Here is a 121,896-nt window from a genome sequence, read left to right on the forward strand (position 1 = left end):
GTTGGAATCAAATTCATAGATTTATGAAGGAGACTTCAGTTATAGAGTTGAAGAAGAGATGGAAGTATGGACATGAGGATAAAAACAGAGGCGAGTGAAAGACAATTCATCTGTGAATTTATACATGGAAAAATACTGCTTTCTCTGATGTCACATTTCTATACAAATTTCTATTTAATTTCATGTCACACCAAAAGCGATTTTTTGTACTATCAGCTCGATTCACGTTAACTTTAAATCCATCATATCGGCTTTCATTAACCTTGTGTTCCAGATCTCAAGAATGAAGCCGTCACTCACAAAAAGAGGAAGGAGATTTCACTTTGAAGTGCACCTACGCTGACAAAGCGTATTCCTTCCTTAAGCCAAGTCAGTGCCCAGGCAGACAGCCGAGTTTGCAGTCTTGAAGTGCAAGAACGACGATGCTGAACTGAAGGTGCATTTCGCTCATAACGTTTTTTTTTTAAATAGTCCAGCAGTCAGACAATTTGTGCCAATTGTCCATCTCCGGAAACCTTGGACAATAGTTGCTGGTTTTTCTGTGTCACAGAATTATCCCATCACTTATTGCATTTTATTAAATATTAAATCAATATAAAGTGAGGTGAGGAAAGCTTTCCCACTGCTGCACCTGCTGGTCTTGGTTTGTAAATGATATTAGTTCATTTGAAATCAGCACATTTGGTATGATGTGAGAAAATAATTGTTACTTTCTACTCTACGAACTCTTTTGTACTTTGTTATATTGGGACAATGTATTTTCCGAGGCTCAGTCTGGTCCCTGTGACTGTGTCTCTCAGCCCACAGAAATACACTGCAAAGAATTTTAGCCACAGATCTGCAATGGTGAATTTCCCCTTATTTTTCGAACTATCCACAGATGCAGATCATTGAGCCACAACTCCTTCTGCTCTCATCACTTTACCACATGAAGTACATCAAGAATGTCTGACATTTACCAGGTCGCCGACGGTACAATTGCAAAGTATGCATATTAATTCTAGTCGAAGAGCTGAAATAAATGATCACCAAATCTCCTTCAAACCACATCACTGTAATCGGCTTCTGTGACATGGCATCTGCACAAATGTGGAAAGAAAACGACATTAAAATGACTTTAATCAATGTTACCAATTTAAAGCGTATGCTGTATTACAGAGAAACATGGACAAATGAAATATTGCAATAGAAATAATCCTTAGAAGAAAATATTATACAACTGAGGAATTTACCAGATTTTTTAAAAAGTTGCAGCTGTGAGAAATTAGCAAGTTACAAGCACTTACACGTTTGCAGACTGGATGGTGGGTTTGAACAAAGGAAATTGAAATCGAATTGTTTCAGTTCAGGGACACTTATGTGATACATCCGCCTCGCTGCCCAAAGGCTCATTTCAGTCAGTCACCAGGTTTCACCCAAGCAGCTTAAAGCTTCTTTGATTTCAAGTATATGACGTCAAAGTGTTGGCCGTAAGAACACAGAATGGGAGCTGGAGGAGGCTATTTAAACAGTCGAAACTGCTCCACCAGTGAATAAAATTACGGTTAATCCACCTCACTTCCAACATCCAGCAGAATATCCAAATCACTTCGTTTTTTTTTAAATTACCCATTAATCTATCGACATCAGTTGGAAATGTAATCAATGCCTGGGCAACCTGTGATTACTGAATACTCTATGATTACTGAATAATGCTGAAACGAATACGAACATCAATTTTGTTCTTTACCAAAGTCAGCCTAGGTTACTGATGGATAATAATTAACATAGGTGTGACAGCAGTACCATAGGCCATCATGAAGATCGCGGCCCACTGATCATGTAAATTCGTGTAGCAATATAAAGAGAGAGTTTTTTTGCAGAAAAGCAGACAATGTGAACGGCAGAAATAGGTCTTTGTCGTTTCGTTTTTGATGCATTAGTGTCTATCAAACCTGCTCACGGATCAGATTGTAATTTGTTGGGTGAGGGTGTGATGGGGATGAAGTTAGCGTCTTGGTAGTGTTTGTATTGGCTGACAGAACCATTGTGTCACTGTGGCGTCTCTGTATAAAGTGATAGATGGCGGAGTCAGAGAAATGAGCAGCGGCATATTTTGAGGAACTGTTTTCTTTTCATTGTCCAGGGGAGCATAAACCCTTTTGGCCAAATCCGGAGATGTATCTCCCTATTCCTTGCCAAATCCTCTCAGTAGTTTTGTCGGAGCATTCACGGGATATTGGATGCACCAGAAGAGAGTTGGAGCAGTGGACAATGCTGTGTGATTACAGTTGAGGATTACATGCGATCCATCATGAAGCGTTTTGTTAATGCGAATCTTGGTCACTTGTTCCTGCAAATGACATGTAGAAGTCGTCAATATTTGTGGGTTTAGCGGCTTTTGCTCAGACTCACAGAATTCACAAACATTATTGTCAATAAAGCACATACGTAGAGCAAGTTGTCAGCATGATCACAGTAAACAACGCACTCTTTAAAACATGTTGACGGTTCTAATCTTAAGTCAGGCAATAAACCAGATCAGGCAAGCCTTCGGTAATTAAGAGGTGTTCCCTTGTTCCGATTGGCTGGTTTCTCAGATTTCTTGTCAACAATGGACCAATAGCACTTAATATAACACTGAATACAGCTGGCTCTTTGCAATTTCTTCTCTGGATATTTTTGTACCTTTGTTACCACCTCTTGGCATGTCTCACACCTTGAGACATTATGTTTCTTCCGCTGTTTCATTCAATTTCACTCTATGACTGACAATCCACTCCTCAGACAGGGAGGTCCACTCTGTCGTTAAGCTTAAAGATGAATAGTTTAAAATCGTTGTCATGATCGGCACTCAATTAACGTGTACAGTAAAAGTCTACAATTTTTTTTAGCGTGTAAAGCTCAGGAAGGGAATGATAAGTCATCACCCGTCTGTAAATTAAATAATCGGACTTGTGGGGTCATCTTTTTCAGCAAAGTTGGAAATGTCTGTCAGTAACTGTTCTTACATCGTGGATGGTAAAATGTTAACTGCATTATGGTCCTCTGAGCTCGCTGCCCAGATTTCAGATGAGATCAATTTTGAAAGATTGTGCTGAATAAGTAGGCACCAGATCGGGAACTTTTAGAAGTAAAAATGGATCAATTTACTCACCCAGGCCATCTTCAAAATTAATGCTGGAATAATAATGCAAACAGGCTATTCAAAACCATATACACAAGCACACATGTATGAAAACGCATGCGACAGAAACACAAATACGAAGAATCACACATACCCAAGCAGAACCTGAAGTATAAGCATAAAGTTTATCAACTACCTTGCATCATTTTTAAGTTGCACACTATCTGTCGCCTGCACTTCTCCCCCAAATTTGTCAATTTCCACTTCCCTGCAAGCACCATGATAAGGAATAGATTTCTTCTTCCGTGCAAGGAGATTTCTGAAATTGCTTGTGTCGTTTAGGGCAGACTCCATTTCAGAGAGATATCTGATGGTGTGTCTGTGTATGTGAGAGAGAGAAAAGAGCGAGCGAGAGAAAGGGACAGAAGGAAAGTGAATGCTGAAGCATCCCAGTTAAGGAATATAATGTATTAAGTTGCAACAATTGCTCTTCCTATTGGTATATTGCACACATTAAAATAAATATTCGTATTGTAACAGTCCAAAGAAGCACACAGTTTCAAGTCACAAACCAGAATTTAGAATGAATGTAGAGATGGTTCTCTTGATTCACTAAGAGCGATCATAGTGTAGAATAAAACTTCAGGTAAACTGCGGAAGGGAAATACACAAATATCGTTGGTTGCTGCAGTTAAAAGTAAAATGCAGAGTTCTATTATCCAGGGAAGGAGGGCATATCCCTTCCTTCTCCTCACTGTGATCTGACGCCAGCTTCCTGAAGTCATTTATGGGCGAACAAAGGGTCTGTAAGTTTATTGGGTCCCGCCCAGAGAGTCTATCTGAAATGAACTAGTCAGCAAGACGCCAGATGTGAGTTTTTACTCAAACGAACCATCAGTTCTGAGCTGCAATAGCTGAGCTTTATCTCCCTCTGCTTAAAGCCACCATTAGCTCTGTGTGGGCCGACAGGCACAATGACAAGGACCAGGTCAAACCTTGCTTCAAAGTGGCAATACGAAAGTCATAAAAAGTTTAGAAGCAAGATAAGTTGAATAACAGCTCTTAATAAGCGATCACCTTCAGACAAGTTCTCTACATGAAATATCCATTTAACGCTCAGTAGAAGAGTGAGATTTAAACTATCATTCCCTCCACATTCAGGAATTGTCTGAAGAAACACAGAGCAATTTATTAAAAATGCTTTGTAATGCACGTTAAATAGTTGGGATTCTTTGCTGATTGGCAGCTTCGGCCACCACAGCTCTGTATGCACAGTACAAACGCTCACCAATTCTCCCACTCACCCATTCCCCTGCTACCAATGCTTTGCCACACCCCACACTATTTGGATTTTTCAAATTGGTAATCTCTAGTGCCCCGCGTAGAAAGTTGATCAAAATTCACCCTGTCTGCAAATTCATTCTCTTTAGTGGCAGTGAATGAAAGGAATTTCTCAATCTATTTCAACAACGGTAATTCCTTTATTGAGATACCTGATTTTAGATCAGTGAACGACCAAATCATGTGTAAGACCAGTTAGACATGTTCATTTTCCGAACACTGAGTGACCAAAATTTTCTTGGGTCAATTAAAGACAAGCTGGCTATGTTTACTTATTCCAAACAATAGTGAGAAACTTTAATGGCTTTCTTCTCTGACATAAACGGAGAGACACTTTCATGGCTTTCTGCTCTGTTATAAACAAACTTGTGGTTATCGACGTTGTCAGGACATCAGATCAAAATCCGCATAATTTGCAGGATGTGACATCAAATCGAAGTCAGTCCAAACTGTCATTTTTTTTTCTGGATGAGCTGTAGATTTTAGAGGTGCAGAAATATCCCTCAAATACTGTAACACCAGTGTTGATTGTTCTGTCTAAGCAATAGATAATTTCCATTGTTGGTTAGGCATTTATAGTTTAAAAGAGTGTTTAAAAAGTCAAGGAATAAATTTACGAAAGAGAATCAAATGTTCGATAAATATCGGAGCTGGATTAGAGCACACGTGGTAATGTGTGGAATTCTGGTCTCTCTTCTTCAGAGAATGCAGGGATGTAAAGAACAACATTTTAAAAAGTATAATGCAGATGTTACTAGAATTGAGAGATTATAACTCCCAGAAAGAAAGGTGTAGACTTGTGTTCCTTTGTCTGCTAATGAGATGAGTAATGAGTAACGGGACTGATGTTTTTACAATGGTACAATGATCTTATGTTGCAGAGATAGAGGAGAATATTGCACTTGAGGATTCATAGATCACTATTCACAGATCACATCACTCAATAACGGTTAAATAACAGCATACATGGACTCAAAATTTCCCCAGTTCTCTTCATCAGTATCTGTCTTGACGGTACTTTTTCAATATGTTCCCTAAAGTACTAATTTTTTGAAAGGTTGTATTATTGAGCAGTAGCAACCTCCACAAGCAATTACGTCTCTCTGAGCTGCACTGCCCATGGTATAAAATAAAACAGCTGTAACAAATTAGAGTTCTTTTATCAAGCTTTACCTTCAGCTTATGCTTCCCGTTTTTCTTTCCCTGAGCCGTCGTTATGTCATCATTTTGTGCTGTTTTAATTTAGCTCACTATCGTTTTAAAGTCCATTTCTCTATGAATTATGTCTCAGTGCCTTAAAGCTCGAACCATGTTTTTTTGTGCTCTTCAAGACCACAGTAGTCCTTTTCTCAAGTAGGTTTAAATGCCTGAGACCTGTTCTTCAATGAATCCTTCTGTGCCACGCATTCTCTCATGTTTGATACCTCCGAGGTAACAATCATTTTTACATACTTAAATCGGTAAACCAAAAACCACACAACACACTCTTGACTCTTATATGATTTTATCAAAAGATCGATGAGATTTTAGTTATCTCTCCATGTACAGTTCCTATGCTTCAGGTAGTGGCTCGATCAACACATTTGGTCCCTGAAAAGGAAAGGCACAGGCATAAATATCACCGAGGTAAAGCTATCAGTTTAGTACTTTCACCTGAATTTTGCACTCACTAAAATGCATTTTGGCCTCCATTGCCGTTTCAACTCATTTCTATTATCTTTTTGTCTTCTGCAATCAACCTCCACCCTTAATTACATCGTCTCACCCAATTTTGCAATTTAACTTTTTCCATCATACTTAATTCCAGAACTCTGCAAAAATTAGTACTCCATGGAACATAATCTTTTCATAAAAAAACCAAAGAACTGCAGAGGGTGTAAATCAGGAGCACGGGCCGAAGTTGTTCGAAGCACTCAGGAGATCTGGCAGCAACTGTGAAGAAAAGAAAATCAGAGTTAAATTTCGGGTCTGGTGACCCTTCAAAATGTTCGATCTGACTTTTTTTTCTTCATAGATGTCACCAGATCCGCTGCATTTTTCCAGCAACTTTTCTTCGTGTTCAAAATCTTATCACAAATTTTAAGACAGAAGTCAAAAAAAGTATGTTTGTTTTATGCAAAACCTACTTTGTTTGTTATTTCTACAACATGACTCCTCTTTTTTAACTTAATTGATAGTTCATTTTAGTTTTAGGTGTATCTCTATGTATATCTGTCCAAGTTCAATATTTCATTTAACCCCCCCCCCCGCCCAAAATCATGAAAGTTTTTTAAGCACTGAAACCACTGAGATTGTGTGCATGCACTTCATCGTTTTCCAGAAACATGTTAAATTTTCAGGTAAAAATTCCGTTTAAATGCTTTAGAATTCCAGGCCATGTTGATCAAAATATATTTTGTTTTACGATGATATTCATAAATGCAATCATGGTTAATGGTTTCGACATTCCTGATATCCAATACATTTAATGTTTTCACAGCAGTCCTCGAATGCTGAGATGCATTGTTCACGAATAGCTTGATGGGTTGAGGATGCCTCATCCATCCCTGTGTTGCTATGCTGAAAGTGCTGAGATATTTTCAGAAGTTTGAAACAATTGACAAATCCTTCAGTATCATCAATTCGTTGGAAAAAAAACAGCATCTATCCATTTCACTTCAAGGAGAATGGGCTAATTACTATTGGTTTACTGTTGGTTTAAAGGGTTGGAGTGAAAATTCGTGGACGTAATGACGTCTGTCTTCTCTTACTCCTGTACAGAAATAAGTGTGTTATAATTCACAAACGTACAGGCCTTCTTCTTTGTTAGATTCTCCTTTTCAAGGAAAAGCTCATTGATATGCATTTCCTCAAAGTACAGAGCATATCATCAGATAATTTTCATATCAGAGAATCTTGAAAGTGTTGAAACGGGCCCTTTGACTGAACAAGTGCATATTGACCGCCAGATCCATTCCCCTATAAACTATTTACACATCCCTGGACACGATGGATAATTTAGCATGACCAATCCACTTTCCCTGCACATCTTTGGACTGTGGGAGGAAGCCCATGCAAACAGGGGGAGAACATGCAAACTCCACACAAACAGTCACCCGAGGGTGGAATCACGCCCATGCCCCGGCACTGTGAGGCAGCTTTCCAGCCACTGAGCCACCGTGCTACCACAGTGATTATGTTAAATTGTCCATAGTGTTCAAGGATATGTAGATTAGGTGGGTTATAGGGGAATGGATCTGGGTGGGAGCTCTCAGGTTTGTGTGGACTTGTTGGGCCAAAGGGCCTGTCTTCACAATGAAGGGATTCTATGATCTACGAATTTTGCTCAAGGACAGTTTTGCATTATCAATATTCCAATACCTGTATTACTTTCACATCAAAATACATTTACGCCGAGTAAATCTCATCACCGGAATTAAAGAGTCACTCAAGTGTTAAAACAGTATTTGGAAGTCGGCTCTGGTCAGAAAATAATATTACAAGCATAATAGTTTAAACATCCTTGAAGGGATGTCACATTAACCAAACGGTTTCCACACTAATAATTCAAAGAATTCCCAGATCTTGAGCTCATGGGAATGAAAAAGGAAATATTAAATGAGACAACATTTGAAAACCAATGAATAAAGGTGCTTTCAAACCAGACTCTCTCTCTCTCTCTCTCTCTCTCTCTCTCTCTCTCTCTCTCTCTCTCTCTGTTGGAGATTTTCCGAATAGAATTGATTTACTCTTATGTATTCCAGCCACGAACCTAATACTTTCTCTGTTAATGATGTTACCAATTCTTTACAGGTTTTTATTTTTTCGTTTTCAGTAATCAACTTTTGCAATTCAAATTCTGTTTTGACACAGTGAATCAGTGGTTAGCACTGCTGCCTCTCAGCGCCAGGGACGTACATTCAATCCATGCATGGGCAACCGTCTGCATGGAGTTTGCAATTCTTTCTGTGCCTCCAACTACTTCAGTTTCCTCCCACAGTTCAGAGACGTGCAGTTTACAAGGATTGCCATGGTAAATTGCCCAGAGTGTTTAGGGATGTGTAGATTAGGTGGGTTATAGGGGGATGGGTCAAGGTGGGTTGCTCCAAGGGTTGGTGTGGACTTGTTGGGCCGAGGAGCCGATTTCCACACTGTAGGAATTCTGTGAATTCTAATCTGAGATTCCTCACAAACTGCCTTCAGTTGGTTTTTGGTACGGGTGAAAACTCATTGGTTCTGGGAAAGGTCATGCCATCACTCCGCTTCCTGCTGTGTCTGTTGAGAACCGGGAGCCACCTCCATTTTTCACTTTCCTTCATACGGGACTTTTCTCTCCCCAGACCTTTTAAATGACGACCAGCGACCACTTCCAGTGGAGCTACCATACTTTTGTCTGATCTTGATACAGGCCTTGGGTAAGTAAAATTGTTGTTCTCAATTTACCATTCTAACAGTTCTTCATGGGTCTTCAGTCTCTTTGAGCTAATTGCAGTCTCCGCTGATATCAGAGCTTTGTAACAGAGCCGGGAGCAATCTACCTCTTGAACAGTTTTGAGGCGGTGTGAAGGAAAGACTGAATCTGGACAATTGACTGAGGGCTTTTATGGAAGATGAATTCTTACCTCCATAAGTGCCAATGTAAGTCTTTTGTCCACAAAGTAATCTAGAGTCCCTCCAGCGATCCTGCTCACATCACCAAGTTGTTAGATCTCTTAGCTTTCAATGAACCTCAGTGTCCGGTGATAGGTTCAGCTCACCTTCATTGTGATTTATAGGTTCAGATTTTCATAGCAAATAGATGCACAAGAAGTTTCTAAGTAGTTTATTTTGTACAGTTTAAGGTCAAATCACAGCACTGCCCCCCGCCCCACTTTGTTTACTATTGGTCACCAACGTTGAGTTGTGAACTTGTAACTGGGCTGTTTTCTCGATCCTCCAGAGGAAGTATGGCCTCACTCAGCAATTTCAATGTAAACACTGTAGTCAAATACATTCTTTCCCACGCATTTACCAGCTGCACAATGTTAACAGCCAACTCATGGGATACTTACCTATCAGATAGGGACCTTTTAAATTCCTTAATAAGCTAATTTCAGGAAACACAAAACAATATTGATGCTTATGAATTGTTATAATTCCATTCCAAAAGATTATGTAGTTTCATCAAATGATCAAATGACAGGATTCTGTAGCTGAAAAGTTGTGAATGTATTGATTGAATAGGTCAAGAGAGATGAGGTGATGTGTTCTTATCTATGTTTCATGCTTCCAAAACTGCAGTTGACATTGAGTCTACAGAGCTATTATTGTTCTACTTGTGAAGACTACATTATGCAGGTCTCTTCCTAAACTCTTCAATTACTGTCAGCCACTTTCTGCTGCATTAGCCATGGGCCACCATTGGCCATTTTCTGCTGTTCATTCATAGGCAGCGCGATAAACCTGAAACAATGAGTTTTCGTATGGAACAGGAGATCCAACTGTCTGTTCAAAGACGTAAATTGCTCTCCAGAGGAAACGAATCAGTTTCTGCAGAAAACTGATTTCGCAATGATCCAGACTGGCTCCAGTCCAACATCCACTCTCCACTAACACAAGAAACTGTTCAAAAGAGAAGTTGCCAAAAGCTACAGAGACAAGCAGCTACCCCTCATTATCCATCAGCTATCCTATGGGATCAATAAACCATTCTCGCCTGTCAAGACTCTTAGGCTTGTTGTATCTGTTTAGCTCATGCCTCAGTTTTGAATTGTTCCTTCTCATTAAATTACTTTAATATCACTGGAGCTTGAACATATTTTAGTTAATCTATGACGTCAGGAGGCTAAATCCTACAATTGTGGTTCGGAGTAAGATCACAGCCATTGAGTTCATCGTCTCATAAAACATTAGGTTTGTTTAAACATAAATCGAAAAGGTCTGGAATAAAATCTACTGTATACAATTGCATTGAAATATCACAGGATGCAACTGATAGCCTGAATTTTAAAGTAGGCAAGTAGGAGCGAGAGAGATCCTGGGAAAAATAGCAGATTGTGACAAGTATTGCAAATTATTTCTACTGAGTTTCTAAGCACAGTGAAAAAGCAAATATATTTGGAACAGTTTCCTAGAAAGGTATAATTTGGATCAAATGAGGATCAGGCTATTTAGATACCAATATGAGAAATGTGGCAGGTTTATAAATGATCTCTAGAAAATGTCCACTGGAAAAAAAATCACCATAACATGGTAGAATTTCGTATTCAATCTGATAGAAAGAAATTGGAGTCTGACAGAATTGTGCAAAAGTGAAACAAGACAGTTACAAATGTTTGAGGACAGAGTTGTCTGGAGTGCACTGGGAAAAGTGTTTGGCATAGAAGACAGTTGATGGACCACGACAGATATAGAACAGAAATAATGATGCATATTATTGAAATATCCATTTGAGGAAGGACGAATCTGGAAATGGGCAAATCAACCATAATTAACTAGGCAAGCTCAGGATTGCATCATATTGAAAGGTAAAAGATATATCGTGGCGAAGATTGGTGGTGAACTAAAGGAATGGGAAAGGTTTAAAGCTACCAAAATCTGAGCAAAAATATAATAAAGTTGAAAATAAACTCTGAAGATAAATATATAAAAAAGGAGGATCGAGCCAGAGTGAACAAAATGTTTAATGGATTTGAACAGATGTCCTTGTTCTTTCACCATTACTGGCTGAAAACACTTGAACTCTTTACCCAATAGTATTGATGTTTTCTGGTTTATTCATTCATGGGATGTGAGCATAACAGCCCGGTCATCCTTTATTGTCCATCCATATTTGCGCCTCAGACGGATGGTGGTGATCAGCCTTCTTCAACTGCTGCAGTCTTTGGAGTGCAGGGACACTCTCTATGAATTATAGAACCTCTACAATGTAGAAATGGGGTACTTAGCCCCTTGAAATTTCACTAAATCTACAAAGATCATTCCAGCCAAGCCCAATAAGCTCACATCCACCATAGTAAAACCAGCTAACATGTATATCACTGGGCGATATGGTCAATTTATCTTGGCCAATCCATCTAACTGCACAGCTTTGAACTGTGGGAGGAACATGTCGCACCCAATGGAAAAACCATAGCCACAGAGAGGACGTGCAAGTTCAACGCAAAAAGTCACCTGAAGCTGAATCAAACCCAGGTTCCCACACTGTGGAGCAACATTACTAACTACTATGCAAACATTAAAGTTAGGGAGGAATTGCAGGATTTTATACAGGCGACATTGAAAGAAAATTAGACCGGAATTATCAGACTTCTTGAGATGATGGTTAAACTGCGGCCACAGGTGGTTGTGAGAACGGATTATGGTGAAGAAACTAAATTTGGGAAAGGGTCGTGGTGCTGGGTAGAGAGCACAGACAGAGTAAGCGTGGCAGAGAGAGGGGTTGGTTGATATTTGGACCAGAAGTGAGGCCAGATCATAGAGAAGTCCAGGACAGGTCATCTGTATCAACACCATTTCCCCAATTTACAGAATTCCACTATCCCGCCAGGATTTCTCCCACTAACTCATATACACTGCCCGTCGCCATTTGCCCATTTACAGACATTCCATCCCATTACCATTTTCCTCATTTTGAGACTTCCCTTGACCCCGCACCATCTCCCTCATTTATAGGCAATCCCTTTCCATCATCATTGTCCACATTTACAGCCATCCCTTCTCCCTTTAACATTTCCCCATTTAAAGAAGTTTCCTCATTATTTCTCCCACTTACAGACATCCCCTGTCCCATCACCCTTTCTTCCATTTACAGATGATCCCTACCCAACCCCAGTTCCCCATTGTCAGACCCTGTGTATAATAGCTGGGATGTCCTGTTGCAACTGTGTAAGAAACTGATGAGGTCACCGCTGGAGTTTGTGCACAGTACTGGCCATCACATTTACAGAAAGGACATTATTGTCAGAGACAGTACAGAGGGTTTTGACAGATTTGCTGACAAGACTTGAAAATTGTAGCAATGAGGGAAGGTGACATTGGCTTGGGGCTTTTTTTACTCTGGAATAGAGGAGGCTGCGGGTAGAATTGAGGTGTGCAAACCAATAAGGGACTATGATCGTGTAGACAAGAAAGACCTTTCTCCACTTGTGGAAAGATTAATTTCCAAGGGCCACAGATTTCAGACGACTGTTGAGGGTTTGGAGGGGATAAAAGGAAAAACCTTTTCACCCAGAGAACGATCGGATTCTCGGACTCGCTGCCAAGTTTGACGATTGAGCCAGAAAACTGCAATTCACTGAATAGGAATTTGGAACTGCTCTTCTGGACCTGCAAAAGGCTACAGGCTGATTACAGATTCTCTTGTATGTCTGCACCCATAAGTTTCCAGCTCAGAGAGGATCTGAATCCCTTCACTTAATCTCCATATTTCCATGTGCACAGGGTTTTTGTTTTTCATATTAAACAGTCAACGATACGGGTGTTATGATAAATTGTGTCACAGTGTGATGTAGTACATATTTCTTTTGCTGCCTGACGGCAAACCAGTTCCCTCAAAGACCCTGTAGAATACATTTGAAACAGTGAGTTTTGAGAAGATTTGTAGCTCAGGTTGATGTTCTGGATGTGAGTTTGCTCGCTGAGCTGGAAGGTTAGTTTTCAGACGTTTCGTCACCATTCTAGGTAACGTCATCAGTGAGCCTCCGACGAAGCGCTGGTGTTATGTCCCGCTTTCTATTTATCTGGTTAGGTTTCCTTGGGTTGGTGATGTCATTTCCTGTTCTTTTTCTCAGGGGATGGTAGATTGGCTCCAAATCAATGTGTTTGTTGATGAAATTCCAGTTGGAATGCCATGCTTCTAGGAATTTTCGTGCATGTCTCTGTTTGGCTTGTCCTAGGATGGATGTGTTGTCTCAATCAAAGTGGTGTCCTTCCTCATCTGTATGTGAGGATACGAGTGATAGTGGGTCATGTCGTTTTGTGGCTAGTTGATGTTCATGTATCCTGGTGGCTAGCTTCCTGCCAGTTTGTCCAATGTAGTGCTTGTCACAGTTCTTGCAAGGTATTTTGTAGATGACGTTCGTTTTATTTGTTGTCTGTATCCTTACTTGCAGATAAGGAAGGACACCACTTTGATTGGGACAACACATCCATCCTAGGACAAGCCAAACAGAGACATGCACGAGAATTCCTAGAAGAATGGCATTCCAACCGGAATTCCATCAACAAACACATTGACTTGGAGCCAATCTATCATCCCCTGAGAAAAAGAACAGGAAATGACATCACCAACCCAAGGAAACCTAACCAGATAAATAGAAAGCGGGACATAACACCAGCGCTTCGTCGGAGGCTCACTGATGATGTTACCTAGAATGGGGACGAAACGTCTGAAAACTAACCTTCCAGCTCAGCGAGCTAACTCACATCCAGAACATTTGAAACAGTTGTAGTTCGTCGTGTGCAGAATAATTTACATGGAATATTAAACAGCACAGAATCTGACTGTCATTGGCCTCAGATGTGGATGAGAAATGGACTGCAGCACAGGAGAAAGTAAATCTCAATTTAGAAAAAGCCTGTGGGGATGTCACGTTGGTAAATCAGCAAGGTCAAGGGATAGGCAACAATACACGTCTGGCCAATAAACATTAAATATGGATATTGTAGCCCCACTCTGAGAGAAAGAGCGGGTTGAAAATGTCAGACAGTTGATCAGGGATGACAGAGGTGAGATTGCAATGGATAGACATGGATACAGATTCACAGAGAAGCGGGAGGGGTGGGGTGGTGATGGGGTTGTGTTACACCAGCAACAGAACCATTGATTCTCTCTTTCAAAATAGTGCACAACACTCAAAGCCCGACATTGCACATGAATGGTTAGAAGTGCTCATCTCTGAATAAACTGCGATAGTTCATATTCAGATCCCCACCGACGCACCCCCCGCCTCCCCGCCCCAGAGCCCACATTTGGGAAAAGATCAGAGACACTGGAGTCAGGATTAAGTCTTGAGTTGAGGAAATACCAGGGAGAGGATGGTGTCATCGATCAACGGGTGGGGCGTGATGCTGTCACAAACTGCAGCTGCCTCCATATTGGTGATTGGTGGCTGCTTCTGTCTACTAAGAGGGGCTGGCAGTTCCATTCGACCATCTCGGGACGCCGGTCCTCCAACTCAGTTGAGTGAATGAAGGGTGGGCTCCAAACAATTCGTGTGAATGAGTGGTGGCTCCAAACAATTGGAGCGAATGAGGTAAATACAGAAGAAAAAAAATACAGAAATTGCTGAAGATACTCAGGTTCTGGCAGAGTCTGTGGAGAGAGAAACAGGATTAATGTTTCGAGGTTAGTGACTCTTTTTTCAGTCGCTGCCAGGCCTGCTGATTTTCTCCAATGATAATCACTGGAAGAACTTCACATCAATGGTCCCCATCTTTGACTTTCTATCTGAATAAAATGTCCATCGGAGCTTCATTCAAAGTCACCCATTTGTCTCATGGAGCTTATGAAGGCCAAAGTGACTGGAGATAACTGGCACAAATCACATTCCTGCAATACTCAGATTGGCCAGATTCCTGGCTTTGAGCACCCTCTAGCCTTTGACAAACAGTGGGATTTATGCTGTTCACCAACAAGTGCAACATGATCATCAAAACACGGAGCACGTATGCTTGTCAAAGTATAGGCGGCTTGCGGCCTGGAAGTAAAGGTGCCCAAGAAACAAAAAGTCTTGGGAACACTCCTGCCTTTGGGAGCTACACGCCAAGGGTTTAGGGACTTCTTCAAATGACTTCCCCCATTTTTCCTGGCAAGTGCTTCACACCCAAGGGGACTAAACCTGAACACGGACCGCATCTTGTCCAGATCAGGTGTTGGTTTCCTCTCCAAAAGGCCCAGATCCAGTCGAGCAGCAATGCTCTTCAGGAATTGACGAGCTTGGGCTTTGACTGATATCAGTGGGCCACTTGCGCTGGTGGGCATTGAAACCCTGAAACCAGAATATGTTCTACACCCTTGTCACTCTGAGTGACACCTCAAAATGCTATTCAACACGGAAGAGCACTTCCTCATTGGAAGTTGGTGGTGGGGGTCGTGCCGGCATGTCGGAAGGGTCATTGGAGCTGGTAATCTGTATAATTTTTTCTCCGATTGTTTGACCTGGTTAGATGAAACTTCAAAGGATGAACATACTCACTGAGTGTTTTGCAAAATGTCGGGTGAAGGGTCATTCTTTTACAGGAATGTTGATGGTGGATTAATTGGAGAGAGGGACAGAACGAGTAGATATGGAACAGTTAGCAATATCAGAAACACGGGGTTCCTCAGCAGTTTAGTTGTAATGGAGTTGAGGGTCTAGAGTTGGGTGTCATGGACAGGAGCTCTCTCAGGGTGAACTCACCATCAGTCCTCTCTATCTTTCCCTCTGTCACTCAGTTTGTCTGTCTGTCTGTCTCTCTCTCTCTCTCTCTCTCTCTCTCTCTCTGTCTCTCTCTGTCTCTCTTTCTCTCTCTCTCTCTCTCTCTCTCTCTCTCTCTCTCTCTCTCTCTCTCTCTCTCACTCACTCTCTAATGAGAGGGCAGCTCTCTGTTTCGGTGGGTTTATGATGACTGCATTTCCGGGGAGAGGGACAGAATTTTGAAAAGTATGAATTTGTGTAAGAACTATTAAAATGACCTGCCACTGTAAGTGTAACTCCAAGCTGAGTGATATCATTTTTATCCAGAATATTAAACTTCTGCTTTCAGATCTAGGTGTGGTAAACATCAAAGTCTAATCGTTCTTGATATAACGTGAGCTATGTTCTGATGAGTGAGTGAATCACTTACCTCATGCAGAGCAAGTAAATGTTCGCCCTCGGTGTCGTCTTTCTGTTGTACCAAAACAATGATTGAGTGAGTTGACTGATTTCATCGCACAGGTTAGGTAAATGGTTTCTCCCCAGTATGAACCTGCCTGTAACCAGTCCCACAGAGAGACAACCTGAACAATCTCTCCACGATACGAAATGATTAGTGGGACATAAGTTTCCTGGAAATTTTGTAGCATTTCTCACAGTCTAGATATTTAAAAGGTCACTCATTATTATGAACATGCTGTTGGTGCATGAAGTCCCTGGGATTTTAATAGCGCACACCACAGTTGGGGTATTTGAAACGCCTCTCCTCCGTGTGAGCACGTTGATAGTTCGTCAGGTCCCCAGATGTTATATAGCATTTGCTACAGTCTGGACATTTAAAACGTCTCCAATTAATTTGAGCTGGTAAAGGGATGTCAAGTTTGGACATTTGAAAGGCTGTTCCACAGGGTGAATACTTTGATGGCACAGCTGACCGACGGAGTTTTTATGGCACTTCACGCAGTCCAGATTTTGAAACGGTCTCTTGTCAGTGTGAATGAGCAGATGTTGCAGCAGGTTAGATGACCGAAGGAATCCTTTCCCAACCCCTGAGTAGGCTATGGCCTTTTACTGGTATTACTGTGTGAGTGAATTCCCAGCTGAGCAGGCAAATGAATTCATCTCCACAATCCAACATTTCCATTGTTTCTGCCCAATTTGACTGTCCACAAACGTAGTCAAACTGGGCAGAATCTATGGAAATGTGGGGATTGTGGGGAGGAATTTATTTCTCTGTCACAGCTCGGAAATCAATGACACAGTAATGCCAGTAAATCCTTAGTCAAACACAACACATATACTTTGTCTCCACGTTAATTAGGGCCTTTTCCTTCCATGTTCACAATCTAGTGATGTTATGTTTGTAATAAATTTGGTGACTCCATCAGATGAATGTGGCAAAGTGGGTTTGTCAGTCTTCTCCTGCTAATAAACTGTGAAATCAATATCTAACAAAAACGAACAAAAAAATACTAGCAAGTGAGAGGGAATCTCCTACAAGACTCTGGCTTCGATGTGAAGGCAGAGAGAGCCAAAGGCAGGGACTGAACAAGAGGCATTCTGGACATCAAAAACATAACCAGAACTTTTTCGGAATCATCCAAACTTGCAGCCTCCACCAATGAGAAGGAGACATAGCAGATGGATATGCACATGAGCACCTCCAAGTTTCCATTAAGTAGATAAACAGCAGCCGTTATCATGAGCTGATAGGAAATAGACATAGATTTAAGCTCTTGGGCAAACTGGCAGAGGTAAGAAAGTAACCTTACGATACTTCTCTTTTCTTCAAAACTTATACTCAAAGGACAACAACATCAAATGTTGATTGAATAATGAGCTGTGACACTCTCAGATCTTTATGAACTGTTTGGTTTGAATTTTCAAAATGCAAATCCCTGCTCAAACATCCTATTAAATAAGTTTATTAGTTCAGGATAAAAATTCAGAATAAGCAAACATTTCTCTTTTTTGAACTGTGTGTAAATGTTCCCTTCATCCTCCCAGCAACAGTAATTTACATCTCACCCCTGTCCGTAAAAAAGAACGCGATTCACAACATGTCCCTCCTGGCCCGATATTACTGCATATGTACTCTTCTGGCACCCCCCTACAAAGATGGCGGGCTTATCTGGGTCCTATTGTCGAGAGGAAGCCATGTGTTGTCCCTTTTTGTGAAACAGAGATGTATTGTTTCTTTATTCAGGGTGTGGTAAAATGCTGGTCATGATTTCCATTCTTACTGGAGTCTTGCCAAATGCCCTCACTTACTGCAGCAGACATCCAAAAGTGCGTTTTTAATGTTGCCTGAAATTATGATTGTTGAAACAGCATGAACAGCACGATGTCATTTTCTCCCCAGGCTATGGCTGATTTGTTTGAGTTTGGAATTCTATTTCCTGCTTCTCCTACCACAAATTTGACGAAAGGAATCAGCTCATGTGAGTAATGTTCTAGTTGAGTAAGAAGAACGAGGTGAAGCAGGATAACCTGATGGGTGGTGGGAATCAATGAGTCAGTAACAGGAAAAAGCAACCAACTGAATGCTTCCTTCTTCTATTTTAAACAGGCTCTGGTTTCAAAATAAAAATAAAATAAGTAATAAAATCCTTGCACTCTGAGGGTTGGTTTGTGCTCATGTCAGTCACTCTTGGAGGATGTCTCTGTGAGTTTCCCTGTCTCAGTGAAAATGAGGCTCTGTTCCCCAACGGGGCATGAACACTCTCGTCAGTTCAAACTTCAACGCTATTCGATGGGTCATTTCCGATTAAACCGTCGCAGGGAGCACCTCACAGAGATAAGCACTTGAGACGTCAGGCTATGAGCCAAGTGCTGGAAACTGGGAACTACAATAGATCGATTATATATTCATGCGATAAGGACATCGCTGGCTTGACCAGCATTTATTGCACATCCCTAATTACCCAGTGGGCAGTTATGACTTAACCAGATTGCTGTGGGTCTGGAGCCACATGGAGGCCAAACCAGGCAAGGATGGGAAATTCTTCTGCCAACAATCCGTACTGGATCCACGCTCATCACTAGACTCAATTCCAGATATTTATTTAATTCATATTCCTCCATCTGCTGTGGTAGGATTGCAACCCAGATTCCCAGAGCATCCCGTGTCTCTCTGGATTAACAGTCCAGCAATAATACCACTTGGCCATTGTCTCCCCTATAGATAGATGCTTGAGCACTGACACTGACAAGATAGTCTGAAGGTTCTCTTTCTGTGCTGTTAGAAACTGAATAAGTCGGCCATTTTTGAGGAGATCCTTATCTCCAGTGTGGAAAAAGAGCCAAAATCAATGTCATTAAGAAAGATGCTAGTGTGCTTGCCATTATCCATGGGAGTCTAATCGTTTGGATTTGGCGCTATACACTTATGGCCTGGTTCAATTCCCAGTTGGGGAATCAGGGACTACTGATCCTGACAATGACAACAGCAAAAGCAGTAAAGGTCTAACAAAAATGAGCTCATTGTCTCGGACTAGTTAACATCACCGAGCACAAGAGTCAATAGCAGAGCCCCTTAAAGAATGGGAAGTTGCCCTGACTGTCTCTGTTCAGTTGGGTACATTCACTCTTCATTCTCCACTGATTCCAGCTGAAAATGAAATTCACAAAGCTCGACACTGAATCTTGTGTTTAGGTTCCTTTCCACTTCTCGGAGCTGGAGTGATTTGCTCAGTGGGTTTGGGAAACTGAAAGCTGACCACGAGCAGTTTGCTGGATTATTTCACCTTCTGATTCTTATTTAATGCTGGGACATTGAAGTTGATATTCTCGTGGACATTAATTGATCTGAGGCATCGGGAATTCAAGCCGCACCTCAGCTTCATGGGGAGCAGAAAACTTTGCACAGATGTATAGAAAACCTGCAAAGAGCACCCAAACCGTCTATGTTTTGAACCTTCAATCTGCTGGCTTGTGGTCAGCAGCATCATCAATTGCATTAGTACCCGACGCACATCCAGCTTATACATGCTGGAAAGTTGTGGTGCAAGCAGGAAAAGGAACATTCACGAGGTGTTAAAGAAGCAAACATAATAACCGTCACTGCTTCCCTTCAATGGTCCCCATTTTGTGAAGTTTTGAATTTCACTGGCAAAGGAAACACATTTGTCCTCAATTGGTTGCTTCAGTGTCAGTTCTCTCTACTGGAACTTTCCATCATTTTATTCAAAGTCACTTAACGATTTTGTGACCCACTCCAGTGAATCTATTTTCACATTTTTAGTCATTTTTTCCCCCAAGCCCCAAACAAATTCAGCGACAAGCTTTTGGCCCTTTCTCGACTGGGACCCGGAATCTGACGATTTGAATGAGACCTTTAATGGTACTACCTTTCACTGCAACTCAGCACCTCAAAGCAGGCCCAACGTCAGCTTTTGTGCTCCTGAGATGCTGCTTGGCCTGCTGTGTTCATCCAGCCTCACATTTTATTATCTTGGAATCTCCAGCATCTGCAGTTCCCATTATCCCTGTTACCATCGGCCTGTTTTTTTTTTCCCTTCCTACAGTACATTTGCTAAATATCAGATTATCACAGCTCCTTTCTTCACATTGAAACATAGGGCGATAATTGAACAGTTTTGAAGCTTAGAGAGACATAGTTTACTGATGAAGTTGGCTTTGACAGGATGAATAGGTACAAGATTGTGTAGAAGTTAGGTCGCATGGGTTAGTCTCAGCATCACTGGTATTAACTGGTTAGGATTCAGAGTTTTCATCGCGCATGTCTAGTCACAACTCCAAGTCAAGAAATGAACATTTGTTGTGAACTATCTGAAAGAAAACGAATTCCTCGTTACAAACAGAATACCCATCCTGAATCTGCCAGATTCAGCCCAATGAGAATTTGCTTCCCTCCCGAAGGACAATGACAATAGATATACAGGAAACTATCATTCATCAATCCCCTCAAAGCCACTCACCATTTCGAGTTTGTACACATTACTGTTGCTTCAGTGCTGCCCGGGCTAAATCCTGAAACTCCGGCCCTAATTGACTTTCTGCAAGCTAAGATTCCTGAAGCCAGGCAACTAGTGATATGACAAAATGTTCACTTCAAGAATGCAAAAGAATGAGACAAAGGCCCTCCAGATCAACTGCACATGGAAGAGATTCCTGAGTAGCTGAGAGATATTGTAAAATTTCCATGGTTTAACATGAACCATGAGGATGAACAGGCGTCTGACTTTGACGCCAAAACTGAAGTAAGTAACTCATAACTGACACTTTGCAGCTGTACAGGAGCTATTGGTGGTGGAAACAGCCTCTTAAAAATCGATCTCTTCTGGAGGCATAAAAGTTCCTTTGCATGAAGTCAAGCAATCTGAGCACTTGAGCACTTCCCACCTGCCTGAGCATGTTTTTGGCCTCTGACAACGAAATTGTCTTGCAGAAAATATGATGCTTTTCAAGTAGCCACAGACACAGACATAGACATACAGACATATCCACATAGACTGAACAACAGTTGAACATGCACAAACAAACATGGAACAAAATGACATCTCATGTTAAGAACAAGCAAAAATCACACTTCAAATAGCAAATCTTGACTCACTGGAGGGTCTGTGTCATCGAAATTTGATAGATCATGTGTCTACATTATCCTTCAGGTGGGGCAATGGATGATATCTTGAGGGAAATAAGAAAACGCTAATTATCACTATACCTTTGTCTGAACAATTTCGTCTCAAAAGAGATTAACAAAAATACGTGACCGGGAATTGACTCAGTTTGCTCAATGGTGACTTTGATATGGTGCTCAATACCCTTGTCCACTTTCAGTGATTTGCTTCATAAAATCTGGGAACAGCAATAGAAGGCGATGATCTGGAACAACAGCAAAATTGCTTTCTCCGCAGCAGAACATCAGATACTTTTGTTGGTATTTTGATGGCAGATGCAATGGCTGTGTTTTTACAGTAGATGGATTTGAAGACCGATAGTAAATCCTTCGATCAACATATTCAGACCTGTTGTGACACTCCGCTGGAAATATTGAGACTTGATTCCACTTTTCCATATTTGGGACACTACCACTGAAACATGCGCGAGATATTGTTGGAAAACATGACATAAGGTAGGAATCTACTCAACTATTACTTACACATGGACTTTACCATCGCTAGATGTGGAATCCATATTGGTGGAGGAAAGGGATAAAAAGGGAAAGAAGACACTGATGAAAGAAATTTGTAGGGCGATAGAAATATTTATAAAGAAAGTCATAGAATTCTCTGAAGATAATGAAGTGGAAAAGGTAAATAAGTCATAAGTCATTGGTAAATTTAATCTTCACATGAGTTATGAAGAAGAATGCATAGACTGTATGTGGGACAGATTCCTCCAACAATAGGTTGTGAATCTAGCCTGGGATCTTGATAAGTTGGATCTGATAATATGCAATGAAGCAAATATAACAAATGATGACAGACTCAAAGATTAGATTGGAACACAAAATTGAGTACTCAACTTGAGAGGTTGAAACATGCGTTAGAAACAAGATAATATAAGGGTAATTACAATGAAATGAGGGCCGAGGTTGCTGGAATGGACTGGGAAATCAGTTTAGAAGCAAAGCCATTTGAAGAGTAATGACAGATATTTAATAAAAAAATTTCATGTTTCACAGCAGAGATGTAGCGCAATGCGAGGGAAGGATTATACGAATGAGAAAAGTTATTATGGTTAAAGAGGGAAGCTAAAAGCAGTAGAAAATTCAAAAAAGAGATAAAACATGAAATGTGATAAATATTATTGCTAGGGAGAGTATTCAGGAAGTTTAAAGAACTGTCAAAAGGCAAACAAAAATTAATGAGGCGGGAGAAAGTAAACATTGAAATTAAAACCACAGGTAATATTAAAACGGACAGCAGAAGCTTCCTTAAAAATATAGAAAGGAAAAGAGATGCCAAAGTGAACATAGCCCGGTCTTGGGTGAAGTTGGGAATGAACATTTGGGAATCGTAATGAGACAGATGAGTTGAGTAAATACTGTGCATCTGCCTTCACAGTAGCATTCCAAAATTACTAATTACAGAGGGGCAAAAAATAAGGCACAGAACATGGTACAATAAGTTTCACTGGGTGAAAAGAGCAGAGAACGTAATAGGACTAAATATGCTTAAGTGTACTGCAACTAATGAGATCCAATCGAGGATAGAAAAATAAATAACAACAGAAGTGTTAGATGTACTGGTTTTAACTTTCCAATAATCATTAAATTTTGGAAAAATCCCAGATGATAGGATAACAACTTTATTTTTAAAAAAGACACACAATAAAGAGTGAATAAGGCCATTTTGTTTAACTAGTTGAAAACTATCATAACGAATGCAACAACAAAGCGTTTAAAAAGAACATGTCACAATCAAGAGGACTGAAAATAGTTTTATGAAAGTGAAATCTTGCCTGCTAAATAACGTAGAATCATTTGATAATGTAAATAAAAAAATAAGGAGGAATCACTACTTGTAATATGTTGTCATTTTCTGAAGGCATTGGCTAAGGTGCCACACATATGAGAACTTAATCAGATCAGAGCCCATGGCTTTGGAGGTAGTACATTAGCGTGGACAGAGGATTGCCAAAATCAAATTAGAAAGATATTTAGGTGAAGAATTTTATTTTATAGGACGTCATCCTTTAACTAATGTAGCATCACATGAATCAGTGTTGGGTGAACAAATATTTGAAATATACTAAAGTGACTCAGATGAGAAAAGCCAATGTACTATCGGTAAGTTTGCAAATGAAAGAGAAAGCAGAAAGGTTGAATAGTGAGTATGACACAACACGTTTGCAGAGGGATAGAGACAGCACAAGAGAATCAGCAAAAAAACTTGGCATATTAATGCAAAGTAGATTAAATAATTTAGAACAGATGGAAAAAGCGAGATTATGCAGTTTGATTGCAAAAATAGAGCGACTAAATTATATATAAATAAAAAATGAATTCAGAAATCAACAGAACAGATTTGGGAGCCCTGGTCCTTGAGGCACAAAAAAAATCTATCTTTTAAATTCAGCTGTTAATGAGGATGGCAAACTTGGTGCTGGGGGTTAATTCATAACTAATGTAACATTGGCAGTAGGAATAGAAAGATAGAACACATGACTGTGTGACTGACGATGTCTCGCAGGGGACACGATTCACCTTGTTGGACCATTGGGATCTCTTCAGTGGTAAACCTGGCGCGTATAAGAGGGAAGGGTTCCACCCAAATTGGAAGAGGATGAATACCCTTGAGGGAGAATGAGCTAGCGCTACTTGGGAGGCTTTAAATTAGTAAGGGGAATGGCATGGCACCGGTGGACGCCAAAGCAATTGTAAGGAAAGAGTAAAGCTGAGACCAATACAGTAGGTGTTGTGAGCAATTTTAATAGTGAATACTGAAAAGAAAATGACAGAGACAAGGTAAGACTAACAAATTAAACCGCATTTATTTGAAAACAGAAGGCCTGACAGGTAATGCAGCTGAACGTAGGGCATGTTTGAGAACATTGGACAGGTATATCATAGCTATTAGAAAAACATGCCTCAGAGATGGACAGGACTGGCTGTTTGATGTTCCAGGGATATGGTCATTGGAAGGACAGAAAGGGAAAGAGTTGAGGAGGGGCAGTGTCCCTTTTAGTTTAGGCGAACATTACAGCTGCACAGAGTACAGATATTGCTGGGAGACAGTCCAATGAACTAATGTGGGTCGAATTTTAAAATAAGAAAAGAATGATCACCTTGATAACAAAGTGTGAAGCTGGATGAACACAGCAGGCCAAGCAGCATCTTAGGAGCACAAAAGCTGATGTTTCGGGCCTAGGCCCATCATCAGAGAGGGGGATGGGGAGAGGGTTCTGAAACAAATAGGGAGGGGGGGGGGGGCAGACCGAAGATAGAGAGAAAAGAAGATAGGTGGAGAGGAGAGTTGAGGTGGGGAGGTAGGGAGGGGATAGGTCAGTCCAGGGAGGATGGACAGGTCAAGGAGGCGGGATGAGGTTAGCTGGTAGGAAATGGAGGTGCGGCTAGAGGTGGGAGGAGCGGATAGGTGAGAGGAAAAATAGTTCAAGGAGGCGGGGACATGCTGGGCTGGTTTTGGGATGCAGTGGGGGAAGGGGAGATTTTGAAGCTTGTGAAGTCCACATTGATACCATTGAGCTGCAGGCTTCCCTAGCAGAATATGAGTTGCTGTTCCTGAAACCTTTGGCTGGCATCATTGTGGCACTGCAGGAGGCCCATGATGGACATGTCGTCTAAGAAATGGGAGGGGGAGTTAAAATGGTTCGCGACCGGGAGGTGCAGTTGTTTATTGTGAACAGAGCGGAGGTGTTCTGCAAAGCGGTCGCCAAGACTCCACTGGGTTTCCCCAATGTAGAGGAAGACACACCGGGGACAGCGGATACAGTATACCACATTGGCAGATGTGTAGGTGAACATCTGCTTAATATGGAGAGTCATCTTGGGGCCTGGGATTGGGGGTGAGAGAGGAGGTGTGGGGGCAAGTGTTTTTCTTTTATTGTCTTTTATATCCAGAAGTGTCCCTACTCACGACGTAACTTTTCTTTTATTTCCCATCACCAAGTCATCCACAGTATTTTTGTTTTCAGACATTAACAATCGTCAGTAAATTCTCCGTTTTTCCAACTGAATAACTTCAGTGCCAAGGCCATTTAAGAACAATTAATGCCGTCAAAGATGAGGGATATGTAAGCAGTGGTGGAAAGGACTTGGAGTCAGTTTTTTTCATGTATTACTGCTATCGAATGGAAATTTCTGAGAGATGATCCAGTAAAACTATGGGGATGGAAATCAGAAATAAGGCTGGGATGATCACCTTGATGTGATTTAGTGTCCCCAGTAGTCAGATAGAAATTGAGGGTCAAATATGTAGAAAGGTCTCATTTATATGCAAGAATATTAAAGTTGTAATAGTAGGGGATTTTAACTTTCCTAGCATAAAGTGGCACAGCCATATTGCTGAGGGTTTGGTTGGTGAGGAATTAGTGGCCAGTGTTCGAGAAATTCACCTTAATTAATATGTAGTTGTAATTCCTGGAAAAGGAGCAAAACGTGACCTTCTCTTGTGATATGAAGCTGGACAAAAGGCTGAAGCGGGAGTGGTTGCGCACTTTGAAGCCAGTGATCATAAATCAACGAGTTTTAAAATACTATGGAAGGGATAGGCCTTGTATAAAAGTTAAAGCTCTTAGATGGAATAGGTAAATTTTGTTTGTCTGAGACCATAACTTTAAAGCGTTGATTGGAATAGATTGTTCGTAGGTAAAGGGACAGCTGGCAACTGGGAAGCTTTCAAAAGTGGGATAATGAGAGCTCAGTGGCACTATGTTCCTGCTAGAGTGACGGTAAGGCTGTTAAATATAGGGAACAATGGAGGAATAAAGACATTAAGACTCTGGTTAAGGATCAGGAGGAGACATAAATTAGGTAGAAGCAACTGGGAACAAGTGAATCTCTTGAAGAGTTTAAGAGGTGTAGGCGCATCTTCAGAGGAAAACCATGTGGGCAAAAGGGGGATATGAGATCGGCTTGGTAGATAATGTTAAGAGCACTCCAAAGAGATTCTACAAGTACATTCAGAACAAAGCAGTAATTTGATGCAAAATGAGGCTTGTCAAGGATCAGCGAGGTCGCCTATGTGTGGAACCACAGGAGATGGAAGAGATGCTAAATGAATATTTCATGTAGGTTTATACTACAGAAAAAGAAATTGAGGTGAGGAAACTCAGAGAAAAACAGTCCATTTTACAAAAGAGAGAGTGTTGAAAGTCTTTTTTAAAAAAAGCTTAAAGGCTGCTATTGAAGTCATAACCAAAAAGATCAATAAAGGCAGAGAGGTAGGCGTGGTTGACATAAATATTAGCAAAGCCTTTGACAAGGTTTGGCATGGTAGACTAATTAGTAAATGTGCATTACATGGGATTCGAGGAGAGCTTGCCAATTTGATATAAAATCAGCTTGACAGTAGGAGACAGGTTGGTGGTTGAGGGTTGTTTTTCAGACTGGAGGCCTATGGCCAGTAGTGTTTCACAGGAATTAGTGTTGATCCACTTCTATTTATCATTTATTTAAATTTCGATGAGAACTAATGACTCAAGGTGAGTAAGTTTGCTGATATACCAAAAATAGTGATATCGTCGACAGGTACTAAGTTTGTCTAAGATTCCAAACAGATCTGGCTCAATTGGGTCAATGGGCTGAGGAGTGACGTAAGGAATTTACTTTGGATAAATGTCAGGTATTGAGTATTGATAAACCAAACTAGCAAGGGCCTTATTCAGTTAATGTAGTGATTTGTGTCATATTGTCGAGCAAAGAGATTAAGGAGTTGAGGTACATAATTCTTTAAAAGTTGCATCGCAGGTGAACTGAGTGTTACAAAAGTGTTTAGCATACTTGCCTTCATTGCTCAGACCATTCAGTATAGGAGTTGTGACAAAATGTTTCGGTTGCACAGGACATTGTTGAGGTCATTTTTGAATCATTGTGTGCAGTTCTGGTTACCCTTCTGCCAGAAGGACATAACTAAGTTGGCGAGGGCTCAAAAATACATTACCAGTATGCTGTCAGGGCTGGAGAGTTTGTGTGAGATGATAGGCTGGATAGGCTAAGATCATTTTCCATTTGAGCACAGGAGCTTCAGGTGTGGCCTTATCGAGATTTGTAACATGAAGATGAGCATGGATAAGGTGAATAACAAAGGTATTATCCATAAGGCAGACATGTTCAAAATTAGGGGCCATAGACTTAACATGAGAGGTGAAAAATTTTAAAGTGACCTGAGGGGAAACTTTTCCAAACACAGTTGTGTTCATGTCTGAAATGAACAGCCAGAAGTCGTGGTAGATACAGGTACAGTTACACTACCTAAATGACATTTGGAGAGGTACATAAAGGTTCAGAAGGCTACATGGCAAACACAGGCAAGTGGGACTAATTTATTTTGGGAAATTTGGTCCGTCAGTTTCCCTGCTGTAAAAAGCTACAATTCAATATGATTTAATAAGGGCCTATATTCCTGTGAAACTGCTTGAGACATTTTGTTACGTTAAAACTTCAGTCTTTGTGCTGTTGTTACAGTTATTATTGTAGTTAAGTCGGGGATCCCGAGGAATTGAATGGGGCTGTATCAATATAATTCATAGGTAACGCTTGTTCAAATGGCCCTGGAAAGAAGCAAACTCTGAGCTTACCACTGGACTTGCTCCTCTCCACAATCATGAATAAAAGTTTCTTTGCAAATATTTAAAATCAGTAATTGAGTCATTAACGATGATGTGAGATTGTGAGCTGTTGTTTGGTGAATCTGAATGAAGCATTGAACCACATCCCAAGTCACAACTTTAAGGAAATCAAGAAAGAGAATTGGGAGAGAAGAAAAGAATTAGTATGGGCCCAAGCCCAGGATTTGGAACAACGGGCAGAGAGGATGCGATGCATTTGGGAGAAGTATTTATAGATTTAGGGAGATGAAAGGAGAAAGAGTAGTCCACAGAATAATCAGTTCGAACTTTTCACCATATGCTGATACTGACTTTTCAAATGGTGCTAAGGTCGTGATAGGAGTTGTTAGTCAATATCTAACAACTGACTCGGTATTTCTAGATGCTGACATTATTGGCAGCTGATTGATGAGAAATAGTGGAGACCAAGGCTGAATCGTCTGGGGGCATCAGAGAGAACTGAGTGAGTCTGAGTGTAAAGCATTTCCAGCGCTGTGATCAGATAGAGACCACATAGAACAAGACCAGAACAGAAGAGCGCCACTCAGCCCAATGATGGTAGAGAGGTGTTGGAACAATGTCAAAAAAATTACTGTCAATTGTGGATGTTTGAAACAAACACAGAGAATGTTGGAGAAACTCGGCAGGCCTGGTAGCATCTGTGAAAAGAGAAAGAGGCTTTCCATTGAGTCCAACAACACTGTTCCTCAGAACTGGAGCGCCAGGTTGTGGCCAATTTTGTTAAAGGCTACAATAGGCTGAGAAAGATGGGATATACTAGTTTATCTTTGACACAGTCGCAAAGGATGTAATTTATAATGTTAATAGAAGCTGTTTGTGTATCATTACAGGGTCAGAAACTGATTGGAGAGATTCATACGTGGAGTTCTGGAAAAGATGGATACAGATTTCAGAAATACATTGCATTTAAGGAAAGAAAGAAATCTTAGTGGTTAGTCGTTTGCAAGTAGGGGTTAAAGGCTTCTTACTTTGAGACTGGGGTGATGGCAGATTTAAAGAAAAGAGGGACAGGACCTGAAGAGAGCACCCGTTCTCGGATGTGGAAACTTAGAAATTCATACCGAATAATTTTAAACTCATAGAAGTCGGTGCTCATGGGCAAAATGAGTTCAGAGTCTTAGAGGAGAGATTGGAGAGACACTGATGAAAGATTTAATTTTGAGGTTCAGGTAAGGAGGAACTTCAGGGACAGTGTCGCATGGTAAATGAATGACTTGGAAAGCAAGTGGAAGAGGCAGCTAATTAGATTGTCACAATTTTAGTGACAAGCATGTGCTCCTTGCACTTGTGGAAATGGGGATGGAGGAGAAAGAGAAGAGGCAGAGGCCTTCAAAAGGATTAACTTGCATGTTAGATAGAACAAAAAGAGTAAAGCACTTTATTTAAGCAAAGCTGGTTTATTTGAATATAATCAGAATATTAGGCAGTTTATTTGGGTTGAAGTTTATTTATACCAGCAGGAGATCTTAATCAACATGGCTCCATCTTCGATGCAAAGAGCAAAAAATAACAGTTACCTGAGTCGTTTGTGAACTCGGTGGATACTCAGAAAATGCGGTAACAGTGTGAAACTGTTCCCATGCTCAGAGTAGATGAATGCCTCTCCTCAGGGTGAACTCATCAATGTGTCGGCAGGATAGATGACCAAATAATTCCCTTCCCACAATCAGAGCAGGTGAACAATCTCACACCAGTGTCAGATGAATTAATGAACATATGAATTGGCCACAACCTGGCACTCCATTTCTAAAGGAGAGTGTTGTCAGACTCAATGTAAATGCTCTTTGTCTTTTCATTGATGCTGTTAGAGGAACAGTCTGTCCCCAGTGTGAATTTGCAGTTGAAAGTGTTTCATGTATCTTCCCTGGTGGCATAGTGCTTAGGATTTTGTGCCTTACTGCTATATCCTGGGTTCGATTCCCAGTCAAGAAATAAGGATGTAGTCACCTTGCTCAAATACACCATGCCTCACTGGTTAGCACTGCTGCCTCACATTCCCAGAGACCCAAGTTCAATTCTAACCTCGGACTGTGTGGAGTTTGCATATTCTGCCAGTGCCTGTGGGCATTTACTCCTACCATCCAAAAAGAAATGTGTTGGTTATGTGGCTTAAACAGGGGAGCATGCAGGTTTACAGGAATGGGATTGGAGGGGAGAGTGGCTTTGGGTAGGGTGCTCTTCGGTAGGTCATTGTGCACTCGATGAGCCAAAAAGCCTGATTCCACATTGTAGGCATTCTCAGCTGACCAGGAATTACTGACATGAACAACAGCAAAGTCCGAACAGCTTTATACAACAAATGAACTTATCAAGTAGAGTTGGGAACAAATAACAAGGAAAGATAACATCTTCTATCTGACACTGCTTGGACCCGCTACTGCAAAAACGTGGCTCCTTAGCAAAACATACAGATTTTTCAATGTAAATTGAAACGCAGTCCTCGAACAGAAGCAGGAATTGCTCGGCCATAGGACTACAAAAAATAAAATAGCTGCTTACTGAATTACCTGGAATACACCTCCTCCCACCCACCCTCCTGCAAATTCCATCCCCTATTCCCAATTCCTCCGCCTCCACCGCATCTGCTCCCACGATAAGACATTCCACTCCCGCACATCCCAGATGTCCAAGTTCTTCAAGGACCGCAACTTTCCCCCCACAGCGGTCGGGAACGCCCTGGACCGCGTCTCCCGTATTTTCCGCAACACATCCCTCACACCCCGCCCCCGCCACAACCGCCCAAAGAGGATCCCCCTCGTTCTCACACACCACCCCACCAACCTCCGGATACAACGCATCATTCTCCGACACTTCCGCCATCTACAATCCGACCCCACCACCCAAGACATTTTTCCATCCCCAACCCTGTCTGCTTTCCAGAGAGACCACTCTCTCCGTGGCTCCCTTGTTCGCTCCACACTGCCCTCCAACCCCACCACACCCGGCACCTTCCGCTGCAACCGCAGGAAATGCTACACTTGCCCCCACACCTCCTCCCTCACCCCTATCCCAGGCCCCAAGATGACATTCTATATTTAAGCAGAGGTTCACCTGCACATCTGCCAATGTGGTATACTGCATCCACTGTACTCGGTGTGGCTTCCTCTACATTGGCGAAATCAAGCGGAGGCTTGGGGACCGCTTTGCAGAACACCTCCGCTCAGTTCGCAACAAACAACTGCACCTCCCAGTCGCAAACCACTTCCACTCCCCCTCCCATTCTTTAGATGACATATCCATCATGGGCCTCCTGCAGTGCCACAATGATGCCACCCGAAGGTTGCAGGAACAGCAACTCATATTCCGCCTGGGAACCCTGCAGCCTAATGGTATCAATGTGGACTTCACCAGTTTCAAAATCTCCCCTTCCCCCACAGCATCCCTAAACCAGCCCAATTCATCCCCTCCCCCCACTGCACCACACAACCAGCCCAGCTCTTCCCCTCCCCCCACTACATCCCAAAACCAGCCCAGCCTGTCTCTGCCTCCCTAACCTGTTCTTCCTCTCACCCATCCCTTCCTCCCATCCCAAGCCACACCTCCATTTCCTACCTACTAACCTCATCCCACCTCCTTGACCTGTCCGTCTTCCCTGTACTGACCTATCCCCTCCCTACCTCCCCACCTATACTCTCTCCACCTATCTTCTTTTCTCTCCATCTTCAGTCCGCCTCCCCCTCTCTCCCTATTTATTCCAGAACCCTCACCCCAACCCCCTCTCCGATGAAGGGTCTAGGCCAGAAACGTCAGCTTTTGTGCCCCTGAGATGCTGCTTGGCCTGCTGTGTTCATCCAGCCTCCCATTTTATTATCTTCACATTTTATTATCTTCGCTTACTGAAGTGTGCCAGGTTGTTTGGGATAAACTAAAACAAAGGATAAATGATTTTTGTTGTCACATGTCTTTAGGTAAACAGAGTGAATAGATGATAGGTGAATAGAAAGAGATCATTTAAATAGAGTTCCATCTTCTGTACAATTGACAGTAAACTGGTAAGGCAGAAAAATAAGAAACAACGTTCAACTTTACAAACCTTCTTCTCAAGTATAGTTCAGGGTTTTTGTAAGAGTTACGTTGCTGATGTTTGATCACTGGCTCGCAATGAGTCCCCATTCCAGCCAATGTCCCAGGTGTCCCTGGTTCTGCTGTCGTCACCTTGCCAAGGTTGCTAGAAATCCTGAATAGGGTCCATCACACAACATGCAAGAGTATGGATGCTGGAGATCTGAAACGAAAACAAAAATTGATACAGAAGCTGGAGAGGTCTGGAAGCATCTAAGTGATGAAAGCAGAGTTAACGCTTAGAGCCCACTAACACTTCATCAGGATTCTTCAGGGACTTTTCAGGGTAGATGTGGAAAGGTTGTTGTCCCTGTGGAAAATTGAAAGCATAATGGCAGAACAAAAGCTCACACATTTAAGACAGAGGTCAGGAGGAATTTCTGGTCTCAGACAAAAATTAATCTTTGGAAGTATTTACCGCAGAGAGTTGTCTAGATCAGATCATTTATTAAGGTCAAGGCTGAGGTACTCAGACTTTAATCAGTAAGGGAATTAAGTGTTATGCGGAAAAGCAAGAAGGTGGATTTGTGGATGATCAGATCAGCTGGTATCTAATTGGATGGTAGAGCGGATTTGCTGAGCCAAATGGCCTACTTCTGCCCCTATGAGTAATAATCTCAGTATGACACTGCATATCTAATGAGAAAAGTTTTCAAAGTTAAAAATATGCTTATCCCATGGGGAAACTGAACTGTGTTGAAACATGTAGAAGGAAGCCCACAACAGAGAGACAGAGTAATTGAGGGTAACTGATCAGGGTGAGCCATGTCCACCTTTACAGCTGGAAGCATTTCAGGAATTTATCCAAGAAATTTGAAATTAAGGCCCAGTGCTCGGGTCATGACCGAGTGGTTAAGATGATGGTTTGGAAATCCGTCGGGATTTTCCCACAAACATTTGAATCCTGTTGGCATCAGTTTGGTGTTTTTTTCTAGTTCTGAATGAGTTCCTGACGAGTTAGTTATCGCTGAAAGCCAATAAAATCCTCTTCCAAAGCCCCACCCACCCCCACTTTCTGATGTCTATTCATTTCCAAGTCAGGGGAAACCGACCAGGGAAGCAAAGCTATTTCAATGCAAGCTTGCCTTTTGAGAAATGCCTGAAATCTCAATTATTTGATCACTGCCCGTGGTCAGGACAAGCAATTTCTCCAGATCTGCCCTATCAACCCACCCTCCCCTCCACCGCCTCCCCTATCATTACAAAACACTCCAGCAAATCCCTGGTTAACCATCTTCGGTCCAAAGAGAACATTCCCTGCCTCAGCAATCTCTTCATAAAATCAAATTCCCTCATTTTTTGATCATGCTGACAGGTAGAGGATTCTGGAGAGATTTTGGGATAACATTGCCAGTGACAAGTGGGAAAATGCTAAGGTAACAAAATGGAGCATCCACTATCCAGCTTTGTGACACTATCAAAACTCTTTGTGGATCGAGATCAGAAGATAATGAAGCGCAAACTATCCGACTGAGCAGAGGTCGTCAGGTACATTCCCCCTCTTTAAGAAGCGGGGACATTGCCTCTGATGTTCTTGGCAAGATTAGCTGATCTGAGACATTGAAAGAATTCTTGTTGTCATTCCAGATGCAGCAATCTGAAGCATGAACTCACAGACAGTCTGCTCTGGGGGGTGGGGGGGGGGGGGGGTGCAAGCTACTGCACCACCAGTTTCTGTGGGTTAATTAGTCAGGTCATTTAGATGTTAAATGGAAAAGACCATCCAGGGCCAGTGTTTTCACTCCATCAGTTCTCTTTGCTGCACAGGTCATTGTTGCTAATGGAGTCAGGAAGATATTCTTCAACCAGAATTCTAATTCAGTGCTAAACTGCAAAAGTGTTTCAAACTGTTAAAATCCTGGATGCAGAAATCTGAAACAAAAATAGAAAATTTGCTGGACAAATTAAGCAGATCTTGTAGCATTTGGAGACATAAGCAGTCAACTTTTTCAAAGTCCTGTTTTCTCTCTCCAGACCTAGTGAGTTTCTTCAGAAATTTCTGTTTGTTTTAATGCATGTTCATTTCAACTACCGTGATAAAGCAATCAGCCCTACCATTACTGACATTGAACACTTTAGAAATCTGTGAAGTGATTCGATTTGAACTAACCAAGCAGCGATAAATTGGGAAAAGCAGAAAAGCAATGCAGTTTTGAAACCTATCTTGCGCATTTGAGAGCTGAGGTGAAAAGAGCCACAGAATTTGCTCAGAGATGGGGAATAATTTTCCCCAGAACGTGGATGGTGGGAAAACTCACGACTTGTCAGGGTGGAACATGCAGACGCCTGGATGACAGCTAAGAAACATTTAGGTGTACATCTGCAATGCCAACGTGTATAACATGATCAGCCAAGTGATGGGGAACGAGACGAGAACAGTCGCAGATTTTTGCTGGCCAGTGCAGACTTGATGAGCTGAACATACTTTTCCAGTGCTTCAAGATCTCTATGACCAGCTGTGATCAGTTCAAATTGTGAAGTGACGGGAAAATATTTGTAAAATCCACCTGATCCTGGAGGCAGTATAATTGATTCGCCGGTGGTTTATCGGTCAGACACGTTTTCAATTGTAGCTGTGACTGGGGACGACTGGCACAGGGGTCATTGCTGTCATCAGTATCTGGAGGAATCAGGAACATGACACCCTGGCGTCTCCTTACCAAACCTTGCGCAAACCCATTGCTTCTCAGCACCTGGTGCCTTGCATTCTTTGCTCTGCTTTCCTGGTAACAATTGGCTTCAGGATCTGCATGTTTATGTATCAAGCAGCACATTGAGTTGGGAGCTGGACGGTCAGAGGGAGCTAGGGGCGAGACAGGGACAGAAGTAGAAAGAGATGAGGCATAAAAAGTGTTTACAGCTTACCCTGTGTCAGTTATTTTTAATGAAAAATGTTTGCTGGTCGATGTTCTGTCACTTTCTTTCGTCAATACTCTATGTTCTATGTTCTAAATTCTATATTCTATGTTATATGTTATATGTTCTATATTATGTGTCATATGTTCCATTCCCAGGACCCACAGTGATTGGGTCGGTGGGTTTTGGAAATTTGAAGATGCACATGAGCAGCTTGTGGGATTATTTCAGCTGATTGTCTATTCATATCCCAGCTCATAGCAGCGGTTCTTGTTGCCTGGAGATATCGTTTGTGTCCCAGAGCTGCCTTTTGCCAGAGAAACTTATGTTTGGGGACAGGGTGCTGACGTGAAGCACGTGGACTGGCTATAATCCTGAAACCTGTGTTACACTCGAGGAATTTGTCTGCGTGTCTCTCTCTCGGTGGGTGAGAATGAGCATCAGTTCCCCAAAAGGTGTGAACAGTTTTACCATCTTAAACCCATTTGACGTGCGATTTGAGATTACAGAGAAAAATCTAATTGAGATGAGCATTTGAAAGGTCAGGGCACACAAGAGTACCGGCCAAGTGCTGGAAACTGGGGTTAGAATAGATGATGTTTGATGTCCCACAGTGACAGGATGGGCGGTAGGGTCTTTTTTCCAGCAAGGAGAGAAGTTTTAAATGCCCAGACTTCGGGAAGTGCTATATATCATCGAGAGGGCTAACTTATCATCAATGCATTCACACTGAGAAGACAACGTTCAAATGTCAGAATCACAACACACGTGCCTGGGGACTGTTTTATCATTAAAGTGTTCACATTCAGTAGAGACCTTTTAAATATCCATCTCGCAAATTTATCTGGGCGTGCTCTTCACGCCTCTTAATCCACGATCATCACCCATCCTATAAAAAGAAACACTTTACATGGCCATCTTTGCAGAGGAAGGCCGTTCGGCACAACGTGACTGCACTGACTCTCTAAGATCTTTTCCAAATTGCCAATCTCCAACTTTTGTTTCAGTTGAACAGTGTTTCTATCGAATTAATGATCATTCCCCTCCAGAATTAAAAGTTTGTGACATCTGTTATCTGGCTTCCTGTCAAAATGTAGCAAAGAAATATGCCTGAGGAGGAAAAAATGCAAAAGGAGAGCTGGTTTTGGTTATTTCAATTTATGCTCTACAGGAAGACGTCACACAATCTCAAGGTTTTCACCTCATGGAATATCTGCAGACAGTGTCCCAAAAGTTGAAGAGCAACACGACACATTCAGGAAGGTGAGAAACATCTCGACCAAAGGGTCCAGACCTCAGGATCTGTCCTGAAAGAGGAAGGTGTGGATTTCCTGTCGCAGTGAAATAACAATGGTTGTTGGCACAGATTGAGTCGTTCCTTTCTGCTGCGCTGCATTTATTGTAAGGTGGAGATTTGTTTTCATGAAAATACTCAGAAACCAAAGCTGAAAAGTTGGCAGCAGTAGAAAAAGGACATGCTTTGAGCAGTTTTCCTGGCGGTGATGGTGATTGTGGTCGTGGTGGTGGTCCAGATTTCAGAAGTCTTTCCCATTTGAGAAATGTTCTTTGCCTCAGTTCTTCTGACAAAAGTGCACAACCTCACTGTTGTACATATTACATTCCGTCTGTCACTACTTTGCACTTTCTCCTCGACTGTCCAAGTCCTTCTGCAGCTCTTTGCTTCCTCAACACTACTTATCTCTCCACCTACCTAGTGTCATTTGAAAATCTATCTACAACGCCTTCAGTTCCTTTGTCAAGATAATTATTGTATATTGCGAACAGTTATAGTTCCAACACTAACCCCTGCAGAAATCCACTGGTTACTGACTGCAAGCCTGAAAATGACCACTTTCTTCTGCCAGTCATTCAATCCTTTATCCGTGGCAAGACCTTGCACCTAACATCGTGGACTTTTATATTCTTTAGCAGCCTGAAATTGTTTAAACATTTCTCCTGTTTTATGTGTCAGTAAAACTCAGCCTTCCTTATTTTTGGATTTTTTTTGTTTGTTTTTATATATGAGGGAGAACAAATTCACATGATCAGTGGCAACATGTTGACCTAATACTAAAGGATAGGTTCTCACATAGAGCTAAGCAAGTTTGATTCACATCCAGTTTTTTTAAAGATGATCACATACATTAGAGTCGAAAAGCACTGCAATAGACCCTATGTTGCAACGTTTCCATGCCAACCATCTTTCCCAAAGTAGACTAGTCCCACTTGTCACCTGCTTGGCCCATATCGCAGACTAAAATTCGGTGATATGATACTGGCCTCTGTTGAGTTATTTCTGGGCAATGAAAGAGATGGGGAGGTTTGTGAGGCTACAGGAATACTGAGATCAGGAGGATTGTGAGGCTGTGGGAATACAGAGACAGGTAGAGTTGTCGAGGTTGAAGCAGAGATCGAGAGGTTTGGGCGGTTGGGGAAGATGATAGTGACATGATTGTGAGGCTGAAGAAACTTACAGAGATAGGCAGTTTTGTCAACTATTGAGAAGGTTACAGAGATAAAGAGCATTAGGAGGCTGCAGGTGATTATTGACTAAACAGCACTGTGGTGTACTTACAGCACAGGCATTGTAACAGTTCAAGAAGACGTTTCACACCCTCTTTCTACAAGTCACATAAAGATTGGCACTAAATACTGGTCTGGGCAGCAACGATCATACATCATGAATAAATGATAATTGAGATGTATTTCTATTTTGTGGAGAGGTATCAATTGTCATAATTTTAATCACAGAATACAGCTTTCAAATAACTGACAAGTAATGCACAGTGAAAATGTGAAGATTAGTTTATTTAGTGCGTTCTAAGCATCTGGAATTGTTTGAACGGCAGGTGGATGCAGATTCACCAGTTCTTCTCCAAAGATATTAAGCATTAGAAATAGATACAATCGTCATATGTACTCAGATGCACGAATGCGCGAGTACAGTGTAAAGTGTACAAAGCCGCCATTTTCCAATGCCACATTGCTTACAAAGTCACATTTTTTTAAAAAGATAGAGATGTTAGAAATGTTACTATTTGAGGAAAGATTTGGAGGACTTTGAGCAAATGAAAAGAAAGGTGAGACAGCTTAGTAGCATCTCCAAGGGGAGTGGTCACGGGTTCACTGGACTGAACAGCCAGCAGCAATGCGCTGTGTGCACCATTCACTGGGAATGATGAAGCTCATCCCAGGCCAGAGAGAGGGAGGATCCCGCTACTCATCTCAGAAAGGGGCCCGCCTGATTGACGGCAGCTCACCGACAAGGAAAGTGGGCGGGGCTGTTGGACCAAGCGTAGAAGGCTGGTCTCAGACTTTTGAGAGAGCAAGAACTGCAGATACTGGAGTCAGAGACAACACAGTTTGGAGCTGGAGGAACGCAGCAGGCCAGGCAGCGTAGAGGATCAGAAAAGTTGACGTTTCGGGTCGGGATCCTTCTTGACGAAGTGGGAGGAGAAGGGAGCTGGGAAATAAATGGAGATAGGATGTGTGGGGCTGGAGAAGGCAAGTGGGATGGCGATACGTGAGCGCAGCTAGTGAGTAAAAGGAATTGGTCAGTGGGCTTTGTGGGCCGGATAGGTGGGAGGGAAAAAAGTGTGGAGCTGGATGAACACAGCAGGCCAAACAGCATTGTAGGAGCACAAAAGCTGACGTTTCGGGCCTAGACCCTTCAACAGAAAAGCAAGAGAGAAGATGGGCAGGTTATGTCAAGACAAGGAGGCGGCGATCATCCCTATCCTGCACTCATCTACTACCATCCCACCTGCCTTCCCCAGCCCCAACCCTCCTCGCTCTACTTATTTCCCAGCTCCCTTCCACCTCCCCACTAACGAAAAAGGGTCCCGACCCGAAACATCAACTTTCTCAGCTCCTCTGTCGCTGCTGTGTTCCTCCAGCTCCTGTGTGGTCTCAGACGCGACCTGCTGAAGGAGCAGCGCCTCAAAAGCGTGTGATTGCAAATAAACCGATTGGGCTACCTTAAATTACACCGATGATCTCTGAATCCTAAGTGCCTGCTGACTATTCGCCGTTGTGGATATGCCACTAAACCACCTGAGCTACGATAATACTCCCTTTATATGAAGGCATTTCACTCAACCCCGCTCTCCATTGCTTGGAAAACCCGGCGTCCGGCGTCTTCCGGCTTTCTACAACCAATTGGAATGAAGGGGGCGGGGCGAGAATGGACGGCACGTGACCATTTACGCCGCCGGCTCAGTGCCGCTGTGACTGGCGGCTCGGTGAGTGCGGCTGGTGGAGACGGGGAGAATCAGAAGACGCCGGGACGTAAATGGAGCTAGTCCTGGCTGCGAGCTTTTACGAATGCCCGGTGTAGGGCGCTTGATCCGAATTGGAAACCCCCGGTCCCGCGTTTACAGCAAACTGGAAACCGCTGCGGGCCTCAGGCGGTGATCGGCCCCGGTTGAACTCCGCCATCTTTATTTGGGAGCAAGGCGCAGCAGCGCTCATGCGCATGCGTCTTCCACGTTGTGAGTGGGGTGTTCTGAAGAATAGCATTTTCTGAGCAAACTGAAACCAAGAGAAATGTTTGTCTTTTCTCGATTTTTGTCCTGGGCTGACAGTGATTTTTCATTTGTGAATGCGTTGTGCATGTTATTGTTCGGGAACAATTTGTAGATCGGGATATCAAAAGAAGTTCTGATTGCCAGCGGAGTCATCAAGATCTGAATATCACTCGTCTTTATCTGTGGAAGGAAAGAGGTTTGTCTGTTCGATCTGTGGGAGAATATTTCTGATATCTTTGTAATTTAGAAAGCAGCAAGATTTTCAAATTCGTGGTTAGATCACTCCTGGCGCATGTTTTCAGTTCTGGGCCCTGCAACTGAGGAATGAGATATTGGCCTGAGAGGGTCTCAAATTTATCAAAAGAGTGCCTCATTTATTTCAGTCAGATTTCGTCCCAATCATCCACTTCGTAATGTTAACCTATTAATTCCTCATTCTGAAATACCTGCAAACTTTTTTTTAAAATTCCTTCTTGACTCAATGTTCTAGCACCCTTTCCAGATCCTTGAATCTAGAACACTTATAGAGTGCTGAATTTAAAGATGAGATGCTGTTCTCTGAGTACCCATTGACCTGCACTGGAAAAGTACAGGAGGCTGAGTTCGGAGTGGGTGTGAACAGTCAATTAAAATGACTAGGCTGCAGTGAGTGTACTGCTTGACTCCGACTGCTTTGGAGTTGAGTGAAAACACCGTGAGGTGAGACATGGAGAAGGTCAAGTTGAAAGACTGAACACAGTGCTCTGTGTCTGGGTGATTCAGAAAATGACATGGACCCAGTCAAAAAATTTGTAAGTGATTCTTGCAGTGTATTTTCTTACAGTTTTTGAAGTGTAATATATCAACTAAAGTATACGTAGCAGCTTTTGATTACAATAGAAGTGTTTGAAATGAAGGAAGATCCCTGGCTCAATTAAATTCTTTGAAAGGAGAAACAAGCTTAATTTAGTGAGAAGTCATGACAGGAGACCCCAGATGCCTGGTGTGCTCCTCTTGCGCACTGTGGGAAATAAGAGATTCTTCCAGTGTTCCTGATGTACTGGCTATCACAGCTGAAGCTGTGGGTGGACTCACTGTGGAGCATCTGTGATACTGAGAATGCCGTTGACAGCATATATAGTGAGGGGGTCAAACCGCAGGTGAGAATTACACAGGTAGAAAGGGAATGGGTGACCATCAGACAAAGTAAAAGGCTCAGAAAGGAAGAAATATATACCACTTTGGATACTTGGGATGGTCAGGGCTGCCCTTGTGGAAAGTCAGCAACAGTCAGAAAAATGGCTGGCTCTGCTGCATGGAATGGGATGAAAAAGAATGGCAGGCTTTACTGACAGAGGATTCAACTCCCAAGGTTACCGACAGGCACTGCTGTCATCTTAGACATGAATCCAAGATGATATGTGCCAGGATCAAGGATAGCATGGAGCAGCTGCAAGACGTTCTGGAGCTGGAGGGTGGTTGTGGAACACATAGCTACCAATGACATTGCCTTGAATAATCATTGAAAACACTTCAAGGTTGCTGTGGTTCCTGCACCTGACACCATTTCAGATGCTGCCAGACCCTGTTGAGTACCTCCAGCAATTTTTTGTTTTTATATCAGATTTCCAACAGTTTTTTTATGCACTGAGTCATGGATATATACAACATGGAAATAGATCCTTTGTTCCAACTTGTTCATGCTTACCATATATTCTAAAATGATCTCACCCTATTTCCCAGCAAATCCCTCTAAAACCTTCCTCTTCATGTATCCATCCAAAAACCTTTTATGTGTTGTGACTATATCAGCCTCCACCACCAACTGTGGCAGCATATTTCATACGTGTGCAATCTTCTGTGCAAAAAGATTGCGCCTGAGGTCCCTTTGAAATCTTTGTCCCCTTATCTTAAATCTATGCCCTGAAGTTTTGGACTCCCCTTCTCTTAGTAAAAAAGCCCTTGGCTATTCAACCTATCCATCTCTGTCTGATTTTTTAAACCTCTAAGTCGTCTCCCCTCAGCCTCTGATGCTGCAGGCAACAAAGTCCCAGTCTACTCAGCCTCTCCTTATAACTCAAACTCTCTAAATACATCAACAAGCTTGTAAATCTTTTCTAAACTTTTTTTCAAATTTAACAACAGCTCTGCTATAGCAAGGAGACCAGAATTAAACACAGTATTCCTAGATTTGTTGAACAAATGTCCCATAGAGCTGCAACAGGACTTCCCACCTCCTATATTCAGTGCACTGACAGATAAAGACAAGCATGCCAAATGCCACCTTCACCATCCTGTCTACTTACAACTCCACTGTCAAGGAACTATACACTTGTTGTTAGCCCTTCAGAAGGATTGAAGACTGTGCGGAGAAAACAGGAACTGGATTGAGTTGTAGTTCCATAAAAATGCCTCTGATTCATGTCTGCCTCTCCCATCTCTGTATTTTCCGTAGTTTTGTGCAAATACTGACTGGTTCACCTCTGTAAAGGACATTTATGAACCTGTTTGTTTTAAATAATAATTGATCAGTTTGCCTGAGTGTCATCTACACAACTAACCAAATTAATTTCTCTCAGTTTTATAACCCAGTTTTCTTCTGGTTTCTTCCAATATATTTGCTTCCTATTTGAAACGCTATTTTACATTTGGAAACTTAAAATGAAACCACACCCAGATCTGACAGTTACTCTGTTTATCATAACCTAATTATCTCAGGATTTTGAACATTGAAGGAAAGAACACCATTCACGCTGGGTAGGAACACGTACCATCTGTCCATGGAAAAGTCTGTGAAGATTCATCTGAACGCAAACTAGGAAGAGAATGTGGATGTCTGGGCATTGTGTGAAAGGTTTTCTTGACACATCCAAGCCGAAAACTCCCCATACAGTCACACTGGAGAAGCCATTCATCAGCTTTGATTGTGGGATGAGATTCACTCAATCATCCAACCTGCTGAGACACCAGCAAATTCACACTGGGGGAGACCATTCGCTTGTTCTGAGTCTGGAAAGAGATTCACGCAGTTATCTAAACCGCTGAGACATCAGCAAGTTTGCATTAGAGAGGGCCATTCATCTGCTCCAATTGTGGGAAAACATTTGCGCAGTCATCCAGCCTGCAGATACACCAGCGGGTTCACACTGTGGAGAGACGTTCACCTGCTCCGCGTGGGAATGGATTCACTCAGTCATCTAAGCTGCTGGAACAGCAGGGAATTCGCACTGGAGGACAACCATTCAGATGCTCCCAATTTGGGAAGGGATTCACTTCCTCATCCAGCCTGCTGAACCACTCATGAATTCACATTGTGGCAAGACCATTCGCCTGATATGACTGTGGAAAAGGATTCACTTCGTCATCTAACGTGCTGCAACGTCAGCAAGTTCATACCAGTGAGAAACCATTCACCCGCTCCAATTGTGGGAAGGGATTTACCATATCATACAACCAGCTGAGAAACCAGCAGATTCACAGTGGGAGGAAACAGTTACTCATTCAACAGCCCTTTCACCCGTTCACTATGTGGGAAGGGACACCAGTGAAATGGAACGAGGTGGATTCTGTTCACCTTCTGTGTTTGTGTAAATGGTTTTGCCATTTGCTAACACACCAGCAAATTCACAAAGAACCAGAGGTGAAGGATTTTGCTTTTACTCCCACCAAGGAACAAACCTTGGTCATTGGGCCATTTCTACTGATGTTATTAAACCCTGCTCTGTTAAAAGGTACTGATGTGTATAAAATGTTGATACAATTGTGTATCTGTCGAATAGGTTTAGAGGAAATGGTTGCAATGTGACTGTACATGAGCACGTTTATACCAGGGAAAGACTGCCACCTACATATTTTGTGTTTTGTCTGGACTGGTTAAACAACAATGAGGTCACCAGTAATTATTGGTCTTGGATTTTGATGCTATTGTTATCGGTCTTCAAACCATGTTTTCTGCTCCTGTTTCTGATGATGTTTGTAAACACCTCAGTTTCAATGACTTCTGTGGCATCAAGTCTTTGTCTCATTCTGAGCACCTAAGATATAAGATAAAGAATAGCTTTTGCATGAGCAGTTGGGAGAAGAGACATCCAGAGTGATATACAGCCTCTAATACTGAAAATTTAGTTACAAATGCTGTGGGTGCACATACTCTTTAACTTGGCAAGGGGATAGGATCCAGAGCGAATGTCCAAAAGGGTAAGAAGACAAGAGACGGATCAACAAGTGAACCAGGTAGGCATCAACATTACAGGCTGGTTCAGATACAAGGGATAGTAGGAACTGCAGATGCTGAAGAATCTGAGATAACAAGGTGTAGAGCTGGATGAACACAGCAGGCCACACAACATCAGAGGAGCAGGAAGGCTGATTTTTCGGGCCTAGACCAGAACTGCTTGGCCTGCTGTGTTCGTCCAGCTCTACACCTTGTTATCTCAGGTACAAGGGAGTTTGACATGGTTGAATGGCATTGATTTTAATGCTAAAAGTTTGACAACAAGGCAGATGAGTTGAAGATACAAATTAAAACATGGGGGCATGATGACATTGCTGTCACTGAGACATGGTTGAGAGAGAGGCAGGATTGGACACAGAATCTTCATGCGAGACCGCAAAGGAGGCAAAAGAGGAGGAGGTGTCGCAGTTACATTCAGGGAATTTGTTGCACCAAAAAGAAGAGATGACATCTTAGAAAACTCCTGAAATAAACCTCTATGAGTTAAAGTAGAAGAGCTGGTCAGGAGGCAAATTTTAGGGAAGTGTAAACGTGATCACGTTGTAATTACAGGAGATTTCAACTTCCCCAACATTAACTGTGGTCATCATATTCTGAAAGTTTTAGATGAACTTTTAAAATAGATTTTTAAAATGGCTTTTAAGCCAAAATGTAGAAGTCCCAATAAGGACAGGGGAAGTCCTGGACTGTAGGTAATAAAGACAGACAGGTCAGTGAAGTATCAGTGGGGGTGCATTTTGTAGATAGTTCCTAGAACTCTTTTTGTAAGATTCAGGGTTGTTATGGAACGGGACAAGAATGGGCTTCAAATCAAAGTTCCAAATTAGTTGATTTAGTAAGACCAGAAATGATTTGACGAGAGGGAGCAAGGAACAGACACTTTCACCTAAATGAACAAGAGGGAATTTTGATGGGGAGATATGGGAAGCTACAAGGGGAACGTGAATTGATATAGCCAGGTAAAATAAAGGAAAATACTCAGTTGTTTGACAGATACCTTAACGGCTCAAGGGTAAGGGGGGACACGGTAAAGCCCGTATAGGACTGCAGTGGAAACTGTGCGGAACTACAGGATGAAGGTTTTTTTTTCTAGGATGGTCCTAAGTGAATACTTTGTGTCAGTATTCACGAGTGAGTGAGACAATTCAGGGATAGAATTTAAAGAAATTAGCACAGAGACAGGGTTTTTTTTTTGAGTAGTCTAAGGGACAGAATTAATTTACATCAGAAAGGCTGGTATTAATCAAGAATAGTCAACATGCATTTTCAAGGAGAGTTCATGCCTGACCAACTTGATTCAATTTTTTAATGAGGTGTGGCAATCGGGCAATGCGTTTGATGTAGTCTCTTGACATCAGCAAGGCTTTTGATAAGGTCCCACATGGGAGACTGATAGCAAACGTAACAGCCCATGGAATCCATTGAAATCTAGCAAATTTAATCCACTGTCGGCTGAGTGGTAGCATTCACGGGATAATGTTCGATGGGTGTTTTTTGACTGACTGGAAGTCTGTGTCCAAAGAGGTCCCACAGTGGTCAGTGTTGAGCCTTTGCTGTTTTTGGTTTGTATAAATGATTTAGAATTGAATGGTTAATCAGTTAGTTTGCAGATGATACAAATGGGTGGTAAATAGTTAAAAGGGTAACTTTAACTTACAGGAGGATTTATAGAGGATGATCAGATTGGCTGAGCAGTTGTTAATAGAATTCAGTCTGGATCAGCAAGAAGTGACATATTTGGACAGGGGAATTGGTCATTGCATTTGACTGTTAACCAAAAGATTGATGTTTCGTAGATCAGCTTGTGAGGGAAGGCTATTTCATTGTTTACATCAGTGTACTATATGACACAGACCTGGTTTTATTTGCAAGACAATTTTGACTAATGTTGCTCGCTCCACAGTTAGACTTCAAAAGACATTTTCTAATGCATGGTGTTACGAATTGTGAAGAAGGAAAATTGATTTTTGGGCTTATTTGCTCATTAATTTACTGCCCTTTAAATCCTGACCATCTCCGATGGAAGTCCTTTTGTTGTGAACATGAGGGAGAAGGCCACTGTTAGCCAGGCAAATAAAGATGTGAAGTTGAGAACAAATAGTGACTGTAAATTTAAGAGACACATCTGAACCAAACTTTCTGGAGCGGGTCTAGGCCCAAAACGTCAGCTTTTGTGCTCCTGAGATGCTGTTGGGCCTGCTGTGTTCATCCAGCCTCACATTTCACTTTCTGGAGCATGTCCCCACCTGTATTCATTTTCTCTCCCTACAGTTGCTGCGCGTAAACGGTGTTCCCCCAGGCTGAGAAAAGAAATTTAAAGGGGAGGGAGAGACATTGCTTTGTTCCCACGTGTTGCTCAGAGCATGAAGACTCTCACTTTGGGCGACATTTTGTTGTGAAGTTCACAGTGGAGGGGTGTGGCTTACTTGAAACAACCAATAGAAATCACTGAGCGTCTTCGGCTTACAGACAGCAGGGCAGGCGCTCGGATACGAGAGCCCCTCCCCCATCCATTGTTTCTTCTGTCCCCTCCTGGAGCCAGGGTTTCCAGTGCAACCGGCTGTGGGATCGAGCCAGAGCCAAAGCTGCCCATCCCCCTCGGTCCCAGGGCTGCTGCTCCAAAAAGAGACAGATTGACCTCGACCGCTGGCGGCAGCTGCACTGCGCCTGACCCAGACAGTGGGCCCGTATAGTTTTTTGCGGCCCTCCAGCTAATGACTGGGGGAGGGGAGAATAGTTTAGAAAACTGCTTCCTTTAATTTTCCACCAGGCTATGCAACCACACTGGGTTTGTGCATTTTCTTTGGAAAGAACAACCGGACTAAAGTGCTGAAAAAAAATCACTGGATGAATCAGGGAGTGAACATGTTCAGCCTTTCATAGCACTGTGTGGAGCTGGAGGAACACGGCAGTTCAGGCAGTATCGGGGAGCAGGAAAGTTGATGTTTCAGGTCGAGACCCTTCTTCAGAAAAAGGGGTCCCGACCCTAAACGTCAACTTTTCTGCTCTTCTGATCCTGCCAGAGAGACTGTGTTCCTCCAGCTCCACACTGTGTTATCTCTGACTCCAGCATCGGCAGTTCTTACTATCTCTGAGTGACGGTCAGCCTTTCACTGTTTGTGTGTTTGAGGTTTATCTGTTCTGTCCGTAGGGAAATATATGGAGCATGTGCAAATAGAGAGTGGAAGACGATGGAGGAATTTGAAATCGAGAATGGGAATTTTAAAATTCAGTCATTGCTGAGCAGAGGTCCAAAGTGGGATGTGGGTGTTGCTGCCTGAGTCAGCATTGTTTTGCCCATCTCAGATGCTCTGGAGAAAATGCTGCCACGGACTATGTCTGATTTTTTTTCTGAAGATGTGACGAGTGAAACCAGTTGATGGGATCACTTGGATTTTCCAAAAGCTTTTGATAATGTTACACATTGGAGTTTAGTGTGCAAAATCAAAGAATTGTTAAGTATGTACTGGTATGGATTGAGAATTGGTTAGCATTCTGGAAACAGAGAGTAGAAACAAATGAGACTTTTACGGAGCATCAGGCTTTGATAATTAGGACTCTGCAAGGATCACCACCCTTAGACACTAGCTATTCAAAGTATTCATCAACGATTTGGGTGATGGAATCCAATGTAATACTTCCAAATTTGTTGACACAGAGCTAAGGGGATTATGAGTGAGCAAGACACGAGGCACCAGGGTGATTTAGAACATTTGAGTGAACAGCAAATGCTTGGCAGGCACGGTATCAGTGCAAAGTTATCCACTTATGTTGAAAACTCAGAATGGCAGAATATAATTCACACAGTGGTAGATTTGGAAACGTTGATGTGCTAAGTGACCCGGATATGCTTGTACACCAGCCACTCAAAGCAAGCCAACAGGCAGTTAGGAAGGTAAATGGAACTTTGTCCTTCATTGCAAGAGGTTTGTGTACAGGAGCAGAGTGGTCTTACAGCAGCTGTGCAGGGTTCTGTGGGGACCTGAGTGGAGTGTGTGCGCACGTTTGGTCTCCTTCACAAAGAAATATTATTCTCATTGCAGGAAAACAGCAATCTCTTGTGTTGGTGAAATCCAGTCAGGAACAAACGCTGTCACTCTTGGTGCATCTGGAGGAAGCTCAGCTGCACTGTCCTTGTTTTGAGTCAAACTTGCAGAAGATGTCATTTTTTGGCATCTCCACGAGGATTTGTCCACAGTAGGAAGTGGATGATGTCCCTTCACTCCTGCTTTATTCCCCTGTTGCAGAGCAACACGGAGTCTGATGACACCATTAGGTTTTGACATTTCAACTGCAGGGTTCACAGAAGAAAAGAACAGTGTGGAGAAAGTGATCCAAGAGGAGTAGTGTGAAATATTAGACAAAATGCTTATAATGAGACAGAAAGTGTTAGAGGAGTTGGAATCATTGAAAGTGGATAAACCACCAGAGCCAGATGAATAGTTCGCTTGGATGTTGAAGGAGGCCATGGAGGAAATGACCAGCGCTGTGAGGATTATTTTCTGGAAGACTGGAGGAATTCAAACATTTTTTCATTCTCTTAAAAGGGTACAAAGCAATTGCAAAACAACAATATGCCAGTCAGTCTTACTTTGGTGAAAATTCGTAAGAATCAATCGTGAGATGTCAGCCAAGATGTCACTTCAAAATCCAAGGACTAGTCAGGGATACCATTGCTTTGTTAAGGCAAGGTCACGCTTGACAAATTTGTCTGAATTCTTTGAGGAATTGACAAGGAATATTGATGTGGGTAGTGAAGTGGATGTTGTCTGAATGGATATTATTAAGGCATTTGACAAAGTCCCACAAAGCAGACTGGTCAAAAGAAAAAATGCATGGGATACAGGGTAATCAAACTGGATCCTCTGTTAGCGAGTTTTGAGAAGATTTGTAGCTCAGGTTGAGGTTCTGGATGTCAATTTGCTCGCTGAGCTGGAAGGTTAGTTTTCAGATGTTTCATCACCATTTTAGGTAACATCATCAGTGAGCCTCCGACGAAGCGCTGGTGTTATGGATCCTCTGTTTCAAGAGATTCTGACACCATCCCAGTTGCAAGCTCCAAAGACTCTAATATTGAAAGCAGTGAATTTTTTTCAGAGCTGAGCATTTTTCATTATTCTGGAGCAATTTCAAGCTTTTCATGCAGTGTTCTGTTATCAGTGAAAGACTGCATGGCCTGCAGATGGCGTGGCTCCGTTATGCTCGATCTGAATCCATGTCCATCCATTACTCTACTTCATGTCTCCCCTCCTGGGTTTCCCCTCTGTCATTGCCTAACTTCCTCAGTCCCTGGTAATTAGTATGCTGCTGATGTACCAACTTCACCTTCTCACAGAATTGTTAACAGTCAGAAATTGTTTCTACTGCACTGCTTTTAACTTCCACTCTAAAAATTATGAGCTTCATTGAGTTCACATGTCACAACCTGCATTTTTGATTTTGTTGTTTCTATCTCACTCCCTTTGTTCTATCTAAATCAGTTTCACAGAGTTTTTCGGAAGTTTTTCAGCCAAGAAACTGAACTCAAGCATTACATCAGGATCTGAGAGAGTTGCCAAACATATCACAACCTGAATGTCACTCAATGTTGAACATGGAAGGAGAAAGCACCTTATACTGTGGAAAGAAACCGTACCCCGATTCAATGTGTGGACAAGGCTTTAACCATTCAACTGGCCTGTCAGAAAATGAACATATTCATACTGATGAGAAGCCTTGGAAATGTGGGCACTGTGGGAAAGCATTCTTTCATCCATCAAAGCTGAAAATTCATCGGCGTAGTCACACTGGAGAGAGGCCATTCACCTGTTCAGAGTGTGGGGAGGGATTCACTCAGTCATCTACCCTGTTGATACACCAGAGAGTCCACACTGGGGAGAAGCCGTTCACCTGCTCTGAATGTGGGAAAGGATTCACTCAATCATCCACCCTGCTGAGACACCAGAGAGTTCACACTGGGAAAAGGCCATTCACCTGCACAGAGTGTGGGAAGACGTTTGTCAATTCATCAAACCTGGTGACACACCAGCGAGTTCACACTGAGGAGAGACCTTTTAAATGCCCAGTCTGTGGGAAGTGCTACAAAAGTTCTGGGGAGCTGATGCTCCATCAACGTGTTCACACTGATGAGAGACCATTCAGATGCTCTGACTGTGGAGCTGCATTTAAACGATCATCTTACCTCACTGTACACCATCGTGTTCACACTAGGGAAAAGTCATTCACCTGCACTGACTGTGGGAAGGGCTTCTCTCAGTCATCCCACCTGTTGATACACCAGCGTGTTCACACTGGGGAGAAGCCCTTTACCTGCTCTCATTGTGGAAAGGGATTCAGTCAGTCATCCCACCTGCTGAGACACCAGCACATTCACACTGGAGAGAAGCCATTCACCTGTCCCAGTTGTGGGAAGGGATTCACACAGGTGTCACATCTGCTGAGTCACCAGAGAGTTCACAACTAACCACAATGATTGGATTTCATTCTTAATCACATCTTGAAATGGACTATGTTCGTTGCTGTCTGTTTTTGCTGATGCTAACAACCACCTGTCTAGTGATATGTTAATCTAGATAAATGTCAAATAAAGCAACTTTGTGATAAACACAGTGAGTCATCATCTTATTTTCTCTAACCCAGGTGATTCCCTTTTGAATTCTTCTCCCTCTCCCCTCCATCCTCACCTTTATCAAGAAGTCCAAGGAGTTTTGTTGTCACAGAGATTGAGGCAATCTGATCAGCTGCCACTGCCCAGACTGGGGAAAGTGCTGTGGACTCGTCAGTGATCTGATTTCTTACCAATATATTCACACCCAGAGGAGAGACCATTCCATGCTCTCAGTGCAGGAATGTGTTCAGACAATCATTTGCCCTCACTGTAAACACCAATGAACTCACATGATGGGGAGGTTGTTCATTTGCACTGAGTGTGGGAAGATTCACTCCGACATCCCGTTTTCCAAGACATCAGTGTGATCATTAGTGGCTGCAGCAGTCGGATTTGCTGTTAATCAATCGCTGGACCCATCTATTTCCCATTTGGTCTTTTTTTCTCCTGATGTTAATAAATTTCAGAACAGTTTTAGGTGAGAATATTCAGAATAAATTTCACATGAATTAGCTTGATCTTAAACCCAGTGTGTTTAGCAATTTTTTAATATCTCTTACACAACTGAGTCCCTTTTGAAGGATCTCCCTCTTGTCTCTTCCCTCCAACAAGTATAAGGACTTCAAGGAGATTAGTTACCACTAAGATTGAGACAATCCAATCAGCTGCCTCTGCTGCTCCCTCCCTTCCATTAACTCCCTGATTTAAAAAAAAACTGCCTGTCCAGTTCCTCCTTGCCCGACCCCTGATCCCACAGCTTTCTTCAGTTTCTCTTCTGTCAGAGCTTGTCTTTCCACAAGACTCACTTTCGTTCCATTAACCCTCTCCGCACTACGGATGCACACTGATGTTGTTAACAGCTCACTCTCCCCGTCCTGTCCCTAAAATCTTCACACTCACCAATTCTTTAAAAAAAATTATTAGACTTGAACTTGGTGACCCCCCCCCACCCCCGACAATGAGCTATCATTGGTCCCTCCTATTTCTCATCGACACACTACACCTGGTTGACATCCAGATGCACTGTGTTAGCTTTCACGTGGTCACTGACAACTACCAGCTCTCCCTCTCCACCATCCCTGTCCAGTCCTCCACGGTTATTAAATTATCCCATACTTAAATGTCGGATGAACATAAATGTCCTCAAATTAAATGTTTGGAAGACAAATCAATTGTCTTCAGTTACAGCTATTCAATCCATTCTCAAACTCCTGGGTCCATTCCTCTTCCCTGTCAATGAGACTGAGCCACACTGTTCATAATCTCAGTCATAATTTTATCCTCAAGATGAATTTCTGACCACAGACACTACACCGTCAGTCTAACCAGATATTTCAGTCCCCATAATGTCAGCCATCTCCACCCCAGCCCAGCTTATCTACTGCTGGAACCCTCATCTGTGCCCGGGTCATCTTCAGACTTGACAATTCCAATGCATTCCTGACCAGCTTCGTATTTTCATCCCAGCCGTACATGGAAAAATGAGATCCCCCAAAACACTGTTGTGCAATTACACACTCCTTCTAAACTGTACGTTTGCAGTCGCTCCAAGTTTAGCTGCTTTGACTGTGGCATTGATGTCCAATTTCAGAAGTCATGACCGTGCACTGCCCTTGGAAGCTTGCAGAGCCAGAATGAAAATTTAAGAGGAGGCTGGTTCTGTTCACCGCCACCCTCTTTGTTCCCTAACAGCATTGCTGCTCAGTTTTTTTTTCTCAGCTGACCGCTGAAATCTATGTGCAGCAGTCATGCTCGATCGTGGGACCTTGAAATTTCAATGGATCATTGCAGTTAATCTGTTCATCTTGGTCTCACATACTCTAGCTCCTTCTTAGGCTTAAATCCATACACTTGAAGCATTTATATAATTTCATTCTTCCACTTACAATCTCTCCATACCTTGTGTGCAAAATAAGACTGCAATCAATGAGCTAACAGTTTTCTTTTGCAGTCATGGGAACCTTGGAGAATGCAGAATAAATGAATCATTGCTCATTTTAAACTCATTTAAAATAATCTTTCTCCTGTTTTAATGTGGCAATTATGGAAGAAATCCATTGAAGTTTCAAAGTTTGCAGATTTGATGTTAGGAAACTTGAGTAAATCCTTTTGCACTCCCAATGTCCGAACTGTCTGCCTCTTTGCCAGTGCTTCTGTCTTGGTAAATGGGATGGCCAAGTGAATTCCTTTCCACAATTAGCTCGTGAATATCCTCTCCCAGGGTTGATTGCACCCATGGTTGACAATAAGAACATAAATAGATGCAAGACAAAATATTGTAAATTTTATGTAAAATTGCCTAAGTAATATCATAAATTTTTGAGGCCAATTAAGATGGCAGTGAAGGTGATGTATTGTGACTTCACGATGAAGTCCTGGACACTGGACAATCTCCAGCTGGGATTGGTAATTGAACCCCTCCCACAGTCCCCACAGTTCCACTGTTTCTCCATGGTGTGGGTGTATTTTGTGATTTTCTATTTTGGACAATCAGTTGAAATTTTATCTACATACAGAACGCATATATCGGTTCACCCATTGTGAATGCTGTACATTTTTTTTAAACACTGTAACTGGTCAAACCTCTTTCAACAGTCAGTTCACTGGAGCACTGTCACCCAGGTTGTGTAACTGAATAAAGGTCTTTCCACAGACCATTCACGGACTCTCATTCTTATTTAGCGAGGTTTGGTGATTTTTCAGTTGCTTCGCTCTCCATATTTAAAGACCGATGACACGCAGGTCCCAATAAATTTTAAAATCCTGTCAGATCTTGAAGTGATGACTGGTTTGATAGCATATTTAGAAGTCATTCCCGATCCCCTTGAAAAGTAGTTTATAAAAAAAAAGTCCAGATTAAAATTTTTGAACAGAAAATTCTAGTTTCTTGGAACATTTCTTTCCTCTTCTTTTCCCCCAAAGCTGTAAATTCCCATCCCACACACTCTCCCTCCTTCCTAACTGAAAACAAAATAAACTACCTTTTTGTATTCTTTTCACGAATTTGTACAAATAAAGAAAGAAAATTTGTGATCAAATTAAGGAAGAAAGATTCCACTCTACAAACAAGATATTTAAGAAATTTATAGTGATTCAGCTCAATTCCCTACCTCATAAAATTCATGAATAGTCTGCAAACGCTTGAAAATTTAAGAAATGGAACCTGACAACATAAAACTCCAGATTTTAATACATAATGTAGATTGCACTCCAGCTTTTCTATATTTTCCATTTGTAAAATCATGAGACCTGTGTCTTTCAGCATGCTGTAGCTACCTGTATATTCAAATTAGCCAAAACCAGCCACAGTCTTATTGTGTGGTGGAGTTAAACTCAGTCTCTTGTTCAGGTTTGGTTTCTGTTTTTCTGCCTGCCCAAGGTTACACCCAGTTCATGTTTTCCAAGGACCTAATTGGTGCCCCAGTATTTCAATGAGTGAAACTATTAATCCACTTTAAATTGTTTTATTGGTAAAATTAGTCTTGATTTAAATTTTGTGGAAAAATTATTTAACAGTGGTTTACAGTGACTCATTTGCCCAGTCAACTCAGGTTCCAGACTTCAGACCCTGGAACCAGTAACATCTACTCCTTCACTCCCCTTGCTGTGGGTATCCAGGACAATCAATCCCTCGGCACCAACAAAACCTGCCAGGAGAAATACTGGACATCAGGAGGAGGAAAGTCTGTACTGAATCTGGATGCTGAATCTGAATCGCAAAAATAATGAGAGAAACAGGACTGATTAAAAAAAATTGAAATAATCAAATGAATTACTGCTACTCAGCTATTCAATTTCTGAGAGACTTGCCCAAACCTTAATCCTGTGTCCCAGAAACTTCCAATCATTGGTTCTGGAGGCTTTGGCCATCACCAAAGTGATTGACCTGTCATTGTTGAGCTTATTTTTACTTTCTTTCTGAACAAGGGTGTATCATTTGCAATTCTACAGGCCTTTGTCACCATCCCTGTACCTTAAGGGGTTTGAACTGCCTCCTGAACCTCTACTCTTACTTCTCTCAGTAATCCATGATATGTGTCATCTGGTCCTGATTCGATTGACAGACAACCTATCTGATGCCTCCTCCTTGTCCATTTTAAATACAAGTGTTTCAATTTCTTCCTCTTTTATCATGAAAAGGGTAACATCAACTTCCTTGGTGAACAATCTAGATATAATACAGCAGCTATCTATCTGCCTCCAGCGGTGCATTTACTTTTCAATGCCTAATTAGCTTCACTTCTCATTTACCATTTTTACGATTGAGATGCTGACAAACCTGAATCAATAAGCCTTCTGTTTTTCCTTCTATTTTCTGTTCATCCTGTCTCTTTACCTCTGTTATTTGCTCATTCAGTTCCCCCTGAACCTTCCAAATTCCACCTGGTTTTAGTTGCAGTGGCAACCTAACATCTTTGACAAGCACTCTTTCCTCCTTTATCTTAATTTTTTGTTTACTTTGCCATTGTGGGTGCTCTGGATTTGTTTTCTCTAATATTCTCCTTTGTGGGTGTTGTAATTTATGCCTGCAGCTGACACTTGGTTCTCTGAGGATTGTCTTTGTTTAGATATGCTAACACTAACCCTCCTTCCAAACTATTCTACTTGCTAATGTTTAGTGATGAACTCATAAGTCTTTGGCAGAAGAGGAGTTACAACATAGAACATAGCACAATACAGCGCAGAACAGGCCGTTCGGCCCTCGATGTTGCACCAACCTGTGAACTAATCTAAGCCCCTCCCCCTACACTATCCCTGAAATGCCCCGAATGTGGCTGAGTTAACTACATTGGCAGGCAGGGCGTTCCACACCCTTACCACTCTCTGAGTAAAGAACCTGCCTCTAACATCTGTCTTAAATCTATCACCCCTCAATTCGTAGCTGTGCCCCCTTGTACAAGTCATCATCCTCGGAAAAAGATTCTCATTGTCCCTCTGATCATCTTGTATGTCTCTATTAAATCCCCTCTTAGCCACTTTCTCTCCAATGAGAACAGACCAAGTCCCTCAGCCTTTTTTCATAGGGCCTGCACTCCAGACCAGGCAACATCCTGATAAATCTCAACTGCACCTTTTCCAATGCTTCCACTTCCTTCCTGTAATGGGGTGAGCACAACTGCACGCAATATTCCAAATGCGGCCGCACTAGTGTTTTGTACAATTGCAGCATGACATCACGGCTCCAGAATTCAATCCCTCTACCAATAAAACCTAAAACACCGTAAGTGTTCTTAACAGCACTATCAACCTGGGTGGCAACTTTCAGGGATCTATGTACATGGACACCAAGATCCCTATGCATATCTACACTACCAAGAATCTTTCCATTGACCCGGTATTCTGCCTTCCTATTATTCCTCCCAAAGTGAATCACCTCACATTTATTTGTATTAAACTCCATTTGCCACCTCTCAGCCCAATTCTGCAGTTTATCCAAGTCTCCCTGCAACCTCCAACATTCTTCCACACTGTCCACCACTCCACCAACTTTAGTGTCATCTGCAAACTTACTAACCCATCCACCTATGCTTGTGTCCAAGTCATTTATAAAAATGACAAACAGCAGTGGTCACAAAACAGATCCTTGAGGCACACCACTAGTAACCGGACTCCAGGCTGAATATTTTCCATCAACCACCACTCATTGCCTTCTTACAGAAAGCCAGTTTCTAATCCAAACTGCTAAATCTCCCTCAATCCCGTGCCTCTGTATTTTCTCCAGAACATAGAACAACACAGCACAGAACAGCCCTTCGGTGCTCGATGTTGCACTAACCTGTGAACTAATCTAAGCCCCTCCCCCTACACTATCCCATCATTATCCATATGCTTATCCAAGGGCTGTTCAAGCAGATGTTCATCTGCAAATGTGGTACACTGCATCCGCTGTACCCGTTGTGGCCTCCTCTACAATCAGGGAAATCAAGTCGAGGCTTGGGGACCGCTTTGCAGAACACCTCCGCTCGGTTCGCAATAAACAATTGCACCTCCCAGTCGCGAACCATTTTAACTCTTCCTCCCATTCCTTAGATGACATGTCCATCATGGGCCTCCTGCAGTGCCACAATGATGCTACCCGAAGGTTGCAGGAACAGCAACTCATTTTCCGCTTGGGAACCCTGCAGCCCAATGGCATCAATGTGGACTTCACAAGCTTCAAAATCCCCCCCTCCCCCACTGCATCCTAAAACCAGTCCAGCTCATCCCCGCTGATGTATGTCAACATTTTTGTGCACAGGTCTCTTTGCTGCACAGAATCTCTGGCCAACACTGTACACCAGATACATTGACAACATTTTCTTCCTTTGGACTCATGGCGAGGAATCACTGAGACAACTAAATAGCAATATCAACAAGTCCATCCGACAGTCAGACTTACCATGGACTGCACTTTAGAATCAGTCTCATTCTTGGACACATGCATCTCCATCAGGGACAGACACCTCAGTACATCACTCTACCGCAAGCCTACGGATAACATCACAAAGCTAGCTTCTCCAGCTTCCACCCAAAACATATTAAAACAGCCATCCCCTATGGACAAGCCCTACACATACACAGAATCTGTTTGGATGAGAAGGAACAAGACGGACCTGAAGGTGTTGAAGGATGCCCTCATAGGAACAAGATATGATACTCAACTCATCAGTCACCAGTTCCAACATGGCACAGTGAAAAACTGTAATGACCTGCTCAGAAGACAGACGTAGGATATGATGGGGTGCCCTTCATTGTCTAGTACTTCCTGGGAGCAAAGAAACTACACCATGTTCTTCACAGCTTTCAACACATTATCGAAGTTGATGAGCACCTTGCCAAGATCTTCCCGACGCCTTCACTTCTGGCCTTCAAACAACTGCCAAACCTTAAACAGACCACTGTTCACAGCAAACTACCCAGCCTTCAGGACAACATCAACCATGACACTACACAACGTCTGCAAAACATGTCAGATCAGGCAAGGATGCCCCGAGCCATTGTGCATTGGTGAAACCAGGCAGATGCTATGACATTGTTTGGCGATTGTTGCACAGAAATGTTCTCTCCCAGGGTGAGGGGATTCTTCAGTGCTGATGGATATTTGGCCTCAGATTTTCGGGTAAATGTCGTCTAAGGCAGACTCCTGGATACACAACAATGCAGAGTCCGCAAGCAGAGGCTGATAGCCAAGTTAAATATCAATGAGGACAGCCTCAACTGGGATCTTGGGTTTATATCGCACTACAGATGGCCCTACCACACTATATACTTTCCCACACATACACACATTCTCTCTTCCACTCACACACATTCACACTCTCTACCCTTCTCACACATACATAATTTCCCCTAACACACATTCTTTCTCTCTCACACACACACTCACTCTTCCCCCCCCTCATACGCACACTGTCTCTTCCCCCCTCAGTCATTAAACACATAAATTTATGGGGTGAATTTGTATTTGCTGATACATTTTATTTTGTACAACAAGCAAACAATAAATAGATAATCAGTTAATATGGTGATTTATAAATTCCTACTTTAGAAATAAAACCAGTCTGATCCCAAACAATGTATCACACCTAACATGCATTGACTGACCTAAAATGTCATGTCTTCTTTACACTGTTATAGACATGCAAGGGCTACATCAGGTAACTCGAACTTTAGGGCAGCATGGTGGCTCAGTGGTTAGCACTGCAGCCTCACAGCGTCAGGGATCCGGGTTCAATTCCAGCCTAGGGTAACTGTCTGTGTGGAGTTTGCACATTCTCCCCGTGTCTGCATGGGTTTCCTCCAGGTGCTCTGGTTTCCTCCCACAGTCCAGAGATGTGCAGGCTAGGTGGATTGGCCATGTTAAATTGCCCGTAGTGTTCAGGGGTGTGAGGGTTATAGGGGGATGCGATGCTCCAAGGGGCGGTGTGGACTTGTTGGGCCAAAGGGCCTGTTTCCACACTGTAGGGAATCTAATCTAATTTAGTTCTCTCAGGACAAGGACTTGAAAGGAATCTGGGGATTTATATATACGTATTAATAAATTAAAACTTTTTCAAACTGAGTAAAGATTTAACAGATCTTAGGTTTGTTTAGCACATTCTCATCAATGGTGTGACCCTTTGATCTTTTCCTTATGAGTTATGTGTCTTAGAGTACCTCTCTCACTAACACCTGAAAGGAGGACTGAGGCTCCAAAAGCTTGTGTTTTCAAATTAACATTCAAACAGAGAGAGGAGCAGCATTTCTGAGCAGGAATGAGCAGCTTCGGAAGCTCGTTGCCCCTCGTTCTGCACTGAGACAATAGGTGAGTTCCGATTTTCTGGAGGACCCGAATGTTGCAATCGGAGGACTTTCGCATTGGTGAATTCTCACGTTTGATGAGTAACATAGCCAATAGGAATCGCTGTGCTAGCAACGATGTGGTCATTGCAGTCCCACCCCTACCCCTTCTTGCGTCAAGGCTTGGGCCACAGCAACAAACTGCTGCCCCTCCGCCTCTCAGCAGCTCAAACTCAGGTTTGGCAGAGTGGGAGAACTTTGCAAAATCCCTTTTCTTCATTTCCTACCTCTCTATGAGAGGGGAGCTCATTGACACTGACACATTACTGAAAGGGATAGATAGGGTGGCTGCAGGGAAGATATTTCTCCCAAGCTAGGAATTCTAGTTTCGGGTGCAATCGGAGATGGTGAGAACCAAGATAAGGAGAATAAATAAAACAAAGAACTGAAGATCTGAAACAAAAACAGATATTATTGGGGAAGCTCAACAGCATCTGGACTGGAAAACACAGAGAACATTTTAAGACCAGTGACCCTCTTCAGAAGGGTCTCATTGATACCTCAAGCCTGTTCTGCCAATATAATGAGATCACAGCTGACCTGATTTTTTGCCTCAACACCTCATTCCTGCCAATCCCTGATCATTGTTAGAGATAGTAAGAACTGCCAATGCTGTAGTCAGAGATAACACTGTGGAGCTGGAGTAGCACAGCAGGCCAGATAGCATCAGAGGAGCAGGAAAGTCGTCGTTTCAGATCAAGACCCTTCTTCAGAAATAGGGGATCATTCAGACATGCCTACCTTGAAGAAGTCATCCTCCTCACTCTGAAAAGACCTCAGTGGATCTATCTCTCACTGCAACCCTCTGGCATTCTCTTTGGCCCTGAAGCTGCTCAACCATTTACTGAAGCAAACCAGGTACCACAGCCACACTGCCTTTCTCAGTACCTGCCTGCAGAACCACATCATCACCAGCACATCAGCTCAGTGATTAGCACTGCTGCCTTGGGACCCAGGTTCGATTCCACCCTTGGCTGACTGCCCGTGTAGAGGTGGCACATTGTCCCCATGTCTGAGTAGGTTTCCTCCGGGTGGTCCAGTTTCCTCCCACTGTTCAAAGATGTGCGGGCTCGGTGGACTGACCGTACTAAATTGCCCATAGTGTTCAGGGTGGCATAGATTATGGGGATAGGTCTGGGTGGGCTGCTCTGAGTGTTGGTGTGGATTGTTGGGCCGAAGGGCCTGTTTGCACTCTGTAGGGATTCTATGACTCAAATGGACTCCAACCTACGTTCAGGCCATCCCAATTTGGCACAGACCACAACAACTTCTACATGCAAAACATCTAGATGCTCCAAAAATGGTTTCTCTGATCATTTTTAACTCCCTTCTATTAAGAATTCTATACGCTTCTCCATTAATATTTAACTATTCTAACACCATTACTCTCTGGAGGACAGAGTTCAAATAAAAATTCCTCCTGTTCCACTTCTGAAATGCAGTATCCCTTATTTTAAAACGATATCTCCTCATTTTAGTTTCTCCCACAAAGAGAAATATTTCTCAGCATCCATCCTACCAAGTCTCCTCAGGACTTTATATGTTGCAATACAATCACCTCACATTGTTCTAAATTGCAATGGACACAGACCCCACTCAACTTCTCCCCATGATACCCCATGCACTAGCTCATTGGAGACTGTCTTTCTCCATGGCAAACATTCTTTAAAGATTCCACCAGCACTAAAATCCTCTGAGATCCCTGTGTTCTTCAAACTCTGACCTAATCCAATCCCAATCTGCATTACTCTACCATTGCAGACTATGCTTTAGCCATTGAGTCCCAAACTTTGGAACATTATCCTTACACTTCTCACTTCAATAAAATCGACCTCTTCAACTAAGATCTGGATCATCTGTGAAACACCTTGTGATAGTTATTGCAAAAGGTTCTACATTAACACAAGTTGTGGGCATTGCAGTCTTTGAACAGTTGAATCAGGAATGACACATAAATGTTTCAAACACATGCACCATAATGAACACTGCCATTTTTAGATTAGAAACTAAACCTGGTGTTTTGCTTTCAGTAAGAACAGATCAGTTTGACACCACTGTCTGATTTTTTCGGCATGTTTCCAGCATTCACAGTTATTCTTGTAGACTCCAATTATATAGGAGCTTCTGTTCAATGTCTAAGAGCTCTGAACCACAGAATAGAATGGCTGAGAAACATTTCTCATGCTCCTGAGGGCCGGTCTGCCTTTCCAATCCTGGATGTGACTAACAACATCAAAAATAGTGGTATTCAATTCCTGGAGTCACTGTGAACTTGCTGGTGTCTCAACAGTTAGCATGATAGACCGCATTATTTCCCACACCTGGAGCAGCCTTGTGAATGGCAACTGTCCAGTGTGAGTGCATTTGTGCAGAGTGCAGTAATGGGATCACTTGAACCCAGTCCCAGAGACAACACCAAATCTATTACTCATCAGTGTGAACCTGTTGGTACATCAGTTCCCAGAACTTATAGAGCACTCCCCATAGTCCAGCCATTTAAAAGATTGCTCCATCACTCTCTCATATAGGCAGATTGGACTGAAAGTAAACAGCTCCTCCCAAATGTGAAATTGCTGTAGTTCTTTAAGTTGGAGCAGGTGAATGAACATTTTCTGTGCTGTGTGTGTTCTCATTGTGTCTACATAAATTGGAGAACTGAGTGAATTTCTTTCCACACTCCATGCAGGTGAATGATTTCTCCCCTGTATGAATTCTTTTGTGTCTATGTAAGCTGGATAACTGAGTGAATCCAGTACCACAGTCAGGGCAGGTGAACGGTTTCTCTCTGGTGTGCGTTGTCATGTGCGTATGTAAGTTGGATAACTGAGTGAATCCCTTCCCACACAAAGAGCAATTGAATGGTTTCTCTTCAGTATGAATTCTCTTGTGTGTTCGTAAGCTCGCCAACTGAGTGAATCCCTTCCCGCACTCAGAGCAAGAGAATGGTTTCTCTCCACTGTGAGTTATTTGGTGAATACGTAAGCTGGATAACTGAGCGAATCCTTTGCCACATTGAAAGCAGGTGAATGGCCTCTCCCCGGTGTGTGTTCTCTGGTGTGTGAGTAAGTTGGCTGTCTGAGTAAATCCTTTCCCACACTCAGGACAAGTGAATGGCTTTTCCTCAATGTGAGTTCTTTGGTGTTTGTCCAAATTGGATGACTGAGTGAACCCTTTTCCACACTTGGAGCAGGTGAATGGCCTCTCCCCAGAGTGAGTTCTCTCGTGTTTATTTAAATTGGATAACTGAGTGAATCCTTTCCCACACTGGGTACAGGTGAATGGCCTCTCCCCACTGTGACTGCGTCGATGACTTTCCAGCTGAGATGGATAACAAAATCTCTTCCCACAGTTCTCACACTTCCATGGTTTCTCCACCATGTGGGTGTCCTTGTGCATTGAGGCTGGATGATCTATCGAAACCTCTACCACACACAATCCCCTGGAATTATTCTCTGCTTTAAACCTTGCAATTTTCTTTCAAGCTGTATCACTGCGTAGAGCTTCTTGTACAGTTGATGCTCTGGAAAACATTAACCCAGGTGTGTTGTCATGTATTTCCAGTCGCACTGAGGTTTGAAATCATTTCTGGCTTGCAGATAAAACATTTCCCCTTTCACTTTTAAAGGTCAATGATATTCAGGTCATGATATAAATCTTGATAGAATGATTAGTTTGATTTTCCTGCCTGTAGATCCTCTTCTTCTAATTACCTGCAAATAGAATTTAGAAAAGTCATTTCTTGAAGTAAAAGGTAGGAACTCAGAACATATCAGTCTTTTCTTTCTTTCCTGTTTCCCTGAAAGTGTCTCATACCCCTCCTCTTTGAGCTGAAATCGAAATTTCCTCTCCTGTTCCCTCCCTCCCTTCCCTCTGCCTGTCTCCAGTTATCGAGCTCATGTTGGCAGACTTGGAATAAAACCAATATGTCAATCATGAGTTAACAAGGGGTAGAACTGAATAAACACAGCAGGCCAGGCAGCATCTGAGGAGCAGGAAGGCTGACGTTTCGGGTCTGGACCCTTCTTCAGAAAATTTTCAGAATTTACAAAAAATTTCCAATATTTTCTGAAGAAGGGTCCAGACCAGAATCTTCAGCTTTCCTGCTCCTCTGATGCTGTTGGCCTGCTGTGTTCATTGAGTTCCTCACCTTGTTATCTCAGATTCTCCAGCATCGGCAGTTCCTAGCATCTCAATGGGTCATTGAGCGTCCCTGCTGGTCACGTGGGCTCAAGCAGCCCCGCCCCCCACGTCACTCACAGGCGTGTTGTTCGTCGTTGAAGGCCGTTAATCCGGGGTGTCTTCTTGAAGAAAAGGGCCTGGCGCCGCAAAAAGCGGGAACTCCAGGTACTTGTTCAACACTTGCGGTTTACTCAAGGCACGAACAAGCCGTCGCTCCCCAAAGATCAGTTATAATCCGCTGTTCTAGTCCCCCCTCCCGCCGACTGTCCATCCACAACCTTCGTCGGCGCCATTACCATCACACATCTGCGCATGCGCAAACATTCACAGATAGGAGCCACTCAGCCGTGAAGAATGCTGGGTAAAGGGACAGGTTCATCATTATTTGTGATCAGAGACAATAGGAACTGCAGATGCTGGAGAATCCGAGACGACAAAGTGTGAAGCTGGATGAACACAGCAGGCCAAGCAGCATCCCAGGTGCACAAAAGCTCAATGTTTCGGGCCTCGACCCTTCATCAGAGCAATGAAGGAGGGAGGGTCTAGGCCCGAAACGTCAGCTTTTGTGCACCTAGGACGCTGCTTGGCCTGCTGTGTTCATCCAGCTTCACACGTTGTTGTCTCATTCATCATTATTTGTTTTTTGAGACAACAGCCACCAACCGATTGAAATCGGGGTGTTCACGTATGGGTATTCAGTGCACACCCACATATCCCTAACGCCCTGTCGCTAGAGAAGTTTGAAAAGTTTGTAGTCTCAAAGTGGATTGGAACCTGCAACGCAATGTTAAAATTGTGCACTTGTCAGTGTTGTATGCTGCTAGCGTTCCCAGCCAGTTATAGGACAAGGGGAATATCAATCTACCATTTAAGTGCAGCAAAAAAAAACAAACAACAATTACCCAGATCCCCCTGTATGATGAAACAACAATTTCAATAAAATTTTCCATCTTGTTACAGTAGGCTATATCCCACATGTCAACAGTTTGTAGAAGGATTGTTTACATGGCTCAGAGTTTAAAAGGCCGTCCCAAAGCCTGAGCTGAATGAGAAAAGCTAGATTTCTTTTGTCTAGCTCGTACCATGGCAGGGCAGAAAAGTTATTTGAAAAAAAAAATGAGTGAGATTTGTCTGAGTGGAATTCTAGGGATTCCACAATGAAGTTTGAGGAGAAGACGTGCACAGGTTTTGGATGCGACAAGATGTTTGAGGACTAAGGACAGCAAAAAGGGAAGTTGGAGAAGGGGTAGGTAGGGGAGGCTTCTTTTGACAAGAGGGGTCAATGATGTCTAATTTCAAGGAGAGATGGATGGTACTTCTTTATTCAACAGGATGAGGGCCCAGAGGGCAGTTCAGAGTCAACCACATTGCTGTAGGTCTGGAGTCACGTGTAGGCCAGACCAGGTAAGGATAGTAGTTCCCTTCCTTAAAAAGGACCTTGTGAACCAATTAGGCTTTTCCTGACAATGGGCTCACGGTCATCATTAGACTCTTAATTCCAAATATTTGTTGAATTCAAATTCCACCATGTGCCATAGTGGGACTTCAGCCCAGGTTCCCAGGACCTTAACTGGGTCTCTAGCTTAACAGTCGAGTGATAATACCACTAAGCCACTGCCTCCCCTTAGAGAAATAACTGCTCAAAAATTCAATACAACAAAAAGGTGAAGGCAACGGAGAAGATGAGCTTTGACAGGGATAACAGGAGACAAGACAAATATGGATTTAAGGGTAAGTTTAGTTCATTGAGTCAGTGGAAGGAGGGTAGCTCTGGAGAGGTACTTGCTGGATGATGGAGACAAGGGAGAAAGGATAGATAACTCATGTTCAAGATATTAAGAAGAGTTTCTACTCATGAGGGTATTTTATTTGAATTGTATCCGGAATAATACCACAAATGACTGAACTTGTCAACATAAACAGAAATAGACTCCAAGGTACATGGTTCAGAGATAGCAATTGCATTTTCCTGATAATCCTACTGTCGCTTGTGATCTCACTGTTTCACGAGGTGAGAGGACTGACATTCTCTACCCATATTTGAACCAAATGAACAGTGATTTCCCATTTTACCCTTACTAGTATATCAGCAGAATGAGTTCAGTCACTGAGTGAATCCCTTCCGACACACACAGTATGAGCGTGTTGGTACCGACTCAGTTGAGGTAATTGCCTGAAGCCTATTGCAATGAAAACACTTGAATGGCTTCACAACAGTGTAAGCACTGATGGTACATCAGTTCCTGGGAACTTTTGTGGCATTTCCCATAGCAATTGAAGGGTCTCTTGTCAGTGTGAATTTGCCAGTGTCTTGTCAGATTAGATGATCTAATGAATCCCTTTCCACACTGAGCAGGGGAATGGTCTCTCCCCAGAGTGAATGCATGCTGTGGCAGCAGGTTAGGTGCCTGAATAAATCCTTTCCCACAGAGCTGGTGAATAGCCTCACCCCACTGTAAACTCACTGGACTTTCAGCAGCTTGGATGAGCAAGTGAATGGTCTTTTCTCAGCATGAATTTGCTGGTGTATATTGAGAGCAAATGATCACTCGAATCCAGTCTCACAGCAAAATCACCTGAACAATCTCTCATCTGTTTGAACTCTTGTGTATCATCAGGTGGGATGATCATGTGAATCACTGCCTACAGTTGCGGCACCTAAAATGTTTCTCCCAGCTGTAATCCACTGCTGCCTCAGGATGGCAGATAGTGAAATTATTCACTTCACATTCTGGCCAGTTGAAAGGCCTCTTCCTGTGCAACTTCACCAATGTTGTGCCTGCACAGATGGGTAATTGAATCCCTTCCCAAATGCCCCATATTTTCAGTGGTGATTGCATTTATGTCGCGACAGATCAGATGGCTGGCTGAAGCCTAGTCCACACTTACAGTATGTGCATAGGTTCTCTGAGCACTGCTTCAAGCTTCCGTTTACAAAATCCAATAATATTGGAGTTTCTGGAAATGAGGCAACACCGTAACATTCTGATGCGATGTTTGGTTTCAGTTTCTGAACTGCCAATGTTCCTCATCCAAGAGCCTGCAAAATTGATTTAAAAATGGAAAAACTGGGAGTGATACAGAACCACAACACAAAAGCAGGTTGTAAAATTGAACAAAAATGAATTTAAACGTTTCTGGAGTCAGCAGGAGGAAAGGCTGATAGTGAAAGCAGCTAGATTGCCCTACAAACCCAACTCCTTCAGTGATGTCATTCTGGGACAGGAACCTGCAGCCCAAACTAGACCAAACACAAGACTCAGCCACCTGTCTCCTGCAGAAGCCTACAGAATAAAGAGGAGAGATTTTAAAAGGAGAAAATTTTAAAGACTGTCCCAAACCCTCAAATAGCGCTACTTAGTGGGACCACGAACACCATCAGCTCAACTTACCTTCCAAATCAGATAGTCCTAACTTGTCCGATATCCAGTACTATGAACAGAAATTTCCAACACTTAAGTTGGGAAGACTGAAGCTAATGTCTATGTCCTCATCTAATGAGCTCCTTGGCAACTGTCTCAACTTAACTTCTCAAAACTCATGTCATATGAGTTTCAACCATTTACCCAGGATCCAGGATTGACTACTTACTTACATGTCAGTAACACCACCTGACCCCACCTTAGTTCCAATTCAATTCAAAGTGAAATAGTTCTCCATTCCTTCATTACCCCAGATTTACCCTGTATTTTCCACAGAACCTGGTGCTCACTGACCTCAAGTCTCCAGTTTAAGAAGCACTTAGAATTTTAAAATTGTCTTCCTTATTTATTAATTCCTCCATCACCTCCAGCCTCCTAACCCTCTAAAATCTCTGCGCTCAATTAATTCTTATTTTCTCAGCATTGCTGACTTCAATAAGCACCCTGGAATCCCATCAGTAAACATCTTCCCCTCACTTTTCTACTTCAAGCTATTTCTGAAAACATTCATTTGACACAAAGTTGTCACTTGTCTAATATTTTCCTATGTTCTTGGAATCATATGATGTTTATAACATTTGTGAAATAACATGCAATATTTGCTAGAAGTACAAACTGGTTTATGAACTTTCCAGTTAGAAGCTAGGGTAGGCCCCTCAGACTTCCATCATTCATTAAGATCATGGCTGATCTGATTATTCTACATTCCCACAGATCCCAACATCTTTTCACCTTGAATTCCGATGAAGGGTCACTGGTCTTGAGACATTAACTTTTTTTCTAAGCAGATTTTGCCAGACTGGCTAAGTCTCTCCAGTAACTTTTTTTGTTTCAACCTCCCACCTTGTTCAATCAATCCAGCTCTGCCTTAAAAATGTTCAAAAGAGCTCCAATTGCTTCTTGATAATTCAAGAGACTGTGGCAAAATGATTCTCCAAATTTCTGCCGTAAGTGGGTAACCTCTTGTCAGATGGAACCCTCCCTATAGATTCTCCAAAAAGAAGCATCCTCCCCACATGCACTGTGAAGTCTCTTCAATGTGTTCATTAAATTTGCATTTTACTCTAAAAACCCCAATAGATACAACTCTAAACTGTCAAATATACCCATAAACTACATTCCATCCATTAAATCGATTAAACCTTTTCTGAGCTGCTTCCAATGCATTTATTTTCTTTGAGTGAAGACACTAGCACAATAAATACCATTCCAGATCTGATCTACCCAATGGTCTGTGTAACTGAAGTATAACTTGCCTACTTTTACATTCAATTCTGCTCCAGCATTTTTAGTTTCCTAATTTCTTGTACCTGCTGACTAATCTTGAGATTCATGGACTAGAACACTTTTTGCTCAGGACACTACAATTTTTCACTAGTCAATTTACCACATCTTTGTCCACTCATTTAAACTCTTTGTAGTTGTCGTATGTCCCACTTCACAACCTATTTACCTCCATACTCTGTATCATCAGCAAATTTAACAATAATTATTTTACACCTTCATGCAAGAGAATTATATACATTCGATCCCTTTGCACAGCATTTGTAACATTCATGCCACACAAATCCCACACTAAGGCCATTACCAATATGAGTCAGTCAATCTAAACACTGCCCCTTGACATTCAATGGTGTTACCATCAGAATCCCCCAATATCAGTATCTGAGGGTTAACTGACCAGAAACTCAAATGGACTTTCCACAAAAGCACAGTGGCTTCAAGAGCAGCTCAGAGGCTAGGAATACTGCTGAGTAACTCACTTCCTGACTCCCCACAGCTTGTCCATCATCTACAAGACGCAAGGAGTATGATGGAATACTCCCCTCTTGCTCAGATGAGTGCAGCTTCAACACAAGAAGTTTCACACCAAGAACAAAGCAGCCCATGTGATTGGCACAACATCCAAAAGCATCCACTCCCTTCACCGACACTCAGTGGCAGTGTGTACTATCTGCAAGATGCACTGCAGCAGTTCAAAGATCCTCAGACTGCACTTTCCAAACCCATGACCACTTCCATCCGGAAGGATAAGGCAAACTGATACATGGGAACACCCACACCTGCAAGATTCCCTTCAAGCCACTCACCATCCTGACTCAAAAGTGTTATTGTCCTTTCAGTTTTGCTGGGTCAGAATCCTGAGATTCCCTCCCTAAGGGACATTGGGTCAAACCACAACAGGCAAGTAATGGTGGCCAGAGATGCCAGCATTCCACAAGAGTATGAGACCCCCTTTATTACCTTTGGGTAACTGCCCCATTTCCTTCAAGGGACATGGCTGCAGATATGGCACCAGTACATCAGTTGCAACATTCACCACCAGGTCCAGAAGTCACTACCACCCACCTGCTGAGGGTCACACAGTCAATAAGTTAGAGAAACACTGCCATTAACTCATTTAGTAGCATTGTAGGTACACATTCATAAAACAGACTGCAGCAGTTAAAGGTGGTCAACCATTAACACTGATTATTTCACTGGTCAAATGGTCTGAGGACAGGCTCTATTCTGAACCTCGCAACTGATGAATTTAAATTCATTTCAATAAATCTGCAGTTAAAATCTAGTGAGTAATAGTACCATGAAACTCTGTCATAAAAACCCACCTGCTTCACTAATGCCCTTTTACAGAAGGAAATCTGTCTGGTCTAATGGGACTTCAGACTTACTGTAATACAGTTGACTCTTACCTCCCTCAGAAGAGGCTGGCTAAGGGCAATCAGCAAGAAATTTTGGTCTTGCCTGCAATGCCGCACCCCATTAAAAATTAGAAGCATCTACTCTGCTGTCAGCTGGGGTTTGGCAACATCTGCTGTTGGTCTCATCAGAAACACCCAAATTCCCAGAATATGTTGCATAAGTTTACGTACTAAAACAGATAAAATGCATCCAGTGAAATACCTTTCTTCCTGAATCAAAATAGCGTGCATTTAGCCGACAAAACTATCCGAGAACCTCCTTCCCTTTGGCAGTTTCATGGTGGAAATTGCAGGGTTCCAACGACCTCGAGATTTTAACGTGGAGTTTGTCCTTCCGCAGATCCTCCTCCCTGTCCACTGCAGTTGAAACCGACTCAGCAAAGGCTTTCTAAAGGGAACAGGAAGAATAACAGAAGTTAACAAGCCTAGGCGAAGGGAGATAGCAAAAAAAGTGTGTAGACCAAGGGTCTAGGCCCGAAACGTCAGCTTTTGTGCTCCTGAGATGCTGCTTGGCCTGCTGTGTTCATCCAGCTCCACACTTTATTATCTTGGATTTTCCAGCATCTGCAGTTCCCATTATCACTAGACGAAGGGAGTATGACCGAGTGTCTTGCTGTTACTACAGAAGCAGCATAAACAGGACGACCTGAACGGCCTCTTCGTATCTTACGTTCACTCAAGCGGTCCTGCAACCTGCTCACGAGAACTACTTGGAAACCTAGAACCCAGCCACCACCTCGCAGTAAAACGCCTCCTCATTTGTCCACCTGAAAGGCGAAAGGTGGCCAGCAGCTCCGCCCGCCCTCAGTTACTCCGATTGGCTGGAGGAACCGTCGCACGCAATTGGTCTTCCGACAGTACGTCTTTTTCTATTGGTGCCGCTGTGCCATCAATCAGCTATGCTCCGGAGTGAGGTGCCGGGGGGCGGGTTATATTGGTGCGGGGGCGTGGCTGAGTGAGTGACGCCCTCATTATGCGGATAGAACCGGAAGTTGATCCCAGTTGCAGAGGAGCGAGAGAGCCGAAGCTTTATTTGAAAAACAGAGTGGAGGAAAGTAATGGTGGAGGTGAATTTTTATTTAAGTCAAGATCGGAGCGAGAGTATGTGGAACTGGGGTTTAAATCTCTGGGAGAAAATGAGTGGACGTGATCTCCGTGGAAACTGTATTTTGTCTAATCTGGATTTCCATTCTACACTGGCATTGATGACTTTTGTAAATTCATTTGACATGGGATTGCAAGGAAGGAGCGCGAGGCTCAAACGAAACATGGTATCAGGATCTGACTGAATCATTCTATCTGTGCTAAAATACTTAAACATCAACGTGACTGGAAAAGCACTGAAACACCCTAGAGTGAGAGTGTTCCCGTGAAGTGAATGAGTTTGCAACAGTTATGCAGCCCGAAATAAATTGTGCAGTTTTCAGTAAGCAGAAACTGTACAGATGTTTTGCTTGTGTGCAGAGACAAGGCTTCAATTAATTATCCACCCTGCAGAGTCACAAGGATATCTACCTGGTGGAGAACTGTGTGCATATGGAGAGTGTGGAAAGTGATTCAATTACCCTTTGAATTGATATTCATCAGCGCAGACACACTGGAGAGAAACCATTCATGTCTCCTAAGTGTGGGGAAAATATTTGCTTACTCATCCATCCTCTATATATATCAAATGGTACGCACTTGTAAGAGACATTTTGCCATTGTTGAATGTCAGGAACGATCTGATGCTTCATCAAACCTCCTGATCAGGTTCATTTCGACCAGAGACCTTTTAAATGTTCTGACTGTGAGAGCAACTTTAAAAGCAAACAGGAGCTGCTGAGACATCAACACAGTAGTGACAACTCTCACTTGCTGCATTTGTGGAAAGGCATTCAGTCTGTCATCCCAACTTCTGACACACCAACTTGTTCGCACTGATCAGTGACCTTGTCCGTGTTCTGACTGTGGAAAATGTTTCAAAACTGAAAATGATTTGCAAATCCATCAACTCATTCTCTGGAGAGGGCCAGTCATCTGATCCCTGTGTGAGAGTAGAATCAGGTGTTTATCAGCAGGTTCACACTGATAAAAGACCTTCAAATTGTCCAGTTTGTGAGAAAGGCTTTAAAAGCAAACAAGATCTGTTAACACAGCAGTGAGTTGACACTGGGGAGAGACCAGTCACTTGCTACTTGGAAGGAATTCACTCGCTCATCCTACTGTCTTGAGACACCAGCGAGCTCACACTGGAAAGAGCCATTCATCTTTTTGTGTGTGGAAAAGGATTCACTGATTCACCCTGTCTCCTGATACAGCAGCAAATTCACACTGGAGAGACTGTTCATTTGCTCCATATGTGGGAAGAGATTCGCTCAGCCATCCCAGCTCATTGACTACCAACTGGTTCACAGTGATCAAAGACATTCCAAATGTACTGACTGTGGGGAAAAAAAGCCTTAACAGCATAAAGTATCTGGTCACATACCACTGAGTTCACACTGGGTGAAGCCATTCACCTGTTCTGAGAGCAGGAAGGAATTCAGTCAGTCATCCCTCCTACTGAGCCATCAGCAGCTTCACGTAAGAGAGAGATTATGCATTTGCTCCAAGTGTGGGAAGAGATTTGCTCAATCATCCAACTTGTTGAGAAATCAACACATCCACAAGTGATTGCTGGGTCAGATTCTGCAGTTGCAATCATATCCAGCACTGGATCACATCCAGAACTGAGCCAAGGTCATTATGACAGGTGGGTTCTGTCTTTGCTGATGTTAATATTACTTATAACTGGGGTGGATGGACAATAAGTGCTGGTCTAGCCCGCAACATCCACACACTGTCAATGAATTTTTAAAGAATAATTAAGTTCGCTGTTCTGGTCAGAGCAGACAGTTTCAGTAGAGGAATCAAAAATGTCAGATTGTCATAAAACAGTTGTCGCTGGTTTCTCCTTTTCCATTCACTTCCTTATTCTCCCGGGACTCCTGAAGTTTACACTCCTCCGAAAGGGCATCCTCGCTTATGCTGTGTTTGAGTTATTTTTTCACTCACTGCCCAGTCTGTGAATTTTGTAATGTTGTCTTGTATCATGTTACATTCTTCCTCAGTTTAGATACACAAGCTTGTTATCAGCTGCAAATTTCAACATTCAGTAATGTGTTCCCAAATCTTCAAAACCAGAAAATACTGAAAAGCACTCAGCAGGTCAGATGGCAACTCTGGACAGAGTGAATGTTTCAGGTCAGTGAGCTCTCATCAGATGTGGGGAATGTTAGACATCGAACAAACCTTGAGCAAGGGATGGGCAAGAGCATGACAATAGGAAGGTCTGTGATATGGTGGAAGACAGGAGCAATTGAATGACAGAAACGTTTCTTTCTTTTCTAAGGAACTAAGAAACAAAAGATGTGCTTGGAGCAGATGTGCTGCCGACTGAAGGAAACAAAACACAGGACAGTGTTTGAGTGCCAAAATTGTGGAACTCGATGCTGAGTCCAGGAAGCTAGAAAGTGTGGAGGAAGGAAGGTGAGTAAGTCAGAAGCTCGTCATTTGGACCCACTGGCCCTGATTCAAACAGCAAATTGTAGGGCAGAATGCTTGAGCCCAAGGGAGAGGTGATCACTGCCTGCTCATATACCTTCCTTGATCATCTCTACACACGGGTAACATTGGAGACAGAGCTTGCTGGAGAACCTTTTGCTGATTTTGGCTTTTTTAATGTTGATTTGTTCTCCTATCTCATACTGGTTCCTAAATTGTCTTTTGTGAGTTTCAGTCCTGTGCTGCTCGTGGTCCTGACACTTTCATCTCCTTTTACAGGGGATTGGATGGAGACTTAAATGAACATCACATCAAATTGTGACAGAGTGACTCCTCAGCAGGGCCTGAACATCTTTGCCTGTCCGTAACTCGCTCCTGGGTATCTGTTGTCCTGTATATAAACCATCCTGAACCTCTCGATCAGATTCCAGTCTGTAACTCGCTCCTGGGTATCTGTTGTCCTGTATATAAACCATCCTGAACCTCTCAAGTAGATTCCAGTCTGTAGCTCACTCTTGGGTAGCTGTTATTTTATATATAGACCAATCACCCTAAAGGTGTTCTCTGTGCTGGTAACATTGTTTCTCTTTTTCCTCTCCTTTGCACTACCACCTCCACCCACGCACCCTGGACCTCAGCCACAGTGTGGCCTACCCAGATGAGGCCTTCAGCTCATCCTGGGCCAGCAGGAAAGACAGGTTTCACCTCTCTTCTACATAACGTCGGTGAGCTGATGTTTGTTGACTCTCTGGGAGTCTGGCTGTTTGCCATGGAGCCAATAACTTAGACCTTGACCACAGTGCGCTGAGGATGTAGGCCTACGGACCTGTTGCAGGTTGTGTGGTTGCTTGGCAGTAGGGTAGTAATCTCACTGCATTTCCCATTCACCATGGCCTACGGCTGAGAGGCTACAAGCCTCCAGAGGTTAGATATAGAGTAAAGCTTCCTCTACTCTGTCTCCCCATCAAACACTCCTAGGACAGGGACACCACTGGGGTTAGATAGAGAGTAAAGCGTCCTCTACACTGTCCCCCATCAAACACCCCCAGGAACGGGACAGCACGGTGTTAGGTACAGAATACAGGTCCTTGTGACCTGCTGCTAGGTGAATGTACCTTAATAAAAATTGCAGAGATCTGAGAAAGACTCTGCCACTGTCCGCCTGAATAATCTGCCTGTGTCTCTGTTGCTCATTTCTCCCTCGTTTTTTTCTATCCTCCCCTCTCTTTCACAGTCTATCTCTCACTTCCTCTCAGTCTGCATCTCTTTCTCTCTGTCACTATGTCTCCCTCTCTCTCCCCTGTGTGTGTCTCTGTCTCTCTCTCTCTCTCTCTCTCTCACACACACACAAACTTGCTCGTTCTCTCTCTCTCTCTCTCTCTCTCTCTCTCTCTCTCTCAACCCACACAACACCGCCGTCCCCCCCCCCCCCCAACACCGATTTGATCTTCCTACAGTTTCTCTCTGTCTGTACCACCTTCAGGCATCTACTTGTGTTTTACTGGTTTGAACTGGGAATGATTCAGTTCCCACTGACCCAAGCCCCAATCCCAGCTCCTTGACTGAGCCAGGAGGAGATTGCAGTGAGATGCCACCAGCGGAGAGATAGAGGGAGAGAGGAAGACAGAGGGAGAGAGAGAGAGAGAGAGAGAGAGAGAGAGAGACTCCAGGCAACACACAGACTGGCAGAGAGAAACTGAGGAAGAAATGGAGAGAGACACAGAGAGGGATAGAGAATGCGACTTTCTCCCAGTCTCTCTGTTTCCCTCTCCCTCTCAATCTCTCTGTGTCCGTTTGACTGTCTCTGTCTGTCTGCCAGTCTCTGTATTTTTCTCCGTCTCCCTCCCACCCTGTCAATCTCTCACTCTCTACAGTCTCTCTGTGTCTGTACCGCCCTCAGGCATCTGTTTGTGTTACACTAGTTTGAACTGGGAGCGATCCAGTTCCCACTGACCCAGCCCCAATCCCAGCACTGTATGTGAGCCAGCAGCAGATCACAGTGAGACGCTACCGAGAGAGAGACCGTGTGTGAATATGACTTTCTCCCAGTCTTTCTGTCTCCTTCTAGCTCTGTTTTTTTTTTCTCTTTTCCCCTCTGCTCTCTCTCTTACCCCCATACACTCTCTCTATCTCTTCCCCCCCACTCGCTCTGTCTTCCCCCCAACTCTGTCTCTCCACCCCCAACTCTCCCTCTCTTTCCCCCACTCTCTCTCTCTCTCTTTCTTCCCCCCACACTCTCTCTCTCTCTCTCTCCCCCCCAACTCTCTCTGCCTTCCCCCCCACTCACTCTCTTCCCCCCCAGTTCATGCTGTCTCCCCCCCCCCCCACTCTGTCTCTGTCTTCCCCCCGGACTCTCTCTCGCTTCCCCCCACACACTCTCTTTTCCCCCCTCTCTCTCTCTCTCTCTCTCTTTCTCTTTCTCTTCATCCCCTTCGCTTTCCCGCTGTCTCTCTCTCCCCCACCCACTCTCTCTGTCTTCCCCCCCAACTCGATCTCTCTCTTCGCCCCCAACTCTCTCTGTCTCTTCACCTCCCCTACTCTCGCTCTCTTCCACCGCCCCCCCCCCCCCCCCAACCAACAACTTGCGCTTCCGTCCTCCGCCATTCTTCCACTCTCCATCCTCCCACATTCTCCGTTCTTATCCCCACAGAGATGCCGGACAAGGAGAGCGGGCGGGGGGCCAAGGAGGGAGCGAGGCTGGAGGAGGGTGAGGCCGGGATGACGGAGGACACTGAGGGCTGGCTGGAGATGCCATCCTCGTACGCGGAGACTCTGAGCACCTTCTGCAGCATGACCACCATCCACGGGGCGGTGAGGCTGATCTGTACAGAGGGCAATCGGATGAAGACCAGCCTGTGGGCAGCCATCCTGGCACTCACGCTGGGTGCCATGTACTGGCAGATCGGTCTCATCTGCCGGCAGTACCTCCAGTTCCCGGTTCAAATCTCCTTGTCGATTCACAGTGGCAACATACAGTTCCCCACTGTCACCGTCTGTACTCTCAACCCATACCGGTAAGGCTTCCTCTACACCATCCCCCCTACATTAAACACTCCCAGAGACATTTGGATTATATACAGAACAAAGGTCGCTCTACACTGTCCTCCATCAAACACTGCTAGGGACAGCACAGGATTAGATATGGAGTGGAGCTCTCTCTACCCGGTACCCAAACTGATGTGAATGTGTTTGTGCCCCCTGCAGGTACAAGGAGGTAAGCGCAGATCTGAGGGAGCTGGACCTTTTGACCCAAGAGGCTCTATTCGTCCTGTATGGCTACAGGGCCCCCGGGGATGAAGCTCCCACACCACCCACCCAGCGCCCCCGGGCGGCCATCCCACGGCGCCTGGGCTTGCGGCTGATCAACCCTGAGGGGCGGCGCGGTTCGCCAGCCCTGGAGATCAGGCCCCGACGAGGGAGAGGTGGCGGCGAGGGGGATGCCTGGGCCCACAGCCCGCCTCTGGCCCGCAACAGCTCCTGGAAGATCGGCTTCGAGCTGGTAAGTTCTGGGAAAGTGGGAAGGGACCATTGGAGGGTGGGGAGTTGTGCGGGGGATGGTTGGGTGCCGGGGGGGGTGGAAGACTTGTGCGGGATACATGCTGGGATGCATCGGGCGTCTGTGGACCTAGACCCCATTTGAGAGTGGATCCTGTTTTGATCAGTTGATCGACCTGGTGGGGCAGTGCGCCAGTGCCTTCCTGCTGTCTCCACCCAGGGTGTGGAGACCCAGGATGCCAGAGGGGTGGGTGGTGGGGGAGTGAGGCCCGCTCCTTTTTTCTATTGGCCTATTCTCACATTTTCTATCTTCCTCCCCCGTGCTCTCTCCTCCACCCCATCGCCGCACCCCCCCATCCCCAAACCCATCCCCAACCCCATCCCCATCCCCATTCCCATTCCCTCCCCATCTCCATGCACAGTGCAATTCCACTGGTGGAGACTGCTTTTACAACTGGCACTCGTCCGGCGTGGATGCCCTGAGGGAATGGTACACCTTTCACTACGTGAACCTTATGGCACATATCTCCCTCGCTGCATCTCCCTTGGACGAGGCGAAGATGGGAGAGTTCGTCCAGGATTGTCGGTTCAATGGCTTCGCCTGTAGGGAGAGGTGAGGGGTGGGGCGGCAGGAGAGAGGGAGGGGGCACAGAGAGAGGAGAGAGGAAGAGGGGAGAGAGGGAGGGTGCGGCGGGATAGACAGAAGGTGCGAGGGGAGGGGGTTGTGAGAGAGGGAGGAGGCGGGGAGGGGAGGGGATTAGGGGTGTGAGAGGGTGAGGAGAAGGGTAAGGGAGGGGAGTGGAAGAAGCAGAGCATGGAGGGAGAGAGGGAATGATGGTGAGAACATCACCTGTCCCTCTCTCTAATTCCAGTTTCGACAAGTCCTTTCACCATCCAGTTTATGGAAACTGTTACACCTTCAACGGGATTAACAGCAGCTCCCAGTGGGAATCCTCCAAGGCCGGTAAAGACCACGGTGAGTGAAAACGAAGAGTAAAGCTGCCTGAACACTGTCCACATCACACACTCTCAGGACAGGGACAGCACGTGGTTAGATACAGAACAAAGCTCACCCTCCCCCTCTCTCTCTCTCTCTCTCTCTCTTTGTGATGTCCAGGTCTGTCCCTTGTGCTCAGGATCGAACAGAACAATTCCATCCCCTTCCTGTCGACGGCGGCTGGAGCCCGGATGATGGTCCATGATCGGGGCCGCTCTCCCTTCATGGAGGACGGTGGCTTTGATATTCGCCCGGGACTGGAGACCTCCGTCAGCATGAGGAAGGTGAGGGAGGGTGCTCCTTATCTCCTCCGTCACCAAGGGTGACTGCCTTGCACTCTCCCTCCCTGTCTCTCTCACCAGCCCGTACAGCCTTCCTATCTCTGTAACCCAACCTCACCTTTACCCCCACTGCACTCCTACACCCCCTCCCCCACTCCCCCCGCCCTCACTATCCCCCTTCCCCTCTCCCAGTGCACACTCCCTCTTATACACACACACCCTCTCCTCTCTGGCATGCTCTGTTTCAGCCTGGGTCTGATCTCAGTGTCACCCAATCCCTCTCTCCCTGTTCCAGGAGGTGGTCTCTCGCCTCGGAGGGCCATACAGTGACTGCACAGAGAACGGCTCTGATGTCCGCGTTCGTAACCTCTACAAATCCGACTACACCCAGCAGGTACCTGGGCTGCGGAGCTGCCTGCTCGCCTCTGTCTGTGGAGCTCTCATGATCGCCGGGGGACTGACCAGAGATTAGGTTTCCAGGCCTTTGTAAGGCCTGCAGGCCTCAGGCTTTCCAGCCTGTTGCTGAAATTTGGCATTACTAGGCTTCCAGCGTTACAGCCTGTTGCAGAAGCTGGCATTGCTAGGCCTCTGACCATGGTGGCTTGTTGCTAAGGGTTGATTTCCTAAGCTTCATCTCCTGGGCATGTTGCAAAGGTTAGCCTCCCTAGGCCTCAGGCTCCCAGGCCGGTTGCTGATGTTGGCCTCCCTTGACCTGAGAGTTTCTAGCCTCTTGTTAAGGTTGGCATTCTTAGGCCTCAGACTCCTGGCCTGTTGCTAAGGTTCTCGTTTCTGGGCCTCAGGCTGTCCGGCGTGTTCCTCAGGTTCCTAGCCCTTCCGTTGATGCTCTCAACATTGCAGTTTCCCAACACACATTTCCACTCAGACCCCTGACTGTTCTCCTCTCTTTTCCGCCCATCACCTCCTCCAAAAGACCTGCGTCCGCTCTTGCTTCCAGCTCACCATGGTGTCCCGCTGCGGCTGTGCCTACTATTACTACCCGCTGCCCGCTGGGGCGGAGTACTGCAATTACAACAAGCACATTGCTTGGGGTAAGTGGGGCTTTAGTCAGAGGCCCATATTACAAGCATGGTTAGTCACATCTCCTGGAACAAGCTACAGCCTTTGCGGCCTGTAGCTAAGGAGCAGATGGGCGTTGATCAGGGTTTCACGCCTGTTGCTAAGGAGGGAGGGAAACTGGCCAGAATTTTATGCCCACACTCGAGATGAGATGGAACTTGGCCATGGACTTGGACCTGTTGCTGAGGATAGGATGGTAGGTGGACAGGGTTTGGGAGCAAGGGCTAAGGATGGGACAGGAGTTAGTCAAGGCCCGAGGCCTGTGGCTAAGTTGATAGCTTTGGGGCCTTTTCCAAGGATTAGCTGGAGGGATCGGACAAGAGTTGGTGAGGGTTTGGGGCCTGTTGCTCAGGAGGGAGGGAAATTGGCCAAGGTTTCGGACCTGATGCTAAGGATCATACGGGAGTTAGCCGGAGTTGGGGCCTATTGCTAAGGAGAGAGCAAATTTGGCCACGGTCCCAGGCCTGTTGCTAAGGAGGGAGGGAAATTGGCCACGGTTTTTGCTTAGGAAGAGGGAGGAATTGGTCAAAGAAGAGAAGAAGAGTTTTCCGGCTCACTTCTCTCATTTTCTCTCATTCCCAGGACACTGTTATTACCGGTTGGCACAAGAATTCACTGACGATGTCCTCGGTTGCTTCAAAACCTGTCGGAAGCCGTGCAAGTGAGTACAACAGCGAACTGGGAAGCAGGCCTCAACCGGAATGCTGAGAGGGCGAGCACTGTCAGAGGTTCAGTGCTGAGGGAGCGGGCACTAGTGAGGGCCAGTGCTGTGGGAGCAGGCACTAGTGAGGGCCAGTGCTGAGGGAGCGGGCACTAGTGAGGGCCAGTGCTGAGGGAGCGGGCACTAGTGAGGGCCAGTGCTGTGGGAGCCGGCACTGGTGAGGGTGCTGAGGGAGCGGGTGCTGTCGAAGGGTCAGCGCTGAGTGATTATATTTAGTCTAATTTTTGCCGATGTTTCCAGGCAAACTGAGTATCAAATGACAGCTGGATACGCAAACTGGCCGTCAAAAAATTCAATGGTAAGTCAAACAAAATTAGATCAGCTAAAAGCCCTCCTGTATTTGCAGACACGCAGTCTCTCTCCCTCACACACACTCATTCTTTCTTACACCCTTTCTCTCACACTGTCGCCATGTCACTCACAGACTCTCACAGATGCTCTGCCTCACTCGCGCGCTCTCTGTCTCTGCCTCTCTGTTGATGATGTTGTGTCCTTCTCTATCCAACCAACAGAGCTGGATGAATCCTCTCTTCCAGAAAAAAAACCATTCCACCCCCTCTAACAGGTTAGTCACAGTGAATCTCTCTCTCTGTCTCGTCTTTTCTCTTTTTCTCTCCCTCGGACTGTCTCTCGCTCTTTTTTCTCTGTTCTGCCCCCTCTCTGTCTTTCCAACCCACCGCCCCATCTTTTTGACCTACTCCCCGTCTTTCTGTCTCTCTCTCTGCCTGTCTTTCTGTCCCTCCTATCTCTCTCTCTCTCTCTCTCTCTCTCTCTTTCTCTGTCTCCCCTCCTCCACCCCATCACCCCCTCTGTCTTTCTGTCTCTCCCTCTCTCTTCTCTCTCTCTGTCCCGCCCTCTCTCTGTGTGTCTCCCTCTCTCCGAGCCTGCTGTCTGTTCACCCTCTCCCTCTCTCCCTCCTAAGCAGGAAGGAATTGGCCAAACTGAACCTCTTCTTCCGTGAGCTGAACTACAAATCGATGAGGGAGACCCCAGCAATGCCAGTGAGTTTCCCTAGCACCCTCTGCTTCGCGAGTTCTCCCTGTGCTGTTTACCCCAGTGCAGGGCAGGATGGGCTATGCCCAGAGGGGTGAGGAACGCGTGACGGGAGGTGTCTGCGGGCTCCTGCAAAGCCTCAAAACCCGAGGCGCCGATCTCCCCGTATCGGGGTTATCGAAATGGATTTTTGGGAAACCAGTTCTGGGAAGTGAAAGGGGTGAGCGGGAGGATTAAGTGCAGGGCAGTTGTGGAGAGGAGACGGAGGGGGCAGTCGGTTCCTCCCTTTGGTAGGGAGTCACAAGTAATTTCCCGTCTTGACTTCCCCCACCCCTGCCATAGGTGGCGCTTATGCTCGCCAACTTGGGAAGCCAGTGGAGTCTCTGGCTTGGATCTTCAGTCATGTCTGTCCTGGAGATGGTGGAGCTCGCCTTCGACCTCATCGCCCTCGCCGCCATCTTGCTTTGGACCCGCCCTCCAGGGCCATCTGCCGAGGACACCGCCCATCCCCCAGACCCTGTCCCTCATGACCCCCCCTCATTCTTATAAACACCAACGAGTACGGACCTGACTTCTCCCTGACAAGACAGACAGTTCCCACAACCACCCCCCCCCCCACCCCCAGGATCAGCTGAGTGGACCTTCTCTGGACTGCCTCCAATGTAAGTCCATATAGTTTCACAGCCCGGGCCCCAAAACTGTTTGTGGTATCCCAGCCTTGTAGAGCTTCAGCAAAACCTCTCCCTACCTTATATTCAATTCCCTTGGAACCAACAGTCAATCTGCCTTCTCAATTCAGAGGCTGAACATGGGCACTAGGTTTTGTGACTTTATGTACCAGGACACCCCAAAATACTCTGTCCCACAGCTTTCCACAGTCTTTCATCTTCTAAATAATATGCTGCTCCTCTATTCTTCCGGTCAAAGTGCGGGACTCGTCAAACACTCTCCACCTCAAAATGACTGGAGCGGGCAGCAGATTTGGAGGGACAACAATTTGAGGATGAGGCACAATGTGATGCTGGGATCAAAACTTGGCGAGTGATATTGTTTCACTGAGAGGTGGGAAGGGAAGAGAGAGAAAAAGAGGGGGAAGGGAAGAGCAGGGATAGAGGGCCGGGAGAGAGAAAGGAAAAAGAAGGAGGGAAGGAAGGGGGAAGGAGAGAGAGAAAGGGAGAGGGAGGGATGGGGGAAGGGAAAGGGAGGGAAGTGGGGTAGGGAGAGGGAAGGGGGAGGGAGAGGGAAGGAAGTGGGAGAGGGGGAGGGAGGGAAGGGGGAGAGTGACTGGTGGGAGGGAATGAGGGAGGGAAAGGGGGAGGGATACGGAGGGAAAGAGGGAAGCATTGGGGGGAGAGAGAGGGAGGGAATGGATGGAGGGAAAGTGGGAGGCAAGGGGGAAGCGAAAAAAGGAGTGGGGGAGAGGGAGGGAAAACGGGAGAAGGAAAGGTGGAGGGAGAGCGAGGGGAAAGTGGGGGATGGAAGGGGTGGAGGGAAATGGGGGAGGGAAAGAGGGAGGGAGGGGAGGGAAAGAGGGAGGTAAGGATAAAGAAAGAGAAACAGAGTGAGACGGAGAGGGAGCAAGAAACAGTCAGAGATAGAGAAGAGGACAGTGGGGGGAGAGAGAAAGTCAAAGATAGAGAAAAAGAGAGCAAGAAGGCAAGGGAGTGCGAAACAGAGAAACGTCGACAGGCGAACAGAGACAGACTGTGTTGGGGAAGAATGTCAGTGGGGGAGAGAGGTATAAAGGGAGACAGATGGAGAGCGAGAGACACGAATGGACAGAGAGATGGTGAAAAAAACTGGAAGAACCGTGGATGCTGTAAATCAGAAACAAAAACAGTAATTGTTGGAAAAGCTCAGCGGGTCTGGCAGCATCTTTGGAGAGAAATCACAAGGTAACATTTAGGTAACGATAGGTGGGGATGGACCTCAAAGAGAGAGAAGAACACTTGGACAACCGATTGTGGACAAAGATTAGTCTTGGAGAATGAACAGGTTCTAACAAAGATTATTAGTGGCTAACAATGAGTTGTGTGTAATAGCAAACCATATGAAGACAAGGGCTGGTCCGTGCTGGTTGGGATATGGATGGTGCCTCAAGCCCTACAATTGCTGAACTGGATATTGAGTCCGTAAGGCTGCAGAGCTCCCGAGCAGAAAAAGAAGTGCACGGATATTAGGTGCAGGAGCAGGCTCTCTGTTATTCTGACCGCAGTCAATAAGCTCACATTTACCAACATAGGACTCCATCTGCCAGACCCTCGCCCACTCGCCTAACCTACCTATTTCGCTCTGCAGACTTTCCGTGTCCTCTGCAAACATTGCTATACCGTTCATTTCAATGTCAACTGCCGACTTTGACACACGACACTCGGTCCCCAACTCTAAATGATCTATGTAAATTGTAAACCATTGCGGTCCCAACGCTGATGCCTGAGGCACATCCCCTAGCCACTGATCACCAACCAGAAAAACACCCATTTATCTCCACTCTTTGCTTTCTGTTAGTTAACTAGTCTTCTATCCATGCTAATACATTATTTGTAATGGCGTATAGCTTTAACTTATGCAGCAAGCTTTTTGTGCGGTAACTTGTTGAATGCCTTCTGGAAATCCAGATACACCACATCTACCAGTCACCCCATTGTCTACCATGCACATAATGACGCCAATAAATTCGTTCAACAATACCTGCTGAGGGTTACATTCTGTCTGACTGGAGATAGTCATTGTGTGTGCGCATGTATGTGCGTACGCATGCACATGGTGGAGGTGAATGTTACTTGCCACTTGTCAGCCGGAGACAATATCATCCCTGTCCTGCTGCATTTGGACACCGACTGTCCCAGTATCTGAGGAGCAGCAAACATTGTGCAATTGTTGGGCGACATCCCTACTCCTGACCTTCCGATGGATGGGAAGGTCATGGATGAATCAGCCGAAGATGTTTGGGTAGGACATTATGCAGAGCAACTCTTGCAGGGACGTCCTGGACCCGAGATGACTGGCTTCCAACAAGCACGACCATCGTCTCAGGTAGGACTCCGAATGGCGGAGAGCTCGCACTCTCCCTGGTGCCCACCAATTCCAGTATTGCCAGGTCTCTTTGATGCCATGCTTAGTCAAATACCACCTTTAGTACCAAGGGCAATCATCTTCCACTCTCCTCTGGGGTTTGCCTCCCTCGCCCATATTTGAACCGAGGCAGCATTGGGGTCAGCAGCTGAATGGCCCCCTAGTATCACCCAAGCTGGAGTTCATCCCTCCCCCCACCTACATGTCAGGAAAATGGTTGTGTCGCCTCGCCTCAGCGATTTGGATGACAGATTTACAGCAATGCCTGTTCCAGGCTCTCTTAATCGTCATTGGTAACGCTGTGTTCTGGAACATTCCATGGTCAATGGGCCATGAACTGAATCAACACCTTGACATTGTGCGTGTGTGTGTGTGTAGGGTTAGGGAGAGAGAGAGACTTGAGCAATAACCTTAGCGACTGCTTCAAGGGCATTTCCATCTCCTCTCACCCTCGGGACAGGCCCCTGTGCAGCCATACCTGAACTAGGCCGCAAGCTCACTGCAACCCTCACTCACAGGACAGACATCTGCTCAGCTGACACTGGAGTAGGCCTCATGCCACCACCTCCTCCCCCCCCCACAACAAACATCTCCACTGAATCATCTCTGTCCAAAGTCAGAAGTCAAATGATACCAGGTTATAGTCCAAGATAATAAAATGTGAGGTTGGATGAACACAGCAGGCCAAGCAGCATGTCAGGAGCACAAAAGCTGACGTTTCGGGCCTAGAACCTCCATCAGAGAGGGGGATGGGGTGACAGGTTTATTCGAAATCACAAGCTTTAGAAGTACCACTCCTTTGTGAGATCTGTGTCCATACCGCCCTCAGGCATCTGTTTCGGCAACACCTGTTTGAAATGGGAACATTCCAGTTCCCACTAACACAGCCCCAATTCCAGCTCCATGACTGAACCAGGATTAGATCGCAGAGATATGTCACTGATAGTGAGTGAGAGAGATGTACAGCACAGAAACAGACTCTTCAGTCCAAATTGTCCGTGCCTACCAGATGTACTAAATTTATTCTCATGCCATTTACCAAAATTGACCCATATCCCTCTAAACCTTTCCTGCTCATGTCATCATCCAGTTGCCTTTTAAGTGTTGTCATTGTACCAGCTTTCACCACTTCCTCTGGCAGTTCGTTCAATACACGCACCACCATCTACATGGAAACTGTTGCATGCGTGGAAAAGGATTCTGTCAGACTTCCAACCGTCTGAGACACCTGCAAATTGGCACAGGGGAGAAGCCATTCATTTGTTCTGAGTGTGGGAAGGCATGAAATGAATCGTCCCACCTGCGGACACATCTTGGCAGCCATTAGAAAGATAAACATTTCAGTAGCCCTGCTTGTAGCTGTTACTTTTATCAAATGTTAAGTATGCATTTGATGGGGACTGGAAAACATATAAATAGACACTCATTGACAGAGTAGGAGGGACAGACATGAAATGTTTCACACCTTGATTAAATCTGCACCACGTAAAGAGTGGTTTCAATTTCTTCATTCACTATCAAAGCCCTTTTCTATGCAGGAGGATAAATTCCTGTGAAATGTGCTTTTGTGACTGTCCAAAGAGGGAAGTGATGTAGAAAAGACACAATGAGGTCTCAGACTGATTTGGATCTCATGAGGTGGCGGGCGTAATAAATTACGCCGGGGTGAGAAAACTTTCCGAGACAACAGAGACCATAAAATGGTATTCTGAATGGTACGGTGGGTGGGTGGGAGACGTGGAGAGCAGTAGTATTCAACAAACTGATGGGGCTAAAAGCAGATCAAGCCCTGGCCCTAGTTCCAAAATAAGTAGCTGTAGAGATGGAGGAGGCATTGACTGTAATTTTCCGAACAACCCTTAGATTGTGGGAAATTCCCAGAGGATTCGGAAACTGCCAACGCTACAGTTTATTCAAGAAAACTGGAATTTGAGAAACCAGATGGCAGTGTTTCAGTCAGGGAGAGGTAATAAACACGTTGGGAACAAATTAAACCCCAGAAGAGAAAGTCACTGGCGCATCCTTTGATCTGGGCAGCGAGGCCATGAAGTCCCACGAAGTGCTGTGAACAGTTGCCTCTGCTAATAATCAAAAGACTTGACAATCAGCGTGTCAGCCGCCCCATGCCTTATTGCAGTGAATCGTGCAAATCAGGAGATCCGAGAACAGAAGGTCTTGGAAAGCAAAACGAACACCTCACCAACTCCAGTGGACTGGTGGTATTTGAACTGTGCTTCCCCAGCATTATTTCATCCATCTTTAACATTCGTGCATGTTTATTTGTGCAAATGTACTAACCATGCCTTCTATATTATCTTCCAAATCATTTCTATAAATGGTAAACAATGGAGGATCTTGTGGAATGCCACTGGTGACAGGCCTCCAGTACAAAAAGCAACCCCCAACCACCACTCTCTGTCTCCTGCCATTAAGCCAATTATGCATCCAATGGGCAACTTCATCCTGATTCCCATGTGACCTGACTTTGCTAATTCGCCCTGCCATGTGGAACCTTGTTGAAGGCTTTACTGAACATCTACTGCTCTGCCCTCGTGCATCTTTTATGTAACTGCCTCAAAAAATCTCAATCAATTTTGTTACACACAACTTTCCTCATGCAGAACCATGCTGACTGTCCCGTATGAATCTTTGCTTCTCGAAATGGCCATAAATCCTGTCTTTTATAATCACCTCTGACAATTTTCTTACAACTGAATTCAGAGTCACAGGTCTATAGTTCACAAGTTTCTCCTTACAAACTTTCTTGAACAAAGGTACAACATTGGTGCGCCTTCAGTTATCAGGCACCTCACCTGTAGTTATAGATGATGCAAATATTTCTGCAGGGGTCTCAAAATTTCTCCCTTACTTCCCACAATATGCTGGGATACACTAGGTCAGGTCCCAGAGATTTGTCCACCTTTGTATTCAGATCTCCCAAGCTTCCTTGTTTGAATCTTGCCTATTCTGAGGAAAGTTCTGTAACCTGTAAGGTCAGGAGATTTTTGCACAGATAATGTCTTCCTCGCTGTCAGTTGATTTCTTGATTTGACAATTTTGAATCATTGAAAATAAGTTGACGAGAAATATTAATTTTGATTGTTATTGAATCAGTTTCATCACTCACAGCTGGAAAATGTGGTTTCTTTCAAATCCACTTGAATCAATCTCATCTCAACATTACATTCCTTATCCTTTATTTATTTAGTCTCCATTACTAAAGATCCAGTTTACTTCAAACCAAAAAAAAGTCAAATTTAATTTGCTCTAATTTATCGTCTATAAATTTTCAATCCATTTGGTTTCTCACTGGTTTTTAAAAAAAGACACTTTTAACATATTGCTGGCCCAATATTCTAACTGCAGTGTAACCAATGCTTAACAAGTTCATATTACCTCTGTCCTTTCAGAATCTATATCCTGAATTATAAAACTTTGGATTATGACCACCTCATCAATTTTTCCACCCACTTTTAAAGGTTTGTGTGTCTGAGTTGCTTGTAGGTTTTATAGATACTAACATGTCTGAGAGACATTGTATCGGAAATTACACCTCAATGTGTATTATGAGAATGAGAAGTTTAGTCCAAGTGAGAAACGCAAACAGGCTTCCCTGCAGACAGATCACTATGGCAATACCGTTAAGACATTCCATTGCCTAGAATCGTCTCATTGGAAATTCAAATCAGGTCAGGGGAAAGGACATGGTTTCCCAGTGACTTACCATGATATAACATTCAATCAGTATGTGTGAGAATATAGATATGGCTTAGAATGTGTGATGTTTATATCTATAATTGGGAAACTGTCAGAAATAATACAATAATTTCAACAAGAGAGTGTAGGGTGAATGAGAAAATGACTGAAAAAAGTAACTGTCGTGAACCATGGAATGTGTCCTTGCAAATCACAGATAACAGAAATTCCAGCTGTCTTTTCCTCACTTGCTAGCAAAATCCAGCAGAGAAAATAAACAAGGTGCAGGAGCTAGAGCTTGATCTCTGTAGGGTATACAAGTAGGAGAATACTGATGTAAGGGGACAGTCGGGACGGAGACACCAGAGATCAAGCTCAGGGTGCTGAGGTTCGATTCAGCAGCTGACCCCTGTGTAAGGGACTATGAATACACGGGAGTTGCATGTTCACTGTGATGGATACAGTCGAGGACAGAGAATCTGTTCAGCTTTCTCAATGAAGTGTGAAGTTGCTGATGCTAGATGGGCAAAGTTGGTAAATAATAAGACAAGGTGTCAGCTAGAATCTTCCATCTCTTTACTGTTTCGTTCCTGTGTCTCTTATCCATAGTTTGTGGAATTCTTTATTTCCGCCAATTTAGGAGTCCTTTTACATTTAGGAATCATCTTTTTTAATTCTCTGTGTTTAAGCTTACCGGATGACTTACCATGTGAATTATAGAATGATAATGGGCAGACAACACTTGATACGAGTCTGCGCACAAGCAGTGGAGTTTTGGATAAGCTTGACCTTACAATGAGGTTAAACGTGGGAGACTGTGCAGGAGTTTGTTCGGATAGTTAAGTCTTGAGGTAACAAAGGCAAAGGACCTTTACCAGTGGGGAGAATCTTAACCCGACAAGGACAATGTAGTAAGCTTCAATGCTATCCCATGAAGCAACTTCAACATTCACTCCCCTCACCAGTGAAACGCAGCGTGCAGTATCTCTAGGATGCACTACTGTAACTCACCAATGCTCCTTTCACGGCACCTTCCATACCCACAACTTCTGCCACCAATTAGGATAACAGGCACACCACTACTTACAACTCTTCACTCCCAAGACACATACTATCCTGACTTGGAACTTTTTTTATTATTTACTTGTGGGATGTTGCTTTCACAAGCTGGCCAGCAGCTATTGCCCTTGAATTGCTTGTTTGCCATTTATTCCCATTAACCTTCTGTCCTGGGATCAAAATGCCAGGACACCCTAACTGAAGGGACTGGGTGTACCCACACCATGTGCATTGTGCATTTTAAGAAGGTAGCTCAGATCACCCTCTTCAGAGCAAGTAAAGATGGACAACAAATACTGGTCTGCGCAGTGAAGCTCAGATCCCATGAATGAAGGGTGACTAAGAAAATGACTGCTCCTCCAGTTTCTGGGTGGTGTGGTTGTGACACTGGAAGTGGCCCAGGATGGACATGTCGTCCAGGGAGTGGGAGGGGGAGTTGAAGTGATGCAATGATTTGGATATGAAAATAGAGGGTGTGGTTAGTAAGTTTTCCAGTAATTGAAGGTATAGTAGCTAGCCAAGAAGGTCACCTCAGAATACAATGGGACATTGACAAGGGCCAATAAACTGAGGAGTGGCAGATGGAGTTTAAGTCAGATAAATGTGAGGTGTTACATTTTGGAAAGGCAAATCAGGGCAGCACGTATACACTTAAAGTTGTGGGGAGTGTTGCTTAATAAAGAGACGCTGGAGTGCAGTTTCGTAGTTCCATCAAAGTACAGCCACCAGTAGAAAGGATATGAAGGAGACATTTGGTATGCTTGCCTTTATTGGTCAGTGCATGGAGTGTAGAAGTTGAGAGGTCACTAAGCAGCCATATAGGATGTTGGTTAGGCTGCTTTTGGAATGCTGCAATCGAATTTGGTCTACTTGCTATAGGAAGGATGTCGACCTAACATCGAGGGTCAAAGGGCCTGTTCTGCGCTGTATTGTTCTATGTTCTTGCAGATGACACCAAAATTGGACGTGTAGTGGACAGAGAACATTAAGCAGTGATCCAGTCGAGGTGCAGATTTGATTTCAAGATATTTTATCTGCAAAGAGAGAGATTATTAATATTGTCACAATGCTTGGTCACCACAGAACAAAGCTTTCAGATAGTTGGCAAATAATGCAGGGTGAAAATGTGAAGATTACTTTACTCAGCAAGTTCCGAGCACCTGGAACAGTCCGAGAAGCAGCTGGTGCAGATGCAACAATTATTCTCAAAATAGATTCGGAACTTAAACAAAGTTGCTGGACAAAGCTCATCAGGTCTGGCAGCATTTGTGAAGGAAAGAAAAACAGAGTTAACGTTTCGGGACCGGTGACCCTTCCTCAGTGCTCAGTTCTGTTGAGCTCAGACCTGCTGCGCTTTTCCAGCAACTTTGTTTTTGTTTCTGATTGATAGCATCCGCCGTTCTTTTGTTTTTTTTAGATTTGGAACAACTTTTTAAGGAATGATTTTTGCTGTGGGCAAAGTGCATGGGAGTTGGGGATAGATTTGAGTTTCTCGAGTAAGAGAGTACAGCCCCAACGGGCTGAATAGCCACCAACCCCCCTGTGCTCTGTGGCACTGCCCTATTAATGATGCAGCTCATCCCTGGGCAGAGACAGGGAGGATGCCGCCTGTCCCCTCACAATAGGGCCCGGCTGAGTGACCGCAGCTCACCAGCCCGCAGGAGGTGTACGGGTAGACCTGGCGGACCAGGCAGAAGCAGGTGGTGCTTCAACCAATGAGAGTGATTGAGGGGCGGGGCCATAGGAACGACACGTGTGCATTAACAGCGCATGCGTAATGCCGCGTGACTGGCGCTTGAGCGAGTGCCGGATACGGAGTCCGGAATGTGGGAGAATCAGTGGACACCAGGAGGAAAATGGAGTCCGGACTAGGAGGTTTTATCAACCCCCGGTATATGCCACTGGACGTGAATTAGAAACTCACGGTCCCGCGTTTGCAGAAAACGGGAGAACGATGCAGGCCTGAGGCGATAATAAGTCCCGGTAACCACCGCCATCTTTATTGGGGGCATGGTGTAACTGCGCACGCGCATGATTCTTCCCCGGGTGGGGGCGGGGCAATTTAAAGAGGGGCATTTATTCTATAAATAGATATCAAGAAAAATGTTGGTTTTTTTACACTTTTGTCCTAGATTGACGATGATTTTTCTACTGTAAATTCATTTTACAGGATATTAATTAAGAATATTTTGCAGACCAGGATCTCAAAAACAAGTTCTGACAGTGGGCAGAGTCATCAGAATCTGAATATCATTGGCATTTGAGATAATGGGAACTGCAGATGCTGGAGATTCCAAGATAATAAAATGTGAGGCTGGATGAACACAGCAGGCCAAGCAGCATCTCAGGAGCACAAAAGCTGACGTTTCGGGCCTAGACCCTTCATCAGAGAGGGGGATGGGGGGAGGGAACTGGAATAAATAGGGAGAGAGGGGGAGGCGGACCGAAGATGGAGAGCAAAGAAGATAGGTGGAGAGGGTGTAGGTGGGGAGGTAGGGAGGGGATAGGTCAGTCCAGGGAAGACGGACAGGTCAAGGAGGTGGGATGAGGTTAGTAGGTAGCTGGGGGTGCGGCTGGGGGTGGGAGGAAGGGATGGGTGAGAGGAAGAACCGGTTAGGGAGGCAGAGACAGGTTGGACTGGTTTTGGGATGAAGTGGGTGGGGGGGAAGAGCTGGGCTGGTTGTGTGGTGCAGTGGGGGGAGGGGACGAACTGGGCTGGTTTAGGGATGCAGTGGGGGAAGGGGAGATTTTGAAACTGGTGAAGTCCACATTGATACCATATGGCTGCAGGGTTCCCAGGCGGAATATGAGTTGCTGTTCCTGCAACCTTCGGGTGGCATCATTGTGGCAGTGCAGGAGGCCCATGATGGACATGTCATCAAGAGAATGGGAGGGGGAGTGGAAATGGTTTGCGACTGGGAGGTGCAGTTGTTTGTTGCGAACTGAGCGGAGGTGTTCTGCAAAGCGGTCCCCAAGCCTCCGCTTGGTTTCCCCAATGTAGAGAAAGCCGCACCGGGTACAGTGGATGCAGTGTACCACATTGGCAGATGTGCAGGTGAACCTCTGCTTAATGTGGAATGTCATCTTGGGGCCTGGGATGGGGGTGAGGGAGGAGGTGTGGGGACAAGTGTAGCATTTCCTGCGGTTGCAGGGGAAGGTGCCGGGTGTGGTGGGGTTGGAGGGCAGTGTGGAGCGAACAAGGGAGTCACGGAGAGAGTGGTCTCTCCAGAAAGCAGACAGGGGTGGGGATGGAAAAATGTCTTGGGTGGTGGGGTCGGATTGTAAATGGCGGAAGTGTCGGAGGATAATGCGTTGTATCCGGAGGTTGGTAGGGTGGTGTATGAGAACGAGGGGGATCCTCTTGGGGCGGTTGTGGCGGGGGCGGGGTGTGAGGGATGTGTCGCGGATACAACGCATTATCCTCCGACACTTCCGCCATTTACAATCCGACCCCACCACCCAAGACATTTTTCCATCCCCACCCCTGTCTGCTTTCTGGAGAGACCACTCTCTCCGTGACTCCCTTGTTCGCTCCACACTGCCCTCCAACCCCACCACACCCGGCACCTTCCCCTGCAACCGCAGGAAATGCTACACTTGTCCCCACACCTCCTCCCTCACCCCCATCCCAGGCCCCAAGATGACATTCCACATTAAGCAGAGGTTCACCTGCACATCTGCCATTGTGGTACACTGCATCCACTGTACCCGGTGCGGCTTTCTCTACATTGGGGAAACCAAGCGGAGGCTTGGGGACCGCTTTGCAGAACACCTCCGCTCAGTTCGCAACAAACAACTGCACCTCCCAGTCGCAAACCATTTCCACTCCCCCTCCCATTCTCTTGATGACATGTCCATCATGGGCCTCCTGCACTGCCACAATGATGCCACCCGAAGGTTGCAGGAACAGCAACTCATATTCCGCCTGGGAACCCTGCAGCCATATGGTATCAATGTGGACTTCACCAGTTTCAAAATCTCCCCTTCCCCCACTGCATCCCTAAACCAGCCCAGTTCATCCCCTCCCCCCACTGCACCACACAACCAGCCCAGCTCTTCCCCCCCACCCACTGCATCCCAAAACCAGTCCAACCTGTCTCTGCCTCCCTAACCGGTTCTTCCTCTCACCCATCCCTTCCTCCCACCCCCAGCCGCACCCCCAGCTACCTACTAACCTCATCCCACCTCCTTGACCTGTCCGTCTTCCCTGGACTGACCTATCCCCTCCCTACCTCCCCACCTACACCCTCTCCACCTATCTTCTTTGCTCTCCATCTTCGGTCCGCCTCCCCCTCTCTCCCTATTTATTCCAGTTCCCTCCCCCCATCCCCCTCTCTGATGAAGGGTCTAGGCCCGAAACGTCAGCTTTTGTGCTCCTGAGATGCTGCTTGGCCTGCTGTGTTCATCCAGCCTCACATTTTATTATCATTGGCATTTGAATGTGTAAGGAAGGAGGTTTGTCTGTTGGAAAGTATTTCTGATATGTTTGTAAATTGAAAAACAACAAAATTTTCAAATTTGTGGTTTAGATCATCCCTGAGGTATGTGTTCAGTTCTGGGCCCTGCAAGTGAGGAAGGAGATATTAGCCTGTGAGGGAGCACAGATTTATCCAAATTACATCCCATCTCTTTGAAAGAACTGTCCTATTTGGTCCCAAACACCACCTTTGTGCTTTTAACCCATAAATTCCTTGTTCTAAAATAGCTGTAAATTTCCTTCTAATATTCCTGATGGACTCGAATTCCAGCTTTACTTTCATGTGGAGTATTCCAGATCCTGAAAACTCAGTAATCCTGAAACTTCTAAAGTCCATGTTGAGTCTGGGGAGTTATCAAAGGCTGAACTGAAAGACGAGATGTGGTCCCCTGAGCTCCCTTTGAGGTGCAGTGGAGCATTAAAGGAGGCTGAAGTCAGTGTAAGTGTGAGCAGACAATTAGTGTAAGAAGGCTCTTTGGCTCAACGAAAGTTGTTTGGAGTCGGATGAGGAGATACAGAGAAAAGGTGAAGCTGAAAGTTGAGTAAGAATCTCAGTCTCTGTTGGCTGGTTCAAAAAGTGATACAGTCCCAGTGGAAAGAGCCAATTGGTAAGTAATACTTGCCAAGTATTTTCTTACTGTTTTGGACAGCTTCTGTCCAAGCAGGGGCTTTTGATTATAATACAATTGTTTGAAATGAAAGAAGATCCTTAGCTCAATCAAATTCTCTTAAAGGGTGTAACTAGCTTAATTTATAAAGAAGTCATGACAGGAGACCTCAGACACCTGGTGTGTTCCTCTTGTGTCGTGAGGATTAGGAGAGGCTTCCAGTGTCCCTGACGGCTATGTGTACAGGAAGTGTGTCCATCTGCAGCTACTCGTTACCTGCTTTTTGGGGCTGTGGGTAGACTCACTGTGGTGCATCAACTGCAGTGAGAATATCATGGACAGTGAGTTGGTCTCACCACGGATGAGAATTATACAGGCAAAAAAAGTAGGTGAGCATCAGGTAAAGTAAAATGCTCAGAAAGGAAGTGTAGGATGCCCCTGTGGCCACTATCCTCCTCAAACAGCTATACTGTTTTTGATATACCAAGGTGCACAGTTGGATGAACACAGCAGGCCAGGTGGCATCAGAGGAGCAGGAAAGCTGACATTTCGGGTCTGGACTCTTCTTCAGGAAAGAATATATTTTCTAGTCCCATTTTCCAGCACTCAGTCTGTAACCTATCTTGTGGTGCCTTGTGTGATCATCTAAATGTTTCTTCAAGGTTGAAATGGTTCCTGTATCTGTTACCATTTCAGATGCTGTCGGCCCTAATGAATGGCTCCAGCATTTTCTGATTTTATTTCAGATTTCCACCATTTTGCTTAAGCAGTTAGTGTCATGGAATTACACAGCATGCAAACAGACCCTTCCGTCCAACTCGTCTATGTCAACTAGATATCTAAACTAATCTAGTCCCATTTGTCAGCATTTAGCTCATATCCCTTTAAATCCTGTCTCTGAAAAGATTGCCCCGTAGGTCCCTTTTAAATCTTTCCCTCTCACCTTAAAACTATGCCTTCTCGTTTTGACCTCCTTACATTGGAAAAAATTCCATGGCTATTAACCCTTACCATGTCCCTCAAGATTTCAAAAACCACTTTCAGATCATTCCTCTGATTCTGACATCCCAGCCTATTCAGCCTCTCCCTGTAACTCATTCTCCAATCCCAGCAACAATTTCGTAAATCTTGTCTGAATGCTTTCAAGTTTAACAACATCTTTGCTACAGCAGGGAGACCAGAACTGATCGCTGTCTTCCAAAATTGGCCAAACCCAGGCTCAATTTCTATACTCAATGCACTGACCAATGAAAGCAAGCCAAATGCCATCTTCACCACCCTGTCTACTTTGTTGATTATGCAGTCGTTCTCAGCTCTTCGGAAGGATTGAAGGATATGGGGAGAAAACAGGACCAAGATTGAGTTGTAGATCTATAAGGGGCTTATCTTTCATGCCTGCCTCGCCTCACCTCTATCTCTGTAGTTTTGTCCAAACACAGACTGGTTCCCTTCCCTGAAGAATCCACAAGGTTTTGATGATAATCCAGCAGTTTCCCTCAGTGTCATCTCCACAACTGACCAGATTAGTTTTTCTCAGTTTCACAACCCGTGTGTTCTTGTTTCTGCCAATGCATTTGTTTTGTGTTTGAAAGGTTGACTTGCAATTAGAGATTTCAAATGAAACCACATCCATATCTGACAGTCACTCTTTCTTTTTATCATAACCTAATTATCTCAGTATTTTTAACAGTGAAGTAAGAAGTACCGTTAAGGTGAGGAGAAACACCATCTGTGTGTGGAAGTCTGTGAAGAGTCATCTGAAATGTCCAAACATCAGTGCAGTCACACTGGAGAGAGACAGTGGAAATGTAGGGATTGTGGGAAGGGATTTCTTTACCCATCCAAGCTTGAGCTTCACCAACGCAGTCACACTGGGGAGAAGCCATTCACCTGCTCTGATTGCGGGAAGGGATTCACTCGGTCATCCAGCCTGCAGATCCACCAGCGGGTTCACACTGGGGAGAGGCCATTTACCTGCTCAGTGTGTGGGAAACCATTTGCTGACTCATCCAGTCTGCTGAAACACCAGCGAATTCACACTGGGGAGAAACCATTCACTTGTTCTGACTGTGGGAAGGGATTTACCCTATCATCTAACTTGCGGATCCACCAGCGAGTTCACACTGGGGAGAAACCATTTACTTGCTCCCAGTGTGGGATGGGATTCAGTCAGTCATCCAACCTACGGATCCATCAACGAGTTCACACTGGGGAGAGACCATTTGTTTGCTCCCAGTGCAGGATGGGATTCAGTCAGTTATCCAGTCTGCGGATACACCAGCGAGTTCACACTGGGGAGAGACCATTCACCTGCTCCCTGTGTGGGAAAGGATTCAGTCAGTCATGCAAACTGCTGATACACCAGCGAGGTCACTCCGGGGAAAGACCATTCACCTGTTCTGAATGTGGAAAAGGATTTATTTGCTCATCTGAACTACTGGAACACCAACGAGTTCATACTGGCGAGAAACCATTCACTTGCTCTGATTGTGGGAAGGGATTTACCCAATCCTCCAACTTGCGGAGACATCAGCGAATTCACACCGGGGAGAAACATTTACTCAGTCAACTAACCGGCTGATACACCTGCCCATTCACTCTATGGAGAGACCATTCATTTGTTCTGTATGTGGAAAAAGATTTCAAGCTGTTAACACACCAGCGAAATGACACTGGGTGGATTCCATTCACATGTTGTGTTCTTGTAAAAACGCTTTGCTGTTTACGAACACTCCAGCAAATTCGCAGAACCACAGGTGAAGAATTTTTGTTTTTACTCACACCAAGGAATGAACCATGGTCACCAAGCTGTTTGTATTGATGTTATTAAACCCTGGTGCATTAGACGATCTGACCTTGCAGATAAAACATTGATACAGTTGTGTATGTGTAAGATAGATTTTGAAAATAACTGCAATGCGGCTGAACATCAACACATTTATGCTGGGTAAAGACTGTCCACCTGCATATTGTTTGTAAAATGATTTTGAGGTTCATCAGGATTGGTTCAACAACAATGAGTTCCCTTGTCATTTTGATGGTATTGTTATCCAAATCCAAATCATGTTTCTGATGATGTTTTTAAACACCACAGGTTCAGTTACCTCTTTTTGGAAAAAAAAATACACGTCACCTTTTTGTTAAAACTAAGTTGCATCAAATCTTTGTGTAATTCTGAATGCCTTTACAGTTAAGATAATTAGCAGCCTTTCACGTGAACAGTTGGGAGAAGGCACATCCAGAGTGAGATATAACCTAAAATGCTGGATATTCAGTTACAGGTGCTGTTGGGACATGTGCAACATAACTAGGCAAGTGGGTGGGATCCACATGGAATGTCCAAAAGGGTAAGAAGAACAGAGAAGAATCAACAATAATTATAAATCAGAAAGGCATCGACATGAGGTACAAGGGATTTTGACGTGATTGAATGTCATTAATTTTATTGCTGTGAGTTTAATGAACAAGGCAGAAGAGTTGAGAATTCAACTTTAAAATGGGATATGATAACATTACTGTCACTGAGACATGGTTGAGAGAGGGAGAGAGTAAGGATTGGACACAGTCTTCATGTGAGACACCGATGGAGGCAAAAGAAGAGGAGGTGTCGCAATTGTACTTCAGCAATAAGGAGAGTTGACACCTTACAAAACTGCTTAAATAACTCTGTATGGGTGAAACAAGTGGAGCTGGCAAGGAGGCAAATTTCAGAGAAATATAACAGCAATAGGGTTGTGAAGAGCAGGATTTCCACTTCTCCCACATTAAACCTTTTACACTGTGATTAACACAGTTAGAGGAAGTTTTAAAATAAATCCAGGGTAGCTTTTGAAGTCAGTATGTAGAAGGGGGACGTCCTGGACTTAACTTTAGGTAACAAAGACGGAAAAGTGGTCGTCTCAGTCGGGGAGCATTTTCAAGACAGTTATCAGAACCCTTTTTGAAAGATTCAGGATTGTTACAGAAAAAGGCAAGAATTGGCCTCAAGAACAAATATAATTTGGCCAGAGTGTGCAGGGGGATACCTCAGTTAATTTCAGGTAAATGTATAACCTGAAACTTAAATGGGGAGATAATGGAGAGCAGTTAGGGGAACATGAATTGATACAGCCAGCTAAAATAAAGGAAAAAGCTCAGTTGTTTTATAGGTACATTAATGGTTAAAGGGTAATGGGGGAATAAAGTAAAGCCCATTAAATTCAATCACATACCTTTCTCTGATTTGTCTCACTCTCAGTCATGCAATCTGACATTCCATATTCATTTAGAACCACTCCTACATCCTCCGGTTCCACACACACATTACTGCTGTTGTCCCTAAAGAAATTAACGCAGAAAGAGAGACGGTTTTGAGCCATCTGGAAGGCTTTAATGTGGTTAAACCTGCAGAGTCAGATGAAATGTATCCCATGTTGTTGTGAAAAAATAGCGGGGTCACTTGCAAAAACTTCCACTTCCTCTCTGACCACAGGAAATGTGCTAGAGGACAGAAAGTCAGTCACAGTTTATTGAAATTTTATTCAAGAAGGGAGCAAGGAATAAATCAAGAAACTGCAAGTCAGTCAGTCTCACCTTGGTGGTGAGGAAACTGTCAGAAGTAATTCTGAGGAACAGGTTTAATTTAGAAACATTACAAACTGTCTGTTTACATTCTCGCAGGATAAGTGTGGAGTGAGCACTTTTTGAGTGAAATTGTTTTCTAGCCAAAATCCCCCTTGACAATCCAAGACTGTGTCATGTAGTATGCTGACAGGAAAAATGAAATCGACCAGCCAGGGAAGGAAGCCTGTCAACCAGTAATCTTTTGGTCAACAGCCGAATTCAATCACCAATTACCCTGTCCAAAGATGTTGCTTCTCACAGATCCAAACTGATCCTATTTACCTCTGAACAGCCTATCTGACAAGCCTGTCTACCCCTTCCTGTAAGCGAAGGCTGGCCACATTATTTACCACCCATTACTTTTGTATCATCTATGAACTAACTGATCAACCATCCTATATTCAAGTCTGAATCATTTATATAAACCATAAACAGCAACACTGACCACTGTGGGATCCCAGTGGACATAGACTTCTAGTTGAAAAAATATCCCTCAACCATCATCTGCTGCTGCTGGCCTCTCAGCCAATTTGTGGCTTCAATTTGTCAAGTTTCAGTGGATCCCATGGGCTCTTACCTTTCCTATCAGTCTCCCACGTAGGACCTTATCAACAGCCTTACTAATGTCCAACGAAGCTGCATCAAAGGCTTTATCCTCATCGACACAACTGGAAACCTCATCAAAAACTTGCATCAAGTTGGTCAGACGTGAACTCTCCTTGAAAAAAATGCATGCTGACTGTTCTTGATTAATCCCCTTGCTTGACCCTTGATTAATTGCAAATGCTGGTAGTCACCTTCCCACACACTCTGCCTTCCTTCTCACACTCAATTTCCAGAAGGCAAAAATTCATGTTGATCAACAGATTTCTGCTCTGTACGCAGTTCTGAGTAAGGGTCCCTGGATCTGAAACGTTAACTTTGATTTCTCTTCACAGATGCAGTCAGAGCTGTTGAACTTTTCCAAAAATTTCTCTCTTTGTTTCTGATTTCCGGCATCCATAATTCTTTCGGTTTAAGTGCTCAGTGTTTGCTGTCCAGGATGCACAAGTCTGAAAATTTTCATGCAGGCTCCCACCCTAAATGTATATGCATATACTAGTGTATCATATACTTGTATTATATGCAGTCCATTATTTCTAATTGACTGCCCCTTAAATTCTGACCATCTCTGAGAGAAATCCTTTAATGAGGAAAGAGGCCACCCTTTTAGGCAGGCACATAAATGTGATAAATTTATTGCCATTATTTGTTCTCTCAACTTATGAGACATACTTGAACCAATGATAACAGACTATGCTTCCTCCCTGGATTCGCTGCCTCTCCCTCCAGTTGCTGGACATGAGCAGTTCTGCCACCGTCCCTCTCAGGATGAGAAAAGAAATGCAAAAAGGGGAGACGTTACTTTGCTCCCAGATGTTGCAGAGAGGTGGACGACTTCTGCATCTTGATGTTCACAATTGGGGATGGGGCTTGCCTGAAGCAGCCAATAGGAATCACTGAGCTTATTGACGGTGTCCTTGGGTTCCAAGCTGCAGGCCAGGTGTGTGGTCACGGACCTCAGGCCCCACTCATTTTCCTCCTCTTCCTCAGGTGGTTACTACTCCAAAAAAATGTGAAAGTGCCGGTGTTGGACCGTGGTGGTCAAAGTCAGAAATGACACAACAGCAAGTTGTAGTCCAACAGGTGTATTTGAAATCACAAACTTTTGGAGCGCAGCCACTTCATCACGTGAAGTGAGAGAGTAGCACACCGCACACCGCACACAATTTATGGGCAGAGAGATCAAAAGATGTTGTGAATGGAGAGTTGATAAATAAGTCCCTGCAGGTGATCTGAAGTGTTAGATGGTGTGAGTAAAGTATCAAAAACTGAACAACAAGTGAAGGAATGACCTATGATCTGATTAAATGAGGTGCAGAGATAATTACAAAAAATTAAAAATAAGATCATTCTGAAGACAAATCAAGTGACTTGAATAATATAATTGGTATAGGTGTCGCATGCTGAGGGTCCAAACAAAGAAGTAAATAATTGAAAGCGGTACAAACTAATCAAAGAACACACCCATCAGACTGATCAACACCTTCGATCCTGACTTTGAGTATCCTGTGCACTCTCATCCAGCATACTTCTCACATGGGAGATTCTACTGCTTTCTGAAGATACACAAAGCCAACAGACTTGTGACACCACTGTGTCAGGTGATGGGATCCTGCGTGACAACATCTCTGGCTATGCTGAGGGCATCCTGAAACCTGTTGTACAAGGAACACCCAGACTCTGTCACAACACTACAGATTTCTAATGGAAACTCAGCACCCACGTATCAGTTGAACCAGGAACACTCCTCATCACAATGGATGTTTCAGCACTCTACACCAACATCCCCCACATTGCTGAAACAATCTCAGTACTCAATACCAACAACTGCCAATTTCCAGATGCCATCCTACAGCTCATTCAATTCAGCCTCTAACAGAACATCTTCACCTTTGAAAACCAGTTCTTTATCCAAACACATGGAACAGCCAAGGGGACTAAGTCTGCACCCCAATATGCCAACATTTTCATGCACAAGTTCGAGCAAGACTTTCTCACTGCACAGAACCTCTGACCAATGATATACGCCAGACACATCTGACATTTTCTTCCTTTGGACTTATGGTGAGGAATCACTGAAATGACCACATAGCAACATCAACAAGCTTCATCCCACCATCAGACTTACCATGAATTAATCTTCAGAATCACTCTCATTCTTGAACACACGCATCTCCATCAAGGACGGACACCACGCTCCACCACAACCCCACGGATAACTTCACAATGCTTTACTTCTCTAGTTTCCACCCTAAACATATTAAAGAAGCCATCCACTACAGACAAGCCCTGTGCATACACAGCTCAGATGAGGAGGAATGCGACGGACACCGAAAGATTTTGAAGGATGCCCTCATAAGAATAGGAACACGAGGCTCAACTCATTGATCACCTGCATGTCCCCGGAACAGAATGACAATGCCATGTTCTTTGCAGCCTTCAATGTGTCATGGATAATGTTGAGCATCTCACCGAGATCATACCTATGCTTCCACTTGTTGCCTTCAAACAACAGCCAAACATGAAACAGACCATCATTCGCAGCGAACGACCCAGTCTTCAGAAGAACATCAATCACTATACCACACAACCCTGCCACAACCTCCTCAGAAGATGGACACAGGATGTGACCGATAGATTACCCTTCATCGACCTGTATGTCCCCGGAACAGAATGACAATGCCATGTTCTTTGCAGCCTTCAATGTGTCATGGATAACGTTGAGCATCTCACCGAGATCATACCTATGCTTCCACTTCTTGCCTTCAAACAACAGCCAAACATGAAACAGACCATCATTCGCAGCGAACGACCCAGTCTTCAGAAGAACATCACTCACTATACCACACAACCCTGCCACAGCAACCTCTGCAAGACTTCAACATCTATGCCATGTGACAACACCAGTCATCATGTACATGGTAAATACTCACATGAACGCAGCCAATGTTGTGTATCTCATACGCCGCAGGCAGAGATGCCCCAATTATGGTATATTGGTGAGACAGTGCAGATGCTGCAACAACGGATGTGTGGACACCCCACAACAATTGCCAGACAGGAAGTTCACTCCCAGTTGGGAAACACTTCAGCAGTCAAGGACATTCAGTTTCCAATCTTCGGGTAAGCAGCATCCAAGGCAGCGTTTGAGATAAACAACAACGCAAAATTGCCGAGCAGAAACTGATAGCCACGTTCTGTACCCATGAAGATGGCTCCAACCATGATCTTGGGTTCATGTCACGCTACCTGTGACCCCACCACATGGTTCTGATTCTGTAAAATCTTTTTTACTGTCCTCTTTGGTCACCATCAACTGGGTAAATAGTTTTGATCCGTCTACTTTAATTAGTTTTACTCGTTATTTTGGTTAGACCCTCGGCATGTCACTCTTATAATCTATCACGTTATTCCAGTCATTTGGTTTGTTTCCAGCACCACCTTATTTTTAAGTTTGTGTAATTATCTCTCTGCCTCATTTAATTGGATTATAGTTTATCTACCTCCCCCACCTTGTTATTCAGCTGCGGACACTTTACTCACATCATCTAACACTTCAGATCATTTGCAGGGACTTGTTATTTGACACTCCACTCACACTATTTGTATGATCTCTTGTTCTCTTTGCCCTTGATCTCTGTACATATAAATTCTGTGCTCTGTGTGCTTCTCTCTCACTGAATCTGAATCCCTGTCCATCCATTGCTCTGTTTAACATGTGCCCTCCCAGATCTCCTCTCTGCCATTATCTAACTTCCTCTATTCTGATAATGGTTGTATTTTAGCTCTGTTTTGTATTTTACTGTTACATCTCCTAACTGCCTAAATTAGGTTTTCACCGCTGCCTATTCCCCTGACTGAATGCTGCTGACTTCACAAATTCGTCTTTCCATATAATTGTTAATAGTTAGAATTTATTTAATGACACTGCTGTTACCACGTACTCTGCAAATTACAAGCTTCAGCCAGTTCACATTGCATCATGTGTATTTTTCATTTTGTGGTTTCTGTATGACTCCCTTTGTTCTGTCTAAATCAATTGCACAGAGTTTTTAGAAGTTGAGGTTTTGCAGTCAAGAAACTGAAATCAAACTCTACATAAGGATCTGAGAGAGTTGTCAAACATGTCACAACCATGAATGTTGAACATGGAAGGAGAAAGCAACATTCACAGTGAGCAGAAACCATACACTGATTCTGCGTGTGGTCAAAGCTTCAACCAGTTAACCAGCCTGTCAGAACATAAACAGGTTCCGACAGAGGGGAAGACATGGAAATGTTGGCACTGTGGGACAGAAGTCTTTCACCCCATCAAAGCTGAAAATGTATTTGGTGCAATCACACCAGGAAGAGGCCATTTACCTGTTCTGAGTGTGGGACAGGATTAACTCAGTCATCTACACTGGGGAAGAAACTATTCATCTGCTCGGAATGTAGGAAAGGATTCATTCGATCATCCACCCCGATGAGACACCAGATAGTTCACACTGAGAAGAGGCCATTCACCTGCATGGAATGTGGGGACAGGATTTATCAATTCATCAAACCTGCTGACACAGCAGCGAGTTCGCACTGAGGAAAGGCCTTTTAAATGCCCAGTCTGTGGGAAATGCTGTAAAAATTCTGGGAGAGCTGTTGCTCCTTCAACTTGGTGAGAGACCATTCAGGTGCTCTGACTGTGGGGCTGCGTTTGGATGATCATCTTACCTCGCTGTACATCATCAAGTTCACACCAGAGAAAAGTCATTCACCTGCTCTGCCTGTGGGAAGGGTTTCTCTCACCTGTTGATATACCACTGTGTTCATGCTGAGGAGTAGCCCTTGCCTGCTCTGACTGTGGGAAGGGATTTAGATAGGTCTCATATCTGCTGAGTCACCAATTTCAGAAGAAATTAAAGTGATTGGATTGTTATTTTTAATCACATCCAAGAGCGAACACTGTTCATAGCTGCCTATTTTTAATAACCACGTGTTTGGTTATATGTTTACATAGACAAACATTAAATAAAGCAGCTTTGGATCAAACACAGTATCATATTTTTGTCTCTAACCCTGGTGATTCCCTTTTGAATTGCTGTCCCTCTCCCTTCCACGCTCACCTTTAACAAGAAGTGTGAGGAGCTTTGTTGTCACTGAAATTAAAACAATCTGATCATCTGCCTCTGCCCAGACTGGGAAAAGTGCTTGAGATGTCTCAGTGATCTGATTTCCTACTAATGTATTCATGCAGAGGGGAGATAGAGATCTGGAGGAACAAGTTGGGCAGCCCAGGTACCTGCTCAAACTATCGTGTTGGAAATCATCGACACCACGTTTCTCTCTGCCGCATGGGAGAAAATCAAATTGCAAATAAATCAGTTGAGAATAGATAATATTGAGGTGTAAGTGCATGGAAATAGGACTCTCACTACTTACCAACATGATTCTCATCTCCCTATTAAAACATTAGGTGCAAAATCTGACTGTTCATTCCTTGACATTGGGAAATCTCATTTTTCGAACCTTTATTTATTTACCCAACTGATTTAGCTTTGTTTACATCGTTCAGGACTGGGAAGATTCCAACCTGTAAGTTTAACACACAGTGAGTTGAATTGATGTTTGCTGTGGAACACACATCAAGTCTGTTGCTGAAAGTGATGGGCAGACTTGGTTTTGCTTTTAGTGATCCCGGCTACTAACACTTTTGCTGGATAACACGATTAAGAGAGACACTCTGGATGGAATGGGAATTGGACTTGTCCACAGGAGTAACTGAAATATGAGAATAGAAAGAATCCAGAACTAGAAATGAGAAAAGGCCTGAACACGGTGCCATCATCTACAGGACATCGTTTTGGAGAAACTAAGAACCTGACACACTATTTCAAATTACATTAGTGTATTGTGATCTGTTACAGTAATTAAATTCCAGTTCAGTTATGGGATTAATAACATCAGCAGATATAAAACTCCAGCTGTCAGAATGAACTTGCTTGTAATGATCACCAGCAATAACAGAATCCATCCCCTGCAGTCATTTGTGAACACGTTGGTGTGTCCGTAAGTGGCATGACTGAACGAATCGCTTCCCACACACGGAGCAAATGAACAGCCTCTCCCCAGTGTGAATACGTTGGTGTCTCAGCAAACTGCCTGTGGTTTTAAAGGTCTTCTCACATTCAGAACATTGAAAAGATCTGCTATCAGTGTGAACAAGCTGGTGTGAATTGAGGTGAGATTGTCGAGTGAATCGTTTCCCACAGACAGAGCATGTAAATGGCCTCTCCCCGGTGTGAATACGCTGGTGTGTGAGGAGGTGGGATGAACGGGTGAATCCCTTCCCACACAGGGAGCAGGTGAATGGTCTCTCCCCAGTGTGAATACGCTGGTGCATAAGCAGATCCCTTGTAGTTTTAAAACTCTTCTCACAGTCAGAACATTGGAAAGGTCTCTCGTCAGAGTGAGCTCGCTGGTGTAAAGTGAGATTGGACAAACACAGAAATCCCTTCCCACACATGGAGCAAGTGAATGGCCTCTCCTCAGTGTGAATTCGCTGGTGCCTCAGCAGATCACCACTTGTTTTAAAGGCCTTCTCACATTCTGAACAGTTGAAAGGTCTGTCATCAGTGTGAACACGTTGGTGTGAATTGAAGTGAGATAACCGAATAAATTCCTTCCCACACACGGAGCAGGTGAACAGCTGCTCCCCAGTGTGAACCTCATAGTGTTTTAGGAGGATCCCTGAATGATTAAATGCCCTCCTACAGTGCGAACAACTGAACTGTCTCTTGGTGTGAACGAGCTGGTGTTTAACCAGATCCTGTTGTCTTTTAAAGCTCTTCTTACAATCAGAGCAGTTAAACAGCCTCTCCTCGATGTGAATCAGCTGGTGCCTCAGCAGCTGGGACAGAAAATTAAATCCTTTCCCACACATGGAGCAAGCTAATGGTTTTTCCCCGGTGTGAGTCCTCTGGTGGATATGTAACATTGATGATGATGTGAATCCCTTCCCACACATGGGGCAAATGAATGGCTTCTCCCCTGTGTGACTGCGTCGGTGAATCTCCAGCTGGGATGGGTAATTGAATCCCTTCCCACAGTCCCCACAATTCCACTGTTTCTCCATGGTGCCAGTGTCCTTGTCTTTCTTCAGGTTGGATATTGGTTCAAACCTTGTCTACACACAGAACACATACATGGTTTCATCTCCTGTGAACGTTGTGTATTTATTTTTAAAACTCTATAACTGGACACTCACTGTCGTGTATGTCTCCCGTCATTTCTCTCTCCACATTTAAAGACCAATGATGTGCTGTTCTTGATAAATTTAAAAATCCTCGCAGATCTCAAAGTGATGATTGGCTTGATTTGTTCATTTAGAAATCTTCCCTGATCCCCTGCAAAAGGAGTTAATAAAAGACATCACTGTTAGTCCAGATTAAAAATTTAGAACAGACAAGTCCAGTTTCTATGAAACATTTCTTTCCTCTCCTGTTTCTTCAAAGCTGTAAATTCCCATTCCACACTCTCTCTCTCCCGCCAAAAGGTGAAACTACTGATCCATTTTAATCAGTTTATTGAGAAAATGAATCTTGATTTAAATTTTACAGCATAAATTATTTAACAGTGATTTACAGTGACTCACCTGCCCAGTCAACCCAGGTTCCAGACCTTAAAACTATAGAATCACAGAATCCCCAGAGTGTGGAAACAGGCCATTCAGCCCAACAAGTCCACACCGACCCTCTGAAGAGCATCCCACCCAGATCTTACCCTATCCCTGTAACCCTGCATTTCCCGTGACTAATGCAGCTCACCTACAGATCCCTGAACACTGTGGGCAATTTAGTGTAGCCAATCCAAACTTGCACAACTTTGGACTGTGGAGGAAACCAGAGCATCATGCTGACATGGAGAGAATGTGAAAACTCCACACATACAGCGCCTTAGGTAGGAATCGAACCCAGGTCCCTGGCGCTGTGAAGCTGCAGTGCTCACTGCTGAGCCACGGCGCCATCCTTTTTTTAACTCCTCTATCAGAGAACATGGTGCTACCACCTAAACTACAGTTGTTGTTAATGGGGCACAGGCCACTCCACCCCCACCCCCCACAAGCACCTCACACCTGTCTGCATGCAGCAAAAAATACACTGGCGTCATGGCCCAAGGCATTCAAATGTCAAGGTTGCTCCCTTGCTGGAGCCCCTCAAAGTCCTCAAAGGATAGTCAGGTCTAAACTTCCTCAGAATCAGCCCCACTCACTTTGTGACCTCGCAATCAGTGACAGAAACTTCTGCTCCCTCACTCTGCTTCCTGAGAGTTTCCAGGACAATCAATCCCCAGTTGTCAACAAGACCTGTCAGCAGCCATTCAAGAATCAGAGGAAAGAACGCAGGTGTTGAATGTGAGTTCTGAAAAGGAAAGCAAGAAACAGGACTTTGTTTTTAGAAAAAGCACCAATTAAAAATAATCAAACAAATTATTGCTACTATTATATTCAATTTGTGAGAGACTGACAAGAAGTAAATATTGATAATGTTCACCATTTTCTACCATGTTTTCAAAGATATTAACACATGATCTTTCCCTCTATCGATGAGGTCAATGTCGGCCCAGAATACCTCAACAGGTGAAACCAGCATCTCAGCAACTGAAGAACAACAGAACACAGTAGCAGCAAAGCTCACCATAGAGACCAGCAGCCAGTGCACAGCATTTGCGGTGGAGCTTGTGGAGGCTGAGCAGAAGGGAACAGACACTGAATAAATAGAAACCGAAAGAACGGTAGATGCTGTAAATTAGCAATAAAGTCGCTGGAAGAAATCAGCAGGTGCGACAACATCTGTGAAGAAAAAAAATTCGAGTTAACATTTCTGAGGAATGGTCACTGGACCCAAAATATTAACTGTGAAGACTTTTTTTTCACAGATGCTGCCAGACCTGCTGAGCTTTTCCAGCAACTTCCGTTTTTGTTCTTGAATAAATAACTATAAGCCGACAAGATGAGTAATGGCCGAAGATTTACCCACAATGTCTCGCGATGGTGAATGCGCTCTATGCCCGCTGCGCATTGCTGTACTACGTTCTGAGCATTTGCGAGGCCGGTGACGGGCGTGGGAGCTGATCGGTTTATCGCCAGGCGGCCAGTAAATGGCGGCGACGCGGAGGGAATTATGAACAACAACATTACAGCGAGGATTCCTAAACACCTACTGTAGGCCACAAACAGCGAATTAAACTCTGTAGGTCCCGGGTTGATAAAATCTGAAGGATTTTCTCACGCACATAGTCTAGTTCATATCCACCATCTTGTTTCAACGGGGTTCATGCGCATGCGTCTAATTAGTGGGCGGTACCTCTGAAGTCCACGTGACCAAGAGGGACAATTATTTGATTCTTAGTCTGGAGCTTGATAAAGAGGGGGAGGGTGAAAACTGGAAATGGAGGGAACAGATGGGGGAGATGGACTTGGGATTCAATCTTTAAACTGGGAGAGTCAAGAACAAAGGAACAGGAGTAGAGCTCTCTAATGAAGGGTCTAGGCCCGAAACGTCAGCTTTTGTGCTCCTGAGATGCTGCTTGGCCTGCTGTGTTCATCCAGCTCCGCACTTTGTTATCAACCGGAGTAGACTAATCAGTCCTTCAAGCTCTTCAGTGAGATAATGGCTAACCCACGGCCCGACTTTGACTCATTGCTCATATCTCGACTTAATAAAAAAATCATCTATCCCAGATTTAAAATCAATACTTGATCTAGCATCAACTATCATTTATGGAAGAGAGTGCCAGCATCCACCACCTTTATCTGTAGAAGTTCATCATAACATTTGTCCTAAATGGTCCGGCACAAATTCTAAGACTATGCTATCTAGTTCCAGTACATCAAGCAGTGGATATAATTTATCTACACTTTTTTTGCCTGTTAATACGTTGAAAATCATGATCAAATCACGTCTTCTGAGGAATGGTCACCGAAATGTTAACTCTGTTCTTCCCTTCACAGATGCTGCCACACCTGCCGAGCTTTTCCAGCAACTTGTTTTTGTCCCTTGCAGGACATTATGAGTCACATTCTGCCAATTTGAGTAGCTACAATTATCCCTTCTTTCTGTTACCTGTCAACCAACCAATTTCCCAGCCATGACAGTACAACATAGAACAGTTCAGCACAGTACAAGTCCTTCGGCCCACGACATTGTGCCAAAATTTTAACCTAAACCTAAGGCCTATCTAATCTCCACCCCTATCTTATATTATCATCCATATGCCTGTGTAAGAGCTGCTTAAATGCTGCTAATGAGGCTGACTCCACTACCCTCTGCAGCAATACATTTCACGCTCATGCCACACTGAGTAAAGAACCTACCTCTGATGTCTCCCTTATACCTACCTCCACTCACTTTAAAACTATGCCTCCTTGTTACTGCTACCTCCACTCTAGGAAAAAGCCTCCGGCTGTCCACTCTATCTATACCTCTGATCATTTTGTACACCTCTATCACGTCACCTCTCATCCTTCGTCTTTCTAAAGAGAAAAGCACGAGCTGTCTCAACCTTTCCTCATAAGATCTTCCCTCCATTCAGGCAACATCCTGGTAAATCGCCTCTGCACCCTTTCCTATGCTTCCACATCTTGCCTGTAATGAGGCGACCAGAACTGGACACAATACTCCAGATGTGACCGAACCAGGGTTTTGTATAGCTGGAGCATAACTTCACAGCTCTTGAACTCAATCCCTCTATTAATGAAAGTTAACACACCATACGCCTTCTTAATAACTCTATCCACCTGGATGGCAGCCTTCAGCGAACTGTGGACATGAGCTCCAAGATCCCTCTGCTCCTCCACACTGCCAAGAATCTTTCTGTTAACCTGTATTCTGCTTTCAAATTTGTCCTTCCAAAATGAATCACATCACATTTTTCAGGGTTAAACTCCATATGTCGCTTTGCAACCTAGAACAGCTGTCTGCAGTATCCACACCTTGACCCACCTTGATATTGTCCGCAAACTTACTAATCCACCCTTCCACTCCTTCATCCAAATGTAGTTTGCCCTAGCTCCTCGGGCCTCTTCCTCAATTTACAGTATTTTACATGTGACTTTATCAGATACCTTCCAGAAGTCAGTCCAAACAACATCCACAGATATTCTAAGATAATAAAATGTGAGGCTGGATGAACACAGCAGGCCAAGCAGCATCTCAGGAGCACAAAAGCTGACGTTTCGGGCCTAGACCCTATCTCATCCACAGATATTCTCCTGTTCACTACCTTAGTCACCTCTTTTAAAAAATCAATGAAGACGAAATAAGGAACAAAAAAGAATGCATCACAGGAACAGGCTCATTTTGCCCTTCTATACTAAAACTGTCCTCAGTTACAGAATCTGTATCCCTCTATTCTGTTCCTAGCCATGTATTCATCCAGGTGCTTCTTGAATGCTGCCATTCTGTCTGCTTCTACCACCTGCTCTGGCAACATGTTCCAGGCACTCACTACCCTTGAAAACCAAGTTATCCCAAAGTGTCCGATTCCTTGCAGGTGAGAGAGACAGAACAAGAAGGAAGAGTGAGGAGTTCACAATTTCACTGAACATGTGGAAGTCGGACTAGATGTTTTGTAGGAATAGGATTGAGGGACTCAAAAGTGGGTCAAATGCACAAGTCGTGCACTGACAAAGCATGTTGGGAGATAGGAAAGAAACTAGAGAATGATATGAATAAGAACTTTAGAGGCAGTTTGTCCTGGTGAGCTTGGAGAGGGAGGGACAATACAGAGACAAGTGATCAGATGGTCTCAATCTGTGACAAAGTCTATCAGGTCCTCACATTGTTGGACTTGAAGATGGAGGAGATGAGGAAAGTCTTTCAACCTCGAGTAGGAGTGGACCATTGAGCCCCTGAGCCTGCTCTGTCATTCAATTAATTGATGGATGGCCATTTCTTTCCCACCTTTTTCCTAGTTCCCATAATGTCATTCATCTCCAGGAATCTACTGATTTCTGACTTGAAAATCCTCAATCATTGAGCTTCCACTGCTTCCTGGGTAGAAAATTGCAAAGTTTCTGAGCAAAATTCCTCTTCAACCTGGTCTTTAATGGCCTAGCCCTTATTCTGAGACTATGTCCCTTGGCTCTAAACTGACCAGCCAGGGAAGAAATTCTATCTACACTCACCCTGTAAGAATAATATATGTATCAATGAAATTGCTGTTCATTTTACAAATGTTATAGTCCCTGTTGATGGAACTATTGGACAAGTTGGATCTCTGAGTTAAATCTGACTTGATAGATCATAAGATAGTAGGAACTGCAGATGCTGGAGAAACTGAGATAACAAGGTATAGAGCTGGATGAACGCAGCAGGCCAAGCAGCATCAGAGGAGCAGGAAAGCTGATGTTTCGGGCCTCGACCCTTCCTGCTCCTCTGATGCTGCTTGGTCTGCTGTGTTCATCCAGCTCTACATCTTGTTACCTCTTGATAGATCATAAGTTTGATTTTTGCAGTTTTAGTTTAGTTAGTATGATAGTCAGTAATTATTCACATAGGGCTGCCAATGCTCATTCATCAAGACAAATTTATTACTTGAAGAAAATAAAAAGCTGTGTGCATGTATAACAATTTGGACAGACCTTGAACGGTAATTTAGTCTACGTTCCCAGCAGTATCCTTTACAACACTCAATTTCAGTGAAGTATCAATCTGATCCTTTATAACTTATTCATGGAATATGGACATTGAACACGAGGCTGGCATTTATTCCCAGTCCTAATTGTTCATGAGGAGATGGTGGTGAGCTGCCTTCTTGAATGTCTACAGTCCTTTGGATGTCAGGGTATCCACGGTGCTATTGGGAAAAGAGTTTCAGGATTTTGACTCAGTGGTGGTGAAAGAATGATGATTCTGGTCCTAGTTATGAAGGCTTGGTATAGACGTTGCAGTATGTGGTAGTCCCATGCATCTTTGCCTTTCTAGATGTAGAGGCCGCAGGTTTGGAAGGTGCTATCGAAGGAGCCTTGGTGAGAGCGATAGACGACTGCTCTGGGCCAGTATGACGAAGGGAGCGGGGCTGGAGGGCCGATCCTCCAACCAGAGTGATTGGGCAGTGGGGCGAGAAGACTGAAGGGTGTGAATAGTTCCGTAAAAAATGGAAGCTGTGACAAGTTTTACAACCTCCGACCATTCTCGGTGCGTAGTGGAAGATCAAATGAGAAGAAATAAACGGGAGAATTAATTAAACAGTGGAGAAGTAAACAACGATATCTTCCCTCAGAGATAGTCGGAACTGCAGATGCTGGAGAATCTGAGATAACAAGGTGCAGAGCTGGGTGAACACGGCAGGCCCAGCAGCATCTTAGGCGCACAGAAGCTGACGTTTCGGGCCTGGACCCTTCATTCGCCGAAACGTCAGCTTTTGGCTGCTTGGCCTGTTGTGATCCAGCTCCACACTTTGTTATCTTCGGAGCCCATTCACTCTGGTTCGAGGATCGGCCCCGCCCCCTTCGTCACATTGGCCCAGAGCAGTCGTCTATCGCTGGAGCTGTGACTACTGAGCATGCGCAGAGGCGATGCGGAACCAGGCTCGGTGGAGTCGAGTGAGTGCGAGGGGTGGCGGTCGAGGGAGGGTTCGAGCCCGAGGGTTAGTGATGAGGCTTCAGGTAGGCCGCAAGCCCAGCACCGAGCCCCAGCGGAAAGCCTTGGGCCCTGGCTCTGTCTGCAAACAACACGAGGAGTAAATATTGATTCAAGCTCGGATTGCCTGTTCTGTATCTCTATCCTGCTCGCTCGTGGTTAGCTGTTCTGCAAACTCCCTTTACAGGGTGTGAGGGAAGGGTTTACAGAAACAATAATCTCACCAAACCAAATGGTAAAATCGTTCGGAGCTTGGATATCATCCACCTGGAAATGTGAAAGGAGAAATTTTTCTGTGCTCTGAGTGGGAAGTGGGGGTGAAATTTAAACATCAGGGTAACTGGAGAAAACAGAGACAAACACCAGTGGTTCCAGCACAAGGCAACAACCTCAAGGCAGCTGCGCAGCCTGCAGAAACATCATGCTATTCACAATGGGGAGAAATTGTACATGTGTTGTCTGTGTGGAGAAGTAATCATTGAACTGGGAGAGACTAATGGGTACCTGCGCAATGGAAAAACCGTGGAAATGTATGGATTGTGGGAAAGGATTCAAATGCCCGTCCGAATTGGAAATTCATCGACGTAGGCACACTGGGGAGAGGCCATTCACTTGTTCTGAGTGTGGAAAGGGATTCGCTCAGTCATCTCATCTGCTGACACATCAGCGTGTTCACACAGACAACAGACCCTTTAAATGTCCAAACTGCAGGAAGTTTTACAAAAGTTCCAGGGAAGTGATGCTTCATCAACACGTTCACTCTGATGAAAGACCCTTTGTGTGTGCTCATTGTGGGACAGGATTCAAGCGATCAGCTGATCTCACCGTACATCAGCGGGTTCACACTGGCGAGCGGCCGTTCCCCTGTCCTGAGTGTGGCAAGAGATTTACTGCATCATCCAGCCTACGGATACACCAGCGACTTCATTCTGCAAAGAAACCATTCACTTGCCCTGATTGTGGGAAAGGATTCACTAATTCATCTGAGCTGCTGATACACCAGCGAGTTCACACTGGGGAGAGGCCATTCACTTGCCCGAAATGTGGGAAAGGATTTGCTCAGTCTTCCGTCCTGTTAAAACACCAGCGGGTTCACACTGAGGAGAGACCTTTTAAATGTCCAAAGTGCAGGAAATTCTATAAAAGTTCTGGTGAACTGATGATCCATCAACGTGTTCACTCTGACGAGAGACCATTTTCATGCACTCACTGTGGCACTGGGTTCAAGCGATCATCTGACCTCACTGTACACCAGCGAGTCCACACAGGGGAGAGACCGTTTTCTTGCTCAGATTGTGGGAAGAGATTTACTACTTCGTCCAACCTGCTGACACACCAGCGCCTTCACTCTGCCAGCAGACCATTCACCTGTCCTGAGTGTGGAAAGGGATTCACTAATTCATCTGCACTGCTGATGCACCAGCGAGTTCACACTGGAGAGAGGCCATTCACCTGCTCAGAATGTGGGAAAGGATTCACTCAGTCAGCCACCCTGCTCAGACACCAGCAAGTTCACATTGAGCAGACGCCACTTACCTACTCTGAGACTAGGAATGGGTTTACTCTGTCATCCCACTTGTTGAGTCACCAGCAAGTTCACAAATGACTGAAGCAACTGGAATTTTCTATGCATAGCCAGGACAAAACCATTTGATTTTAAGCCTATTCTTGCTGATATTATTAAACGTCAGTCCAATTTTAGGGGCTAATGTTCTGGCTGAAAAACAATCACGTCAGCTTTGTGTTCAGTACAGTGTGTTAAGTCTTTTTTTAAATATCTTATTAGTTTCTCCCTGTTCTCTATCTATTGACAACAAATGCATGGATGTTGCCTTCTACATCAATGAGAATGATCAGCTGCCCCTGCTGTTTCCATCTCATGTATAATACCTTTCTACACGGAGTCATTCCAATGGGGAAGAAAACAGGAATGCAATTGTGCTGGGAGCAGTATAATTAGACGGATAGGCCCTCAAAAGACAAGCAATCCCTGTTGGTTCCTGGAATTGAATGTAACTTGTGTTTCTTGTTTTCCTATTCTCCAAAAGATTAGTGGTTTCAAGTATTTGAACTGTTCCCCACATTTGATGCCCCTACAATGAACAATGACAAGCTCTAACGCTACAGTGTGGAAAGAGAAGCATGCCCTGAGACAGGGCTCTGACACTGTCAGGTGCTAAGGATGGGTAGCCTGATTCTTTTAGCTGTTGTTACTTTTGACAACTGAACTGACGCGTAATGACATAAAGTAGCAATATACTTACAAATGAGTTTCTGCTTACAATGAATTGCCACCCATGCCCTCCAGGTGCCCTCGGTAGCATTCCTGTGTTGTTTCGCTCCAATGATATGCACTCTGGGTTCTTCTTGGCAGGCTGCGATTGACCTGATGCACAGCTTGGCTTTAAACACGAAGCTGCTGACAGAATTCCCAGATGATCCCGATCCTGGCAGAGTGCCAAATTCTTCTGTCACTGTTGAAAATACACAGCCATAGAAGCCTGTGGTGCATTTATAATGAGGGGAACAGCAGAGCATTGTGTGAGATAACTCACGGAGAGCACACAGAAAGAAACACTGCATGAAATTGACCAAGAATGGCACCCACTGATTTTATGTAAAATTGAGCCTATGTTTCCTATTGTCAGTGAGTCCAGAACTAGACTGTTTTAGAATTAAAATTCAGGAAGGCGGAAAGAGAGGTTTTTTTTCTCCGAGTTCAGCGTCTAGGGGCTGACTGTCTCAAAGTGTTGGAGATGGAATCAGTAAATATTTTTAAGACATAGGGAGTTTTTTTTTGTTTAGCAGTGGGATTAATGAATATTGGGAATAGATTGGAACGTGGAATTTAATGATCCTATTGAATGGCTGTACAAGCTTGAGAGGCTGAATGACCCAGATCATCAATTTGGTACGGTGGCTCAGTGGTCAGAATTGCAACCTCACAGCGCCAGGGACTGGGGTTCAATTTCAGCCTCGGGTGACTGTCTGTGTGGAGTTTGCACATTCTCCCTGTGTCTGCGTGGGTTTCCTCCGAGTGCTACGGTTTCCTCCCACAGTCCAAAGATATGTTAGGTGAATCGCCCATGCTAAATTGCCCATAGTGTTCAGGGGTGTGTGGGTTATCGGGGGATGGGTCTGGGTGGGATGCTTCAAGGGGCGGTGTGGACTTGTTGGGCCGAAGGGTCTGTTTCCACACTGTAGGGAGTCTAATCAACTAATTCATATATTTGTATGAAGCTGGGAACTTGGCAGTAAGTAACTCACCTTCTGGCTCCCCCCGAGCAAGCAGTATGCACTATCTCCTGGATGTGCCACAGAAACTGACCAAGGCTGCTTAGACAGCTCCTTCCAAACCTATGCACTCTACCACCTAGAAATACAAAGGCAGCAGACACGTAGGAGCACCACTCACCGCAATGTCTCCTCCAAGTATCACAACATCTTGGAAATATATCCCTTTTCCGCAACTGTCACTGAGTCAAATTGGTCAGGCTCAGTCCTCATATTTCTGACTGGAGACTAATTAATACATTTGGTTAACTGCAGGATGTCGTTTTCAGTTGAATGTTTATCTCCAAGGGAATTTCTTCATTTTGTCAGCTTATTTTAGCAAAAACAAAACGTAACTAATCAGAAGGTGAAGTTTGACTGAAATTCATTACTCAGGCCCAGCTACAGCTGTCTGTCTCTGACAGAGATAACAAGGTGTAGAGCTGGATGAACACAGCAGGCCAAGCAGCATCAAAGGAGCAGGAAAGCTGATGTTTCAGGCCTAGACACTTCTTCAGAAATGGAGGAGGGGAAGGGGGTTCTGAAATAAATAGGGAGAGAGGGGGAGGCAGATAGCAGATGGACAAAGGAGAAGAAAGGTGGAGAGGAGACAGACAGGCCAAAGATACAAGCTTGAGAGGCTGAATGACCCAGATCATCATCTAATTCATCTAATTAATACGTTTGTATGAAGCTGGGAACTTGGCAGTGAGTAACTCGCCTTCTGGCTCCCCCCTAGCAAGCAGAATGTACTGTCCACTGGATGTGCCACAGAAACTGACCAAGGCTGTCTTTGCTTACTTCCCTTGGCATAGTCCCAACATCTCAAGTATTGGTTAGATTAACAAATGCATTTCTGTTTAAAAGTTCATAAATAGGGATTCTAATGCTTCCATATGAAGCTTTCCATTAATTAGTCTCTCCTACAATTTCCTTTCACTGGAAGGTCCATCAGTTGACATGTTTAACTTAACCACATTCCAGGTGAGTTATTCCAATTGCAATTCCCATTCAGTGCTGTTTCTTCCCTTAATTCTGTCTCAAACTCTCAATCATTTCTTTTCAGACAAATATACATATCCCATTACAGTTACTTTCCTGTCTCACTCATGAACCCTGGAGACCGATGACTGTCCAAAGCTCAGAATATCTTTCAGACAGGATTGAAACACTCCCATCTGATTCTGAGCATTAACATGTGTTTACTTTATTTGGTGTTTATTGCTTGGACGTATCCTGGTACATGATGCCTGGAGTTATTTTTATTTTAATTTTAGTCAAATTTAAGACAGCTGATACGTTCTCTTAATCTTCAGATGAATTTCGAGTAAAATAAACTATTTTTGAATTTCAACAATCACCTAAACTATTTATCATTTATTTTTGTTAACTTTTGATTCTCCATTTAAGCTTCAGGTAAATTTCCCACAAGTGGTTAAAATGTAAATTCACGTTTGGTGGTTTTAATGTTACTTTTGCATCAGGGAAATAAATACTGTAAATCGGTTTAGAGGTAACTTCCACAGCTTTTGAAGCATTTTGTCTTGAATGATAACAAATGAGCTCAATGGTTAAGGCTGAGTCTTTGAAAGTCAATTTTTTTTTGCCCATGTTTTGTTCCTTTGTCTTGGTCAATCAGTTCACAAATTAATTTTAAAAATCTACAATTCCTGCTGCAGACTCAGCTTGTGTGTTGCTCTGGATACCATTATCACCTGTTTATGCACACGCACATACTCCTGTTGGCTTTAACCAAGAACCCAATGGATGAATATGCCCATGAGAACAGGAGCAAGAGCTGGAATAATGCTCAGATCCAGTACTGGAGGTTGAGTCTTGCTGGGCCCATCGCAATGTCTGGTGTTTTCAGGTTGGGAAGTTCTCCTCTCCTTCTCCCCTGTGGTGTTGTTTCTTCCTTTCTGCTGATGGCCCTCCCCATCAAAGGAGCTGTCTGTCATGCAGCTGCTTCTTTCCATTGTGCTGCTGGACCATGGTGTCTCAACATTGTTTTACACTTCTTCTTCACTGTTTTCCACTCCTTCATCTCCTTCATTACTTCCACCTCCATTGACTGAATTTTCGGGTGGAAGTTGAGTGGATTGCCACGGCACTGCTTTGACTTCGTTCACTTTCTCTCCAGCCTGACCCTCCTTCTGGGTGAGCCCTCACTTCAGTTTTCTTGCCTGAGAGTAGCAGCTGACTGTCCTGTGAGAATCCTTGGCTCAAGTTGCCACTGCTCACCGTTTGAGCATACGTGATCACCATCTTGGGCAGGCCTTGTAAAGATGGCCCACTACCCCACACAGGTCACAGCTCTTTGCCTTACAGCCTTTGGTCAGATGCCCTGTTTGCTTATAGTTCCTGCACAGGGTCTTCTGCTGCTTTATGCCCTGACAGGTACAACAGACACTGCGCTGCCCAATGTATGTCATGTACTCTCGATGCCCTCTGATCGCAAAACTGGACAGTGAGTGGAAAATGTCCCATCAGTATCCGCCCTCTGGGTCACCCTGACCTGCGTTTTGCTGGTTCAAATCCTGAAGCGGTCCGCCATGCCAGTGCTGCTGCGTTCTCAGGAAGGTCAGAATATCCACTGCTGGCACATGGAGGCTGTAGAAATGTACAGTGATTGAATCGAGGGACCTGGTAACTTTGCAATGACATTTAAACCCACTCCCAACCTATGGACAGATCGACTATTGATCATGGTTTACATAACACCCATCATATTATTCATGAAGTTCGGGCTTCATGGCAAGACTGTTGTGCCGATAAAGCCTGCAATTCTGAAACACTAACAGTGAATGCTTGTGACATTCAGCAATTCTGACACACACCCACTCCACAAGACCACCAGGGGCGTGGGGAGAAACTACCTCATTAAACAGGGCCACCAGGAGGTGAGAATCATTGCTAAAGGAACCACAGCAAAAGACACATCATGGAGTCCAAGAATCGGTACAGCACTGTCAATGTCCCTGACTTCCACCCTGTCCCACTGCTGGGTTCAGGTTCCGGGAGTTACGAGCTGATCGGTTGCTCCGTGAACTGCGCGCGGAAGGGTTAGGGGTGAAGAAGCTGCAAGTGTCGGACGTGGCTGGGTGAGGCTGGGCTAAGGCGCTGGGGTTTGGTGTGACACGTCTGTGGGGCTAGCAGAGCCCATGGAGCCTTTCTTCATTTGTGTTTCACCAGAGTTGGGTTGGTTAAGTGTTTCTAAACGAGCCCAAGAATGCAAGTGGATTGCAGATCTCTGTGGGTGTTAGATGGTATCGCATGCTCTCTCCTCCCCCTTCAATTCCAGTTACAGGCTGCAGGCTCCGGCAGATGCGGGCTATTGAGGTGCACTGTGGGGAGAAAGCACAAGAACGGAAGGTTTGTCTGTAGTGGCAGTGGACTGAAGCGAAAACCGAGTTAAGGTGATAGTGGTAAGCGGCTTCGGGGGAGTTTTGACTCATTCGGAGTTCGTTGGTGAGGACGACACGCTAATTGATGAACGATGAAACGAATTGTTGGTGAAATGAGCACACACCTCCCTTCATCGTGCGGAAACTGGAGCAAACTTCAACTGGGAAGAACAGCATGGATTGTGTTAATGTAGTGATTGATAACGCTGATGTGAAGTGTCGTGGAAAGTTTCTATTGTGCAAAGTTGTTACACAAATGCACGTTGTTGTGCCGTGAGCAGGTTCCGGTCTGAGCCAAAGCATTCGCTGCGGTGAACGTTCAGATCCACAAACAAGGGAGCGATACGCATATGCAGTCCCCGACAGTGAACGGACCACGCACGGAGCTACTAATGGTGGTGGATGGACCCTTCTTAACGTCAGGCCGAAAACGGTGAGAATCGAGGCTGAAAGGAGGGAGCGATGATCCAGCGGGAACACAACGAAGTGTTGCGAGCGCCGAAAAATTAAGTTATCAGGGCCTCTACCCAGGTTGAGGGCATGTGCTTAACTGAAAGCTTTTGGATAAACGAAAACAAACTTGCTGCTAAAGCTGTGAAGGAGAAAACAGTTAACGTTTAGGGTCCCGTCGCCCTTCCTCAGGACTGATAGTGGCTGGGAAAACATCAGTTTATAGGCAGAAAATAAGGAGGTGGGTGGGAACGGGAGTAAACGATAGAATAGAGCCAGAAGAGAGAGGAAGACAGTGGGACAGAAAAGGTAATGGGAACTGCAGATGCTGGAGAATCCAAGATAATAAAGTGTGGAGCTGGATGAACACAGCAGGCCAAGCAGCATCTCAGGAGCACAAAAGCTGACGTTTCGGGCCTAGACCCTTCATCAGAAAAGGGGGATGGGGAGAGGGTTCTGGAATAAATAGGGAGAGAGGGGGAGGCGGACCGAAGATGGAGAGAAAAGAAGATAGGTGGAGAGGAGAGTATAGGTGGGGAGGTAGGGAGGGGATAGTTCAGTTCAGGGAAGACGGACAGGTCAAGGAGGTGGGATGAGGTTAGTAGGTAGGATATGGAGGTGTGGCTTGGGGTGGGAGGAAGGGATGGGTGAGAGGAAGAACAGGTTAGGGAGGCAGAGACAGGCTGGGCTGGTTTTGGGATGCAGTGGGGGGAGGGGAAGAGCTGGGCTGGTTGTGTGATGCAGTGGGGGGAGGGGAAGAACTGGGCTGGTTTTGGGATGCGGTGGGGAAAGGGGAGATTTTGAAGCTGGTGAAGTCCACATTGATACCATTGGGCTGCAGGGTTCCCAAGTGGAATATGAGTTGCTGTTCCTGCAACCTTCGGGTGGCATCTTGTGGCTCTGCAGGAGGCCCATGATGGACATGGCATCTAGAGAATGGGAGGGGGGAGTTGAAATGGTTTGCGACTGGGAGGTGCAGTTGTTTATTGCAAACCGAGCGGAGGTGTTCTGCAAAGTGGTTCCCAAGCCTCCGCTTGGTTTCCCCAATGTAGAGGAAGCCACACCGTGTACAATGGATACAGTATGCCACATTGGCAGATGTGTAGGTGAACCTCTGCTTAATATGGAAAGTCATCTTGGGGCCTGGGATGGGGGTGAGGGAGGAGGTGTGGGGGCAAGTGTAACACTTCCTGTGGTTGCAGGGGAAAGTGCCGGGTGTTGTGGGGTTGGAGGGGAGTGTGGAGCGAACAAGGGAGTCCACCCTTGTCTTCTTTCCGGAGAGACCACTCTCTCCATGACTCCTCCATTTCCTACCTACTAGCCTCATCCCACCTCCTTGACCTGTCCGTCTTCCCTGGACTGACCTATCCTCTCCCTACCTCCCCATCTATACTCTCCCCTCCACCTATCTTCTTTTCTCTCCATCTTCGGTCCGCCTCCCCCTCTCTCCCTATTTATTCCAGAACCCTCACGCCCATCCCCCTCTCTGATGAAAGGTCTAGGCCCAAAACGTCAGCTTTTGTGCTCCTGAGATGCTGCTTGGTCTGCTGTGTTCATACAGGAAGCAGACAGTTTTTCAAAATGGTGTGGAGTGGTCAGCTTTGAGGTTGTGGCATGACAGAGAAGTTGAGGCTTTGGCACATCAGTCCTGATCTTCAAGAATTGCAGGCTAGACCTAAGGGAGAAATAATCCGTTTGAACACAATTATGCTGCTCAATAAATGGGGCTTAATGACAGAAATAGCAAACCACTGCACCCATTGTTGGCTCGAACTCACCAACCGCGAGCTCACCAGGCCACTGAAAACAAGCATTCACATCCTGTTTCATAAGGAGACAAACGTGTATCCACTTGTTAGTTCAGTGGGTTCTGAATTCCAAGGATTGTGAAGGTAATTTTTTTTTTTGCAAAATCCCTATGTTCCAGTTCATTCCCCTCAATCTCGAATAATGTTGTTCATATCTTCCACTTGTCAATTGTGACTCCTTCTGAACATTGCAATTCAATTGCAGTAACTATTCCAAGATTTCATGTAAAGTATAAGAATGCCAACATATATATAAATATGTTTATATATATATCTTTCAGGAATCTGTATCAACCCAGTCACTGTGAGACAGTGAGTAAATTTGAGAATCTGCCCCACTAATACATTCATCTCTGTTACAGTAAGAACTGCTCCTGTGTTTACTGAGTCAAATTCAACACTTTCGGCGGCACGGTGGCTCAGTGGTTAGCACTGCAGCCTCACAGCGCCAGGGACCCGGGTTTGATTCCAGCCTCGGGCAACTGTCTGTGTGGAGTTTGCACATTCTCCCCGTGTCTGCGTGGGTTTCCTCCCACAGTCCAAAGATGTGCAGGCTAGGTGGATTTTCCATGCTAAATTGCCCGTAGTGTTCAGGGGTGTGTGGGTTATAGGGAGGATGGGCCTGGGTGGGATGCTTCAAGTGGCAGTGTGGAGTTGTGGGGCAGAAGGGCTTGTTTCCACACTGTAGGGAATCTAATCTTCCATCAATTTCTTTCTTCTGTATGCCATCGACTTGTGCTGCTTCTCACCTCGCAGGTTGTATTGAGAGAGTTTGGTTACAAAGGGCAGGAAAAATATGCTGCAGTTGTTGCCAGGTTTAAAATGCCCCTTTCGTATGAAAAAAAATAACTTTCACGAGGAAGGAGTTTCTAAAAGTATTAGCTGAGGTTGCCCAGTTGAAGCTCACTCCCTCTGTCTTGCATAATTGCTGCTAAGAGTCTTCTCTACTTTTACTGGTAATGGTTCCCTCCTCGCTCGGCATTTTCTCACCACGTCCGCGTCAGTTTAATTCTCTCATATTTGCTTTATTCTGTACTGTGGTTTACACAACTCCACACTACACTCCAAAATGATGGATTAATGGACACCAGTTCGGTAACAAATGATTCTAAAAAGGGAAGTTGAATGTCATGTTATTGCGTCAGATGGATATTAGTATAACTTATTGTT

At 44.3% G+C, this 121,896-nt stretch overlaps 5 protein-coding genes and 1 long non-coding RNA gene across 21 annotated transcripts; 3 read left to right on the plus strand and 3 right to left on the minus strand.

The window, feature by feature from the left end:
• Positions 1-39,208: 39,208 nt before the first annotated feature.
• Positions 39,209-98,180, plus strand: LOC132206766 (zinc finger protein 420-like). The gene is made up of 10 exons (XM_059641725.1): positions 39,209-39,720; positions 49,218-50,197; positions 69,592-69,823; positions 75,142-75,505; positions 75,696-75,990; positions 76,885-76,979; positions 77,123-77,267; positions 77,560-77,658; positions 78,924-79,002; positions 94,683-98,180. The coding sequence occupies exons 2-10, from the start codon at positions 49,322-49,324 to the stop codon at positions 95,549-95,551; spliced, it is 3,054 nt and encodes a 1,017-aa protein (XP_059497708.1). The 5' UTR covers positions 39,209-39,720; positions 49,218-49,321; the 3' UTR covers positions 95,552-98,180.
• On the minus strand, positions 57,782-69,728 carry LOC125449047 (zinc finger protein 239-like). 4 transcript variants are annotated; one of them, XM_048524635.2, is made up of 5 exons: positions 69,637-69,728; positions 69,169-69,354; positions 68,509-68,616; positions 65,732-65,882; positions 57,782-62,373 (listed from the first exon to the last, which is right to left on the minus strand). In XM_048524635.2, the coding sequence occupies exon 5, from the start codon at positions 62,057-62,059 to the stop codon at positions 61,247-61,249; it is 813 nt and encodes a 270-aa protein (XP_048380592.1). In that variant the 5' UTR covers positions 62,060-62,373; positions 65,732-65,882; positions 68,509-68,616; positions 69,169-69,354; positions 69,637-69,728; the 3' UTR covers positions 57,782-61,246. The 4 variants fall into 4 exon arrangements, with proteins under 4 accessions (XP_048380592.1, XP_048380593.1, XP_048380591.1 ...); XM_048524636.2 differs by having other exon boundaries at positions 68,509-68,613; positions 69,169-69,722; XM_048524634.2 differs by having other exon boundaries at positions 69,169-69,722.
• Positions 69,946-81,195, plus strand: LOC125449045 (amiloride-sensitive sodium channel subunit alpha-like). Of its 5 annotated transcripts, none has more exons than XM_048524620.2 (14): positions 69,946-71,700; positions 72,340-72,476; positions 75,142-75,505; positions 75,696-75,990; positions 76,409-76,599; positions 76,859-76,962; positions 77,104-77,267; positions 77,560-77,658; positions 78,196-78,313; positions 78,924-79,002; positions 79,303-79,360; positions 79,575-79,627; positions 79,985-80,063; positions 80,398-81,195. In XM_048524620.2, the coding sequence occupies exons 3-14, from the start codon at positions 75,144-75,146 to the stop codon at positions 80,602-80,604; spliced, it is 1,809 nt and encodes a 602-aa protein (XP_048380577.1). In that variant the 5' UTR covers positions 69,946-71,700; positions 72,340-72,476; positions 75,142-75,143; the 3' UTR covers positions 80,605-81,195. The 5 variants fall into 5 exon arrangements, with proteins under 5 accessions (XP_048380577.1, XP_048380579.1, XP_048380580.1 ...); XM_048524622.2 differs by having other exon boundaries at positions 79,988-80,063; XM_048524621.2 differs by lacking the exons at positions 69,946-71,700; positions 72,340-72,476 and adding an exon at positions 74,207-74,515.
• LOC132206817 (uncharacterized) lies at positions 88,637-89,985 on the minus strand. The gene is made up of 2 exons (XR_009443175.1): positions 89,810-89,985; positions 88,637-88,919 (listed from the first exon to the last, which is right to left on the minus strand). It is a non-coding gene; the product is annotated as an uncharacterized LOC132206817 (long non-coding RNA).
• A 3,530-nt stretch (positions 98,181-101,710) lies between the features above and the next one.
• On the minus strand, positions 101,711-107,492 carry LOC125449046 (zinc finger protein 229-like). 9 transcript variants are annotated; one of them, XM_059641886.1, is made up of 4 exons: positions 107,371-107,481; positions 106,420-106,568; positions 105,416-105,554; positions 101,711-105,334 (listed from the first exon to the last, which is right to left on the minus strand). In XM_059641886.1, the coding sequence occupies exon 4, from the start codon at positions 105,281-105,283 to the stop codon at positions 104,192-104,194; it is 1,092 nt and encodes a 363-aa protein (XP_059497869.1). In that variant the 5' UTR covers positions 105,284-105,334; positions 105,416-105,554; positions 106,420-106,568; positions 107,371-107,481; the 3' UTR covers positions 101,711-104,191. The 9 variants fall into 9 exon arrangements, with proteins under 9 accessions (XP_059497869.1, XP_048380586.1, XP_048380583.1 ...); XM_048524629.2 differs by adding an exon at positions 106,845-106,999 and having other exon boundaries at positions 101,712-105,554; positions 107,443-107,485; XM_048524626.2 differs by adding an exon at positions 106,845-106,999 and having other exon boundaries at positions 101,712-105,554.
• A 4,219-nt stretch (positions 107,493-111,711) lies between these two features.
• On the plus strand, positions 111,712-116,461 carry LOC125449135 (zinc finger protein 239-like). The gene has a single exon (XM_048524794.2). The coding sequence runs from the start codon at positions 112,288-112,290 to the stop codon at positions 113,395-113,397; it is 1,110 nt and encodes a 369-aa protein (XP_048380751.1). The 5' UTR covers positions 111,712-112,287; the 3' UTR covers positions 113,398-116,461.
• The last annotated feature ends 5,435 nt before the right edge of the window (positions 116,462-121,896 follow it).

This window comes from Stegostoma tigrinum, chromosome 43 (assembly GCF_030684315.1).
Source record: "Stegostoma tigrinum isolate sSteTig4 chromosome 43, sSteTig4.hap1, whole genome shotgun sequence".
Lineage (NCBI taxonomy): Eukaryota > Metazoa > Chordata > Chondrichthyes > Orectolobiformes > Stegostomatidae > Stegostoma > Stegostoma tigrinum.

Coding starts and splice junctions, on each gene's coding strand:
- LOC132206766 (XM_059641725.1), top strand. CDS start 49,322: ATGTTGAACATGGAAGGAGAAAGCACCTTATACTGTGGAAAGAAACCG. Junction 76,980..77,122: donor ACGGTGAGTGAAAACGAAGA/GTAAAGCTGCCT, acceptor CCTTGTGCTCAG/GATCGAACAGAACAATTCCA. Junction 77,268..77,559: donor CCTCCGTCAGCATGAGGAAG/GTGAGGGAGGGT, acceptor TCCCTGTTCCAG/GAGGTGGTCTCTCGCCTCGG.
- LOC125449047 (XM_048524635.2), bottom strand. CDS start 62,059: ATGCACAAGGACACCCACATGGTGGAGAAACCATGGAAGTGTGAGAAC.
- LOC125449045 (XM_048524620.2), top strand. CDS start 75,144: ATGCCGGACAAGGAGAGCGGGCGGGGGGCCAAGGAGGGAGCGAGGCTG. Junction 76,963..77,103: donor CAAGGCCGGTAAAGACCACG/GTGAGTGAAAAC, acceptor TGTGATGTCCAG/GTCTGTCCCTTGTGCTCAGG. Junction 79,003..79,302: donor ACCTGTCGGAAGCCGTGCAA/GTGAGTACAACA, acceptor CGATGTTTCCAG/GCAAACTGAGTATCAAATGA.
- LOC125449046 (XM_059641886.1), bottom strand. CDS start 105,283: ATGGAGAAACAGTGGAATTGTGGGGACTGTGGGAAGGGATTCAATTAC.
- LOC125449135 (XM_048524794.2), top strand. CDS start 112,288: ATGGGTACCTGCGCAATGGAAAAACCGTGGAAATGTATGGATTGTGGG.